The 129,428-nt window shown below is 50.6% G+C and overlaps 9 protein-coding genes and 1 long non-coding RNA gene across 16 annotated transcripts; 5 read left to right on the forward strand and 5 right to left on the reverse strand.

The window, feature by feature from the left end:
* Nucleotides 1-5,810: 5,810 nt before the first annotated feature.
* fsd1 (fibronectin type III and SPRY domain containing 1) lies at nucleotides 5,811-12,685 on the forward strand. The gene is made up of 13 exons (XM_066696044.1): nucleotides 5,811-5,958; nucleotides 8,352-8,447; nucleotides 8,726-8,857; nucleotides 9,692-9,793; nucleotides 10,026-10,048; nucleotides 10,407-10,528; nucleotides 10,628-10,849; nucleotides 11,013-11,111; nucleotides 11,250-11,397; nucleotides 11,498-11,580; nucleotides 11,729-11,980; nucleotides 12,050-12,138; nucleotides 12,227-12,685. Exons 1-13 carry the CDS (start codon nucleotides 5,944-5,946, stop codon nucleotides 12,332-12,334), a joined length of 1,491 nt encoding a protein of 496 aa, XP_066552141.1. The 5' UTR covers nucleotides 5,811-5,943; the 3' UTR covers nucleotides 12,335-12,685.
* A 788-nt stretch (nucleotides 12,686-13,473) lies between these two features.
* stap2a (signal transducing adaptor family member 2a) lies at nucleotides 13,474-21,901 on the reverse strand. Of its 2 annotated transcripts, XM_066695812.1 has the most exons (13): nucleotides 21,371-21,901; nucleotides 17,343-17,414; nucleotides 17,101-17,220; nucleotides 16,938-16,994; nucleotides 16,722-16,858; nucleotides 16,477-16,608; nucleotides 16,291-16,363; nucleotides 16,090-16,192; nucleotides 15,483-15,578; nucleotides 15,018-15,104; nucleotides 14,796-14,936; nucleotides 14,580-14,699; nucleotides 13,474-14,286 (listed from the first exon to the last, which is right to left on the reverse strand). In XM_066695812.1, the coding sequence occupies exons 1-13, from the start codon at nucleotides 21,470-21,472 to the stop codon at nucleotides 14,231-14,233; spliced, it is 1,296 nt and encodes a 431-aa protein (XP_066551909.1). In that variant the 5' UTR covers nucleotides 21,473-21,901; the 3' UTR covers nucleotides 13,474-14,230. The 2 variants fall into 2 exon arrangements, with proteins under 2 accessions (XP_066551909.1, XP_066551910.1); XM_066695813.1 differs by lacking the exon at nucleotides 15,483-15,578.
* A 1,301-nt stretch (nucleotides 21,902-23,202) lies between these two features.
* On the forward strand, nucleotides 23,203-29,400 carry mpnd (MPN domain containing). Of its 2 annotated transcripts, none has more exons than XM_066696216.1 (13): nucleotides 23,203-23,876; nucleotides 25,016-25,218; nucleotides 25,371-25,592; nucleotides 25,738-25,834; nucleotides 26,709-26,790; nucleotides 27,052-27,100; nucleotides 27,286-27,358; nucleotides 27,521-27,597; nucleotides 27,695-27,863; nucleotides 27,985-28,055; nucleotides 28,163-28,252; nucleotides 28,426-28,518; nucleotides 28,670-29,400. In XM_066696216.1, exons 1-13 carry the CDS (start codon nucleotides 23,873-23,875, stop codon nucleotides 28,754-28,756), a joined length of 1,317 nt encoding a protein of 438 aa, XP_066552313.1. In that variant the 5' UTR covers nucleotides 23,203-23,872; the 3' UTR covers nucleotides 28,757-29,400. The 2 variants fall into 2 exon arrangements, with proteins under 2 accessions (XP_066552313.1, XP_066552312.1); XM_066696215.1 differs by having other exon boundaries at nucleotides 23,206-23,876; nucleotides 27,004-27,100.
* Nucleotides 29,401-32,039: 2,639 nt separating this feature from the next.
* sh3gl1b (SH3-domain GRB2-like 1b) lies at nucleotides 32,040-45,014 on the reverse strand. 2 transcript variants are annotated; one of them, XM_066696219.1, is made up of 10 exons: nucleotides 44,665-45,014; nucleotides 39,963-40,031; nucleotides 35,520-35,592; nucleotides 35,196-35,339; nucleotides 34,896-35,029; nucleotides 34,644-34,802; nucleotides 34,426-34,529; nucleotides 33,974-34,113; nucleotides 33,481-33,534; nucleotides 32,040-32,587 (listed from the first exon to the last, which is right to left on the reverse strand). In XM_066696219.1, the coding sequence occupies exons 1-10, from the start codon at nucleotides 44,707-44,709 to the stop codon at nucleotides 32,394-32,396; spliced, it is 1,116 nt and encodes a 371-aa protein (XP_066552316.1). In that variant the 5' UTR covers nucleotides 44,710-45,014; the 3' UTR covers nucleotides 32,040-32,393. The 2 variants fall into 2 exon arrangements, with proteins under 2 accessions (XP_066552316.1, XP_066552317.1); XM_066696220.1 differs by lacking the exon at nucleotides 33,481-33,534 and having other exon boundaries at nucleotides 44,665-45,012.
* A 654-nt stretch (nucleotides 45,015-45,668) lies between these two features.
* Nucleotides 45,669-49,641, forward strand: plin3 (perilipin 3). 2 transcript variants are annotated; one of them, XM_066696217.1, is made up of 7 exons: nucleotides 45,669-45,820; nucleotides 46,668-46,753; nucleotides 46,899-47,094; nucleotides 47,422-47,504; nucleotides 47,848-48,112; nucleotides 48,199-48,533; nucleotides 48,648-49,641. In XM_066696217.1, the coding sequence occupies exons 2-7, from the start codon at nucleotides 46,676-46,678 to the stop codon at nucleotides 49,005-49,007; spliced, it is 1,317 nt and encodes a 438-aa protein (XP_066552314.1). In that variant the 5' UTR covers nucleotides 45,669-45,820; nucleotides 46,668-46,675; the 3' UTR covers nucleotides 49,008-49,641. The 2 variants fall into 2 exon arrangements, with proteins under 2 accessions (XP_066552314.1, XP_066552315.1); XM_066696218.1 differs by lacking the exon at nucleotides 45,669-45,820 and adding an exon at nucleotides 45,828-45,917.
* Nucleotides 49,642-50,051: 410 nt separating this feature from the next.
* hdgfl2 (HDGF like 2) lies at nucleotides 50,052-62,226 on the reverse strand. Of its 3 annotated transcripts, none has more exons than XM_066696214.1 (16): nucleotides 62,028-62,226; nucleotides 60,973-61,049; nucleotides 60,729-60,867; nucleotides 60,347-60,553; nucleotides 60,102-60,239; nucleotides 59,875-59,943; nucleotides 59,509-59,707; nucleotides 59,249-59,348; nucleotides 58,757-59,090; nucleotides 58,354-58,490; nucleotides 55,447-55,517; nucleotides 55,212-55,282; nucleotides 54,987-55,088; nucleotides 52,845-52,992; nucleotides 52,477-52,597; nucleotides 50,052-51,110 (listed from the first exon to the last, which is right to left on the reverse strand). In XM_066696214.1, exons 1-16 carry the CDS (start codon nucleotides 62,097-62,099, stop codon nucleotides 51,005-51,007), a joined length of 2,091 nt encoding a protein of 696 aa, XP_066552311.1. In that variant the 5' UTR covers nucleotides 62,100-62,226; the 3' UTR covers nucleotides 50,052-51,004. The 3 variants fall into 3 exon arrangements, with proteins under 3 accessions (XP_066552311.1, XP_066552310.1, XP_066552309.1); XM_066696213.1 differs by having other exon boundaries at nucleotides 59,249-59,345; nucleotides 59,509-59,710; XM_066696212.1 differs by having other exon boundaries at nucleotides 59,509-59,710.
* A 1,254-nt stretch (nucleotides 62,227-63,480) lies between these two features.
* ubxn6 (UBX domain protein 6) lies at nucleotides 63,481-68,688 on the forward strand. Its single transcript, XM_066696222.1, has 11 exons — nucleotides 63,481-63,839; nucleotides 64,234-64,388; nucleotides 64,507-64,571; nucleotides 64,685-64,816; nucleotides 64,894-64,991; nucleotides 65,139-65,214; nucleotides 65,321-65,405; nucleotides 65,542-65,761; nucleotides 65,927-66,057; nucleotides 66,137-66,297; nucleotides 66,393-68,688. The coding sequence occupies exons 1-11, from the start codon at nucleotides 63,757-63,759 to the stop codon at nucleotides 66,516-66,518; spliced, it is 1,332 nt and encodes a 443-aa protein (XP_066552319.1). The 5' UTR covers nucleotides 63,481-63,756; the 3' UTR covers nucleotides 66,519-68,688.
* A 276-nt stretch (nucleotides 68,689-68,964) lies between these two features.
* On the reverse strand, nucleotides 68,965-82,390 carry chaf1a (chromatin assembly factor 1, subunit A (p150)). Its single transcript, XM_066696221.1, has 16 exons — nucleotides 82,003-82,390; nucleotides 80,499-80,549; nucleotides 79,648-80,375; nucleotides 78,085-78,141; nucleotides 77,457-77,689; nucleotides 77,295-77,355; nucleotides 77,148-77,216; nucleotides 76,374-76,594; nucleotides 75,968-76,139; nucleotides 75,805-75,885; nucleotides 75,552-75,668; nucleotides 73,624-73,867; nucleotides 73,343-73,484; nucleotides 72,913-73,252; nucleotides 70,508-70,595; nucleotides 68,965-69,443 (listed from the first exon to the last, which is right to left on the reverse strand). Exons 1-16 carry the CDS (start codon nucleotides 82,052-82,054, stop codon nucleotides 69,319-69,321), a joined length of 2,781 nt encoding a protein of 926 aa, XP_066552318.1. The 5' UTR covers nucleotides 82,055-82,390; the 3' UTR covers nucleotides 68,965-69,318.
* A 4,380-nt stretch (nucleotides 82,391-86,770) lies between these two features.
* sema6bb (sema domain, transmembrane domain (TM), and cytoplasmic domain, (semaphorin) 6Bb) lies at nucleotides 86,771-117,363 on the reverse strand. The gene is made up of 17 exons (XM_066695702.1): nucleotides 117,244-117,363; nucleotides 98,514-98,637; nucleotides 97,811-97,925; nucleotides 97,611-97,671; nucleotides 97,334-97,396; nucleotides 94,153-94,251; nucleotides 92,983-93,073; nucleotides 92,768-92,887; nucleotides 92,456-92,544; nucleotides 92,072-92,289; nucleotides 91,611-91,742; nucleotides 91,239-91,388; nucleotides 90,955-91,134; nucleotides 90,529-90,669; nucleotides 90,067-90,144; nucleotides 89,820-89,878; nucleotides 86,771-88,643 (listed from the first exon to the last, which is right to left on the reverse strand). Exons 2-17 carry the CDS (start codon nucleotides 98,617-98,619, stop codon nucleotides 87,709-87,711), a joined length of 2,637 nt encoding a protein of 878 aa, XP_066551799.1. The 5' UTR covers nucleotides 98,620-98,637; nucleotides 117,244-117,363; the 3' UTR covers nucleotides 86,771-87,708.
* LOC136718080 (uncharacterized) lies at nucleotides 94,880-98,031 on the forward strand. Its single transcript, XR_010805255.1, has 2 exons — nucleotides 94,880-95,220; nucleotides 97,389-98,031. It is a non-coding gene; the product is annotated as an uncharacterized LOC136718080 (long non-coding RNA).
* Nucleotides 117,364-129,428: the final 12,065 nt, after the last annotated feature.

Here is a 129,428-nt window from a genome sequence, read left to right on the forward strand (position 1 = left end):
ATTTGACCCCTTCGACTTAGTACTTGGTGGCAAAACACTTGTTGGCAATCACAGAGGTCAGACGTTTCTTGTAGTTGGCCACCAGATTTGCACACATCTCAGGAGGGATTTTGTCCCACTCCTCTTTGCAGATCCTCTCCAAGTCATTAAGGTTTCGAGGCTGACGTTTGGCAACTCGAACCTTCAGCCCCCTCCACAGATTTTCTATGGGATTAAGGTCTGGAGACTGGCTAGGCCACTCCAGGACCTTAATGTGCTTCTTCTTGAGCCACTCCTTTGTTGCCTTGGCTGTGTGTTTTGGGTCATTGTCATGCTGGAATACCCATCCACGACCCATTTTCAATGCCCTGGCTGAGGGAAGGAGGTTCTCACCCAAGATTTGATGGTACATGGCCCCATCCATCGTCCCTTTGATGCGGTGCAGTTGTCCTGTCCCCTTAGCAGAAAAACACCCCCAAAGCATAATGTTTCCACCTCCATGTTTGACGGTGGGGATGGTGTTCTTGGGGTCATTCCTCCTCCTCCAAACACGGCGAGTTGAGTTGATGCCAAAGAGCTCGATTTTGGTCTCATCTGACCACAACACTTTCACACAGTTCTCCTCTGAATCATTCAGATGTTCATTGGCAAACTTCAGACGGGCCTGTACATGTGCTTTCTTGAGCAGGGGGACCTTGCGGGCGCTGCAGGATTTCAGTCCTTCACGGCGTAGTGTGTTACCAATTGTTTTCTTGGTTACTATGGTCCCAGCTGCCTTGAGATCATTAACAAGATCCTCCCGTGTAGTTCTGGGCTGATTCCTCACCGTTCTCATGATCATTGAAACTCCACGAGGTGAGATCTTGCATGGAGCCCCAGACCGAGGGAGACTGACAGTTATTTTGTGTTTCTTCCATTTGCGAATAATCGCACCAACTGTTGTCACCTTCTCACCAAGCTGCTTGGCGAAGGTCTTGTAGCCCATTCCAGCCTTGTGTAGGTCTACAATCTTGTCCCTGACATCCTTGGACAGCTCTTTGGTCTTGGCCATGGTGGAGAGTTTGGAATCTGATTGATTGCTTCTGTGGACAGGTGTCTTTTATACAGGTAACGAGCTGAGATTAGGATCACTCCCTTTAAGAGAGTGCTCCTAATCTCAGCTCGTTACCTGTATAAAAGACACCTGGGAGCCAGAAATCTTGCTGATTGATAGGGGATAAAATACGTATTTCCCTCATTAACATGCAAATCAATTTATAACTTTTTTGAAATGTGTTTTTCTGGATATTTTTGATGTTATACTGTCTCTCACTGTTAAAATACACCTACCATTAAAATTATAGACTGATCATTTATTTTTCAGTGGGCAAATGTATGGAAACGTATTCTTATGTGAACGTGCTTGTCTGAATATAATGTTGTCTCTACACGTTCAGTTCTTCCTGAAATCTCTTAACAGAAATGTATTTATTACGCTGTTTACAATCATGTAAAGCACAAAGAATAAAACATACACAAAGTTCTTTCCACGTCAGGCTGTGTCGCCTGTTGTTCTCTGTCTCTGTTTTTAAAACGAAACACAAACCAAACCCACAGTCGCTGCTCCTCCTCAGAGGGACGGATTCACAGCGGCCTGGTTTACAGACCCAGCTCTGGGACTCCGGCACCGCATGGCACGACGCTTAAGCCAGTGGAACCGAGGCATAATTGACATCAGTGTTGCCGAAGCTTTGACAGACATGTCCAGTGCTCAAGAACAGGGCAATGGGATCAATAAATACAGGCATTAAACATATTAGATTTAAACATATTTTAAATAAAATTGAGTGTACACAGTAGAGTGTCACAGTGTCTCTCTCTCTCTCTCTCTCTCCACCCCCCTCGTACCTGTGCTTCTGTGTCTGCGTCTATGAATTGCCACGCAGCATCCCACTGCAACTATCACAAAGACAGCCATCACTGTGCCAACCAATACCAGTATCCATGTCATCCAACCTGCATGGAGAGAAGGAGGGAGGTGACTCACCTAATCTCGGTTAAAAATGTGCCTTAATAAAAAACAATGGAAAGCTTAGACTAGGGTTGTGATTTGGGACAGGGTCATGGTCACAGGCAGCCACTGCACCAGAGCACCAGGTGCGTTTCTACTGGGGAAACAAACAGGCCAAGCAGCTGATTGGGCAAATCCTTTACATTCTCGCATTCTCATCGGGACATTCAAATTCCAAAAAGCTTTATTGGCATGACTAAGTATTACCAAAGCACTGACACAGAAGTCCAGTGCTCAGAGACAGTGTGGGCTCTCTGTCGTACCCTGGACGTGAGCTGACTGTCCATCCAGACAGCAGAGACACAGCCCTGACTCCCCTCAGGTATGCCCCCTTCCCTCCATCTATCTTTCTGTCTTTCTCTAATATTGTTTCTCTCTCTTTCTCTTTCTCTTTCTCTCTCTCTCTTTCTCTGACGTCACTTCAGAGCATGGTGGAAACAGGATGTGCTGGTTTTCTGGTTACCTTATATTTCAATACTCAACCCCATCTCTTGTTTTTTCGCCCCCCTGCACTCATCTCTTATCTCATCTCTCATCTCTCATCTCTCTCGATCTATCTGTCTCTATCTCTGATCTCTTGTTATGAGTCACAGGGAAAGGGGCTGCAGCCCTGACACAGATAGAGGGGGCAAGAGGAGACGCACACTGGTACCCGGGTGGGTGGAGGATGAAAAGTTAGGGGAGAGTCCAGCATTACCCCCCTGAAGGGGAGGAGTGCAGACAGATGCAGGGGGACTGTGTTTTACCTGGGAACCAAGCCTCATGTTCAGTCCCAGAGTCAGGTCCAGGTTCAGGTTCAGTGTCTCTCTTTTCTAGAGAGACAGAGGGATAGAGGGAGAGGAAAGAGTGGAGAGAGAGAGGGAGAGTGGGAGAGATGGTTAGTGTCCTCCAGGTCAAGCACAATGAAATTCTACTTCTCTGTCCCCCTCTTCAATTGTTTCCTCTGCCACAATTTCACCCCCTCACCCTCCTCTCTCACCTACGATGACTTCAGTGCTGTTGCTGCATTCGCTGTACCATTTTGGGATCTCCATAATCACGTGGCACAGGTACCACCCACTATTAGAGGGCGTGACCTCTGCCATAGTCAGTGAGGACCAGTTGTACCCGGTCTGCTGGGAGATCCGGCCCATTGCATCCAACTTCTGGATGGCCTGCTCCGTGTTGGAGATCATCGTGCTCAACTGGTTTCCGTAATTGCAGTCCTGCCGATGTCCAGCCCCTGTCCCTCTCTTCACCCTTGATCCTGCCCCTGACTTCGCCTTGCACCGCCACTCCACACGCAGCCGCTCGACCTGGGAGGGGCGCTGGAAGCTGCAGTTCAGGGTGACAGGAGAGCCGCTGTGGACTCGCAGTGTCCCAGAGGACTGAGTCACTTTGAGGTTAGACTGCAGCCCCAGAACAGTCCCTGAGAGAGAGAGAAAGAGAGACAAAAATAATGATCTTTTCAAAAAAGGTAAGACCTCAGGGAAACAAATACCACTTCACTCTAAACAACATTGCCCTAGAACACACCTCAGACTTCACTCACCTGGGCCTGACTATCAGTGCGTCAGGGGCTTTAACCTGGCAGTGAAGGCACTCAAAGACAAAAAAGAGCACTCAAATTCTGGATGCACCTAAAGATAAGTAAGTCAGACTCACTCCAGTAAAGGCCCTCCAAACCCAAGAGCTCAGCCCTGAAAATAGTGACCAGTGCCCACAGCCTGGACAGAGAAACGGGCCGACACAGGCAGAGCTGGCTGCCCAGAGAGAAGCGGCGCTGTGGTCAGAGATGCACTTCTTCCTGCACTGCAATAAATATGTCCAGATAAGGGACACGTTCTTTAATAAAATAATAAATGCACACCCAATAACTACAAACACAGAAAAACTGTCAGTCCTCCTGGTGGAGAGACACACAGCCCCCCTGGCTGCCCAATATGTCGCCGCTGCCACAGCCTGAGGGGCACAGTGACACACGAGCACCATCTGTAGTGGAAGTGTAAATACTCGTCTGTAATGTATGTCCTTGTTATTTCTGAGTTTAAAAAACAAAACAAAAGTAATCTGTAAATAGCAAATCTATTGTATAAAATATATTTTTTATTTTATTTTATTTTTCTGTACTTTACATTTTATAAGATATTGTGATTTATAATTATATTGTTTATTATTTATTTTCCGTACATGTATGTATGTTCAATTGCTTTGGCAGCACAAATTTGTTTGTCATGCCATTAAAGCACCTTACAATTGAGAGAGAGAGAGAGAGTGGTGGTGGGGGAGCGAAGGACAGTTGTAGGAGGAAGACAAGGGGAGACAGAAGGAGAGGAAAAGGGGGAGAGAGGGAGAGACAGAGAGATGGAGAGACGGAGAGATTGAAAGAGAGATGGGGAGATAGAGAGAGAGAGAGCTGGAGAGATGGAGAGAGGGGTGCAGATCAGAGAGCAGGAGGCTGTGGCAGTGTGTGGTGGCTGTGTCATCATAAAACTGAGACGTATGTGTGTGTGTCTGTTGAAATATATTCTATTGTTTGCTTTGAATTTGTTATTGCTGTTGTTTCTGTAATTTATTTATTATTTTACTTCTATTTAATTGTAAAAAAATGCAAATAATATTCTGTGTGTGTGTGTGTATGTGTATTTGTGTGTCTGTTTGTGTTCGCGTGTGTATGTGCGTGTATATGTGTATGTGTGTGTGTGTGTGTGTGTGTGCACGCTAGTGTGTCCAGGTGGTCTTACCTGTGAGCAGCAGCAGTAAGGCTCGTCCTTGCCAGGTGTTCATGGCTAACTGACGCACACACACACTCACACAATCATACACTCACAGTTCCCAGTCTCTCAACTTGTCAGACCCTCACACCCTGTGCACGGCTCAGATGGACAGACTGACAGAACCACACAGCGATCTCCTCAAGAGCGAGCAGACAGACTGAAATGTAATGTTCCTTCACCGAGAGAGAGGTTGTGGTAGAAGTAGGAGGGACTAAAGAGTATTTAGCCTGTATTGTGTTTCCATCTGTGAATCTGTGTCTCTTGGTCGCTGTGTCTGTGTCTCTGTATCTGTGTTTTGTATCACTTCTGTACAAATGTTCAAATATTTATATCTGTGTGGGCATCTGTTTATGTGTGTTAATTTTTGTATTGTATAAGGTGTACATGCACTGTGAGACGACCATGAACAGAGCTCAGAAAACCACCCTCAAACCCCTTTATGACAATAGCTTCTCATATGTTCAACCCCCCCATCCGCCATAGGAAGGAACTGAAAACCCGGCGGTGATGTGAAAGCCGCCATCCCCTACCAAATGAGGGAGCTCAGTCACGCTAGCCTGTGTGTGTGTGCATGTGCATGCATGCATCATGTGAGTGTGTGTGTGTGTGTGTGTGTGTGCGTATGTATGAGTGTATACCTGTTTATGTGTGAAGTACTGTGCATATGTATATGTGTGAGAGTGTGTGTGTGTGTGTGCGCACCATTGTTTGTGTGCATTTAAGAGCTGTCTGAATGTAACAAAAACAGCAACAGCAGTGTGTTGTGTACAGCACGGGGGAGTGTGAGGGCACAGCAGAGAGGGAGACTGGATTCCTGTACATTTTAGTGTAGAAGAAGAGAGTTCATTATATACATACAAATATTTGTGTGCATGTGTGTGTTTAATTCAATGCATTCACCGATTACGTTGCTGAGTGCAATTAGAACAAGTGCGGCACAGTAGGGCAGCTTTTTGTTATTGTTACTGCTGTTAGTGTTGTTCGTGAACTACACTTCCCAGAAACCCGCACTCGCCCCGGTGCGCCTGGTCGCTTGAGGAGGATGCTGCGCGCCCCGCCAGCATCAGCACCAGCAGCACCAGACCTGTCCGGGCCGCAGCCGAGAGAGAGAGAGGGAGAACCGAGCGATCCGGAGAGAGAAAGAGACAGACCGCAGACATGGCCGACCCGAAGGTAGGCTGGGCAGGGCGCGGTGAGAGGACGGCCGATTCAGAGGGAGATAGTCACTGTATATGTGTGTGATTGTGCGAGAGAGTGAGGGCGTGTTGTGATCGCCGCAGACTCGCTGTCTCTGTACTGATCCGCTGCTCCCAGCCGGGGAGGGATGCGATCCGGCCCCGAGTCTGAGATTTCACAGCCGGTCAACAATCATCGCTCCCCTTCACCACTTCCACATTATTATTATTATTATTATTATTATTATTATTATTATTATTATTATTATTATTATTATTATCACCCAGATTGATAAGTAATACCGGCAGACTGTGGCGTTGGCACAATGACAGTTTTGGTACAGTAACAATGTCACAGGGAGCGGACACTCCGCAGAGCAACAATAATAACAGTAACAGTAACAAAAGAAATGGAAGAGCCACTCCCCACAGCAGAGGTGTCATTAAATGCTGGGAATTCTGTAATAATAATCAATCAATCATTATGTATTTATTATAGCGCCCATCGCAGGGCAGCCACAGAGCGCTTTACAGATTACATATAAATAATGTAAACAAATAATTAATTAAATAAAGTTAACCATTAGGCACTTTAGGGTCAATAATGTGTCCTGTAACTAGCCTGGGTCAGTGACAGTGACGGGTGTGCTGGTTCGTTAAATAACTACAAACACACAACTGATCGATTCCAATTGGAAAATAACTGCACAGCGCTGGAGCCCGTGTGCAGGAGTTGCTTAGTGTGTGTGAATGAGTGAATGTGTGTTTGTTCGGTGTGTGTGTGAGAGTGAGTGTGTGTACTGTGTATTTTAGTGGGATTGTGTGTACTCTTTGTCTGTGTGAGTATGTGGAACAGATGCAGAGGTGCAGAGTGTGTAGTGTCTGTTCTTCTGCAGAGTGTCTGCAGTCACGTGTGGAGAGAGAGAAAGCGAGGGAGATGAAGGGCAGGGGAGAAGAACAGAGGGACAGAGAGGGAGAATGTGAATAAGAAAATGAGAGAGTAAGAGAGAGGGACGGACAGACAGACAGAGAGAAGTTAGTATTTGTTGCTGCAGATGCATTGACCCAGTGCATTGTGGTTTATATAGTCCGGCTAAATCCCCCTTATGCAGAATACACCTCAAATCCAGACCCGGGTTAAGACATTTTGTGGCCCTAGGCTATGATCAGTTTGAGGCCCCTCTTTACACAGGAAAAAAAATAAAAGAAACAAATCCAATAACCAATACGACCACAACCCCAGTGCTCCACAGCCTATGAGCCCCGGCACTGGCAAGACCACTGTAACGTTATTAGGTCATTACAAACCCGTAAGGGCAGGACCAACAAATGACAGCAACTCAGATATTTGGTTGCGAGCGTGTATCGCAGATTTCCGCAGTTCTGCACAGATCTACAGAATCCCAGCGATCCCATTGGTGCACAGATCTGTACAGAATTGCAGAAATGTGCGTTACACGCATGCAATGATAAATAGAAAAATATAGGTTTTTATGAGGTCGATGTAAAGCATTAAAAAATCCGACTTACCGATGATGATATGTCACTGGATCTTTTTCCTGCTTTTCTTTGAAGCAAGCTCACTGGTTGATAAGGGTGAAGTCCCTCTGACGGACCAAATCATATTCAATAGACATCAGAGTCAAGTGGTCAAGCTGCAGTTCACCCATTGAGGTCCTGAGTTTATGTTTGATCACTCCCAGCTTGGAAAAATACTTTCACCTCTTGCATTTCTGACAGGTAAAGTCAAATATATTCTGAAAGCAATATCCACATTAGGGAAAATAGTATGGCGTTCCTTATCCTTAAGTCAAATAAACATATTCTGAGGTGACTGGGCAATGCAAAAATTGAAGAAGTTGTTCCAGAAAACAGTGTATTTTACTAATATTTCACAGTTTCACAATGAAGATCTTACAGCCGATCGCTGCTTCTGTATCATTTCCAAACAAAGTATAACTTCCTCCCAGCTTTTTCTTGAGAATAATTCTAACCTGTCAAAGGCTCTCTGAACTGTCACTCTGCTTAGTCCCGCCTTCAAGCAGAAGGAAATGACCCAATCAGTGAAGTGAGGTTTTGGAAACAAGCTCTGCCTTTAGGAGGCGGGACATACATGACGCAACATTAGTTCTGAAAGGTTTGTAATCTTGGAGACGGCACTGCCCCCACGTCTTGTCGTCCTGTGCCATTTTTGTAGACCCACGCAGGGTTACTTAGAATGACAGCATCATGAGAAATGTTCAACTAGGTGTTGATAGTAATAATTTCTTATCGCGATGGCACGGTAGGTATGAATATATTTGCAAGACAAAAGCTCAGAGAAACGCGATTACTAAACAACCAACATTATAATTAACATTAACCTATATCCTCTGACCTGTGTCCTTGCAGGAAGATCTGCACAAGATGATCTCCACTCTTGCACTGAAGAACGAGGAGATCCAGAACTTTGTGTGCTCCCTGAAACAGACCCTGCAGAACCTGGAGGTACTGACAACATAACCCCACTCACCACTACACCACACCACACAAAACATACACCACTACACAACAATGCACTCACTACACAACGTCACACAACTCAGCACACCACAACCTCACCATTACAGCGGTTACAGTACTGACAACAATTGAGCAATAATAATGAAAATAATCAGAGCACACCCCACTGGACGAGTGTATGTGAACATGCAGACTCTGCCTGCTCTCCTCTGTGCCCCACGTTTCACCTCTCTCTCTCTCCTCCCTCTTTGTGCCCCCCCCAGGTGAACTCCAGCCGTGTGCAGGAGGACCTGGAGAAGGAGTTCAGCTCTCTGTACTCGGTGCTGGACGAGCTGAAGGACAACATGGTGACTCGCATCAAGCAGGAGAGAGCCAGCCGCACCTACGAGGTGCAGGTCAGTGTGAGAGTGAGAGCAGTGCCGGTGTTAGGGGAGGGCAGACAGGGCAGGCAGCTTCCACGGTCCCCCAGCCACAAGATGGCCCCCTACATTTGTCTTTTTTTTTTACCTGTTTCAAAACGTGTGATTGTGAAAGACGTGTGACGGTAACAGGAATGGTTAACAACAAGAAACAGGCTGTCAGGAAAAGAAGTCGATAGTGGAGTATTTTTGATAACGATGAGGCAGACTGACCTGATCTCCTCAGAGATGTCCAGAGACTCAGAGTGTAATTTGGAAGTGAGAGCGAAATGTCAGTGCTGCTGTAGCTTTATGGAAGTCTTCTGTTTTTTCAAAAATTTAGTTATCTGTCATTTTCTTATTATTCGTCAACCAGAATCTCTGGTTCTGAATGTCAAATCTCTGTACAATTGAATCTGTGCCTCAGCACCGGTGTACCAGCTGTTACAATATCCAAACAAGATTAAAATAGTCATTAGTGTCTGGTCCTCCTTTAAATGATCAAATTACCATTTCACTGACCCTTTGAAATTGCAGGCAATTTAAATAGATCACAATACTGCACGGTTTTCTGTGCTTATTTGTTTAAGGGGGTTGGGGCCCAGGGCCCAGCTCTTCCCAGGGCCCCCAATTGGCTAGTGCCAGGCCTGAGTGAGTGTGAGAGTGAGAGGTGTGTGTGTGTGTGGGTCTCTATCAGACTGACTATATGTCTGACTGTCAGTGTGTCTCAGTGTGTCTCTGTGACTGTCTGTGTGCCTGACTGTCTGTGTGTCTCAGTGTGTCTTTGTGTCTGGCTGTGTCTGTGTCTGTCTGACTGTACCTGTCTGACAGAGTCAGCTAAGTGCATGCACCAAAGCCCTGGAGAGTTCAGAGGAGTTGCTGGAACTGGCCAATCAGACGCTGTGCTCATCTGAGATGGACGGCTTCAATAAGGTAAGACCCGCCCACTCAGGGACTGGATGGAGACAGAGAGATTGAGTGTGTGTGTGTGTGAGGATTGTGAGTGAGTGTATGTGAGGCTTGTGTGAGTGTGTGAGGGTTGTGTATGGTGGAGACTGGTTACAGGATTGGTTGATTTTTGGATGGGCAGATGATTACTCATCTTTCTATTTCTCTCCTTTCCTTTCTCTCTCTGTTTCTCTCTCTCCCTCGCCTTCTCTGACAGGCTGCTAAGGAGATTAAGGATAGGTACAGTACTGCTCCCCACTCCCCAGCAGACTGTGAGTCTGTCAGCCTGAACAACAGGCAACACACTTACAGACACACCCACACACACTGACACACGACCTCCCTCCCTGCGTTTTCCGTCTCATTCCTGTATTTTGTCTTTTCCCCTTCACTCCTCATTAGGCATTGCAGCTCAGAGAGTCTTCCCTCCTGTGTCTGTCTGTCTGTAAAATAATTGTCTGTATGTGTGTTTGCTTGGCTACAGTGTCCGTGTGTCTGTCCGCAGTGTGACAGCGTGTCCGTGTGTCCGTCCACAGTGTGACAGCGTGTCCGTGTGTCCGTACTCAGTGTGACAGCGTGTCTGTATGTCTGTCCGCAGTGTGACGATGGCACCGGCGTTCCGGCTTTCTCTGAAGGCGCGAGCGAGCGACAGCATGAGTCACCTGATGGTCGACTTCGGCCCCGAGAGGGAAATGCTGCTGGCACTCAAATTCCTGCCAGGTAACATGCCCCCCCACCCCATCTCTGACCAACTTGAGGAGTGTTACCATGGCACATTCAATAACAATCAATATCTCTATCTCTCTCTCTCTCTCTCAGTGCCCGGGACCCCTGAGATCATTGTGCCCGACTGCTCAGTATGTGATAACAGCGTGCACGTGGTGTGGACCATGCCCGAGTCCGATGCCAAGATCGACTCCAAGATCGACCACTACGTGCTGGAGTACCGGCGCACCAACCAGCAGGGCCCCCCCCGTGCCCGCGAGGAGCACCCCTGGATGGTGGTGGAGGGCATCCGCGAGACCGAGCACACGCTGACTGGTAACACTGCCACTACAGACTGGTACTCTGAAACTTACACTGGCACTACTGCTCATTAAAACACTGACTCCCAGTTACACCTGCACCAAACCCTTCTGCCCCGCCTGTCTGTCTGTCTCTGTCTGAGCTGCTGTCTGCTCTGATCATCTGTCCATCTGCGCAGGTCTGCGGTTCGACACGCGGTTCATGACGTTCCGTGTGCGCGCGTGCAACAAGGCCGTGGCAGGGGAGTTCTCCGAGGCCATTACACTGGAAACGAGTGGTGAGTATGTACTTTTGTCATGGGTTTGAGGGGCAGCTGAGCAGCAGAGAGAGGGAGGGGAGCCAGAGGACAGGAAACAGAGAGAGAGAGAGAGAGAGAGAGAGAGAGAGATGGTGACCGCTTGACTGCTGCCCCTAGCGTTCCTGTTCCGGCTGGACGCGAGCTCGGCCCATCAGAACCTGCGTGTGGAGGACCTCAGTGTGGAGTGGGATGCCACGGGCGGCAAACTGCAGGACATCCGCAAAGAGAAGGCCCGCTCCGGCTCGCCCATGCACTCCCCGGCCAGGTATTGACCACAGCACCGACCACTCACTGACCACAATCCATCCTGATAGTTTCTCTTCCAGTCCCATCTATATGTAACCTCCCTTCCTCTCCCTCTGCAGGAACGCCATGTCGTCTCCTAAGAGAGCCCCCGCGGCTCGGGGCAGTCGGGATCGCTTCACAGCCGAGTCCTACACTGTGCTGGGTGAGAGAACGAGTGTGAGAGAGAGAGAGAGAGAGAGAGAGACCGTGTGTGAGGGAGCGAGGGAGGGTTATGGGCATTGGTGGGTGTGGATCAGGATGGGGGGGGGTTGTTAGCCTCTCTGCTTATTAACCCCCCACCCCCCACGCAGGAGACACGGTGATTGACGGGGGGCAGCAGTACTGGGAGGTGCGCTTCGACCGGGAGAGCAAGGCGTTTGCAGCGGGCGTGGCTCTGCGCACGCTGGGCCGCTTCGAGCAGCTGGGCAAAAACAGCGCCTCCTGGTGTCTGCACCTCAACAACTGGCTGCAGGTCAGCTTCACGGCCAAGCACAACAACAAGGCCCGCACCCTGGAGGTGCCCGTGCCCGACCGCCTAGGGGTGTACTGCAACTACGAGGAAGGTGAGAGAGAGAGAGGGAGGGAAGGGCTGAGGAGGAGGGTGGTTCTGACTCGACCCATCTGTGTTGCAGGCCTGCTGTCCTTCTACAACGCCAAAACCAAGCAGCTGATCCACACCTTCAGGACCAAGTTCACACAGCCAGTCGTGCCAGCGTTCATGGTGAGAGGAGGAGATATAGTCACACACACACACACACACACAATAGCACACTGTGGGTGACTGTCTGTCTCTCTGGCGCCCCCCGCAGGTGTGGAACGGCAGTTTCTCGGTGCAGACAGGGCTGCAGGTGCCCAGCGTGGTTCACAGCCTGCAGAAGAGGAACAGCACCAGCAGCTCCAACGCAAGCCTGTCCTAGAGAACTGGGCCAGAGCCTCCAAGCCTCGCCCAGGGCCGGGCCCCGGACACGACCCCGGTCCGGCCCGTCACCGATCAGCACATCAACCACGACGGGACCAAAAGATTAACAAGCTGTAGCTGCTTTACCATCTGCTCCATGACGACTGTCTGTAACCAAGGGATGGGGGGGGGGGGATTTGGGATTCGCTATACTGGGCTGGTTCCACCGGCTGCCTGTGTCAGGTCAGAGCTGGGCTGGGGGCCTGCAGGCATGATTGGCAACTCTGGCTACTCATCCTCCTCCAATTAAGCAATTAAGACCCTGAGGGGAATGAGAAGTAGACGCTGCACCCTCAAGGACTGGAGCTGGAGGGGTCAAGGGTCAGGGCTGGGCTGGAGGGGCGGGGAGGGGGGGGAATGTATGTAATGCTGCACCAGGGGGCCAACTCGTACGCCTTTTCCACTGGCATATCCGAGCTGAGAAAAATGTAGGATTGATCTACACAAAGAGTTTAAATAAAAGAATGAGTTACAGGTAGTTTCCAGCGAAAGCCCTTCTTCATCTGTTAGGCCTTTAACCTCAAACATCCGGTGACAATTTTTTTAACTCACTTTCGCCTCTCCCATGCTAACAAGGATTAATCCAGACATTTACACGTTGCAGCACAGCTGTTGAAATAGCAAAGCGTGTGACGTCATTGACCTCAGCTCGGGGCGTGCAGCGGAAAAACACCCGACCTGCGCCGGGCCAGCACAGCTCGGTCCCGGCGTGGGTCGGGTCGGGTCGGGTCGGGTCGGGTCGGGTGTGCCTGTGGAAAAGGGGCATTGGCTGCTCTCTATTGAGCGGTGCGTGTCTCCCCCTGGTGGCTGGATAGTGTCAGTGTTAATTCACTTTGAATTGGGAAGTCAAGTTCAGTGCACTTTACATGCAATGAGTTTATGCTTAATACTATTAATTAGTATTATTTTGAATAGTATTATTTATTATGTCTTTTTTGTGATGGGGGGTGGTTGTAACTCACTAGTATTAACACCCATCTTAACTTAATCTCAATTACACCCTATTAAACACTAGGGCCCTTTCCTGTGCCTGACGAGTGGTGGTGGTGTTGAGGCGGGGGGGTGTTAACCCACATTGCTTGAATGCTGACTTCAGTGTAGAAATGTAACTATTTATTTATTGACATTAAAAAAGGAATTAAGTTAAGCTCATCTCTTCCTGTATTCACTCCATGGAGACCAGACACACACAGACTCTCACTGCAGTCTGTATGCAGAGGTTTAAGTTTAATTTCATTCAGAAAAGTGCTTTTCAGAGTAACACTGGATTTCTCTATCAGTACTGATCAATAAGGACAGTGCAGACAGGCAAGGAGTTGCAATACAAACACACAACACCACATACAGTAACACTGCAGACTGGGGCAGACAGGAACCGAAACATACGTGTGTGTGTGTGTGTGTGTGTGTGTGTGTAGGGTATAGTAATTCCTCTTAAAAACAATAACAAATACAACAACGATAATAAAGATAAGAATGTGCAGTTTTCGGAGTTTGGAGGGCCGTGGGAAAGAAGCAGTAAAGTGGAGGACGTGCGCACACTTTTAGGACAGAGTCACTTCAATTGGAAAGTTTTTTCTCTTCTTTCTCTTGAGATCCTCTATCCCCCACTGTTTCTATTCAAATGTCCAATAATCACGTGACAATCCCCCCAGCAGCGACAGATCCAGACACCCAAGACAGCCCCTCGGGCGATATACACGTCCCATCTGCCTGGCTCCAGCTCTGGTCCCCTGGGTCAGCTTGCAGTCCCGGGGGTGTGGCATGTGCTGGGCTGGAGCCAGACCAGAGGGGTGCCTTCCACAGGAGGGGCGGCTTGAATACAGAGTGCAGGGGGAGGATGGATGGATGGAGCTCATTCCTGACTGGCAAGTCTCTTCTGCAACTTGATCCGCAGCTCCTCGGTGATCACTGTCCGGAGGGAAACGAGGACATTGCGGTTAGGTTCCCCTCTACACCGTGCACGCTCAACACACTGGAGCACACACATGCACGACACTGATGCACCCTTCACAATGCACCCCCAACACAGCACACTGATGCACACAATACACTTGCAACACAACATACTCATAACACAACACTGATCACAACACTGATCACAACACTGATCACAACACTGATCACAACACTGATCACAACACTGATGCACACAGAGCAATACGCTCTCCCTGTGGTGGTCAGCGCGTTACAGCGTCACTCACTGTGAGTCACATGGTCAGCCGGCCCCACTGAATTCCGTGGTTTCACTGGTACTGCGGGTTTCAGGGCAACGGGACCGGGACCGGCACAGAAGGGTGGCTTCAGAGCTTTCTTCTCACAGGCTGCAGGATGGACAGACAGACAGGGTCAGAACTGTTGCTCAGAGATGGACAGACAAAGTGAGGACTCTTAGACAGGCAGACAGGGACGCCGCTTACGCGCAGGGTTGCTCCAGGGGACCCGGGGGGGGAGCGGGAGGGTGGCTGCGGGCTCGGTCGGCTTCTTCGGCTTGGGGGGGGGCTGGGGGGGGCGGCCAACCACTGTGGCTGTCGCAGGGGTCTCCTTCTCCGCTGAATAATCTGAAACACACAGGAGACACAGTGAGAGAGGGAGAAGCAGAGGGAGAGGGAGAGGAGACGGGGGGACAGCAGGGGACTCACTGGGTTCGTTGAGGTAGAGACTCTCCTCAGACACAGAGCTGGATGAGCGCTGCAGGGGGAGGTCGGGCAGCGGGCCACACCCTGCAACTACAACAACACACACATCAGCCAATATACAGTGTTAACAACAAAACAAAATACAATTTTGACAGCAACAACGGCAGAATTAAATACAATTTCAAAAGTTAAAAAGGTTTGTGGTCTTTATCTTTAGCACCAGCAACATTCTGAAGCCATGTTAACCCCCCCGCCCCCATAAACACAGAAGCCCCCCCAAGCCACACTGGGTCAATCAACACCAGAGCAGGAGGGAGGAAAGGAGTTAGACAGCAGCCGCTGGGGGGTTAAAGTCTGGAGAAACAGGAGAGAGAGGGATGGCGTAAAAGAGTGAGAGAGAGAGAGAGGGGGGGGGTGATTTGGTGTTCCTGGAGGGGAGGGGGGTGTGTGCATGTGCGTGTGCGTTACCTGTCTTGGGGGGCAAGGCAGGAGGGGTGAGGGAGGAGATCCCTGCCACACTCTGTAAAGTCTTCTCTCCATTCTCCCCGTCTGACTGGATGAAACCTGGGGGGGCAGAGAGCAGGTGTCATCAGGGGGGGAGTGCATGTGTGGGTGTGTGAGGCGGACTGTGTGTAAGGCTGTTAACTGAGGGACTCCATCTAGTCTTATCCTACACTGCAATAAGTAAAACACGCACACGCCTCCCATCCTCTCTCTCAACCGAGATCACTGCTTTCTGCTGTAGTGTGGACAGGGGACAGTGTCATGGCAAGGGTACTGTTGCAGTGGACAGAGACAGAGAGGCAGGGGGGACAGGGAGAGACAGTTTCAGAGCCTCAAATGCCCCTTTTCCAATGACCCGAGCCGGATACACCAGTGGAAGAGGGGTAAGAGAGAGAGTGGTTTAAAGTCCTGAAGACCAAGGTCAGTAACCCTATTGTGAGGTTTACTGCACGACAGCTGTGTGGCTATACAGGCAGTGTGTGTGTGGGAGGGCCACAGTCAGGGGAGCAGGGTGGAAAGATTGGTGGGACATCTGGACAGGGGCAGGGGGTCAAGTGATCAAGGGTCTTACTGATGCTGTCCTCGTACGGGGCCTCCATCACGAAGGGCTCCAGGGTCCCTGCCGTCTTCTCGATCAAGCAGTTGATCACCTCCTGGAGCGATGCGCAGGCGATCTGAGAGGGAGGGAGCGGGAGTCAGCGCGTGAACTGCAGCGGCTCAGTCAACCGTCTCCCCGCAGTGACAGGGCCCTACCACCGGGGGGTGCACTAACCGGGTTATCCACGTCGATCAGGAAGCCACCCTGCTCTTGCCGCGTCACTCGGTAGTGTCTGAACACTGCGCCGCTGGAGAGAGAGAGAGAGAGTGAGTATTGAGATGGAGCAGGGGATGGTGGGAGCCGAGGGAGAGACGGAGGAGACAGGGGGACAGGGGACGGTGGGAGCCTCAGTCCCAGTACCTGTGGAGCTCCTGCCTGGTGGTGACGGCGAGGGAGGTGCCGTCTCGACCAGGCCGCAGCAACAGGTTCCCGCAGTGGGAGTTCCTCTCCAGCAGCACCTCTGCCTCCGTGCGCGACACCTGAACAAAACACCTGCACAGAGACGGCACCGGTCACTCGCCTGCAAACATCCCTCTGCCTCAACTCAACCCTCTCTCCCTCTCCTCCTCTCTCTCCACCTTTCCCACCCTCCCCTCTGTGCTCACTTTGGCATGGTCCCTGTCAGGTCCAGGTACAGGCTGGAGGAGGGTGCCAGCTTGCGTCTCTCGCTCTCCTTCTCCACCACCTCCCGCAGCATGTGCACCTGCCCGGGCAGCAGAGTCAGGGAGCTGGGCACCGAGAGCTGAGAGAGAGAGAGATTGGGGTTAGGGACAGCAGGGAACAGCGGATGGGGGACTGAGCTGTCCTTTGGCGATACTGACCTCCACTACAGAGTAGATGTATCCCTTCCACAGCTCTCGAGCCTCCAGAGTCGGCACCTGGAGGGAGAGAGACGCAGAGGGGTGTTCAGTGTGTGCACGTCTCCCAGGCACTCGGCTCTCTGGGGATGCACTTTGTGTGTTATGGCGTGGGGTTGTGTCTCACCATCAGTTTGATCTCGCCCTCCCTCATGCGCAGGTTGAGTTTCCCCGCCTCCAGGTTGCGGTCCCGGCTGCTGTCGTCCGTCAGAGAGATGAAGCTGCTGAGCTCCAGCTTCTCCACATACTGCAGGGACAGTGAGACGGGGGGACAGACAGTCAGGGATAGCGAGACAGATAAAAGAACAGTGAGACAGGGGCACAGACAGGGGACAGCTCCTCCTCTCCCTCTCAGGGCAGTGTACTCACCGTGCTGTCTTTGGCGTTGTTGAAGAAGAACAGCGTGTTTCCACACAAGGACGTCCAGAACCTTCTGTATGCCTGCACACACAGACAGACACACAGAGAGATGTTAATAAGATCATATCAAATTCACAAAATGAAAGGGAGAGAGAGAGACTACCAAGTTCGACAGTGTTCGACTTTGCGGTGTCTTTTCCGGGAAGCTGTAAACTGAATGAGCAGCCGGGGGGAATTTCTGTTGATGATGATGATGATGATGATGATGATGATGATGATGAAAGGAGACTATATTACATACACTGGATTCCCCCTGTCAATCAGTTGCTGCTGCAACCGTATACTACACTGCGTCTATTCCAACTGCAATAAATATCACAGCGCAGCAGCAGACACCACCCGTGTGGATCAGTGCGCCAGTGTGTGTGCAAGTCCACATGCTTATCACAGTGCGGGTCCTTGAATCGAGGAAGTGTTGGTGCAGCTGTGTGTTTAAAGTCCATTACACTCCCACTGCCTGGTACCAGTATATTCCCCCACCGCTCCCTCCTTCCTTGTAAAATTGGAAAAGCCAACTGCCTCATAATTCTCACTCCTGCTGCAGGCCTGCTCAGACTGTGGACTCCGAGTTTCCCGGTGTGATTGCTGTGCTTATACTGCTCTTAAGTAAACCACACACCTGTCTGGCACCAGTTATAGGGCACTGATTGTGATTGTTAAGGTCAGGTAATATAACACTGGATCAAGTTACAGCACTTGAAACCGAATATAACAATACATTTCAGCACATATGAGGATCTGCCTGTTTTTTAAGCTTCCCTGGGTCCTTTTGTCAACCCGATACAGCTGGGAAACTCAAAACAAGACCAGTACTGTCACCTTCCCCCTCTGCACCTTGCCTTGGCGCTACCCAGTGCCGACCTTGGGCAACTTCGCCAGAGAAACTGACAATTCCATTGCCTTTAGAGGGGGACAAAACCCATACCCTTTGATAAAGCTAATCGCCAGGTCTTCTGTGAGAGCAGCACATTTGTATTTGAATGGGAATCCACTGAAACCTAGCTTCTCAACCCTGGTCCTGGGGGACCCCCTACCCTGCTGGTTTTTTGTTCCAACCTCTAATCACTTAATTGAACCCTTAACTGAACTAATAATTTGCTTACAGACTTTTTAAAATTGTGCAACTGATAAAAAAAAATGGTTCCTCAATAAGATTAGTTCCTTATATAATTGTATATTTAGTCCTACCGTTTAAAATAATTAAAAGGAAATTATTTAAATTAAGGGTTCAATTAAGTAATTAAGCTTGGTTGGAACAAAAACCAGCAGGGTAGGGGGTCCCCCAGGACCAGCGTCAAGAACCACTGCACTAAAATAGAATTTTACCAGGTAATTACATAATACATAATCACATAATTCTAAATCATGAGAGGCCTCCAGGGCACAACCCAGGCACTTCACTCAATCATTTTCTGAAGTGGAATTCACCTTTGCTTCCGCCTGACAAATCTGATACCTTTGCACCTACATGCACTCACCCCCCTGTCTGGAGAGAAGAAAACATATCCGATTGCATAATCATCAGCTGCAGGTAAATCTGAACACACTGAACCAGTCACAGGAGGCGATATGCCTCTCAATTCTCCGTCACACAGTCTCAAGCACGGAAAGGAATACAGCACTGCAGTCAAACCAGCTCTGTGGGTTGGGCGGCGTTATCTCAGTTTGCATTAATGTCTCCCTTTTCCTTACGAGATGCAGGTTGTATAAATCAGCTGCACCCTCTTTGGAAACTTCCTTATCACTGGACTGCACTGTAAAACAAGAGTTTGCTGAAGCACAGCACACACAGTCAGAACTTAGGCAAACTTAGGATCTGGTCAACATCCCTTTGCAGTCACACAACTAACTCTGTACCTGTACATCCCCTGCAGGCCTCTCAAACAAATGCGCAGAAATCAAAATAAAAGTCAAAATCAAAATGTCTCTATTCCTTTCATTGCATTCCTGCCGATAGTAAACAAAAACTAGAAAAGCACATTCTTTCCTTTCTTACCGTCACCTGCGTCACAGATTGTGCCGATTTTCACTTCCCCAAACCGACTGAAACAAACCACATTCCTTGCATTTGACTTCGCCCTGGAATGGGTTCAGAGAATTCCCTTGTTACCACCCCTTTCTCGAGAAAGAAAGAGAGAAAGAAGAGGAGGGGACCAGAAAGAATGAGAGAATAGACAGGTCAGGTAGAGATAGAGTGTAAGAGAAGGCGAAAGACAGAGACAGACAGACACTGCTCTTCCACAGAAGCCCTGAAAATGGGACCTTAATGCTATTGGTGACTTAATTGGACCTGTCATTTCTTAATGAACCCAATAGAACAGTTTTTCCCAGTCTCTCTCCACACCGAGCATCTACAGATCTCTGCCTGCACACAGACACACGACTTTGACAATACATTGTTGGAGAGCTCAGCTGCGGTCGTGGTGTTTGGGGGTGCCTCCTGGGAAGAATGGCACCTGCCTCCACCCCCCATCCTCATTTTAATGAGTCCTCTTCTCTTTGTTTGGATCTTTTTTGTCTTTACATCCCTGAGGACCCCTCCCTGCCCCCGACACTCCCCCACAGACAGCTGTCCCATTGTACTCAGAGTGGGGGGAGGACGGGCAGACTGCCCTTTACCCCTCTCTCTCGCTCCAGCTGGAGCCGCCTGGCACAGCAATCCATAATGCGACCCCACCATGTCACTGATAGAGGCATCCCAGTCTCTACAGCCATCGGGCCCAATACCCAGAGCCCTGCAGCCAGTGCACCTCAGAAACATGCTGGTAGCCACAAAGAGGATGTCTTAATTCTCTCCAAGGCTCTTGTGTAATTTAATGATGTATGCATGCATTTTGTATGCATGCATACATGCATTGTTCTTGCAAAAGGAAAAAAAATATGACATTTTCCAGCATTACAAAACTGGAAATGAAGTTCCAGTGAATCCATGTGACAGCGCTCAGTGCGTGCATGTGTGTGTGTGTGTGTGTGTGTGTGTGTGTGTGTGTGTGCGTGTGTGAGTGAGTGTGTACGTGTGCGTGTTCGTGTGATGTCCCTCTTCTAAACCCTGCCCTCTGTGCAGGTGTCAGGCAGGGCTCGTTCTCCCTCTGTCCCTCACACAGGCACACGCACACACAGTCCTGGACACAGACGCACACAATCACGCAGCCCTGGACACAGAAACAAGACCGATTAATAATATACCCACTGAGAGCAAAGCCAGGAACTGCAAGGAAATGCACACATTTATACGTATATATACATGCATGTAATTATACCCTCTCTCATCTACTTGCACCTACAGATATAGACTCTTCCTGTCAGCAGCCTCTCTACATCAAGTCAGTAAGCCGACTTATATTGATGAGACTTAATAACTGTGCACACTTTGTATTTGTATTCAATATATTATTCATCGTTATAATTGTAATTACAAAAAAAAAAAAAAAAAAAAAAAAAGAATTTAGTGTCAGGCTGGCTTTTCTGTGAGAAGGAAGAGCTGGGGGTGGGGGGCTCTAATCTGAACTCTTCCCAACTGCTGTCAGGGTCTTGTCTCCGCTCCCCAGAGAGAGATGCAGCGCCTGGCGATAAGCCCTGACACTGTACACCAGACACCAGCTCGGCTCAGACTAACACCCTGCCCAGCACCCCCGGTGTCATTAAACTGGCAGGGCAAATCGAACAAATATTTGCCAAACCGAAATGTGAAAGTCGGGTAATTGTCGCCTGCAGACGACTCCCGACACAGGAGAAGCGCATGCATAATAAATAGGCACCGTTCACACTCTCTCCTTACAATCAAGGAAGAAAGCGGATTGCCAATTACCATAACCGCTAATTGAATTAACCGCCTTACTAATTAGGTTTCGTTTAAAAAAAGACTTAGGGTTTTTAATGGACAGAATTAAGATAAGAAAACATCACACACACACACAGAATTATGTTTTAAAAATCACAGCCACACACACACAGCTGTAAAACACACCGTACAACACCTTTTCTTTCGCGGTTTTCTTGTCGACGAAGCCCTCGTAGTAGCAGTGGGGCAGCTGAGGTTTGCCCCGTCTAGGTCGCTGGTTGGCCGCAGTGGACGCCATGGGGCCTGGGGGCTCACGGCACGGCTGCCGGGACTCCGAACCCCAACACCGGGCGACGAGACCCGCCTGTGTCCGCTCCTCAGGGTCCTTTACACGGGAGAAGAGACCCGTCCTCCCTCCTGTCTGCGGGTGTGTGTGTCTGGAGGTGGGGGTTTAAAGTGCGGTAGTAGCTCCACTACCCCTCGACCTGGCGCTGGTAGGAGTCACTCTGCATAGAAACCCACATGCATATGACCCTTATAACGCGACAGCGCCCATCGGTCACTATACAAGTCCTCCGGGCGAAACGCTTTGTTAACCAGTCCTTCGCCTGCCTCCTATTCAGCCATTGCAACCCAGCCACTCCGGGATCCGCTGTTGTTGTTAATATTAATAATGGTCCACAGCGACAATACAGCAGCTCAACACAGTCCCGTCCCGTCCCGTCCAGCCCCGCGTCTCCAGCGCTCTGCCCCGCCTGCCACTCAGGACAGGTGCTCTATCTCCCCCACAGGCCACGCCCCGCCCACGCCCCGCCCCCAGGACCAGGAAGCCCGCTGCTGATTGGTCACAGTTTACCTGTTCTCAGGTGTGTGTGGGGGAATTACAGCGCGGTGTTGTTGGACTGCATGACCAGGAATCCCCCACTAATGATGGCGGTGATATTAATAATAATAATGCCACTCTGTCGTTGTTGTCACCCTCTCTCCCACTATCTCCTACATACTCGCCGCAGGGTTTTCTTCACTTTGCAGCACAGTGATCCTGCCTTTTTCATACATTTCAGTGCTTTAATTATAAAACAGCCTGTAGTATATCACAGTACAGTACACAGTACAATAGTGTATTATAGTGCAGTGTATCATTAGCGTACATAATATTGTACAATAGTGTATTTCAGTACAATATATTAGAATACAGTCGATAGGCTTCTCTAAGGCAGACTAGGCAGTAAAGACATGTTAATAATAATGATGTAGACAAGGAATTCTCCTAAACGTACAAGTACCTGTGCAAAAATATGGATGCATTTTAGCTGTGCCCTAAAACACATTTTGTCCCCTATAAGGTCACCCATGACACTTTTTGGTTGCGTTTTACACTTTTTGGTGGTGTATGACACTTTTTGGTCGCCCATGATTTGGTCGTCCGTCTCACATTTGCATATTAAAGGGGTTATGGTGTTAAAACATCATTTTGTACGCGTTTTGGGTTCTATTTAAGCTAGAATAAATAAGTCTTATCAGTTCGGTTTTGTAATGCGTTGTTATATCCCGTGTATTAGAGTGCTATGTATAGTATTGTATAGAACCGTGGATTCTTATGTAGTGTAACGTAACGACTTCTCCCACACTTACATACCGGCCCGACTGCTACCAACTGCCGGCACATATCAGTCACACGCAGGCAGGGGAGCTGAGAGTTTATCTGATCATAATGGCGTTGGGGAATAGCAACAGGAACACGTGGTTTTAGATGGATTGGTCACTTGGAGGAAAGAGAGGAAGAATAATAATAAAAAGTGTAGAAGAGAGCGAGAGAGAGGGGATGGGGGTGGAGATGTAGCCTCCTCGTCACACGCTCGCCGTCCCTCTCCGTGGTGCTGTAACAATCCCCCACATTAACACTGGACACGGGCCGGCCCAGGGGAGAGGGACAGGGGAGGATAGGGAAGGGGAGCTAGTGATACACCGGCAAAGAGAGAGAGAGAGAGAGAGAGAGAGAGAGAGAGAGAGAGAGAGAGAGAGAGAGAGAGAGACGGGGCAGGAAGGAAATGAGAGAAAATCAGCACCTGCGAGCCGAGGCAGGGGGCTCATCCAGCAGTGCACAGCCGGACGTGGCCGTGGCTCGCTGGACAGTGCGGGGAGCGGGACGGGGCGCTGGACACACACCACCATCAGCACACAACACACACAAAAAACACACGACACACACACGACACACACACGACACACTTCCTATCCGCCGCGCCGCTGTGTCACAGAGCCGGAAGCGCACCGCGCCGCACAAACAACTGATCAACTACAACAGAGAGAGAGAGAGAGAGAGAGAGAGAGAGAGAGAGGTGGGGGGTCTGATCACACGCATTTAATACAGCTGCCATATTCATTATCCTTTGTTTCTGATTGTTCTGTCCTGGTTATGATTAAACGAGCACTCGCGTAATTCAACACGATAAACAGGAGCCGGTGAGAGAGAGAGAGAGAGAGAGAGAGTGAGAGAGAGAGAGGAGGGGAGGGGAATTAATATGAGAACAACAAAACAGGGAAACTGCAGAAGACAGGCGCCTTCATTTTCTGTTTGTCAATTATAAGCTCCAGTAAAAGCTCTGCCCGGGGACTGAACCCCTCGCCGCCCCGAGTCAGCGCCTCCAGCCGCCCGAGTCCGACCCTCTGCGGGACCCGCCGGCCGGAGGTGGAAATGGGTGAGGATATCATTAATACATTTTAATTCAGGGACGCGTGTGTCATTAATGCCCAACAGGCCTCAGTCTGGGTGTGTGGATTGTCAGCACTGCAAACTGGACCCAGCAGCGCCTTATTATCGGTGTATTATTGACCTCAGTTACTGTATCTACTCTTCATTTAATTGGGGTTTGTTTTTCAGTATGAAAACTACAACAACAACAGCAACAACAATGATATTATTGATAGGCTATTAATAATAATTTAAGAGTAATAATCTTAATACTCATGTAGATATTGTAGGCTATGAGAAAGTTTCGTTAACTGGCAGTGCAACTCATCCGCAGTGTGAATGGGTTGATGTGCGGGGTGACCAGTGCTGTGGTCAGTCTGTCCGGGCGGGTCGGAGCCTCCGGGACGCTCAGAAGCTGATTTTTGATTATGCTTTATTTGTTTCTACAGAGGAAGACTAAATAAATAAATACATAAATAAAAATAGTCAAAATAAAAATTCAAAATCAAGTCCGATCGCCCTGCAGGAGACTACTACTCCTGCACTACTCAGGTCTCAGTCAAACTCACAGACCGATTTAAACTCGGACACTTTCCCCACTTTATATTATTATAATTATTACTATAAATATATATTTTTTTAATCTAAGGCGACTTACAATGTTTTACAAGACACCTACATTATATATATATATATATAAATCTGGAAAAAATTGAGACAATTCAGAAATCAATTTTAAGTGGTCTCTTTATTTTTTCCAGAGCTGTTCATATATACTGTACACACACACTGCCTTACTAGAGTAACAACACTATATATATTAAATAATAATTTACACATTGTTAAAAAAAAACATCTAAGGTATAATATGGTGTATAGACTGTATATATATATAACAAACCTCGCTGCTGTATATATATATATCCATGTATCCATGTCTACCCCTGTAAGTGTCAAGGCAGGGAAATCAGATGTTTTGGGAACTGAGTGTCTCTGTCTACTGCAGACTTCTCAAGACACAGAAAGAAAGGCTAGCAATCCACACAATACTGACGCACTGCAATGCCAGTGAGAAGTGTGCTGCTGGCGTGAGTGTCTGTGTGTCTGTCTCACACCTGTTTATGTGTGTGTGTGTGTGTGTCTCAGGCTCTGAGCCGCCGTCTTCCCCCCCGGTGCTGGAGGAGGGGGTGGAGGAGGAGGAGGAGGAGCTGAGTGGGGGCGAGGATGTGGACACCAGGGTGCCCCCTGGCCGTGGCTCGGTACTGACACGGCGGGGTATCACGCTCAGGGTGCTGCTGAAAGACGGGCTGGTGGAGCCAGGCGACGGCGTGCTGTCCATACACTATCTGGTAACACACTGCACTGCACACTGACACACTGGCACAGTGCACTGCATATTGCACACTGCACACACTGCACACTGACACAGCAGTGGATGACAGCATATTCTCCATTAACTCCTCTCCCCCTCTCCCTCATCTCTCCCCTCTCTCTACCCCAGGGTAAGAAGTTTGTGGGTGACCTGCTGTCCGATGGAAAGATCCGCTGGGTGGAGACGGGTCAGGTGTTCAACTCCCCGAGTGCCTGGGCCACCCACTGCAAGCGCCTGGTCAACCCGGCCAAGAAGTCGGGCTGCGGCTGGGCCTCTGTGCGGTACCGCGGACACAAGCTGGTCCAGTACAAGACCAGCTGGCTGCAGAAGTACCAGCCCAGCGCTGAGGTGGTGAGAGGAGGGAAGGGAGAGGAGAGGAAGAGAGGGAGGGGAGTGGAGAGGTAGAGGGGGGGAAGAGGGGCTGAGAGGGGGGTGTTGGAGAGGAGGAGGAGGAGCAGGAGGAAGGTGATGACAGGGCTGCTGTTTTCCCTCTCAGAGCTTGGCAAGTGAGGGAGAGGACGAGGAGATGGGGGAGGAGGAGGAGGAGGAAGGAAAGACAGGCCTGGTGACGGAGGATAAGAACAGGAAACAAGGTGAGAGAGAGAGATGGTGGCAGTGATAGAGATACAGACAGAGACCGGAATGTTTGTATGTGTTTCAGTGATGCAGTGTGCATGTGTGTGTTGCAGGCAGTGACGCACTGTATGTGTGTGTGTTGCAGGCAGTGACAAATTGTTTCTATGTGTGTTGCAGGCAGTGACGCACTGTGTGTGTGTGTGTTGCAGGCAGTGACGCAGTGTGTGTGTGTATGTGTGTGTGTGTGTTGCAGGCAGTGACGCAGTGTGTGTGTGTGTGTTGCAGGCAGTGACGCAGTGTGTGTGTGTGTGTGTTGCAGGCAGTGACGCAGTGTGTGTGTGTGTGTGTTGCAGGCAGTGACGCAGTGTGTGTGTGTGTGTGTATGTGTGTGTGTGTGTGTGTGTGTGTGTGTGTTGCAGGCAGTGACGCAGTGTGTGTGTGTGTGTGTTGCGGGCAGTGACGCAGTATGTGTGTGTGTTGCAGGCAGTGTGTGTGTGTGTTGCGGGCAGTGACGCAGTGTGTGTGTGTGTGTTGCAGGCAGTGACGCAGTGTGTGTGTATGTGTGTGTGTGTGTGTGTGTTGCAGGCAGTGACGCAGTGTGTGTGTGTGTGTTGCAGGCAAAGACGCAGTGTGTGTGTGTGTGTGTGTTGCAGGCAGTGACGCAGTGTGTGTGTGTATGTGTGTATGTGTGTGTGTGTGTGTGTGTGTGTGTGTGTGTTGCAGGCAGTGACGCAGTGTGTGTGTGTATGTGTGTGTGTATGTGTGTGTGTGTGTGTGTGTGTGTGTGTGTGTTGCAGGCAGTGACGCAGTGTATGTGTGTATGTGTGTGTGTGTGTGTGTGTGTGTGTGTTGCAGGCAGTGACGCAGTGTGTGTGTCTCTGTATGTTGCAGACAACATTCCGATGGTGCGCCGTGGAGACAGGGACCGGGTACCAGTGAGATACTGCACTCTGGGCAGCAGGGACTCTGGACGGTCAGTAACAACAACAATAACAATACTACTACTGCTAATAATAATGTTATTACTATAAATAATACTATTACTAATATCTATAATGCTACAAAAACTACTGTCATACCGAATAAAATGTGATTGATTGAATAACTACTACTGCTACCATTGACAATGCTAGTGTGTCAGTGATTGTGTCAGTGTGTCAGTGACAGTGGGGTGTCTGTGTCTCAGGGACCCTCACATGCTGGTGGAACTCTCTGCCTTCTCCGCCATCAACAGGTTCCAGCCCTTCAACGTGGCCGTGTCCAGCAATGTGCTGCTCCTGCTGGTGAGAGAGAGGGACAGAGGGGGTGCGGGACAAGGAGGGGACAGAGGAATGGTTGGGAGGGGACATAGAGGGAGGAGTGGATAGAGGGAGGTGGGATGGGACAGGGGAAGAGGGAGGGACCATATTCTTTCTCCAGAGCTGCAGTAGAATCCTTTTTGACTACTCTCTCCCTCCCTCTCTCTCAGGATTTCCACTGCCACCTGACGACCAGTGAGGTGGTGGGGTATCTGGGGGGGCGCTGGGACACCAACACACAGTGTGAGTGATACCCCCCCCGTCTGTATTTATCAGTGTCTGTGTGTCAGACTGAGTTCTGCTGCTGCTGCGTATTAACCTCTCTCTCTGTCTTCCTCCTCATTCTCTCTCCTCTCCTCCTGTTCTTGCCCATCTCTCCATTCCCAATCCCTCTCTCTCTCTCAGTACTCACCGTGTTGAGGGCGTTCCCCTGTCGCTCGCGATTGGCTGACCGAGACTCCGCCCCCGCCGTGGAGGAGGAGGTAGGGACTGAGATATGATCGGCGGTGGAGGGTAGAGGGAGGGAGGGCCGGGGCGCTGTGGCTGACTGACAGCTCTGACCGTCCTGTCCCGTTGCAGATCTGCCAGAACCTGTTCATGCGAGGGCTGTCGTTGGTGGGCTGGTACCACAGCCATCCGCGTGGCCCTGCCCTGCCCTCCCTGCAGGACATCGACTCGCAGATGGATCATCAGCTGCGGCTGCAGGGGAGCAGCAACGGCTTCCAGCCCTGCCTAGGCATCATCTGCGGTGAGAGGAGCTGACACACTGACACAGATTCACTGACACCTGTTAGAGCATCTGTCTGTCTTTCTCTCTCTCGCTATCAGTCTTGTCACTCAGTCTCTTCTTATCTGCTTCCCCCACACAGGGCCCTATTACCACGGCAACCAGGGCGTGGCCTCCACTATAACCCCGTTCTGGGTTGTGCCCCCTCCCGAGGTGAGCTCTCGGCCATTAACAGGTCTCCTAGCCACAGGCTAGAGTCCGCCTTCCCTGCCTCCTAATCGCACAGCGTGCCCTCTGACCCCGCTCTCCCCGTCTCCCAGCAAAGGCCCAATGACTACGGCATCCCGGTGGCTGTGGAGGTGACGTACGTGCAGGACAACTTCCTGACCAGCGACGTGCTGAACGAGATGGTAACCTCTCTCTCTACATCACTCCCTCGCGCTCTCTCACATTGACTGAAGAGGGTAACCAACCTCTTACTCCATCACTCCCGCACACTCTCTCTATCGTGACTGGTTGGTCCATATTCCCACGTCATTGTCTCTCTCTCTCTGATTGGCTGCGTGTCTGTGATTGGGCGCAGATGCTGCTGGTGGAGTTCTACAGGGGGGCGGCCGACCTGGTGCAGTTTAGCCAGCTGTGGAGCCCTGAGACCAGCGTCCTGGAGAAGATCAAGGTCAGAACCACACAATATCTTCTCTACACTGTCTCTCTACCCCTCTTCCTCACACTCTGCCTCTCCACCTCTGGACGAGATCAAGGTCAGAACCACACAGACCACCCTCTCTCTCTCTCTCTCTCTCTCTCTCTCTCTCTCCCCCTCTCAGGGTTCACTGAGTGGCCACGCCCCCAAGGACCAGGCTTACAGTCAGATCCTGGAGCATGTGTACAGCCAGCTGAGCAACACACACTGAGGAGAGAGAGGGGGGGGTGGGAGGAAGAAAGAGAGCGGGTAGAGGAAGAGGAGTGAGTTTCCCTTTACCACACAGTCACCTCTCGGCTGCAGTGAATAGGACACCCACAGCGCAGCCTGTACCCTTCCTCTCTCCTCTTGCTTGCACCCCTCGCAGGACATTCAGAGACCTGCAGCCTCTCCCCTTCCGCCCCAGTACCGAGACAGAATGTTTTATTTTTATTGTTTGTGTTGTTGTCCTTGTCATTGTTGTATTTTTGCTGTGGGATCAGAGCATTTACCTGCTGAATACAGACACTGGAACACCACACCCGTGTGTCCGAGTCCGTTCACTGCACGCATGCACACGCATGCAGACAGACTCTCTCACACACACACACACACACACACACACACACACACACACACACATTCCAGAGCCAAAGCGCGACACAGATGCACACAACAGCAGCTGTACAGATATATTTTAAATTTTTATTGAAATTTCAGGTAAAACGAACAAACAAAATTAAGAACAGAAGATAAACTAAACTTTACACTAATACAGACGTATAATACATAACAGAAGAATACTAACTTTAATCGTGAATTAATTCAGGACTTAAGCATACAAATAAAATTACAAAAAAAAAAAAAAAAAAAAAAGCAATAATAATGAAGCTGGGTTGGCTCTACAGGGTGTGAAGCCGTAATAAACAGGAGTACAGACATACATGCAGGATTAATTGGTATAAAAGATACAAGTATTATTTATTGTTATTATAATTTCGATGTTTAATAATAAGTAACAGAATAATGCTTTGTTTGTTTGTAATATCAAAAGATAGACTCAGCCGTGGTCAGCTGGGATTTCGTCTCTCTTGTAGGTGTAGTGTAACAATCATAGTGTCGTTACGGAGCTGCGGTCAGGGTCAAACTGGGGCTGGGGGTGTGGGGGGGGGAGTTAGTGAATTCCAGTCCAGTCACCCAGTCCAGTCTGTGTACAACAGAGCCCTGCCTTTTGTAACACCCCCCCCCCACCCCACCCCACCCCACCCCACCCCACAACACACACACACACACACACACACACACACACACACACACACACACACACACACACCCCTGTGAAGCTCTACTGGAGACAGTGCTGCCGGGTTCGAGTCTGATCAGCTCTCCTTTCTTTCTTACAAGTAATAACGGATGTTGTGTGTGGTGGTTATAGGGTCATGAGGGTGGGGCTGTGTTACTGCACCCCCTGACCCCAGCACAAGACCCAGTCTCATTCAGAGCTCAGGTGGAATTAACACCAGGAACCCTGTACTGTACTGGACTGTAGCACTCCAGAACCAGGGCTGTACTGGACTGGGTCAGGGTTGTCCAGAGGTTACAGGGCTCTATAACATCAACATTCAGCTAAAAAATATCACCTTCCTCCTCCAGTTTAAACACAAACACATCCCAGTCACACCCAGTCCAGTACAGCTCTTGCCCAAGTCCAGTTCTGTGCCATACAGGAAAGTATAGTATAGTCACCTCTATAGAAGGGAAGACTGGGTCACACAGGTCAACAGGAGGTCAGGGGAGAACCTGCGGCCCTTCAGGATGGGAAACTGACCCCAGACAGACAGACAGACAGACAAACAGACGCACCTCAACATTGGGCACTGCCAGCAGTGTAGCCCCAGACTGAAAGACAGACAGACACACACAGCTAGGCAAGGGAACAAGTAGAGGCACACAGATGTAAACGGACACATGGACAGACTAAAGCCAATACACAGCTGTTTGATCTTATGGCATCAGGGGAAGTAGCTTTCGCAGATTTTGATCTCCTATATTAGACACACAAACAGACAGGCAGACTGGACAAGGCACAGCAAAGACGATACTGACTTACAGAAGGAAAGAGAGAGAGATAGATAGACCTACCCCCTCCCCTCTCCTAGTGAAGACTTACAGTGAAGCACAGCCTCATACTGTAGTGTTTATCCTTCGTTTGTGTGTAGTGTTGGACAGACAGACATTCCCACCCCACTTTACTGCTGAGGTCAGGGGTCACAGGAAATAGGGGAGGAGGGGTCAAAGGTCAATCTCCCAAGAGTTCTTTCCTGCTCTCTCAATACCTGACTGCCATCACCTGCTGGCTGGGTGAAATATTATTTACTGACTTTTATATGAGAACATGACACTAGAAAGCGCAGACCAAGGGACCCCGGGGCCACTAACACAGGCATGCTGCTCCCCGGAAACCCGCATGGCATCTCTGGGTGCAGGAGCACAGCCTCAGCAGGCAGGGCTCCGCCCGGGTCCCACAGCGAGAGCAAAAAATGCCAATGCTTTGTATTATACTGCACTCCCCTGCCTAACACTCCCACACTGCACTGTATAATACTGCACAGCACTACAGCGCACTGTGGGCCACTACACTGCTCTGTATTGCACTGTATAACACTGGACTGCAATGCACTGCTGATCAATTAATAATACGGCCTGCTGTACGGCACTGCACTGAACCATGACACATTGCATTGGTTGTACTGTGGTGTAGTGTACGTATTATATTGTAGTGTACAGATATGTATTTTAGTGTACAGTACTCGACAGGACTATAATATATATAGGTTTCCTGCAGCCCTGTGTGGCCCAGGCTGTCTGCTGCTGTGTCCTGGGCCCTAAAACTACACCACCTGGCCTCCCAGCTGACTGTCAGCGGGAGGAGGAGGAGAATGAGGGGTTAATATGAGTTTAATTAGGTAATTATCTTTAGTAATTAAAAGTGCAGTGACACAGCTGCGCAGTCACAGTGGCTCTGAGTGGTTAATACAACTCCCAACTGGAGATTGAACAGAATAGAAACAGCACTAGAACATCCCCCCTAGGGCAGAGCTGCCAAGGTGACAGTGGCCACCAGCAGGTGGCACTGCCCTGGGGAGAAACCCCCACCAAGAGAATATCTCATCGATTTATGCAATTCATTATTTATGTGTGTATGTGTTTATACAAAAGTCATCGTGTCTTTCTAAGGAAACCCCAGAGGAGGCATCCTGGAGCATGTCAGGAGCAACACCCGACATCGTGAGGAAGAGTGTGTGTGTGTGTGTGTGTGTGTGTGTGTGTGTGTCTCAGTGTTGGTGTGTAACAGCGTGTCTCTCAGTGAACTTGTAGGTTTGCACATGTGAGTGTGTGTGTGTGTGTGTGTGTGTGAGACAGAGTGTAGACATGTGTGGGTGCACGCGTGTTTGAGTGTGCGAGAGTTCGTAAGAGATTGTGTGTGTGTATGAGTGAATGAGTTCGAGTGTTAGTGTGTGTGTGTGTGTGTGTGTGTGTGTGCGAGAGTGTGTCAGAGATTGTGTGTGTGTAAGATGGCTCCCCATGCAGGGCAGCTGCAATCATTTTCTTGATCAGAACAGGAATGTAAAAAAACTCATTTCCCTTCCTTTCCCCTTCCTTCCCTCCCTCCCTCCCTCCCTCTCTCTTTCTCTTTCTTTGACTGACACCTAACAGAGAGACAGTGACTCTGTACTGACTTCAACACACGCCTCCACACTTCTCTCACTCTCTCTTTCCCCAACTTCCTCTCCACCTTCCGCTCATCCCATCCCCTTTTACCACCTCCTTCTCCTCTTCCCCCTCCCTCTCTCCATCCCTCCCTCCCTCTAGTGCGGCAGCGGCACCAGCACATCCACGTAGTTCAGTGGGAAGAATCCTGACTGGCCGTGCAGCATTCCCTCGTACCAGTTCTCGTCGATCTGATTGGTCAGCGTGATGACGTCGCCCTCCCTGAACCCAAGCTCGCCCTCGTTCTCGGGTTCAAAGTCATAGAGCGCCTTGCAGCACGGCTGGTCCATCGCTGGGTGGGGGGAATAAGGGAGGAGATGTCAGATATACTGAAGAGAGAGAGAGAGAGAGGGCCGCTGCCACTGTAGACTTCCTCCTCTCTCCGTCAGCTCTGCGGCTCAACCCAGTGTTAGACAGCGTTACAGGGCTGGAGTTGGGGTAAGGGAAGTCTATAGCCCCTGCCCCTTAACCCACCCTGGGAACCCTGTGACTCTCCGTAAGCCTGGGTCCTGTCACGGCACAGGCCCGATAGAGCGAAAGGGGAAAGCAGGGGTATAGCTGGTACACAGCACGGCAAATCTCAAACTGGGGGTGTGACTGGCTCTGATTGGCTCAGCTGCTTGAAGTGAATAATTACATCAGTAATTACTTCAGTTAATAAGCGCAATCAGAACACTCTGCCCCCACCCACCCCACTCCGCACACAGACCAGTTTGAGGAGCGCTGTTGTGTAGCCACGGTACACACCGAGACCTGCAATTAAAAGTGGGGTGGCGAGCTTAGTCAGAGTTAGTATCACACCACAAATCCAACAAGGCCTTAAGGTCAGAGGTCAGAGGGCAGTACCGCTCAGGGGGAGCCTGCCCCTGTATTCCCCTCCGGTCTGCAGCAGGGGTGAGGGCAGCTGCTGAGACAGGAGGGCACAGGGCCGTGTCCACAGTGCCCCAAAATGGAGGGGAGGGCTGGGGGCAGGCTCCCCTGTGGCTGGGTTAGCACACCACAATCCATGCCACTCACACTCACACTAATTCATACTCTCAAAGGTCCCCACAGCCCACACACCTCTCACCAGCTCTCCCATCGCCTTCTCCCCCAATCCCAATTCACTCCCCATCTCCATCCCTCCACTCTCTCTCCACACTCTCTACTTCATTCTCTCTCTCTTTCTCTCTCTCTCAGACTCACAGTAGGATCGTGATGATATTCTGCGGTTGTTGAACGCTGGCTCTGATGACTTCACTGTGAGGTCACAGTGAGGTCACGGGGAGGGGAGAGAACACAAGCACAGGGTCACCACGGGCGGGGCCACTTGGTACTCAATTAACGAGGGACCAGTCTGTAACTGGCATGTCAATGACGTCACACACAGTGAGCGCCTGGAGCCCCCACCCCACCCAACTCAGGACTTCCACAGCTTTAACAGAGCAACAACAACAGTAATACTGGCAACAACAATAATGACAGGAATAAAACAAGCACTGTGCTGGTGCTACTGGACTGTGTTCAGAAACTGGCAAAACACACTGACATCCAGCGAAAGAGTCCGAGCTGAAGAGAGCTGTCAGTCAGTGACTGTGGGCGTGTGCGAGTCTGTCTGTCTGTCTGTGTGTGTGTGTTGGTCAGTCACAGTGTCTGTCTGGTGTGTGTGTGTGTGTGTGTCGGAGTCTCTGTGCCTTACCTGAGGAGGAGCGAGATGGGGGGGCAGCGGCAGCAGGGGTATAGAAGCCACCATTTGATTGGTCTGATTCTCCGAAGTCATAGGTGGGTTTGGGCTTGGGGGTGTACTCCCTGCGCGGCCTGGAGGACGCCTCACTCATCCTGAGAGAGAGAGAGAGAGAGAGAGAGAGAGAGAGAGAGATAGGCGGGAGGGGGAGAAGAGGTGGACAGGAGGCAGAGAAGGAGAGAAAGAGAGGAAGAGTGACAGGGAGGAAGAGAAGGAGAGAGTTAACTTACTGAGTCAGTGAGGAGAAGCTCTACAGTAATGGTCAAACACTTTAATTACCAGAGCAGTGAGACTATGGACACTTTGGAAGAATTCAGTCTGTGTAGTAACACAGTCTGAGGCACAGTAACATTGAGGCGCAGTAGCAACACAGTCCGAGGTGTAAAAGCAGGGTGCAGTGTGCTGACCTGTCCCTCAGTTTCTCCGACAGCTCCTCCAAAATCTGCACGGCTTGCCGGTGGTACTGCAGCTGCGCCTCCACCAGCGCAGACATCTGGCTCACTTGCTCGATCTGCGCAGACACGCAGAAGGAATGCAAGGTTAATGCGTGAACATACTCTCACACACTGCAGCAAAAACACACACACACACACAAACTGCATGCTTCCCCACTCCCATCACTCACGTCAGTCTCCAGCAGGTTATACATGCTGGTCTCTGCCACCTCCTTGGACTCGTGGAACTTTTCAAGCGACTGGCGCAGCTCCTCATCTGGGATCTTGCCCTGCCGCTTCTTCTTGTAGTCGTAGTCCAGCCGGCGGCCCTCCAGCTTCTTCAGGTGGTGCTGAGAGAGGGAGAGAGGGCAGACATGAGTACAGTGTCTGTGCATCCCTATGTGTAGTGTGTGTGTAGTGTACAGAGTGTGTGTAGTGCGTACCTGTATCTCACGCAGGTCCTTGTCGCACAGACCCTGCAGCGGGTCAATAAAGTTCTGCTTGACATCAATGTCCAGAGAGTCCTTCACCTCCGCCAGCCGCTTCATCGACTCCCCCGCGTCCAGCAGAGCACTACCTGCAGGACAGGAGGAGAACAGCAGCCGCAGAGATGGTGAGAGAGACGCACACCGACAGTGAGACAGTGAGAGAGATCGTCCCTCACTCCGGTCCTCAATCCCACGTTTCCTTCCACTCCCTCCCTGCCCTCCCCATCCTCTCCTCCCTTCCCTCCTAGCTCTCACCGAAGTTGGTGTCCTCTCCGAGCTCACGGCCAAACTTCACCATGCTCTCTCCCAGCAGCCCCTCAGCCTGCGGGTACCCCGGGCTCTTCACCTGCCCACGGATCTTCGACACTGTGTTCAGCATCGACAGCTTCGCTCGGGACGCTGCCGAGAGGGGGTTGGGGGGAGAGAGGGAGGAAGATATTAAATAAATAATAAATGTGACAGTCACTAAGGACGCCGCTGAGGACGTGTGTCCATCTCCATCCGTTGGTCTGTCGGTCAGTAAACGTCTTGCCCACCCCCACAACTCCTCCCACGGCCCCCTTGTGCCCCTGGTCTCACCTGGGTTGGGCTGCAGGTACTCCGAGGTTTTGGAGATGATCTCTGACACAGCCTTGCTTGTCACATCCACTTTCTGTGTAACACACAGGGCAAAGGTCAGGCAATAACATGACCACACACACACACAAACACCGACACCAAACACACACACTAGGTGCTTTTACACTGCCATTTCTGATCCAGATCAAATGCATCGGTACATTTAGAACATAAGAAAGTTTTCAAATGAGAGGAGGCACCTATTTTAGTATCATATGCACATTTGACAAGTTTGCTAACTATCCCCCAGTCCAGATCATTAATATAGGTTAGAAAAAGCACAGGCCCTAATACTGATCCCTGTGGAACTCCACTAACAACCTCACTCCAGTTAGAAGCAACTCCTCTAATTGACACCCTCTGTTTCCTATACATCAACCAGTTCATAATCCATCTACTTACATTACCCTGAATGCCTACAGCTTCCAATTTGAGATTATCAAAAGCTTTCTGAAAACCTAAGTATATGCTTTCACGTGATCTACAGCTGCAGTTGCATTTTCAAAAAAATCTAATAAATTAGTAAGACATGATCTGCCTCGTCTAAACCCATGTTGACGATCTCCAAGAATATGGTTTTCATTAAGATGCTCCTCTATTTTCTGTCTAATAATTTTTTCCAACATTTTACAGGTGATGCAGGCGAGACTGATTGGTCTGTAATTTCCTGGCTCAGTTTTGTCCTCTTTCTTGTGGATTGGTTTGACATTTGCTGTCTTCCACTCAGTTGGCACATCCCCTGTTCTTAGTGTCTTTTGGAATATTTGACTTAGCGGCCTATAAATAATTTCCCTCATTTCTTTAAGTACTGTTGGAAATATCCCATCTGGCCCAGGTGATTTGTTTGTTTTTAATTCTGCTAGTCCCTTTAGTACCTCCTCCTCATTTATACTGATCTCTCAGTGTTTGACTGGACTGATTGTTAACCTGTGGCATGTTATCCTTTTTTTATTTTGTAAAAACCTCTGTGAAATACTTGTTTAGAACATTTGCCACATCTTGTTCATTATCCAAGATACTTCAATTTTTGCCCTTTATCTGTTTCACTTCCTCCTTTATTGACTGCTTGCTGTTGTAATATTGAAAAATCTCTTTGCATTAGTTTTAGCTCCAAGAGCTATGTTTCTTTCTATTTCCCTCTTTGCTTTCCTGATCCCTTTCTTAACTTCTCTTTGCAGTTCAACATATTCTTTGTATTTTGTTTCGTCTCTATCCCTTTTGTATGCACTATACAACATTTTCTATTTTTTTGCATACTTCTATTAAACCAATTTGCTAAGTTTTGGTACAAATTTCTCCTGAGCCTCAATTAGTATATTCTTAAAATATAACAATCAATTTTCAACTGAATCTGTATCCAGTGTGCCCCAGTCTAACTCTTCTAAGTGCCGCCTCATACCTTTAAATTGTGGACCATTGTTTTAGACTTGGTCCTTGTTTTTTGAAAGAATGCCTCAAAGCTAACCATATCGTGATCACAGTTTGCAATTGGCTCTCGAACTACTGTCCCTCTGATTCTATCTTGGTCATTTGAAAAGTCAATACATGCGCTCTCCCTGGTTGGTTCCCTGACAAATTGAGTTAGAAAGCAGTCATTTACCATCTCAACCTTTTCTATTTCTGCTTCTGTAGTCCCGACTGGGCTTTCCCAGTCTATGTTTGTGAAATTGAAATCCCCCATTATTACAGCCACATCCTTGCTACACGCAGTCCTGATTACACTGTACAATGCAGCATCTTTCTGAATATCTGAGTTGGGTGGTCTGTAACACACTCCTACCACTAATCCTCCGGATCTTTTATTCAAAAGTTTAACCCACAAAGATTCTGTTTCGTTACTGGGATCTAATTTGAGTTCTTCTGTCTCAATGTCCTTTCCGATATATAATGCCACCCCATCCTCTCTTCGATTTTGCCTGTCTCTCCTAAACTGTGTGTATCCTTTCAACTTGTATTTATCCCCATCATTTTCTGTAAGCCATGTTTCTGTCACTCCTACAACATCATAGTCACACGCCAGCACTGTGGCTTCTAGGTCTGACATCTTGTTCCTTATACTCCTGGCATTGAGGTACAAACACTTCAGGACTTTCCTACTAGCAGTTTCCTTAGGTTCTCTTTCCTTAGTGGAACATCTCCCATTGTCAGAGCTCCCTGCCCCCCTGGTCCCTAGTGTTAAAGATTCTAAATTACTCTGCACATACACTCTCCCAATGCATTAGCCCCCCTTCTGTTTAAATGTAGACTGTCCGGTTTGTACAGGTTCCATCTACCCCAGAAGAAAGACCAATGCTCCATAAATCTAAAACCCTCTTCCCTACACCAAGGTATCAACCATGTGTTAAACTTTCTAATCTCAGCCTGTCTCCCTGGCCATGCACATGGTACCGGTAGTATTTAGTAGAAAACTACCATGGAGGTTCTGCTGTTTAGTTTCTTTCCTAACTCTTTAAATGTGTCTTGCACCTCTGCCCTACCTTTTCCTATGTCATTGGTTCTAATGTGGACCATGACCAGTGGATTCCCCCCGGCTTTGGCCAGTAGCCCGTCTACTAGTTTAGGGAGATCCGCAACTTGAGCACCAGGCAGGCAAGATACCATGCGGGTCTCCTTATCACTAGAACACACTGTGTGATCCAATGGTTAGAGGTGTAGATCTCCTACTATAACTACCTCCCTGTTCTGGGGGGTAGCGGGCACCATGGTGATCTGGTGCTCAACTGCCCTCCCGTCACCCTCGGCGCCATCATTGTCCAACTCGGTGTCCAGCAGTTGGAACCTGTTGGGCATTTCTAGCTCTTGGGGTGTCTCTAGGTGTTGTGTGCACCCTTTTCTACAGTTACGACCTACTGTAACCCAGCAGTTCTGTACACGTTCCTGCTCTGAGGTCTCAACTCTCCTAGGTTTTGGCGTGCACACCATCTCTCTCATGGGCTGATTGACCAATTCTTCCATATCACTAATACAGCGCAGATCAAGAAGCTGAGCCTCAAGATCATGGACCTTGATCTCTAGGATTTCAACATGATGACAATGTTCACAGATGAAATCTTCTTGGATGAGTTCATCCAGGAAGGAAATCATTCTGCAAACATGACACTTGTTGTGACCACATGCTTCTAAATTTTGCAAGTTTATTTATTTATTTTTTTGGGCTCTTGGTTTCTGTCCCCTGGTCAACTGCTTGACTTTTTTGTCACAAAGAAACAGCACAGCTCTCTCAACAGCAGCTTTAAGTACCCTTTTGTCTACTTGTCCCCAATGCACACCTAACTAGTTCCACCTGGCACAACTCACTTAACTGAAATCCTGCTAGTCCTAGATTAAATCACCTTTCCTTCAACCTATTTACTTTCACCATCTCAGCAGCTGTACTGAATTGACTTAAATTACGGCAAACTACAGACAAGATTAACTTAATTAAGACACTTAAAACAAAATCAGGAATGCTAAGACTGTCTGAAACTAGGAACACAAGAAGATGGCTGCCTCTCACCTGTCCTGTCCTGTCCTGTGTCTGTCTATGGCAACTTGTAAATCCTTCTCTCCTTTGATTGGGATCAGTGGCGTTGCATTTACACTGCCATTTGATCACAATCAACTTTCAGCCGCCACAGGGGTCTTTGCATGCACATTAGCATGCAAGTCCAAACTTCATTATATGCATTTATTAAATTAGTCCTTTACAACACGGTTATATCAAAACCTGTCTTTTTCACTCGTTACGAATGATTCTAACAATTTAAATAAATATACAAACATTTATGACTAACAAAAGAAGTTACTTTTCATAGCTGAAATATTTTAAATAAAAATACAATTATATATTTTTTCTAACAAAGTAACCAGCCATTTAGTGTTAATTTTAAACTATTTTATTTACAATAAGGGAAGTAGGGAAGGGTCTCTTATCTGTGCCACTGATGCAGGTTTTCTGCCTGCCTTTAAAACAAATGCCGCCACACTAGCATGAAAGCCCAAACTTAATTATACGTATATATTAAATGAGTCTTATAGAACAAAGGGCCATATCGAAATCTGTATTTATCTCGTGACGAATTATTCTAACATGTAAAACCAACGCACTTTTACAATTATATATTTTTAACATAATATAAGCCATTTACTGTTAATGTTAACAATATTTTATTCATAATAAGGGAAGTAGGGAAGTTTTCTCTTATCTGCTCCACTGATGTGCAGTCTGTTTGTCTGCCCCGTCTCTAAAACACTCACCGCTGCAGTGCATGCCAGAGCTTGAGTCAGTCAAGCGTTTACATTGCATCAGTAGCATTTGATCCGGATCTGTACCAGGAATGGCACAGTAAAAGCGCCTACTGACACCAAACCAACACACACACAATGACACACAGACAGGCAGACAGGAAGGTGTACAGCACTTACCTTCTCTAAATCCTTAAACTCCTCATCGAGTTTGGTTCCCTCGGCACCGCCTACCTTCTCACTCACCATCTGCAGAGCAGGGAGTAGGGAAAAGAGGAGAGGGAGATAAAACACATTAAGGACCAGAAAACTTTCATGACAGTGGGCTCCTCGGTTTACTATGTGGACTGCCTGACCCCTCTACACTACACTGCTACACACAAACACACAGTCTCCAGGTCAGTGATGGACTGATGTACATGTGGTATTACAAAAGTACCAACATACATTAGTCTTGCCAAAAGAGCTTCATAGAACTGAACGGAATGGAGTGAGAGAGAGGGAGACAGTTGACAGTTCTGCACACACTGAGGGGTACAAGATTAGTCACTAAGGGAATAAGGATGGCATTGCGTCTGTGTGCAGCAGTCTATGCTATAGAGGAAGGACTGCATGCTCGGTCTCTGTGTTTATCACCAACATACAGACACACAGTCATTTACAGTGCAGACATACAGTGCAGGCAGGCAGACACAGACACACACACACACACACACAGCTGCCTGGCTCCTTTCCCTCTGTGGAAAATCCCTGCTTTATGATCCGGCTGCTCCTAGTGTGCACACACAATACACTGGGTAACGCCCTCCCTCTCTCCACGTCACCTGACTCTCTCTCGCTCTCTCCCTCTCTGCAACATCACACCCTGTTTCTCTCCTATTCAATCTTTAATTCCATCTCTTCCTCTCTCTCTGGGTATATCTATCTATGTATCGAGTAATGCACCTCACAAACAAAAGGGAGTGTGACAAGCAGGGAGGGAGAGAGAAACAAAGTAAAAGAGAGTGTGACAAATTAACAGAGAATGTGAGAGAGCGAGAAAGGGAGGAGAAAATCCTTCTGTATGTAGGACCAGTATCATTTGTGTGAGTGGAATCTGACACTCTCCGTCTCTCCCTCGCTACACACAAACAATCTGGTGTTGAGAGAGGGGTGTTCAGGTACATTTCAGTAACAGGAAGTGTCCGTTTCCTGATCAACACTGTCTTCCGGTTTAATCACCCCTGCAGTCCGGTCAGTGTAAACCCCCCGTTTCCCCCTACACACACACACACACACACACACACACACACACATACACACACACACACACACACCCGCCTGGGGAAAACACAACCTGGTACCCCACAGAGAGAGAGAGAGAGAGAGAGAGAGAGAGAGAGAGAGAGAGAGAGAGAGAGAGAGAGAGAGAGAGAGAGAGAGAGAGAGGGATATGCAGAGGAGAGAGGCGGGAGGGGGAATACAGAGAGTAAAAATAAAAACAAGTGAAATGTCACAAAGACTCTCCCTGTCTGCCAGCCAGCGTGCTGTCCCTCCCTCGTCCCACATTCTCCATTCACACCCGTTCCCTGCCTCCCTCTACTTTAAACAAGCTGTTTTAAATTACTCCTCCCTCACTCCTTTTATCTCCTCAGCAGGAATCTGGGTCAGCTGCTCACTGCCTGGGCTGACAGGAAGCCAGGGGAGAGCTGGACAGCTTCCTGCTGATGTCAGCAAAAAAGACGAAATGGAAAGAGAGAGAGAGAGAGAGAGAGAGCGGGAGACAGAAGTAAAACAGAAAGGGGAGAGATCGAGGAGAGAGGGCAGATCTATCCCAGGCCAGGGAGCAGACTTTTCTGCCTTCATCTTTCTCCTGTCTCCTCCATCTCTCCTCTCTCATCTTTCTGCATCTGACTCTGTCCCCTAAAGTATTCTCTTGCTCTCTGTTTCTCTCTCTCTATTCAATTAAGAAAAGCTTTACTGGCATGACTCACTGACGTTAGTAAATGCTTTGGCATCACATCACATGTCCCGTGCTCAGGAACAGGGCAATGGTACAGAACAATACAGTTATGCATTTCACATTCACAATCATTGACAATCATGCCAGTTCTGCGAGTCTGTGGGAGAGGGCGTCCCTGGTGGCAGTGTGGCAGGAAGTGGGCCCTGTCCTCCACTTCCCCCCTGCTCACACAGCCCACACACTCTCTCCTCTCTCGGCTTCCCTGTTTGCCCGTGATGGACGGTCTCCGTCTCCAGGCTGTGGCAGCTCGGTCTGCACTGGCTCAGGATCCGTCTCTGATCGGGGTCCCTTAGTGTGGTCTGGTGCTCGGCGGGCTGCGGTGGCACTGCAGCTGGTGTTGCCGTGGAGGGTCTGCATGTTTTTCCTGGGTGACATGGTTGATGGGAGAGCTTGTCGTTTGTGTGCTCTCTCTCTCTGTGATGTGCTCTGGTGATAAGCTGTGCTTGCAACAGACTGAGAGCAGCTGCAGTATCTCTGTGGTCAGATCATAAGACCCGAGGCAGGGCACTGTCACACTCTCACAGAGACACACAAAGATGACAATCCTGCTGGGGGAGGACACACAGACAGCGCCCACCACATATAGAGAGGCACTCTGGGTCCATGACACTGTGTATACGGTGTAAACACCACTTCATATCTAAATACACTTTATGTAAAGATGTCTGTAAATATCTGTAAAAGTCTTAAATACACTTTCACTGTATTTATTTTCCCCATCACCCTGTTCCTGAGCACCGCTGTCAATCCTTTGGCAACACCGGTGCCACTCATAGTCATGCCAATAAAGCATAAATAAAGTTGAACTGACTGATACACTGTCCACTAACCAACACACTGACTGACTGATACACTGAAGGAGTGACACAGGAAGCTGTATTGCCCACTCACTACAGATGACAGAACAGACTGCGTCTAACGCTCTGTCCATCAGTCATTTTCACTTCTGCCCATCTATCATTCTGTCTGTCTTCCTGATTACTAGGACTGTCACTTGACTGCTGTGAAAAACTAGTGTGAAAAACTAACCTAATTCGCTGTGCTGAGGAGTGCAGCCTGCCAACACTCCCCCACTCTCCAGTCAGTGCTGTTATAATTACCTATTAGTTTGCGTCATCTTTACGCACTTGCATTGTGTAGCAATAGTGTAGCGCAGTGAAGCTCAGCACTTTTCAGCCTGTCTCACTGCCGTGCCCAGTCTGTCCGTCAGTCAGCGTATCAGTCAGCCAGTAAGTCAATTGTGTCAGTCAGTCAGTCAGAGACTCCTTGAGATCACATCTAACTCAGGTTCCTGTTAAAAACAGACGTGTCAACACATCAAGGGCCGTCACTGCCTCTCTGACTGCCGTTATCAACTGGGTAGAACATGAACTCTGACCCCAATTACCAACACTACTCTTAATAACTTAAACTAAATACTGACCCCAATTAGTAAATACTGACCCTGACTCTGACCCTGTAGCGCAGCATGTTGGATACTTTGTGGTTCTCATTAAGTTTAATTGAATTTGATGTACTGTAATTACTAATACCGAAGCACACTAAATGGTACCAATCAGGACATATATATATATATATATATATATATATATATATATAGTGACAGATCAGTCCTGTCGAGACACAGCTGTAGGTGGGGGCAGGATTTCATCAGCTGTGTATCATTCAGGTGCTTGTCACCCCTTACAAGAGCACAGCCTACTCATTTTTCTCTTTTGTATTTCTTGGGTGAGTTTGTTGTCTTAGTTTGTGATTTTTGAAGCCTCTGTGTGGAGGATCTTTTGTTTGGTTGTACTTCCCCATTATCCTTGCAAAGTTTGCTATAAAAGTCCCGATGGCCAACCCTCACCTTTTGTCTGTTATTTCCCGTTTATATATATATTTGTATCATCTGACGGTCCTACTATTCAAATAACTGTATGATTAGGTCGGTCTGTCCATAATATCAATCAAATTTACATCTTGGTTAATAACTATAAATCAGTCAGATACAATTTCAGCCTGGTTACAACAGGGGACTAGAGTGGGGCTGTGTGTTCGTGAGGTTGCGTAGGTGGGGTGTGTTCACAGGGAGAGATCGGCACATTCCCGATCCCGGCTACATCCTTCACAGCCTCACAGCAAGAGCTCTCCCTCTCTCGCACCCAATTCAATTCAGTGTGCTGTACTGGCAAGCCATATATGATGAACCGCGAAAGCATTTACAGAAGGAGACATCAAATGGGAAAAATAATGTAGGAGGGGGAATAAACAAAACAAAACAGACACACACACACACTCTTGTTGGCTCTCTCTGCACACACCACTGCACACTCTCAGGGCACTCACTGACAGCTCTCTCTCTCTCTCTCTCTCTCTCTCTCTCACACACACACACTGCGGGATTCTGGGTTTATGACTGTCCTGTCCCCTCCACAGGCACTGCAGTGAGGGGATGCACACAACCCTGCACCACAACTACTACAACACCAGCTGTGCTGATGGCCAAACACACCCTGACTGTCACTCACACTGTCTGACTCCCTCATACCAATCAAGTGCCAGCTGCACCCTCACCTGTCCACAGTTACCTGGCTGGAGGACAGTCAGACAGACTTGGGGACACAAGGCAAGTCTCCCAGACAGACAGACAGAGATACAGACAGAAAAGCAGAGAGACACACAGAGACAGTCACTGGGAACCATCAGCCCCGCATCTGTGCCCCGAGTCCCCGCACTGTCCCTCCCTGTGCCGCCAAGACACGACACCACCACCCACATACGGACGCGAAGGAGGGAGGGGGTAACACAACTGCGGCCAACGAGGAGAAACAGACCCCACACATCGTACTGCACGGCCCGATCGACGAATAAACACACAAAATGGGGGTGTGCACCGACCTGACTGGCTTTATAAAACTGTTTCTTCAGCCCCGCCACCGACATCTTCTCCTCCGTCTCGCCTCCACGCTGCGGTCGCCTGGATAAATAACACGGGCGCTGGGGGGAGTCAACAGCTGTGCGCGCCGCTGCCCAGTGCGGATGTCGTCGCCGCCGCGGTGTTAGGCGTGTGAGTGCGGGGAGATGAGCGGTGCTGTGACGGTCGTCGCTGCGGCTGCAGTAGCCCGGTCGTGTGGGCGAGCGGATTCAGAGCTGGCGCTGGCCGTGTCTCCGTCAGCCTCCCTCAGCCTCCGTCAGGATATTACATGGCAACCGCGGAGACTTCCTGTTCGCCCCGCTGCTCGGCGAGCGGACATTCCTTAGGAGCCTCGGGGGCGGGGCGCCACCGTGCTGCCCACAGCGACACCTGCCGGCCGGGAAGACAAAGCCCTGCACAGCCCGGGACGTGCGGGTGTGGGTCTCATACGGCACCGTGCAATGGGACGCTACTCCTTATTAATGCACGGTCTTTTGCTGGTAAGGCGGATTAACGTTAAAAAGTGCAGCAATGCATTATTATGAATAGTAATTAATTAATTTTGTTGCATTCTTTTTTTCTTCAAACACAGCCAGGGTGCAGCAGGCTGACACAGTGCCTGGCTGCCCTCTGCCGGTGATGTGTGTGCACGGCCGTCGCCCGTGAACATTTACATTCATAGCCATACTTGAAAAAGTTGAACACAGGACGCAATAAATGGTTTAACTAAAGTGTTTAAATAACATGGAAAATACACATCTGAATAAAGGGCGCATGATTTGTCTCATAGGAGAAATAGGTGCGGCTTAATAGAAAAGTGCATAACTTTATAACGCGTGGTGCCTTAGCATTTCTTGTTTATCAGTTGGTTCATTTGTTAATTAGTTTGAACTTGAATAAACTCCCGACTCCGCCATCTTCCCCTGAGCAGAGCGGAGCCGCTCCACGCTGTCTCTGATTTGACAGCCGCTAGTCCCGCCCCCCCCGCCGTGACACTCACAGAAACCCTAACTTGTGATTGGCCCGGCCGCGCTGGGAGGGCGGGGCGAGCGGAGGGGAAGGGGTGACATCACCCGCCCCGAGCGAACTCCGCAGCCTCGCGCACAAGGGTCTGGAAGTGCGGGTCCGAGCTCGAGACAGGTGAGTGAGAGAGTGAGAGAGTGAGAGAGTGAGAGAGTGAGAGAGTGAGAGAGTGAGAGAAGCGCGGACTGTGGACTGTGGACTGTCTGCCCCAGCTGTGAGTGGGGTTGCTGTCGGGGTGAAGAGTTGCACGGCGCTTGTGTTTTGTGTCCGTCCTTGCGTGCACTTTGCCTGCCGTCTGTCTGTCTGTGTGTTTGTTGTGTGTCCCTCTCTCCGCCTCGGCACCACTTTCTGCGGGAGCTTCCCAGTGTTTGAAGTTGGTGCTCTGCGCCTCTGAAGACGCCGAGGTGACAGGCGGTGGCCGGTGTGTGACACTGAGTTCCGGGGGTCTGGCAGCGGCAGCGACAGTCTCCGGATGGAGAGATTTGTGCCTCAGCTGACTGACAGACTTGCACGTCTGCCCGATCGCGAAAGTGAAAGTTCATTTAAAGAAATGAGCAGTTGCAACACCGTTATTGCACTTAGCGGTGTAACTGATAGGTTCTCCGTTCCTACGCATTATTACTACTATTATTATTATTATTATGTACGATCGGTGTTGTATTGCCTCATTCCAACAGCGACTCAATTACCGGTCGTGCTGATAAAGATGTTCTTATCAGTGCAGCAGCTCAGACAGGTGCCCTGGCACTATCTCCGCAATCAGGCCTGAACACAGACTCTGCTCCCAGGGGGAAGAAGTGACCCCCTGACGTGGCTGCTGAGCTGTGCGTCTGCGTCTGCCTGCCAGAGTCTAGAATCCAGAGTCTGATTCTCACCCCCTATGATGTGTGAGACTGACCTCTCCCCCTAAGTCTGTCCGTCAGTCTCCAGCAGTGTGCCTCAGTGCTGTGTGTCTGTTTCTCAGTCTCAGAGATGGCAGACAGCGAGATCAGCAATGGGAACACAGCGGCCGACAGTCCAGCTGCAGAGCAGAGTGCAGAGGAACAGCAGGTATGTGTGTGTGTGTGTGCTGTGCAGTGTGTTATGAAGGCAGTGTATTATTCAGTGTGTAGTGTGTTATACAGTGTGTGTAGTATTATTATACAGGCACTGTGTTCTAGATGGTGTCATACAGACTGTGTCCCCTGTGCTGCAGAGTGCGTTGAGCCGCGTGGCTGGACTGCCCCTGGTGAGCTCGGCAGTGGGTGCGGTGTCGGGGGCGTACAGCAGCACCAAGGACAGCGTGCCGTACCTGCGCGGCGTGGTGGAGGCAGCCGAGAGCGGCATGAGGAGTCTGGGCAGTGCTGCTGCTGCCGGGACCCGGCCCCTGCTGGACCGCCTAGAGCCACACAGTGAGTCACTCTCGCTACAACACACACACACACACACACTCTGAGCCAACTCCACTCTGGTGGCAGCAGCTGCAGTGTTGGGCAACACAACCCCTTTGCTCTCACCTCTGAGCTACATACCAGGCATAGTGGGACTGAGGGAGCCAGGAGGGAGAGCATGACCTTGACTCTCCATTCTCCAGAAATGGAGGAAACAGTGCAGTTCAAAGCCAGCACCTCACAAACAATATTATTGTTAATAATAATAATTATATAATAATAATTATTAATAATAATAATAGTGTGATTGTGACAAATGCTTTGTTCTTTTGTGTGATTGTGTTGCAGTGGCACTGGTGAATGAATACGCCTGTGTGGGGCTTGACAAGCTGGAGCAGAAACTGCCCATCCTGCAGACACCTGCTGACAAGGTGAGTCCGTCCGTCCGTCCGTCCATCCTCCTGCTTTCTAGCATCGTGAGTTAGACTCGGACAGTCATGCCTCAGTAGTTTGCCCTTTGGTTTCTCAGTTGTACATTTATTCCTCCTGTTTCGTGAGGCTCTCTGCAGGGAGAAGGAACAGTGGCGGTGGGGCAGGGGTTCAGGCAGGACAGGGTTTTGCAATGGATTAGGAAATACCTTCCCCCTATCAGAGAGGGAAGTGCTGGGTGTTGCACACACAGTCCAGACTGGGCTGTGTGACCGAGGGAGAACTGAAATCTTCACCTCTCTCCTCCTGCCCCTCTCGATCTCTCCATTCCCCTCCCTCTCATAGGTGGTGTCGAATACCTGTGAGATGGTGTGTGGCGTGAGGGACTCGGTGTCCCAGTCTGTGTCAGGGGTGACGGGCGCAGTGACAGGCGCCATGACGGGGGCCGTCTCGGGGGCCATGGAGCGGACGCGGGCGGCAGTCAGCGGGGGGGTCAGCAGCATGCTGGGAACCAGGGTTGGGCAGATGGTGGTCAGCGGAGTGGACATGGCACTGAGCCACTCCGAGGCCTGGGTGGAGCAGCACTTGCCGCTCAGTGAGAAAGAGCTGGGTGAGACAGTGTCACAGTACAGGACAGTCTGATCTTTTTGTTTCACTCATCGCAAGTGGAATAATCTCAATCTCTCTCTCTCTCAGCTGCTCTGTCGGAGCCGGTCAGTGGAGAGGAGGCGGTGGTGGCAGCGGGGTCAGTGTCGGGGTCAGCCGGTGGGCAGCAGAGCTATTTTGTGCGTCTGGGTGCGCTGTCCACCCGTCTGCGGGACCATGCGCTGGAGCAGTCCCTGGGCCGTGCCCGTCAGGCCCGGCAGGATGCCCACGCTGCGCTGGCACAGCTCAGCACCACACTGGACCTGGTGGAGCGTACTCGGGCACAGCTGGCGGGCGCCCCTGAGCAGCTTCTGCAGCGCTGGGCAGAGTGGAGGGAGGGGCAGCCAGCCGAGCCACCGGTGGAGCAACAGGGCACAGAGCAGGAGGTGAGGGGAAGGTGGGGCAGATAAGTTGAGGTGGGTTTGGTGTGTGATTGTCATTGTTGACTGAAGTGTTTGTACTCACCCTCTCTCTCTCTCTCTCTCTCTCTCTCTCTGCAGCAGCTGGAGTGGCGAGCCCTGACGATGGCCCGCGCTCTGAGTGCCCAGCTCGGCGGAGCGCTGGGGGGGGTGGTGTCCAGCGTGCAGGGGCTGCCCGGTGGGGTGCAGGGGCAGCTGGCGGCGGCGCGGCGAGGGGCGGCAGAGCTGCAGGCCTCGCTGGGTGGGGCCTCCTCCCTCTCCGGCCCCCTGCTGGAGCAGAGCCGCGCCCACGTGGCACAGGTGCGCCAGTCCCTGGATGGCGCCGTCGAGTACCTGCTCAACAACACGCCTCTCAACTGGCTGGTGGGGCCCTTCGCTCCCCAGATCACCGAGAGAGCAGATGGGTCCGGGGCAGGCAAGGAGGGGGCCAAGGGCAAGTGAGGGGGGAGAGGGACAGCGAGGGACCGAGGACACAGGAAGGAGGGAGGAGAGATTTTTTTTTTTGTGCCAATATTACTTAAACGGGCAGAGTATTCCTATTGTCACTGTAACTGAGCCGCTCTGGTGCTGTGTAACACACTGCTGCCCCACAGTGGAGAGAAGTGGGAATTGCTGCAGGGGGTGGGGGTCCCAAAGCAGGCCTGTGGAGCCACTCCTCCACCCCCCGGGGGTAGCACTGCATTTCCACAACATTAATGCTAATCAGTCACAGTTACCCTAGTAATACTATTAGAGAACTGAGCCATCGCCAGTTGTAATGTTGATACTATTGTACTAAACCACACATGGTTATACTAATCCTACTGTACTCAGCCACACTAATAATATTTACCACAGAGATTTATACTAATACCGAAATTGCTATTGTACTGAACCACGATACACCTAACAGAAAAGGAGCACATCCACTCAGTCAATGAGTACTGCAGCCGCTGACAAGCCAAGGGAAGGCGCTGTCCCGCTGCGGATCATCTCACTTTCAAATCACTGCTGTGGGTTAATTGGCTTCAGCAAAACCAATCATGTGAACGAGCTCCAAGAGGTTAATAAATTAATAAAACCTGACTATATTAAACCCTTGTGTGTGAGTGAGTTCCTGAGCTACAGTTTGTGCAGGATTAGGTTTATGCAGAGTTTAGTTGTCGTCTGCTGCAGGGTGTCTGTGTTGGTGTTTCAGTGCATCTGTACTGTATATGCAATGAGGCTGGTCTCCGAGTGTGTCTGTAGTGTGTGAGCATCCGTAGTCTCTGTGAATGTCCAGGCGTCTGCCTCAGTGCGTCTGTAGTCTGTGCGAGTGTCCAGGCCTGTGTCTCTGCGTCTGTAGTCTGTGTCAGTGTCCAGGCCTGTGTCTCAGTGCGTCTGTAGTCTGCGTGTGCGTCCGTGTTTGTCTCAGTGAATCTACAAACGCATCCACTCGTCTGCAGTGATGACATTCACACACAACTCTGCTACTCACTGGTTCATAAAAAAATAATCCCAAATAAATTCTGTGCATATATATATATTTTCCTTTTTTGTGTTCGTTCCCCCAAAGTCACAGATTTCATCACTCCAGCAAACAAGAACAGAAACGCTTTAGTTTGTTAAAATATTAATAAAAAAATGTTCCAAAATGAAAATGACCAGGGACAGATATAGAGGACCACCCAGTAGACAGGAGGACAGACGGGACAGCACAGGACTCCAGGGCAGGGGGAGGGTCAGTCCGGTCCAGGCTGAAGCCACAGCGTGTCTTTGGATCTTTTGTTTTTCCAGACAGAGTGGCGGGGATCAAGGAAGCCCTGGGTGAACAACTTTTCTGAAAAATTATCCTCACGATCCTTTAATCATAATTAATCAATTTCTTAATAAAAGGTTACTAATTAGGACAGTGCTTGCCCACAAGGTTTAAAAAAAAAAAAAAAAAAAAAATGCTCCAAAACTACTTGTCTTTCTCTTTCTACCCATCCCTTATTCCTTTTCCCACAAACTGCTCCTCCACTCAAACAGGGATCTCACATAGCCAACAGTGCCACCCCCTACACTCTGGCTAACTGATGTAACTGCACAACCCCAACCCCCCACCCACATCTCTACCTCTATTCCAGTTCTACAGCGCTGCCAACACAGGCCCTCAGTTCATACTCAACACTTTATTGTTCGGTACTTTATTATGAATGAATGGGAAGAGGGGAGCAGCTCTGTGCTAGAAGGGTGGGGTGGAGGACTGAGGGAGAGGGGAGGGATGGGGGGATTTAAGGGAAGGGGTGGGGGGGTTCCATCTGTTGTATAAAAGTCTGAATGAATGAAAAAGGATTTTTTTTCTTTTTTAAAAGAAGGTCAACAAGGCTGGCCAAGAGGAGAGCCAGGGTTCGTCCAGTTCGAGTTTCTCTCTCTCTGTCGTTCTTGCGGTCGTTATAAATACTCGTCCTCTGCTGTGCTCGCGCTCCCTGGCGCTCTCAGCTCTCAACGGCAGCCGGCTCTGTCTCCGTTGAAACGGGGCGCTCCTTCTCTGCGATGTCATTGGCCTCCGTCTGCTGCTCACTGGGCCGCTCTGGGCTGGAGCTGGGAGGGAGGGAGAGACAGACACGGGTCAAGGGACTCGTCTGCCGATGCTTTGGCCATTCGGATGTCAATGACTCATGCCAATAAAACTTTTTTGAATTGAATAAATTTGAATTGACAGGGATATTAAAATGGTGGATGAGACCTCTCCTACCAGTAGTATCAATTTTAATATGAAAAGAGGGAAGTGGAGAGAGGACACAGACAGAGCCCAGTAAGCTGTACAACCTTAATCAAACATACGATCTTCTCCTAACAGCACAGAGGAATTTAACAAAGCAATCAGTTCTACAGAAATAACTAACTTTCCTCAGCTCACAGCACCAACCTGATGTGACATGACTAAATCTGTCCATTAATTATATCAATCACATATTTCAAAACACAGCTACAATGGCAAATCTTAAAGGCAAAAGCAGACATGGTCCAGGAGTGTAAATCGATACGAACAAAATTAAGGCACCCATCCAATCAAAAACACCATCAATCACAAGACACACACTTAGGCCAGCAGTACTGAGAGACCTTAAAACACTACAAACACACCCTTAAAAAGAATAAACACACAAACAAAACTCACAGACCGAGAAATCTGTCAACCAAAACCAGTTCTACCATTTTCTAAAGATACACAATAAAATGATCTGACACACGACCAAATTGAAACTAGGGAAAAGCTGAAATTACTTGAACAATCATTTAAAAATAACCAAAAAACACAACTGATGCTCCAATCATCAGGAATTATCTAGAAAACTCCAGGCACTTAAACCCAGAAAAGACCTGACAGCATCAGCACTAAGATGCTCAAACACAGCAGCACACAATGCTTCAATTATTCAACATGCTCCTCAGTACTGGTTACTTCCCTGACATCTGGAACCAAAGGCTGATACTGGCCTTCCTTACCAAGCAGTGTCCCGAGTCCTGAGCTTCCTCCCAAAACAGCGCACTACAGATCATATCTACACTCTACACACCCACATAGACAAACACGGTCACCAAAATGTAAAGGAAAGTTTTTTGCCTGTTTCATTGATTTTAAAAAGGCATTCGATTGCATCAAGCAGAGACTATATTACAGAATTCTTCAAAGTGGTGTAGGGAGTGAAGTTTATAATGTAATAAAATTAATGTACACAGAAAACAAGTGCGGAATAAGGATTGGCTACAAAAGGACATCATTCTACACTCAGTGGCGCGGGGGGAGACAGGGCTGGAGTCCAGCACTGTTCAATGTCTATATTGATGAGCTGCCACAGTGTCGGGGCGGTCTGCAGCTCCTGGCCTCACTCTACACAACACAGAAGTCAAGTTCCTGCACTGCAATACATATCTGAATCTGAAGGGCGTCAGTAAGACTCACCCGCTGGGGGGTGGGGCTGGGGGCTCCTCAGTGTCCTTCTCCTCGTCAGGTGACTTGGGGCTGCCTGCCGATTCCCCGTCTTCCTTCTGTGGCTCTGCCTCCCCGTTCACTGGTGTGGATTCTGGACAGAGACGGGGCGTGAGAGAGAAAGAGTGAGAAACCAAGAAGGAGAGGGCGAGCGAAGGAGAGAGGAGGGGTGAGATGATGAAAGGACAGACACAGTCCTGGGTTTAACGTGCTACGGCAGGCAGAAATACTGGACATTTAGTCACACCCGCACCTCAGAGCTGAGAGGAGAGGCAGGGAGGGAGAGAGAACGAGAAAAGAGGGGAGAGGAAGAGGGAGGAATGGAGAGAGGATGGGAGTACCTGTGTCCCTGCCGGGCTCCTCCTGGCCCTTGGTCTCGGGTTTGTGTTTGAGCACCCCCTCTGCCTTGCCCAGGAACTGCAGCTTCAGTTTATTGTAGACCTGGCTGGCCTTGGCCATCACCTCACTGCTCGCCTTGTAGCGCCGGATCTGAGCACGACACAGCACAGTCATACACAGCATTACACACACGACACAGCACAGTCACACACAGCGTTACACACACGACACAGCACAGTCACACACAGCGTTACACACACGACACAGCACAGTCATACACAGCGTTACACACACGACACAGCACAGTCAGACACAGCATTACACACACGACACAGCACAGTCACACACAGCGTTACACGCACGACACAGCACAGTCATACACAGCATTACGCACGACACAGCACAGTCATACACAGCGTTACACGCACGACACAGCACAGTCACACACAGCGTTACACACACGACACAGCACAGTCATACACAGCGTTACACACACGACACAGCACAGTCAGACACAGCATTACACACACGACACAGCACAGTCACACACAGCGTTACACGCACGACACAGCACAGTCATACACAGCATTACGCACGACACAGCACAGTCATACACAGCGTTACACGCACGACACAGCACAGTCACACACAGCGTTACACACACGACACAGCACAGTCATACACAGCGTTACGCACGACACAGCACAGTCATACACAGCGTTACACGCACGACACAGCACAGTCACACACAGCGTTACACACACGACACAGCACAGTCATACACAGCGTTACACGCATGACACAGCAGTCATACACAGTGTTACGCACGACACAGCACAGTCATACACAGCGTTACACACACGACACAGCACAGTCACACACAGCGTTACACACACGACACAGCACAGTCATACACAGCGTTTCGCACGACACAGCACAGTCACACACAGCGTTACACGCACGACACAGCAGTCATACACAGCGTTACACGCACGACACAGCAGTCACACACAGCGTTACACGCACGACACAGTACAGTCATACACAGCGTTACACGCACGACACAGCAGTCACACACAGCGTTACACACACGACACAGCACAGTCATACACAGCGTTACACGCACGACACAGCACAGTCATACACAGCGTTACACACACGACACAGCACAGTCACACACAGCGTTACACACACGACACAGCACAGTCACACACAGCGTTACACACACGACACAGCACAGTCACACACAGCGTTACACACACGACACAGCACAGTCATACACAGCGTTACACGCACGACACAGCACAGTCACACACAGCGTTACACACACGACACAGCACAGTCATACACAGCGTTACACGCACGACACAGCAGTCACACACAGCGTTACACACACGACACAGCACAGTCATACACAGCGTTACACGCACGACACAGCAGTCACACACAGCGTTACACACACGACACAGCACAGTCATACACAGCGTTACACGCACGACACAGCACAGTCATACACAGCGTTACGCACGACACAGCACAGTCATACACAGCGTTACACGCACGACACAGCACAGTCACACACAGCGTTACACACACGACACAGCACAGTCACACATAGCGTTACACACACACGACACAGCACAGTCATACACAGCGTTACACACACACGACACAGCACAGTCATACACAGCGTTACACACAAGACACAGCAGTCACACACAGCATTACACACACACGACACAGCACAGTCATACACAGCGTTACACGCACGACACAGCACAGTCATACACAGCGTTACGCACGACACAGCAGTCACACACAGCGTTACACACACGACACAGCACAGTCACACACAGCGTTACACACACACGACACAGCACAGTCATACACAGCGTTACACACACGACACAGCACAGTCATACACAGCGTTACACACACGACACAGCACAGTCACACACAGCGTTACACACACGACACAGCACAGTCACACACAGCGTTACACACACGACACAGCACAGTCACACACAGCGTTACACACACGACACAGCACAGTCATACACAGCGTTACACACACGACACAGCAGTCACACACAGCGTTACACACACGACACAGCACAGTCCCTCCTGGACCCCTAGTCACTGACCTTCTTGAGTGTGGCCACCACATCTGTGTTCTTCTGCAGGATGTGGCTGGTGACCTGCACTGAGCCCAGCTCCTCCAGAGCCTGCAGACAGCGCTGCACGTCCTGCGGGACAGAGCGGCACAAAGCCATGCAATACAGTCAGTGCAGTTCAGAAGAGTACAGAAGTATAGAAGAAAAATATAGGGGGGTTAGGGCGGTGTGGTCAGTGTAGGACTGGGCACTCACTGGATTGTCCACCTTTAGAGCAAACTTGATGTCAGTGTGGAGCTTCTGCAGCTTCTCCTCTGGAGACACCTCTGCGGACAGAGACAGACACATCAACAGTTAGGGCACAGAGCGATCCACAGCTCAGCTAGTTTTAATTACAGGTACATGGTTTGTGTGTGAGTGAAAAGACTGAAGTGTGTGTGTCTGTGGGGGGGTGGGGTGTGAGTGTGAAAGTGAGTGAATGACCTCTGACCTTTCTTCTTCTCCACTCTCCTCTCAGGTGGTCTCTCCACCTTCCTCTTCGGTTTGTCTGACTTGGGGGGCCTGGAGGGGTGGGAGGCACATGACAATGTAACATCCACTCTCTCACCTCCCACTAGGGTGGTGTCGATATACAATATTAAAGTCTATATGCACTTCATTAGCGATAATGTTTCATTTGCACTTTGCTTCTTGGGGGTGGGGGGGGGGGGTGGTGGAAGCACATCTTCCTCTCAAATACTTCCTTATAAGTGCATGATACATGCATGCTAATTTCAGCTGAAGTTGTTTTAAATCCATAGCTACAACAAAACATTGTGGTTCATCGCAAAAGCATGTTTATCAGCTACAATGTAAAAGTCTGTTTTTCTCTCTCCTCTGCGTTCTGACCAGTGTGCTCTGGAGCAGCGCGTCATCTGACACCTGCCTGATCAGCTGAGAGTCCCGGGGCTGAGAGTGTGTCTTTGGATTGGCTAGATATTCATAGAGTCAGGCTCTGTGATTGGGTAAAAAATATAAGATCTCTAGGCTGATGACAGATCCACAGAAACATTCCATTGGTCAATACCATCCCCATATTCTGACGCTGCGCATTGCAGCAACCAGGATTGATGCGATGTAAACAAACCACACACAGTTTTCTCAGTCAAATTTCATCTATGCAGCAAAAACAAAACCGCATGTCTATCACAAATAGTTTCCCATTAATAAATACATGCCCTTATTTTGGAAAGATCCGCCCAACTTCATTTCAGAGGGTGATACGTCCCTTCAAAAAAGTAACAAACGTGCTTTCAGTTGTTGTTTGTGGATGTTCCATACCAAGAACTTTAAGTTTGCTATTCGTTTAATAAACAATCTTAAATTATCATATGAAAAGGTTGAAGCACAAAAAGGCATCCTCTCCTATCATAAAAATAAAGTAGCGCACAGCTCTCTCTCCCTCCCGACTGAACCGGTAACTCGCTGCCACAACTCAACTTAGCTCTGTTGCCGGAACCGGAAACCAAGTCTTTGCCGGCAACAGAAGAGTTTAACTGGGAGAAGGAGATTGAGCCGTACGAATAATTCTTTAACGAACTTCATTAAGTAAAGAACTTTAGAACCTGCGACTGCCCACCTGTGCCCACCTGATCAGTGGAGTTAATACAGCTGGACAATTGACTAAGTCGACTGTAATACAGAAGTGTTCAGTCTTTTAAATAGCTATTGAGTCTTAAGAAACTTGACCCTTGGAAATGAACAGGGCCCTGCTTTCCTCAAAGACTCTATCTTCAAGTAACTACGGTGGAAATCCCTGCTTGCCAAGAAGACACCCTTGGAGCCTTCAAACCAGTGGAAAATCTGTTTGGAAAAGACTATTTTCGCAAAACCCCAACTTCCATGAGCATCGACTGAAGTGGAAGTTATCGGACAAAGCCGAACCGGACTGCCAGGTGCTGTGTGTTTTTATCTCATCCCGAAGGCAGAGGGGCCTCTCTGCGACGAAGTTTAACAGTTTGGAGTTTATTATTCATGACATTTGAGAAATCAGTTAGAAATGTGTAATATCATTTAGTATTTTCTTAAATATAAATGAGTGCTGCATTAAACTGTTTTGTTTGACAATTTTAGAAATAAAACCTGTCAATGCCAAGAAATATCTTCTCATTCCTGTTTAAATGTTTAGTCTGAAATTGCCACACGTTAATAGACACTAGATTATTGGTGGCCCTGTCTATCCTTAATCATTGAACAGTAATCAATTAGGGAGAATTGTGGTAACAAGAAATGATAGGATCTTTCTCGGCACCCATATGTAAATGAGACTGATATATATAACGAGAAGTTATTTGACATAAATACTAACCTGCATTAGTTATTTAATGTCCGACTAACAATACTAATGAGAGACTCACCTTCATCTTACTAACCGGTATTGTAGTCAATGCGTTTGTAATTTTGTTTAACGATTTGTGTGTTATCATATCCGATTCCATGTTCTTTGATTTGGTCATGGAAGTGATTTGTCTTTGATTTGTTAATCTTGAGTGAATTTTAATTAGTTTTTCCCTTTTTGTATAACTACATTTAGTGCTACATTTTATCTTTGTTTTTAATAAATTTGAGAATGTATATCTTTGGAATTAGTGTCTGTACCAATTATTGCAGAAATTGAGTTCTACAAGATTCTAGGATTCTTGATAAAGACGTGAATTTAAATATCACCTTAATTGAAATGTATAAGTGGTCCTTACGCTACAAAGAGGAGTATGAATAATAATGCAATAATTAAGCAATAATGTGTCACCATATAACACCCCTTCTCATGTGTTAGTTTAGTGTGTTTATACAGATCCCCATTAGCTGCCATGTTATTGCATATAAGATTAATTAATTTGAAAAAGATGCTCCCGCACAGTCTCTACTAGCAAGTGTTATAATGCAATAGAATGCAATGTTTTGATCAAAGACCTTGCAAGTAGAAACTGTGTGGGAGCATGATTTTTCTATCCAGATCCTTTTCCCTCATACACACCTGTCTAGTCTATACAGGTGTGCAATTAGCTTATGTTATTGTGATTGATTAATTACCTGAATAAATGCCACGTTTTAACATGTTCACCACACATTTATGCACCCTCATGCATTTTTGGTGATGTTTGCCTTTGGCTGGTAAAAATACCAAGTGGCTGGTAAGTTTTTTTTTCTACCAGACACAGTGGCTAATGGCCAAAAAAGTTAATTTTATCCCCATGTCATATAAAACATATAGGCTCAACACTTAAATGCCCCAGCGGCTACCACCCCCCCTCAGCGTGCACCTGCGCAGCACACATCACTCTCCCCCCCCATCCTCCGGTAAGCTTGAACATCCATCATCAGCAATAAATAATTTTGAATAATCGCACAACCCTACCTCCCACGCTGTTTCTCCTCTGATCTCTGGGGTTTCTTCTCTTTGCTCTCCCTCTCTCTCTCCTTCTTGTCTTTCCCCTCATCCTTCCTCGGCCTCCCTTTCTTCTTGCCTTCTGGACGCTTGGGGAGTTTCTTCACCTGGTGGACAGTGAGACAGCGTTAGACACTCCGTTATGGCAGAGACGGGTGGGGGGGGGGGAGACAGACTCTCCCTGCAGGGACTGGACAAAGCCATCAATGGACCCACAAAAAAAAAAACCTTAAAGATAAATCGAATGAGAAATGGTTTGACACACAAGAACTAAGGCAACTGTCAAACCAGAAGCACCGGGAGCTGCACAACACAGAGCTCAGACCGGGCCACCCTGAAGTGGACAGACAGGCAGGCAGGGAGACAGACTGACCTCGGGAACGGGGGGCGAGTCGGAGTCAGAGTCAGAGGGGGCAGGGATTGGTGGCGGGGGCGGCTTCTTGCTCTTCTTGATTGGCTGGTCGTCCACACCCTCGTCGGAGCTGCTGTTGCTGCCCCCTCCCCTGCCTCCGCCAACCTCCTCCTCCTCCTCCTCCTCCTCCCCCCCTCTCTCCTTCTCCTTCTTCCGCTTCTCATCCTCTTCCTTCTCTCTCTCCCGCAGCCTCCGCAGCTCCTCCGCCTCCTCCCTCCGTCTCTTCTCCTCCAGCTCCTTGCGTTTTTCCTCGTCTCTCCGCTTCCACTCACTGATTCGGTCCGGCTCACTGTCACTGCGGGGGGAGACGAAATAAATGGAGAGAGAGAGAGAGAGAGAGAGAGAGAGAGCAGAGAATAGAGAATTTGTAAAAAGTGAGAAGTGATAGTCAGAGATTGGATGAGGGGATAAGATTGAGAGGAAACACTGAAAGAGAGGAGGGTGGGGACTGACCTGTCGCTGTCAGAGGAGGACGAGGAGGGGGGGGGCGCCGGTTTGGGTTTGCGGCCACGTGACTTCGGAGGGGGTTTCACTGCTGCTGCTGCTGCTGCTGCTGAGGGGGTTGAAGGGTGGAGAGGACATGCTGTTAGACAGATACACTGAGACACTGCACCTGTCTCTCCGAGTCTATTAGTCTGTCTCTGTCAGTGTCTCTCAGTCCCTATCAAGTGGTCTCTGCATCATCCGCCTCTCTGTCAGTCCTGCAGTGTCACCTGGTTTGCGGCCCCTCTTGGCCTTGGTGGGAGGGGGGGGGTGGTCAGATTCAGAGTCGGAGGGGGGGGACTCGGAGCCAGACAGGGCCGGCCGTGGCTTCTCCTCCTCCTCCTCCTCCTCCTCCTCCACTTCCTCTGGGCTCCTCCCTCGCTCTGGCTCCGACTGAGAGTCGGAGTCGGAGTCGGAGTCCGAGGCCTGCTTCTGGAGAAAGGGAGAGCGGGCGCGAGAGAGAGAGAGAGAAGAAAGGTAAAATCAAGTCATTTGAGGCCCAAGGGAAATATCGATAATCATTCCACAACAACGACACGAATAGCAGCAGTGACTGTGCAGCTGCCGATTGGTCTACCCGCCAGACAAACCCTCACCTTCTTCCGCCCTGCTGCTCTGCCCCTCCGCCCAGGGCCACCCGGCGCCTTCTTCTCTGGGGTGAAATCCTGAGAAAGAAAGCAAATGAGAGTGGAAGATAGGAAGAGGGAGAGAGTCAGTGTTGTAAGATATAGTGTATAGACCAGTATATGTACGGATCAGCTGGCAGTGCCTCGCAGTGATGGTGGAGCAGAGGGACTCCACACTTGAGGGGTGGGGAACACACCTGGTCGCTGTTCTTTTCCGACTCCGACTCCGAGCTGGGGGAGGGCTCAGGCTCCGAGGGAGAGCCGCTCTCTTCCTCCTCATCCTTCGCTCCCTCCCTCTCACTGGACGAGCCTCGCGCTCTCTTTGCAGGCGGGCGCTGGAGGGCGAGACGCACGTTACACATATTGTAAACATATTATTCGATAAACGTGCAGTAACGAACTACATGTGCAGTGTATTATTATGGGATGGTGCAGCACTCACCTTAGTAACGGGGGCCTTCCTCTTCACCCCGCCCCCACCACCAGCTCTTCCTCCTCCTCCCGCCTCACTTCCTGTTTCTGACTCGGCATCACTTCCTGACTCAGCCTTCTTGGGCACCACTGCTTCCTCCTCTTCCTCATCCTCGGCCGCATCACTTCCTGCCCCTCCCTCATTGGCCTCCGCCTCACTGTCGGAGGAGCTGGCTGGCTGAGGGTCAAAGGTCGAGAGAGTAAGATAAGGATAAGATCCCGACATTACATGACATGGGTCCTGATGAGACGGTCAGTGATGGAAAGATTTATTCAAAATAAAAATAAACATGTTTCTACAGGATGGAAGTGTGATTGTGATTGGTGCAGAAGGTGGAAGGGACAGGACTCACTGGCGGTGCGCTGTAGGAGGCATGTGGGTTGTTCTGGATTTCCCACAATCCCTCATTGAACCCCTTCCGCTTGTTGGGCTTCCCATAGCGCTCCCGGTACTTCTCATAGGAGAAAAGATCTTTAGGAGCCAGGAACGCCCTGAGAGAGAGAGAGAGATGTGATGGTGTTGAACAGATGCAAAGGGTCAACTGTTTCTGTCAGTGTCCGTCAGAGCTTGTCAGTCAGTCAGTGAGCTATACTCACGTCTCGTGTGTCCCAAAGAAGAAGATGGGGTATTTATTGGGCGGTGGCTTCACTGCTCCCTCTGCTACATCCTCAATCTGAGAGTGAGACAGAAAGTCAGGGAAAGAGAGGCAGAGAGAGGAAAAAGAGGGAGAGGGAAAGAGAGAGATGGAGAGATCAGAGCCCAGTCCAATGCCAACACCTACTTGCAGGAGGCGCTGTGTTGCCTTCTTATAGCTGGGCTGAGCAATGCATTTGACATTTCCGTGCTGCAAAGTGTGCAGAGGCAGAGCAGGATGTCAGTGTATACTCTTCTTGCCACATGCAACCTACACCCACAGTACAGTACCGGACCATGCGTGACCACAGCTCCTGCAGCTGGCGGCAAACCGAGGGCCAACTCAGCCTGCTGTGCGCTGAGGGTGTGCGGGACCCCTCCTGGGACACCTGACCCAGCTGTGTGGGCCGCTCCAGGATTTACGGAGAGCTACCTTGCTGCTGCTCTTCTGTAGTGGCCCCCCACCGCAGCAGCTGCGGGGTATTTCCAGCCAGATTTTGAATACATTTGCATAGGCGGACATGCGAAGTTTAAACGGGACCAGTGTGCCTTCCCCCCGAGATGGACGAGCGCACGGGAGAACATGCAGCCGAAGAAGCCAGGACTGGATCCGCCTCCCTCCCCGCCAGGGCCCAGTGCGCCGTTAGATGAATGACCCAAATCTAGAAACCAAAACCCCGCTGCCCGGCTCCGGGCCTGTCAGCTCGCACTCTCCTCCTCCTCCCCGCAAAATCGCGAAGTCCCGACCCCCTAAACGCACTCCATACAAACGCACGGCAGACTATCACAGCTACACACACGTAAACAAACACACACAGACAGGCGCTTGTTTACGTCTCGCTGGGCACAAAGCCCGAGATGCACATCTGCCATTATGCACTTCACTGCACCTCACTCTCCTCTTTCTCCCAGGCGGCAGGGCTAGACCGACCCCGCCGCCTCCTGCAGCCAGCCAGCCAGCCAGCCAGCCAGCCGACCGGCCGCCCCCCTCTCCCCACTCTCAGCGGCGCTCTCTCACCCTGGCCGGCCAGTGCGGGTATCCCTTCATTTTGGCGAAAACCAGGTCCCCCGGCTGGAAGTTGTGCGGCATCGTGCCTGTGTCGTGTCCACCTCTGCGCGGCTCTCGGGCTCTCGGGCTCTCGGGCTCTCCTCAGGGCGCACTGCGAGCGGCCGACACGGGACCTGTTTACCGACACACCACAGCGAGGCGGCGGTTGGGTAGGAAGCAGCTTCCGGTAACGCTCCTGTCCATAGGACGGAAGTCCCGCCCTACCTCTCGGAAAGGATTGGTCTGACGCTACGCCATTCATTTGCCTTCACCAATAGCAGTCCGGCGTGTGTAAAGTTCACAGCTATGCCGCCTTATGGCATCAACGTTAGTGAGGAGAATCGTAGCTCTGTATAATCGGCATAACAACACCACCAATCACAGTAATAATAATAATAATAATAATAATAATAATAATAAGTATTATTATTATAATATCATGCTCAAAGATGAATGAACAATAAACAGCGAGATTGTGTCTCCGCGTTAGCAGGGGCTGAATGCAGGGCTTAATTCAGGGGCAGTATTCCTTATTAAAGAGCATCGTTATATAAGCCTGCAGCGCCATCAGACTAATGATACACAGACACAGCAGTGCAGCGCAGATCAGAGCACTGCACAGTGATTACAGCAGTGCAGCAGTGTACAGGTATTGTACAGCGTAGGAGCCAATTCGCTGATGTGCCTCTTGTTATTATTTAGAAGAAACATGTTTTATGCATTGTATTTACCTTTAGAGTAAGTGCATATTTTTAATAAGAAAGCAAGCTCGTGTGCCTTTGCAAAAAAAAAAAAAACTTTGCAAAATAACTATCACCTATTATCCAATCATGAGTTTAGCTGTGGTGCCTCACAGTTTTCTGAACGTGTCGAGTCACCTTCGTTAATTGGTGGAAATGAACCTGATAATATATTTCCTGTTAACACTGTAAACAAATCCTGTAAAATACCTGTCAATACGTACACGTGAAACCTGTGGAATAAATGTTTGTATTTGCCTTCTTTTACTGCGGAGTCTGTGTGCAGTGCATAACAATAGTGATGTGCGTCAACCACAGCAGCCCAGTTACACTAACCTTGCTGTTACATATACACTGTAGCAGTATTTTACAGTGCAGTTTCAGACAGTGTAGCAGTATTATGTACTGCAGTAGTGTGGCAGTTTCAGACTGAGTAGCGCTATTATAGAGTGCAGTAGTGAGCAGTATTATACAGAGCAGTACAGGAAATACAGTTACAGCGCATTAGCTAGAGGACAAGTTTAATCGCTATAACGGGATCAGCCAGTGTCCAGATTCACAGCCTCCCACTGCAGAGACACTGCCGCTACGCCGGGGGGCGCTGTGGACGGGGCTTTATATTATGTCTGCGGTAACCCCCGTCCTCTAGAGGTACTGCAGGCTGCTTTCAAAGACCCAGATTTGTACTAGTCTGGGACTATTCAATGTTCTTTAAATAGGGTAGTCCAAAACTAGCGCCATTCGAGATCTGGGACACCGACCTCAAACGTTTTTAGGGTATCTCTGATTGTAGTCTGCGCCTTTAAGTGAGCGTATGACGTCACTTACGCACGTATCTGGCGCGGAAGCACTTCCTGACGTCTCTCCCGAATGTAAACAAGGGTTCCCTCATCCCCTCTTTATTTCCATTCTCTCCTCTCCTCTCCTCTCCTCCTCCGTCCACCACAGCGCCAGCAGACATGAAGAAATTCTTCGAAGACGTCAAGAAAGACATCAAGTTCAAGTCGGCGGGGCCGGGGAAGAAGCTGACAGACGACAGCAGGTGGGGAGGCAGGCAGGGTGTCTGGAGAGCTGGGCCGGTCTGGGGGTCTGGGGGTCTGGGGGTCTGGGTGAACCGGTTTCTGACGCCCAGGGTGCTTCACACCGGGCAGGGCTCTCATGTCGCCGCGGACACGGGTGTGTGATGCCCATGAGGACAGCTGCAGTCTGTTATAATCGCCCTTCCCGCAGTAATCCGGGCAGGAGAGTTGTGTGTGTGTGTGTGTGTGTGTGTCCGGCTGCAGAGTAATATTAAGACAGTGTGGGTATATAGTAATACTTTGATGTTAATGTTTAACCCATTAGTGTGCACAGTGCCTTTCTGTTCTGATGAATGTGTGTGTGTGTGTGTCAGTCAGTGCTTGTCCCCCTCATTCTCTCTGTCCCTGTCCCCGCAGCTCCAGGCCCCCACCTGTACGCAGCGCCCCCCCTCCCCAGCGGCGGCCGGGCCCTAACGAAGGGGCACAGATGGCAGGGGCAGCCGCGCTGGCCAGGGTGGAGCAGCTGCAGCGGCCACGACCTCTGACCTCCCAGGACGCCATCCGCATCCAGGGTGAGCGACACTGCACTGACACGCACAGCGTCAAATTGAGACACAACCTGTAAATACACTGCGATATAAGGTAGGACGCTCCACAGCTATAACAATCACCTCCCTCTCTCTCTCTCAGTGAAGAAAGAGCTTGAGGCAGAAGCTGCAGCAACAGCAGTGGAGGGGAAGCCGACAGCCGGCGAGGTAACGACCGACAGGCAGGCCAAGAGACAGAAGAGTGGAGAGAGACCGTTTCTAGTGGTGCTTGTGTCGGTGAGAGAGAGAGGGTTCTGATGGTGTGTGTTTTACTCCCCCAGGGCTCCAGGCTGCCAGCGAAGGAGGGTCCGGCCGCCCTGTCTGTCACGGGGGTGTTCTTCACCTGTCCCCTGACCGGAGCCACGCTGGCCAAGAGTGAGCGCGAGACGCACATCAAAGAGGCCATACTGATGGTGAGACACACTAAGATACACCGACACTGAGACACAGACATTACACTATCAACACTAAATACCATCCCCTTCCCCAGCGGTTTGCGGAGGACCCCGTGGAGGCCTCCATCATGATGATCCACACGTTCAACAAGGACAGGGAGAGAGTGAAGAGCGGCATCGACATCATCACCAAGTGAGTGAGAGAGAGAGGAGGATCGGTGAGAGAGAGAGTGTGAATTCAGAGTGGTGTATGGACAGACCGAGAGATGTAAACATCAGGGGACGGAGAGGCGGTGAGGACAGTGTGGTGTCTCTGACCCTGTCTGTCTGTCTGGCTCAGGTACATTGACAACATCTGTAAACACCCTGAGGAGGAGAAGTACAGGAAGATCAAAGTGCACAACAAGGTCTTCCAGGTGAGAGGGCAGGGGTCAAGGGTCAATGGTCAAGTGTCAGGTGTCTTCAAAGCAGCCTATCTTAATATATTACTGGCTCTCCTCTCTGTCTCTCCCTCCCTCCCAGGAGAAGCTGAGGAGTCTGGATGGCTCTCGCGAGTTCCTCCAGGCAGTCGGGTTCGAGAGCCAGATATTACCGGTCGAAGGCAAAGGTCACACTGCACTTACAGGAGAGATGGGGGGGTAGTGAGTGTGGGACTGTGTGTGTGTGTGTGTGTGTGTGTGTGTGTGTAAGTACAGTGCAAAGCCATTCTGTGTGAGTAAACCTTGAACCCCCCCCCCTCCCAGATGACGGTGAGGAGTTCCTGGTGCTGCCAGAGGGGGCGCTGTCGGGGCTGGAGGAGCTGCAGGGGCGGCTGAGCCGGCTGCAGGCAGGGGGACCGGTCAGAGCGCAGCTCGACCGGCAGCCCCAGGTGTACCGGCCCTCTCCCTTGGCCAGCCGCTTCGATCTGCCACTGGACTTCTACAACCTGACCGCAGAGGAACTGAAGAGAGAGCAGCAGCTCAAGTACGGCGCGGAGGAGGGCGAGGGAGAGACCTGGAGGGAAAGAGTGGGGAAATGTACAAATGGTGCATGTCCATTTCCTGACTGTCTATTTTTGTGTGTGTGTCTCTGTCGTGTGTATCCCTGTGTGTGTGTGTGTGTCTGTTGTGTATCCCTGTGTGTGTGTAGGAGTGAAGTTGTGGAGCGCAACGCCATGCTGCGCACAAAGGCGATGCGTGAGAGAGACGAGCAGCGCGAGAGGAGGAAGTACAGCTACTGCCTGCTGAGGGTGCGGCTGCCTGACGGACACCTGCTGCAGGGTGAGGACCGCACTGAGCCACACTGAGCTGCTGTGTGTGTGAGTGTCAGCCTGTTAACCCCGAATGTGCTGGTCCACAGGCACGTTCCTGGCCGGGGAACGTGTGTCGGCGCTGTACCGGTTTGTCAGGGACAGCCTGTTGGATGACTGGCAGCCCTTCGAGCTGGTGGCTCCGGGTGGGCAACGGCTACAGGAGCACCAGGACCCCGCCCAGGACCCCCCCCTTAACGAGTGCAACCTGGTGAGTCCCAGCCGAAAGGCCACCTTGCCCACAGCGCCCTACCACAGCGGGCTCTAACCCGTGTCCTCCCTTCTCCTCTCTCTCTCTCCGCCCAGGCCCCGGCCGTGGTGCTGTCCCTGTGCTGGGACGCGGCAGTGCAGGCCGACATCGAGGCGGCAGGCGCTCAGAACCACAGCGTGCTGAAGCCAGAGCTCATGCAGAACGCCCGGACCCTCAGCTGAGCGCTCCGCTCTCCCACAACCCCCCACCCGTCCTCTCTTGCACTGCCCCCCCCCCCCCCGAACTCTCCCTCCACTCTGCTTGAATGGCAGAGCCTGAAGCCGGCTGCGATCATGCTGTTAAAACACTAAATGCCATTATGGGTCTCCTTTATATAAACGTCTCCCTTTCCATACCAGGACACACATGAAGGAGTAGAAGAGCCAAGTTTAAACTTGAATTCAACAGTAAGTCAACCAAAACACTTCAACAATTCTAATTAAACTAAATGAACACGAACACACACCTCTGCTTTGTGATGTAACTGGTGCAGTAGTGAACACTTGGACCCCCGACCCAACAGACCTGTTCTGGGACCAGCCAGCCTCAATGCAACTAAAGCCAAGGTCACACTACACGAATCCTAGCCCGATTTGGCCCTCCCGCCAAGTGGCATGCTGTGTCGGAGCTCCCCAAGGCAAAGGATTTCAGATCAGTCGTGAAGTGTGTCCCCCTGTTCGTAAGCGATCATGTAGTGTTCGCTCCTTCACGACGCAAAAGACAAATTTAGTGAAAGCCAGTCTAAGTGTGAGTTGCCCTCTGTTCTCAAAATCGGGTCGGATTGTAGAAATCGTGTAGTGTGACCCTGGCATAACTGGGGGAGCAAATGCCACCCAGGTTCAGCAGGAAAGACTGGCCTCAAGGGGGCCTTTTTAAAGATACAGTGACCACACAGATCTCCTGCTTAACTGGTCAGGTCACAGTCGCCCTCCTCCCCTCCCTGCACCACAGACCCGAGGGAGACAGTAACTGGGCCTCAAGGAAGCACACAAACCAGAGATTCATATACATACATTATATATAGTCAAAGTATTTATATTTGCTACATTGATCTATTTTATTACTGCACTTTATTGCTCTTCTAGCATGTGAGGAAACTCCCACTGCACTCCTCCACAGTATTGTCTCCCGTCAGGAGTGTCTAACCACAGCCTGCTTTAATAGCTCCTGCCTGGACTGAGAGAACCCGCAGCCGGCCTCCCCCTGCACCCCACTCCCACTCCCACTGCCGCAGGGAAACTACTAGAGGGCTCTTGCATCTAATTAAACTAAAAATATATATATGGTTCATCTTATGACATAGATCTTTTTGCAAAATGAGTGTACATTTGTGTAGTTTTGGGAAAGAGGCTGGGAAAATGTAATAGATTTTAATTAACAAAATTCTTGCAAAGCAAACAAAACCAAAGCACCTCAGTGTTTAGACCCAGACATGATTGTAGAGAGATGGCAGGCTGCGGCCTGCTCTCAGAACCACACATCGCAGGCGCGGTATTAACCTACCTCCTCACACCCGAGCATCGTCACTGCAGTCCCATCCCACCAGGCGGGCCGGGACAGGGCTGCAGTCTGAGCACCTGAGAGAGAGGCCCTGGCATGGGCCCGCCTGAACATAAACACGTGGAACTATTCTGTTTGCCATTATTAATTCAATCAACAACAAAATCATTTCTGCCAATTACTGCTGTCCCTGGACATCACTATTATTATTATTATTATTTTTGTCATTTAGCTGACGCTCCTCAGCCCCTCCCCTGCCAGTCCCACAGCCTGGGGCCCCTCTGCCCTGCTGGCTCCTGCTGTCACTACATGGTTGGCATCACTTGGTCTGATCAGAGCTGCTTTTTGCACCCCCCATTACTTTGAACAGCTGGGAGGTATCGATTTCAGTCCCTCAGAGCATGTGTAGCACCGCCACTCCAGCCATGCTGTGAGTGCAGAAGTACAACGGACAAATTAGTATTTCAATTAACACCCCAGTTCAGTAATGGGACAGTGTGTCTGCCTCCCCCGCATAGGAGCAGGACCACGAGCTAGAGAACTGGATGTTGTGTGGGGGGTGACTGTGGCTCCAGGCCCGTCTCCGATGGGGAGTCCCCTCTAAGGAACCACGCCTCGCGTCCAGACCGTCTGCACGGTCAGGGGAGATCCGAACCCCACCGCTCTGCATTCCCCTCATTAGTTCCGTTATCATTATTATTTTTATCTGCCTTGGTCTCTGTCTGCTGAATTGAGGGGACCGTTATAAACTGCTCATAACCCTGTTTCTTGTTTGTTTCTTTGCTTATGTACATGTAATATTTATGTTGTTCGTCTCCCAACCAGCTGAAGTAATAAAAGTTATGCAAAACAGCCGTGTCCTCCTGAATGGTTTGTACTGCCAGGGCGTCCCTCTGCCACGGGCTCACGGGGAGGGACACGGGCACCAGGAGACTGCAGGGCCAGACTGCCTCCACATACCAAGAGCTTGGGCTGGTGTTTAAATAACTCTTTATTTAAAGACATGTTCATAAGAGACCTTTTCCCACTCCTGGGGAACAACAGACAGACAGAGGGAACTGGGGATCAACTGACGGGGACGGAGAGATAGACAGGGACGGAGAGATGGATGCGGGGAGAGTCGATCTCTGGCTTTTTTTTTTTTTTTTTGACATTCCTCTGAGGTGAAGGAGGGAGAAGTAATTACAAACAGGCTGAGGAGAACGGACATGAAAGTGCCATAGATACATTTCGATTTTATCATTATTATTATTTTTTTTAATAAAGAAAAACAGTTCAAGTATTTTTGAATGAGAAAGAAGTGTACATCGATGAAAACATAATAAAAAGAATAAAACTGATGATCCAGGAATGCTGTGTGAAATCCAGTCAGTCAGTCAGTCCCACTGGCACCGACAAGAGTTCCTGTGCAACTGGGGGGGTGCGTGTCTGTGTGGTACAGGGTTTTCCTCTCAGACACTGACTCTCACATTAGGGCAGTTCTTAGGCACTGGAGGGGGCAGGGCAGGGAGGGGGAGCAGCAGCAGTGACAGCTGGGTCAGGGGTCGTGACCTCCATGTGTTCCGTGTTCTCACTCCGTGTTCCGGAGCCGTTCTCCCGTGTCGATCCTGCATGGGAGGGGGGCATACAGTTACGCTCCAGTTCTGGACCAAAATAACCCCCCCTCTCTCTCAATTCAATTCAAAACAGGCTTTACTGCCATTGAAATGCAGGTCCGGTGCCCAGGGACAGGGAGATAGGGGCAATACAGTGAAAATACATTTAAGACTGAAGGTGCTTTCACACCGAACACACAGCTGACATGGAGGGGCGGCTCTCGCTAAATCAAAGCTGTATGACTTCTGATTGACACACAATAAGTATGAAATTTCACCAGGAAGGGAGAAGAGCCTAGGATAAATCTATATTACATAAAATAAAACCCACCTTCTCCAACTCCATTATAATCCCCTGCATAACGCACAATTACTAAATGTAGCCACGCCATTGTGTTTGTTTATAATAACATTATTTGTATACATGATTTATACATGTAGGCTATATCTGTATGCGAGTTGTGTGTCATTTGCTGGGTATGGTCAGAGAGGTGCATCGTACATTATTATGCTATTTATTTTAACTGAGCTTTAATCTGTGCATCCACCATCTATTGAATATCTCTCACAGTTGAATGTGTTCACAGCAGTGTATTACGAATTGCAACCAGGAATGATTGAAGTTAAGGATGTCTACAATTTAATCACAGCTCTGTGTCTTTGATAACGAAACATTTGCGGGTACATTTTTCTGATAGTTTTTTTAATTATAATATCAAGCTAAAGTTTATTGAACTGCTGCTCAAATCACTTTTCGGACTGTATTGGCTTCTGCAACTTAAATAGATTTTCATTCCAAATAATCACTGATGAGTTTCTCTTTCATTTTAATTATTTCAATATCTCCACTGAGACTCCTACTCTTCTCTGATTGGCTGTTTACATCACGGCACATTGAAAGTTGCTCTGCTTTGCCTTCTTAGCTCCGCCCCTCTGCACTCCTGTCTCCATTTAAATCAATGGGATCTGCCGCGCCCGATGTGAAAGCCCCTTACAGGTATTTAGAATATAAAATGTACATTTCTCAACATATCTTTCCATTTCCCTCCCATCCCTCACTCTCCCCCGTCTCTCACCTCTGTGGGTCTCCACGATGATACAGTCTGGCTCCTCCTCGTCCTCCTCCGTGTCAGCCTGAAATCCGTCTGTCTCCATGGCTTCCGCCTGACAGAGGGAGGGAGGGAGGGATTAGAAAAGGCGCGCACATGCATACACTGCTACAACTAATCGATAATGTCGATTAAAAATCATTGGCAACGAATTTCATGGTCGATTAGTTGGGTATACCCGGGGCGAAACTACAAAAAAAAAAAAAAGTGGCGGAGGCTGCAGCTACTCCCAAGGACAGTCAAGTCTGCTTTGGAGCCATGATGACAGAGGATGAAGACGCTCAGCTGGTACAGTAGGGCTGGGCGGTATACCGTAAAAAACTATATTCCGGTATTCATTTACGGACCGGTTTGGACTTTTACTATACCTTCATATTGGTATTTTAAAGTTTTATATGCTAAATTGAATAATGTACTAATTACCGTGTCATTCAGTCATAGCATTCAGCTACCAATAAACTTGATCGCATTTGTGTATCCCACAACTTGCTGTGCCAGCTGCTTGAGACTGCGCTGCCCGACATGAGGCGCATCTGATCAAACACGGATAGTGTTCTTGTAAGGCAGATTTCCGCAGATCTGCAAGGCTCCACCAATGGGATCAGTTGGATCCTGCAGATCTGCGCATATCTACGCTACAAGAACGCGACCACCGTTCTTCACAAACCCTGCAAAAGTCGATGTAATTAGATGACTTAATTTGTAATTTTTGTTTAGTTTTTATTAAAAAAAAAAATAGAATTGCCAATCATTTAAGTAACAACTTAATTATTGTGCACCACATTTACATTATATTTTTTTAAAGAATTGATGTAATTTAATAAAGCATTGATGATGCTAAAGTGTCGATCTAGAATTCTATATCTATGGTTTTGACAGGGCTGTTCACAGCTTCATTGTGTAATGAAAGTTGACATAGTAGTTTTCATTCAACTCCACACATCACTCTTGATGTCTGCATAATCTCTCGTCTCACAGCCATAGCTAGCCTCCCGCAGCAGCTTCTCAGAGCTGCGCTGGGCTGTGCGATTCTGCGCAGATTTATGTGGGCGGGACTTAGTGGCGTCACGCAGAAACACTCCAACTTAATAAAAAGAAAATTATACTTTCTGCATGTGTTTGCATTGCTTTCTAATTCATTAAAATGCAAACAAACATTTATTAATTTTATACAAATGATATCAGTCTAAATTAGCGGGGGTGGGGGTGCTTGCAGATCAAGTTTAGCCCAGCGACGAGAGCGGGGCGGACCGTGTGCGCTTGCGCATTAAAGAATCTCTTGGTTGTGTTGGTTATTGTGTGTCAAGTCTCTCTCATCATGTCTGTCTGCATTTCTGATGCTCATTTCTTGCCGCATCCGACACGTGTGGAGAACCGGGAAGAACGCAAAACGTCCTAATGACGAAATATACTGCCGTAAAGATTGCAATTTGCGACATCACGATATAAACGATATAGCATAATATGAAACTATAGACGTTTTTCTATCGTCATACGATATATATCGTCATATCGCACAGCCCTATTAATAGTAATACATTTTATTTATAACGTGCTCTTATTATACCAACGCGGTACAAGTCAAGTCAAACCAGACAGTATAAAGACAGGCGATACAGCAGTACAGACAAAGACAAAAGAAAGCAAACAAGCAGGTTAGCCAATAAAGGGGAGCAACCAACCAAATAGGCTAACAGGATTTTAAAACTTGCGACTAACAGAGATCCTTAGAAACTTTTATTAAAAGGTGAGTTAAAGACATTACTTAAACCACCATGTGAAGGGGCGCCTCTCACAGCCTCTGGAGGTGCGTTGCACAGCCGTGGCGCAGTGCTGCAGAAAGCTCAGACTATATGATCAAATTAGTGCCATAAATATATATATCAAATAAAAACAAACTGAAAACTTTTGAGTTGTGTTTTGAGTTTGCAATGGGGCTGCTGAAGAAATAAGGTGCTTTTACATAATTTTTACAAAGATGTAAAAAATCTCAAACTACACCTCACCAAAAAGAGACATTCATTGCTTGATGTCATTTTTTAAAGCACGTAAAATCTGATCGAATCGAACTTGTTTCAGTCAGTGTGCAAGGTGAGAGGGAAGATGCACACACTCGTCTGTCTCGTCACGCATGTAAAGATTGGATGCATCATTGGATGCCGTGTGTATGTAAATATCATGCTGCTAAGCATACTCATTCTCTCATTTCAGGAAAAAATAAAACACATTCGACCTCCATAGTCCAGTATTGGACTGCTGTCGAAGCTACTGGATGTAGAAAATATTGTTTAATTAATCAGAAGTTTAACACACACACACACACACATATATACCATCTTTGACACACTCTCTCACACACACTGCAGCCCCACCTGCTCTCTGTCAGCACACTTCTTCATGAACTTGGTGATGGAGATACTGCCGGTGCTTTTCCTCTTGCTGCTGCCGGAGCCGGCGGTGGCGAGGGGGGAGGCAGCGGCAGCGGAGGGGGGGGTGGTGCTGCTGCCGCCGGAGCCAGGCAGTGCGGGGGGGGCCTCATCACGGGCGGTGGCGGGCGGGCCCTGGGTCTGGTAGCTCCACTGGCAGGGCACAGGCAGCGCCTCCTGGCCGAAGCGGGACAGCACCTCCTGGTTGACATACCAGCAGCAGCGGCGGAACAGCGGGCGCTTCTCATAAACAGCACTGTCCGAGATCAGCCGCTTCAGACGGTACCTTGGGGGGGGGGGGAGGACAGTGTCAGAAGAGTGAGAGCAGTTCCCTCTGCCCCAATAGGCGGGGCCACTATCACTGCCCCACAGTTACCTGGTGGGCGGGCTGCTGCTGCCGGGCTCTGGGCTGAGGGGCTGCGTGGGGGGTCTGTGACGGCAGAACTCCTGGAACTCCGTGATGATGATCTTACTGCTGTGCACATTTCCATGCAGCAGAGGCAGGATCTGAGAGAGGACTGGAGACAGGAGGGGGGTTACTGGGATCTGTCCTCCCCAGGGCAGCGTTTTTATTATTCTGCACCTTCGCCCACAGCCACTAAAATGGTTTAAGAAACACGGACACACAATGTACAGTGCAGTGCACGTCAGACTCACTCTGGTCATCTCTCTTCTCTCGGGCACTGGCGTCAGGCGTGCCCCCCTCGTCCCGGGGCAGCGCCTCCAGCAGGCACACGGCGTGCTGTTGCAGAGTCCTGACCTCCGACCCCTGGCCCTCCCACACGCAGCCAATCACCACCGGCTCCAGCACACGGAACTTCTTGCCCTTGGCCTGCAGCTCGTCCCACTCTCGAGCCTTCAGACGCGCGCGCACCTTCTGGTTCTCTGGGTCTGTTGCCTCCTGGGGGAGAGAACTCGGTTTCTCAGAACACTACTGAATGAAAACAACACGAAGTCACGGAAATAGAAAATCATCCCAGAGTGACGGTGCTTTCTCCCTCCCTGAGGCTGCAGATAACTTCAACACAACAGTCTTTGGGAAGACTCGAGATGAATAAAATCTATAAAGCTACCAATACTCTGGTGCTTTATAAGTGTTTTAAACAGCAGCACTGCACCCTGCTCTACACTGCTGTGCACTTTGCTTTTCCTTGGTTTGCGAATGGCCATCGTAGCCGACCCAGCGTGGCTCTTTACTGTCCTGCACACCACAGACAGACAAACAGTCACTGAAGGCCTCCCTTCAGCAAAGCACAGTTCAGGGGGCAGGACAGCACAGGCCTGTATCAGCAGGTCAGTCACTCCCGGAGAGCAGATCAGCTCAATGTCCATAGTTGGATTGGAGACGAGGGGCATCTGGAGCAGCCAGTGCAGAGTGAGGTGGCTGCCCTGGGTCTGGGCTGTGAGCAGAGCCCTACTCCACTGGGGTCCAGCTGGGGCCTGAAGGCCCTTTCCTGGTCCAGCTCAATGAGACCCATCTTCAAGCCCAAGAGCCTGGAGACCTCCATGATGTCCCTGATCAGCAGGAGCAGGTTGAGCCACCAGCCTCCAGCTCTGGATCTCACCCCTTCTTGGGCAGCAGTGCTCTCACTGTTGGATGCTCTTGCAGATGCTCAACCAGAAGGTCACGCCCCAGCACAGCCCAGAACATCCTGTAAAACTCCACTGGCAGCCCGCTGATGCCCGGGCCTTGTACTGAAGGGCAGCAGTGAGCAGCAGGGTGAGCAGGGTGCTCCAGGCCAGCCTGCTCCTCCTCAGACACCTACTACAGGTCTCTACTGAAACGCTGTGTTTTGGCCTGCAGCCCACCCATCTCTGCGGATCTCCTCGTGCTGGTGACTAAAAGTGTAAAAGCAGTGAAGCCTGGCTAGGGAGAGTGTCCCTGGCACCTGCACCCAGCTGCACTGCCCTTCTGCCCCTTTACAGATCCTGAGGTCAGGCTTCCCCTACAACCCCCTCCTCTCTGTGGCAGACTGGGAGTGAGGCTCAGTGTGGATCCTGTAGAGCTTGCCCTTCAGAGGGAAATTCAGATCTCCACCTGAAACCAGGTACTTGTCAGGACAGTTCTCTACAATCCTGTCAAGCTGCAAAAGACAAGTGGTTGTCCCTCGACCAGTGACTGAAAAACACACCATCATTGCAGTCTGAGCCAGGCAGCCCACCACCGCTCTCTTGAACACATCCCTGCTCCCGTTCGCACTTACAATTCCTACTCTGACTTTACTCATTTTAGAAACCGAGTCAGAAGCAGCAACTCCAGCACACCGAGAGAACGGACAGCACCAGGCGAGGGGGAGTATCAGCGTGTCAGTCAGTGGGTGATAAAAAGACCACCGCACTCCGATCAGAAGCAAGCGACTCTTTACTCCCCCCCTACTAGGACTCAACACAGCACTTCAAACGACTATTAAAAGAATAAAAATTAATACATACAATGAAAAGAACAGACGGGAACTGTACAGCCCCCCAGCGGCCCTCTCTCAGAGCTCCTCCCACTCCACCCCCCACACACACACACCAGAGAGGGACAATGTGCACGCAAGTACCCATCCCTGACCAGCTCTTATTCTGCCTGCTGCTCGTACCTCCGGCTCCGACGCCCCCTCCCCCTCCGACAGGTAACCGTGGGGGACGAAGAACCCATCATCGTCTTCGTCATCATCCCCTGCCTCCACCCCCTCACCGCCTTCTTCCTCCTCCTCCTGCCAACGGAAAGAGTGTTAAAGGGAGAAAGATTGAAAGGTGTTAAGAGAACCTGTGGACAAGCTAGCCAGCATTATTAATTTGTCCAATGTCCTCACTTACAGACACAGACACACACACACACACAACACTGACCCCCTCGCTGTGGGACAGGGACTCCCCCGGCTCCTCCTCCTCCCACTCCTCGTCACTGTCCAACTCGTAGTCCAGCAGGTCCTGCAGGGAGGAAGGGGAAGTTAAGACACTGATAACACTATAAACACAATGTCACACATCCAGCCCCCAGAGTGAGCCTGACCTTGTCCTGGCGCAGGGGGCAGCGGGGGGAGATGTGCTGGCTCTTCTTGCTCCAGGTGCCCCAGTAGGCGGGTCGGTAGTTCTCGTGGAACTGCAGCAGTTTCAGGCGCCCGCACTGCGCCCGGTCCGGCCCAGCCGCCGGCCCCGGCCCGTCAACCAGCACCACGCACTCGCTGCCGGGGCACAGCCACACAGGCCCAGTGTTAGCCAATCAGGGTGTTCACCATTCGATCACACTACTTATTCCACTATTAGTGAAGGTCATTCTGGCACCCTCCCTTCCTCTACCCCTCTCCCTTTCTCTGCCCCTACACCCTCTCTCACTCCCTCCGACTTCTCCTGCCCCTCTGTCCATCCTTTTCTGCCTCTCCATTCCCCTCCCTCCGTTTCTCTCTCCCCTCCCTCACCTGCTCGCAGCCTTGGTCTCTCTGGGCAGGGTCGGGCCGGAGCGTCGGTGTTGGCGGTGCAGCCAGTCCCGCCGGCTGTCCAGGCTGTCATCGGGCTTGACCAAGAACACGTCCAGCCGCTCCAGAACCTCCTCGTCACATTGCACCCGGGTCAGCGGCGCCAGGACCATGTTCTCCTTGATCTCAAATGGAGCGAACTTCCCACAGGCAGCGGCCAGAGTCTGAGGGGGAGCAGCCGGCAGTCACACAGACAGACGGGCAGTTACAGACCGCGCCAGCCAGGCAATACATTTTAATAGGTTTAATAAAAAGAAGTAGGCCCACATACTTATCCAACTGTCCGCAGGCGATACTCTTGCACTGAGGTTCGTTCAGACAGCTGCTATGGCAATGTCGACACTACAGCTGTGATCAACCTGACAGACACCTAGTGCAATGTCTCACCACAAACTGTTTTAGTTTCTATCACAGCTGCAGGGAATTCTGCACAGCTTTCTGTGATTTTGGCAGATTTTCTCAACGCACATAAATATAAAACACGTGATCTCATTAAAAGACAAATAAACATATAGGCTTAATGACTACACATCATACGCTATTCTACTGCCACTGACTCCTCATTATATCAGAACCTGCAACAGCTCACTCCCCCGGGCGCGCACCTCCGCTACTCCACTGATAATATCATCTATTGAGATGTTTGCAAGCCCAGCATTGGCGATATGTAGTTTTTAATATTCCTTTAACTATATGCCCGTCTGTCTGCAGACCCACCTTTGGTGCTTGCTGAGTCTTGGCTTTCTGCAGGAAGCGGGTGATCTCTGCTTTCTCTGCTTTGATGCGCTGTGGAGAAAGTGGAAATCACTAACTGCACGCCAGCAAACAAGACCAGGCCAGAGCCTCAACACTAAACACACTCACGTCTTTCTCTTCCTTCAGACGCTTCTCCTCCTCTTTCTTCCTCTTCTCCTCCAGTTTGGCTCTTGGGTGAGAGAGAAAAACACACATATAACATCCGGCCAGAAGATGTCGAGCGAGCGTGTGTGGGTTGGACACCTGGGCCAAGGGCCGGGAGAAACTCACTCTATCTTCACTTTGCGCTGCTCCTCCTTGGCCCTCAGCTTCTCGGCCTTCTCTTTCTCCTCCTTCTCCCTCTTCTCCTTCTTCTCGCGCTCCCTCTCCTCCCTGCGGCGCCGGGCCTCCTCCTGGGCCTTGAGCCGGGCGGCGCGCGCCTCCTGCCGCTGCCGCTCCCTCTCCTCGCGCTCCGCCTGCTGCTGCTGCCGCCGCTGTTGCTGCTGTTGCTGCTGCTCCTCGCTCTGCCCAGGCCAGACAGCCTCAGATCAGCCCCCTACCCAACTCATTCACCCACTTACACTCCCGCAACACAACAATACACAACCCTGAGTGTTAGCCTGGGGGGGGTGTGACAACAACCGGATGTATGGTCTCTCATGTGGAGTTCGGGTTTTAAGACTGACTCTGGGCCCAGGCTGGCACTGCGCCGCCTCAGAAGGCAGGTCAGCTCAGGGGATTCAAAAAACAAGACACAAAACACACATCCATCACTCACGCAGGGGCGCAGCGCCGTGTGCGTCTGGGAGTCCTGCCTCCAGTGTTTACAAACGAGCTGGGCAAGAGCCAGACAGAGGAGCCTCAGGACTGGCTGTTTAAATGGATGTACGAATAATAAAATACAGCGAGAGATTCTTACCTTCAGAGAGCGTCTCTTCACCTTCTTCTCCTCCACTGTCTTCCTGGTTTTCTGTTCCTGAGGGACATGGAGAGAGGGATCTGCGTCAGGCACATCTCCAACTTCACTTTACAAAACGTAAATCCGGATTTTTAAGCATTGAATCCGTGCGCATGCAGATGTAGTTTATTTAGTGTTGGAGTGAGAGATATTCAGGTTTATTATTGTCCAGTTTGCTAAAGTTTGTATTAAAAAAAACTGAAATATTTAAACAATTATTTTTACTTTAATGATGAATGAATATAATTAAATCTAAGAGTACTTTTATTTCACTTTTAAAACTTGTAGAGGGAAAATATATACATCCTATTCTGTCTGTCTTTTGTGTGCTGTGACCCTGGAGTTCACCTTAGTTACTTCAACTGCCTACATTCTTGTAAGGAATATGTTTTTTAAACTTTTCTATCACTCCCTTCTTGGTTATCAGCATTTTACATTCCTTGCAACGTATTAACTGCAAATGACCTTCCAATATAGAGGTTAATTATTCATAAGAAATAATAATATTAATGAGATGGAAAGGCTTAGTTTAGAATGCCAATGAAATCACTGCTATAGTTATTAGAAATAACTAACCAATCAGACACTGTTAGTAAAATGTTAAGCCCCTTGAGGGTTCCAGAATGGATATACAAGTTTTGTTCTGCCTCGAAACGTTTGAAGAACAGTGTCATGCTTGCTTAATACTTTTAAGTTCTGTGTTCTGCCGTTCTTCCTGTGCACATAATAAATACTGATTAGAACTGCCGACTCCAAAATTTTCTTCCACCACAATATATAAAAATTGCGTTCAGAGATGCACTATTGAACATGGTTTCTTACTTTAACATGTATCTAATTCCACATTTCTACTACACTTTACAACTCAATACTTGTAGTTTACAAGTGGTAAATTAAATGTCAAATTTATTTTTCTAATGATTTTTATGCCTTTTCTGATTTCCCACATTAACTATGGGGTATTGACTATCCCCCAAACAGCTACAAAGTTAGCAACCCCGTGACATCATGGAATATTTTTCGATATCTGATTTCTGGTACACAGAATGAGTAGAATATGAAAAACTCACACCACAGATTGTTCCTACTTACAGAATAGCCTGAGAATGGATTTTCCCTATGGATTTTCAGTGGAGATCCCCTTTAAGTAGTAATTATGCCAGGATATCGATGATAACACGACATACAATCAAATTTGTATGCACCTATAGGCTATATATGGCTGTGTGGACATAAAATTAGCTATCTGAATGTCTCAGATAAACTAATTACAAAAATCATACCACAACACAGAACATATGCAAGTGCCAAACAGCTTTTTGCAGAATCAACCTGAGCTGAAACGACTTTAGACCGAACTGAGCCGTTCCCAAGTAAAGAAACATGGCGCATGTGCTCAGAATAAAGTCCTGACTGAGTGAGGGACAGGTTTCATGCATGTGCATGTTGCAATGGGTAGACAAGTACACGTACAGTGTGTGTGTGTGTGTGTGCGTGGGTGTGTGTGTGAGTGAATGTACTCACAGGGGGGGCGGGCGCCGTGCTGGGGGCCGTGGTGCTGGCTGGCTCAGGGGAGCTCTCCACTGCAGACAGGCAGCTGGAGGAGGAAGGCGACAGCATGGACTCGTTCTCTGGGCTGGACTCCTCCTCTCCCTCACCATCTCCATCCTTCTCTTCCTCTTCCTCCTCCTCCTCTTCTTCTTCTGTCTCCTGGCTGATGTTTGAGGCCTGTGCGGCACTAACATCCCCTTCCTCCTCCTCCTCCTCCTCTTCTTCTTCGTCATCTTCCTCCTCCTTCTCCAGAGGCACAGCGATGGGCCCTCCGTTCACTGCACCCCCCCTCTCGCAGTCCGAGGGGCTGGTCTCCATGGAGACGGCAGGACTATGGGGCTTGGTGGGGGCAGGAGACCCCTCCACCTGGCTGTCATGGGCTGGGGGGCCAGAGGAGGACGGATGGTGGGCCAGGGGGCACTCAGGGGCAGTTAGCGGAGCTGGGGTGGAGTTGGAGTCCTCTGTCAGGTCGATGGTGACGCTGGGCTGGGCAGTGTGCTGTCTCTGACACCCCCCCCGGGTCATGAAACTGTCCAGGGGCCCCCGGCCATTCACCAGAGGGGGCCGCTCCTGCTCGTTCTCTGCGTCAGAGGAGCCGGGCTCCGGGCTGCGGGGCGCTGGGGCAGGGGGGGGCACCCGCGGCTTCTTGGACTCCCCGTTCTGCTTGGGCACCGGGTTCAGGCGCTTAAAGGGCAGACGGGCTGGAGGGAGAGAGTCAGGGAGAGCGAGATGTAAGAGATGAGAGAGAGAGAGGGAGGGAGAGTGCACGACACTGCCTGAAAGCGAATCCCACCCGTATGGAGCCAAGGGTCCGCTGCACTCACCCTGGACGAGCTTCTTCTTAGCTGCAGGACTGGTCATCTTGCACTCCATACCTGCAACACACAGATCACAGTCAGGCATCACACCAGGAGAGCGACACAGGAAACCCAGTGACACATCAGCACCGCACCACACCACACTACACTGCACTATACCACATTGCATGAGCTAGAAGTGAGAGCTAAAGGAGACTGCTGTTAAATTACCGACCACAGTGATGACAGACAAGGGGAAGAAAATGACAGGTGAACGACTACATCGCAGGGGGCATGAACTCCAATATTCACAATCACTGTGCCATCTTTTCCTGCAGAGATTACATAGGCTAGACATCCACATGGGTATCTTGCTGTTATCATTGGTCATTGCAGTTGCGAGGGGCAATTTAAACCACTGCATGACAATTCTCTCCCATCACCTAGAACATCCACACAACACCTAGAACATCGCCACCTGCATTTTTAAGTTCATAGTAAACAGCCAGACTGTTCAAATGAATGCACAACAAGCACTTCAGTTATATACACACACATCAGGCCAAAGTAGAGACAGTGCTGTTGCTTTAAGGCAATGCTCTACAGGTATTGAACTTTTTAAAACTGAAATAATTAAACCCTCTCCCGCCATTCCGTGCGCCGCAGCCCGGGGGAGCAGGCCCAGGCGCCCAGCTGCACAGACGGACAGCCCCGCTTTAAGCGACAGAAACAACCGCTAACCGAGCACATACAGCGAACCGCACCCGGAGCAGCAGCGACAGTGTTATTAACCCCAGCCGCAGACATACACAGCGAAACTAATGTGACGTTTTGCAGCATCTGAACTTGCGGGTCTCGGCGTGAGAGCCACCTGCTCTGACAGACAGCAGAGCCGGTGCGGGACTCCACGGTCCGCGACACTTTGCTGTCGTGTCGTCTGTCGCAACTCCTCTCTTAACTCAGACCCATTTGTAACAAATAACCTGGGCAGCAGGAAGTGGAGACAGAGCCGCTGTCAGCTCCTCACAAGACAAGCGACACACGGACAGGAAAACAGCAGGACCTCGGGACTCCGGCACACATGCGCGACTGCACAGTGATTTATATTTATATCGAGTAGCCTGTGTAGATGCACGGTCAATCCGCAGGCAGCTCTGCGTACTGACCCCCCTCTCCCTCTCGACAACAACACATCCACCCCCGTCTTTGTGCCCCTCCGCTGCGGTGCGAATCACACCAGACCTGGCCGACTGGGCTCCGGTTTATTTTGTGTGCAGCTGAATTGGGGATGTAAACTGTCTAAAGAGGGGGGATTATAATAAATCAACTCTCCAGGCTCCCGGGAGAGGGGGGCTTCTCTCTCCGCTCACTATGCACCGTGTCGGTAAAGAGGGCCGTCCCCCCCCACCACCCCGAGTCGGTTTTTGAGCAGCATCTCTAACCCCCGGCCTAGCGGTGCACCGACCCACACACTCGCTCCCCGCAGCCCTCTCCCGGGGTCAGGCCCGTCTCCGTCCCCCCCCGAGCTCACCTCTTCTCCTCGGGGTGGCCCCTTCCGAGGACGGCTCTTCCGCCGCCGACATCAGCCGCCGACACCGGGCCTGGATTCGAGAACTTGGGCGCAATTATCCGCAGCACAACCCCACATAAATGACAATGTCGCTCGGGAAAAAGTGGGTTCAGCCTGCGGTCCTCTGCTCGTCAGACCCAGCCCGCCCCCGGAGACAGAGACGACGGACCCTGGTCGGGATTAGTTACCACATTAATTCGTGACTTATGTGCGAATATGAAGCTGAACTGAAATGAAAAGGCCGGTGTGTGTGCGCCGCTCCGCCGCGCTGCGCGTCTCCCTGCCCGCTGCCGCTCGCTGCTCAGAATTGGCGGGAGCCTCTCGCAGTGCCCGGCCGGCCGCCCTGATTGGCTGCATCCCCTGAAACGTCACCGGGAAAAAAAAAAAAAAAAGCACTTTTCCCCCTTGACAAACTTTCTCCTCTGGCCACGCCCCCTCGAAGTGAGCTCCGACGCTGATTGGCGAGTCCCCCCCCCCGTTTCTCCGATCAATCTTAACGAGGCTCCGGCAGTGATTGGTTCAGGCGTCGCCGGGTGGGCGGGGCTCCACGGAAGTGACGAGTTGGTAACAAACAAACAGCTCACAGAAGAGGACAGGAAACAGGAGCCGAAACATTGTTGCAGAGAGCAGGGAGTGCGTAACGCCTCACTATGCAAGAGACGGGAATTCATTAAAACATTAAGAAAATGAGGTCGAACAGGGGAAGAACAGATGTATGCATCACTGATTCCTATCAGAGTGGTGCTTGTGCAACTGACCTGACATGGAAACAGCCCTCATCACTATTTTAATATGTAAATACAAGCTGTGTGGTGGAAATGCGTCACTATTATACACTTACTGAAGTTGCTATTTACTGCCTCTATTGCCTGAGAGAGCCCATCGAATCCCCCCTTATATACCATACTGTGTATTAGGCTGTGTTGTGTAGGTTAATAGGTCGCGCAGAATTGAAAGTGTCTGAGTACTTGTGCATGATCTGTTGCTGGATATGTATTATTTGTATATTAGTGTGCAGTTTAATATCAGTGACTGTTTGTAATCGAAGTAGTAGTGGCAGAATTTAGGTTAGGAGTAGCGTGCATCAGTATAGTTTACCATATACATAAATAGGGTTAAATATGATCAAATGTAGTGTGGTGTACCAAGATAAAAGCATTGTTCAAATGTGGAAAACGCACAGTTAAACCATTGTTAAAGATGAGAAAGAATAGTAAACACACAAACGCATACACACAGAGCAGTGGTGTTGTATTATAATAAGTGGATATAGTATGTGGGACAAATACCCTGACACACTGACTGATTGATACACTGACTGTCTGACTGACACACTCAATCACTAACTAACTATATCGACTGACACACTGATTTGCTGATACACTGAACTGACTGACACACTGACTGACTGCTACACTGACTGGCTGACTGACACACTGAGTGATTGACACACTGACTGACTGACACTCTTGCCCCCTGCGACATGCCTGTTGTCATATACGACACGCCCCCCGTGTCCCATGCGACAGGCCATTACCCTCTGCAACACTTTAATGAATGACAGACTGATATACACTATAGCTTACATACACGGCTATTACTGAATTAACACTGTAATATCACCACTTCTGAGGAACACACATAGACATCGTTGCTCCTTTCTGCTACTCTCTCCTTTGATCCCCTTTTCCCCAGATCCTTAGTGGCGGGGTTAGATATAACCCGCTTTATTCATCCATTGTAAGTCGCACGTTGCTGGTTCATAGCTCTTTAGAAAGCAGAGGCCCAGAGCTTTCAGCTGTGTGCCATTCGGAGGTATAGCCTGCAGGCAGACCTTTGTCCTGTGATGGAGCACATTGTGGAGAGCTGATGAAGGCTCACCTGCTTCCTGGGCTCCTTCTTGATTAGGAAGTAGTCTGCATTAGTTAAATCTGTTAGCAGGTATACACGATAACTTGTATAGTTCTATATGCATTATTATTATCATTATAATTATTATTTATATATATTTTGGAATCTTAAAGGGAAAATCCATAATTTCTCAGGTTATTCTATAAGGAGCATGCGCAGTCGCACTCCGCTGTAGCCTACACGGCAGTCCCTTGAATAAAATATAATGTAATCCCACAGTTCTGGGTGGTGAAATCAACTTTTTAGGACTACAACCCAGTGGATCTTTCGGGTAAAATAGAGTGATGGGTCCATCGGACGTGCATAAAATGTTCGTTTTTAATGATGTTCGTGACTTTTCTGATTTCCCCCATTGACTTCAGCAAAGCAGCTCCAGAGCTAGCACCCGCGTGACGTCATGGTCTATTTTTCGATCTCTGATTTCCGGTGTTAAGACATATTTGGCATCCCCTGGAATCCTGCATCCCCGACTGATTACGCATGCGCAGTTTCAAACTTTGTAATATAACTACTGTGAACAGGATTTTTTTTTACATCATTATATACAACTGACATTTGGCCTTATAAAACAATTTGCAATGAGAAGTCTTCACTTTAAAATAGATTTGAATTAATATCACAATGCACGTAGCTTTATTTTAAATAGGCAAAATGTATATTTATATTTAAACTTCCTGTAAATGGAAGCAAATAATCTACTTTTTTATGTAATAAAGCATGCACAGTTGGGCGAAAAGTCATTAACGTGCAATTCTCCGTCAGGGGCTGCAGGAGATGTCATAACACAGGTACATAGAATGAGCTGGACATCAAAAACTCACTCCACAGAATATGTTTCTACTTATAGTATAACCTGCAAAAAATGGATTTTCGGTGGAGCTAGAAAATTCGAAGTACATCAAACGACATGTTACTGTGTTTATAGGCTACCACAGTACACTGCACAACACAACACTTTCCCGTGGTTTTACCGCAGTACATCACACTACATATTACGTGTTGTTTTTAATTTGTTGTGTTTTCGATGGATTATGAATAAAACATGTGCTATCATATCCTTACAACAATCACAAGCCGCCAACAATGTATCACAATCCCTTGCATTTGCCTGCAGCGCTCCGGCTCAGACAGCAGAGGGCAGTGTTGGCCTGCAGTCAGTGTGTGCCGTCCGGCGGGTCTCTCGCTGAGCTGCCGTGATGCCCACCGGTCTCCTGCCTTCAGTACTGGTGTAACTGGGCCAGTCTGCCCCCAGCAATGACTCCAACACCAACACCTGCCCAGTTAGCCAGTGCTGGCCTGCAGCTGTGAGCACCATGATTCTCTCCACATCCCTCTCTTACTTCTAATTTTCTCTGCTTATCCATCTCTCAGTTTCTCTTTACCTCTCCCTCTTTCTTGCTGTACCTCTCTCTCTTGATCTGCTACTTTCTTTTCACAAGAGATGAAAGTTAAGGAGGATCAGCAGCTGTTTTTCAGTTTATTTTACAGAATTCGCGATTTCTGTTGACTCAGCTGCACATTTTGCTGTTCTTCGGGTTTTGTGCGTGGAGAGAGAAAGAGAGATAGAGAGAACGAGGGAGGGGGTGAGTGGGATAATTTACAGTGTGAAGGAAATGTGACATCCTGTGTTTGAGGCTCTTAATTCCCACAACAGAGACACAGAGAGGAAGTGATGGAGTCTTTTCTCTCACTCCTCTTCCCCTTCCCTCTCCTTCCTTTGGTCTTGTCTCTCGGTTGTTGCTCCCTTCTTCCCTCCTCTCCCTCGCTGTGCACCTCACGACTGACTGACTGACACACTGACTAACACCCTGACTGACTGACACACTGACTGAGTGACACACTGAGGAACACAGTCAGTGTGGGGCTTTATGATCCAAAACCGAGACCAAAGAAAACTGCGACACAAAGAGGAAAGGAAACATTCGGATCATTTATTAGAATAAGAAAGGTGGCAGAGTGAGAGAGAGAGTGATAGTGAGAGAGAATGAGTTAGAGAGAACTAGAGTGAGCGAGTGAGAGAATGACAGAGAGCAAGCAGAGTGTCTGGAGTGTGACAGACAGGGCTGTCAGGGCGGCTGTGGGCAGATCAGGGGTCAGGGGTCATTTTGAAATCCCATGTTATGCAGGCAGTGGTGTAGCTCTGTACCCTGGGGGGCTCGAGCAGGAAGGGGTTAAGTTACATGTGCCTGTCTCCGCATTTTATAGAATTAAAATATTGCAAGACAGTTATAAAATATACTCTCAGGATTTAATGGTATTGCAGGTAGTGGGGTGCTATACTTGCCCCTCCCCTCACAGCGCAGTGCCACCCCAGACCACCAGGGGGAAGCAGAGCACTGTCCGAAACAGCACTGGCACTCTTATGGGGGGACAGGCGGGGGTCAAGAGGTTAATAGGGTCAGAGGGCAGGTGTGCCATCCCCCCCCACCCACCCACCCTGCTTCCAGACCACAACCAGATGGACAGGTGGCCAGCTGTGGGCACCGCCAGCCCCTACACAGTCCTGCCACAAACGCACGCTGTCTGAAGCAACACAATTCCAAAAGGAGCGCAGAAACAGAACATCCAGTCAAATCAAATCAAACCCCAAAACAAACGGAACAATCAGAGCCGACCGGAAAAAAAAAAGTAAAAATATATCGACATTTGTAATCAGTGCTGTCTATTGTACTTCTCTAGGACTTTACAAAAATGCAAAAAATCTTGTGCTTCTCTTGAATCTGTACAGGGGTGCAGCCGTTGAAAACTGATTCTCTCCGTCTTCCTTTCCTTGTCTTTCTCTTTGAGACCCCTATCAGTTCAGGGTGTGCGTGGGGGGGGGGGGGGGGGGCGCGGTCCACTCGGTGAACGGGACAGAGTGGGGGAGCCGTGCTTGGTGGGGGGACACACACTTTACAGAGGGGGAGGTGGAGCAGCCGAGCCTGTGGAGAAATCCGAGAGCCGAGGAGAGGATGCACGGCTGCTGTGGGGATCCAGTGCAGTGATTGGCTGTGGGGATCCAGTGCACAGGGATGGTGGTGCTCATCTCAGGTCTCAGAGAGCCAAAGAACGTGAGTCCCAGTTCACTGTGTATGTGTGTCTCATTCTCTCTATTCATCTATCTTTCTCTCTTAGCCCATTAGCAACACTGACCCACTCTGTCTAATCAGCTGTGTTTGGCACAATGGGGGGTGGGTGAGGGTCATTTACACAGCATTCAAGAGATCACTGGAGTAGAGGGGGCACTGGTACCGGGTCAGGGGCAGTACTGTGCTGGTCAGTGCTGGACACGGCTAATACTCCGGCCTGGCTCTCTCACCGCGCTGCTCCTAGCCATCACATCAACACAGCACGTTCAGTGAGCGACAGTTCCCAGAATGCACAGGGGCAGTGCTGCCAATGCGCCACCGAGTCCCTGAGATTCCCATCGGCCTGCTCTCCTCACAGACCGGTGTCCCTCCTTGGCTCCCCACATTGTAGTGTCCCTGCTCTCCTGTCCCTGTCTTGGGGACACTGTCCACTGTGCATCAGTCCTTGGCTTGGCTACAGAAGGCAGGGTAAGAGACAGGACAGGCAGGGCAGGGCAGGGCAGGGCAGTGTGTCTAATATTAGGGGATGTTTCAGAGCAGCGGGACCGTCGGCAGCTGATTGTGTCCTAGCTGTCCTGCAGTGTCCCCACACAGCCCCCCACAGGGCCCCCAGGGACAGGCCTGTCCTCTCTCTGCAGCTACAGTCCGCTCAGGAGAGAGGGCGAGGCGGGGGCAGGGAGGGCCGTGCTCACTGTCCGGAGGGAGTCCGCTCGTGGCCCTTACTGAGCAGCTCTCTGAGGTCGGCCAGGCTGCTGAGTGCCTGCGGGGGCTGCAGCACAGCACGCCGGGAGGGGTTGGCATAGTGGGGGGGCCCGTGAGAGGCGTTGTTGCTGTTGAAGTTTAGGCTCTCGGGGCTCCAGTGCAGGGCCTCCCCAGGGGCGGACAGCGCGCGGCGGGGCGGGGGGCTGTCCTGGGGTGTGGCGGGGCAACACTCCCCCACAGAGCTGCGCAGGGCGGGGGGGCGCACCGACTCACGGGGGGGCTGTTGGGGGTGGGGCTCGCGCACAGCCAGGGAGAGGTAGTGGCGGTCGGACAGCAGGGTGGGCTCGGAGTGATCCTCGGGGTGCCGCCCCCGGCCCGGACCCAGGTGCTTGGCCCCCAGGTAGAGCAGTGTGGTGGGGCCGGGGGGGCCTAGGTAGCTCTGGCTCTGGTCCCAGTCGGAGTCGCTGAGACGGAGCCCTGGGGGGGCGCGCTTCTGCTGCAGGGGCGTCTGCTCGGGCGTGGGCAGCAGCCCCGGGTCCAGGTCCGGCGGGCCGAGCCGCACCACCCCCCCCACGCCTTGCCAGCCGTTCTGCACCATGAGCGGAGCCAGCAGCGTTTCGGACTGCCCCCGGGACGGGCGCTCACCACCCCCGCACCCGCTGCTGGGCCGCGTCACACTCACCACCGAGCCCCCCCCGCCCTGGGGTAGCATGCTCTGCTCCTTGTCTCCTTTGCGGCGGTTGCCCCCAGAGACCGCCCCCCCACTGCGCACCCTTGGCCCGCCCTGCCGACCCATCGCCCAGCACACCGCCAGGCCTGACAGCGCCGCCCCAGTGGCGAAGGCCGACACTGCGGACAGAACCAGCAGGTTCACGGACACCAGCCCCTCTGGCTCCTCCACAAAACTCTCCTGCAGAAGCCCTGAGGGAAGAAGGGAGGCAGAGAGAGAGAGAGGCGCAGAGGGGTCAGAGGCCGCACTGTATTGCTCACAGTGTTGATTTCAGACGTGCAGAATGTTTGTGTAACCCTGACGCCAGGCGTGCAGACAGAGCAGGGCTCTAAAGAACAGAACACACTCTCTCACACACTCACACTCTCACACCCCCCTCTCTCAGCTCCAGTAATTGCCTGTACAGAGTCTCAGGGTCGGCTGCTGTTTCTCTGTAATGTATTCTGGCCAGAGCGCAGCATGTCTGACAAGCCCCCTGCCCCCCCCCCCCCCCACAGGGCGCTGCTACTGTGCTGGTAACATGCGTCGTCCACTGCACCCCCCCCACCCCACACAGCTGGCATAACCACGGAGACTAGTTCAACAGCCTGCCTGGACTCCTCCAGCAGAAGGGATGATAAAAAGACTTTCACATTTAAAAAAAAGTCCTCAGAAATATACAATTAATAAACTAACAAGTCCTCCCCCATCAACAGGATGTGTCTGTGAGTGAGCATCTCTATCAGCCTGCTCTGCTGTACTGCTCCAACCTCCCCCATCTCTCCTCTCTCTCTCTTTCCTGCTCTCCCAGGCTGTATCTCTTCATCTCTGTCTGTCTGCAATCTCTTATCTTCCTCCCTCCCTATTTCTCTCTCTCTCTCTCTCCTCTAAATCTCTCTCTCTCTCTCTCTCTCTCTCTCTCGTGGGCTCTATCTGTTCATCTTTCTCATTCTATCTCCAATCTCCTTCCCTCTCATGACCAGTTTCTCTCTCCCTCTCTCTCACTCCATATCTTGCCTAGTGTCTCTAAATTCCTCTGACTCTTGCTAGATCTAGATCTCTCTCTCCGTCTCTCTCTCTCACACACACAAACTCTCTCTCTCTCTCTCACACACACACTCCCAGTCCCAGACCTCTCTCAGTGTAATTAATCGGCTGTGTGTATCTGGCTGATCTGACTGTCCTGTATGAAAATCAATTCCTCTCTGTGTCTCTCAGCCCGAGTCTTTCAGAGCAGAGTTATCTTTCCTGTTCCTCCATTCCTCTCCCTCCCTCTCTCTCTCTCTCTCTCTGTCGATAACTGCTCGCTCTCACATCCCAGTCCCCCCATAGCACCCCTTCCCCTTTCCCACACCGCTGGGCAAAGTAGAAGAGTCTTTTCTCCTCACCATCACAATCTCCCAAGTGAGAGGTGTTGCCGTGCTCCACATCCTGCTCGAAGGGCAGCCTGGAGCCAGAGAGAGAGGAGAGAGGAGAGTGAGAGGGGAGAGAAGAGGATTGGAGCAGAGACTTTACAAAGTTTATTACAGCAGCACCCCCAGACACAAGGAGCAAAAACAGTGCGAGAAAGAAACATATAATGCATAAGGAATATATGTGTGCGTGTGTGTGTCTGTTGATGGCGGCTGGGCTCACCTGGTACCAGGTTCGAGGAAGGAGCAGGTGCTGCCCCGTGTCCAGCCGCAGTACGGGTCCCGAGACGCGATGCAGTTCCTGTAATGGCACAGACTGACCTGAGCACAGCCTCACACTGACACACTGGCATACTGAGTCTCTGACGTACTAACATACTGAGACTGAGAGACTAAGACTCCTATACACTGAGTCCTTGATACAATGACACAGTGTGTGAGAGTGACAGTGTGTGAGAGTGACAGAGTGTGAGAGTGAGAGTGACAATGTGTGAGAGTGACAGCGTGTGAGAGTGAGAGTGATAGTGTATGTGAGTGAGAGTGACAGCGTGTGTGAGATTGACAGTGTGTGCGAGTAACAGTGTGTGAGATTGAGAGTGACAGTGTGTGCAAGAGTGACAATGTGTGCGAGTGACAGTGTGTGAGTGACAGTGTGTGAGAGAGTGACAGCGTGTGAGTGACTCACTTCATGCAGTGGCTGTGCAGGTGGCAGCGGGCGAGGGGCAGCCGCACCACACAGGAGGGGAAGGCCAGGAGCAGTGAGCGGCTGGGCCTGTCCAGGGTCAGCTCCAGCATCCTCCGCGCGGGGGGAGAATCCGGGCCACACCTGACACGGACACAGGACACGGGACACGGGACACAGACACCGTCACGGCACCGCACATGCCCAGCACACAACTCCCATCCATTAATCAACCCAGCAATCAAAAAATCACAGCACAGAGTCAGAGTGGCCAATCAGAGCGCAGAGGCAGAGTGGCCAATCGGAGTGCAGTGGCAGAGTGGCCAATCAGAGCGCAGAGACTGTGGTGAATCGTTTGTAAGAAAAACACAGTGGGTCAGTGGGAGCAGTGAGGGTCAGAGTGGGTCGGGTTAGTGTCATGTTGCTCACTTGTCCGGGGGGAAGCCCTGGAACTCCTCCAGGAACAGGCTACTGTAGGTGGAGCGACCGGCGCCACTGGGCTGGATCAGGAACTTGAGCACCGATCCGCTGTCAGAGCCCAGGAACAGCACCGTGTGGTTCCGGTAGGGGCCAGCCTCAGTGTCCACCACCATCTTACTGAGCTGGTACCTGAGAGAGAGAGAGAGAGCGAGAGAGAGATGTTCACTGTCAGGACACTCACTTAGACACAAACACAATCACAAACACACACACTCGCACGCACGCACACACACCTGACCATGGTCCTGGTGATCCATGGTCGTTGGCCCAGCGATGGCACGGACTCGTCCATCAGCGGGTGTGTCTTCACGAAGTTCAACATCTCGTCAGGGAACGCAGTCGAGGAGTTAAACCTGGAGCCCTGTCCAGCACAGCCCCCCGGCCTGAGAGAGAGAGAGAGAGAGAGAGAGAGAGAGAGAGAGAGAGGAAGAGACAGGAAGCCAGAGAGTAAGAGGAATCCCGTATACAAAACAGCCTAAATCTGATAAAAATTATAACACCAAATAAAAATCGCATACAATGTTGAAACTAGTAATGTTTTTTAATGTTTCCCATCACCCCACCCGCCCAGCATGTTCTGGTGCCTGTGGCCCGGCTCAGTGCACCTGGGTCTGGGGATGATCTCATCTGGTACCGGGGTCCAGATGGACTCTGGGGATTTCTGCTCCTTGAATCTTCCCTCGAACACCAAGGACAGCTGGTGCATGTCAAACGCACACACCGCCGAGCCAGGGATACTGAGAGAGAGCGAGAGAGAGCGAGAGAGAGACAGTGTGAGAGTGCTGTGCTGGCTGTGCGTGTGTGTGTGTGAGAGAGAGAGAGTGCTGTGCTGGCTGTGGCTCACTGCTGGAGCACAGGGAACACTGACACTGTCTCTCTAGTGTTCAGTGCTTTTAAATCACTGTCAAAAACAATCCCCCCCATCACTCCTGCTGCTGCTGCTGTTAAACCGAACGAGCCTCTCTCACTGAGGTCCGACTCTACTGCTCCATCTCTGTCCCCCCGTCCTTGTACCAGGGTTAACCTCTGCCCCCCGCCACACCCGTGTGAGGCGTGCAGCCCGTACCTGTTGGCCGGTGTGGAGAAGACGGCGAGCAGCGTGGGCCGGCCGTGCAGGGAGATGACCGGGCTGGTGGACTGCAGCACGTTGAAGTAGAAGTGGGCGTCGCCAGGGACGGAGCAGTTGAGACGCGCCTTCAGGAAGGATGTCCATTGCTTCTCCAGCACCCGCTGGGACCCCCCCAGGTCTGCCTTGCACACCCGCGCCACCCGGGACACCACCACCTGCCACACAGCGACACTGTCACACACTAACACAGTGACACACCTGGGACACCACCACCTGCCACACTGTGACACTGTCATACACTGACACACTCAGGACACCACTTCCTGCCACACACTGACACAGTGACACACTGACCCCCTCTCCCTCCCTCTCTCTTCGCACCTTCTCCAGGTAGTTGTACTCCATGGCCATCTCCCTGAAGAAGAAGTAGATGTGTGGGCCCCACTCCACGGCACTGACAAACAGCGGCTCTGCAACACACAGCACACTTACAGCACAGCGCCGGGGCCCAGCCAGGCTCGGCACAACATGGCCTCTGTCAGTCAGTGTGTCCGTCAGGTTCTCAGAGGTGTGTCAGTGTATCAGTCAATCAGTCAGTGAGTCAGGGTGTCATTGTGTCATTGTATCAGTTAGTCAGTGTGTCAGTCAGTCAGTGTTTCAGTGTATCAGAGTATGGGTCGGATCGGGTCGTACCTCTGAACCACTTGGAATCATGCTTGACTGTGCGCAGGGCGGGGCTGTCCCCCAGGCTGCGGTATATCACGGCGTCGATCGCCAGGAAGTCCGTCACTGTTGCGGTGAACAGGTTCCCCTCTGAAACAACGTCACACAGACAGGTCAGCTCCGGGACTTACACACACACACACACACACACACACACACTGAAGACAGCCCAGCCCCCCCCTTACCTGCAAACAGCGCCACGTTGGCGTGCTTGGGGTCGTAAGGGCAGCGTGCCATCCCACTAATCGGCTCCCCCTCCATCTCCAGACTGTCACCCTGAAACACACACACTGAGTTACACACACACATACTGTGCTGAGATATGATGTAACACACATAACAGTGCGTTTCATACACACTACTCTGTGTTTGTGTTTCTGTGTCTCTCTGTCTCTCTCTCCATGTCTGTCTCTCTCTCTCCGTGTCTCTCCTGCCTCACAGCACGGGAGCCTCTGCGCTGCTCAGAGCTGGAGAGAACAGCGCAGCGGTTGGTGCTGAGACGAAAGTCTTAATGAGCACTTGTCAAGACTTCAAAAATCCTATAAATAAACCACCAGGAGCTCACTACCCCCCCCACCATTCTCCCCTGTCCCTCTCTCTCCCTCCCTCCCTCTCTGTCTGTCTGTCTCTCTCCCTCTCTCTCTCTCTCTCTCTCTCTCATCCCTCTGGAGAGCCACAGCACACATCACAGTCCCTGGCAGCGCAGCACCGGTGTGGCCCATCTCTAATGAGGGCCCCATGTGAGACGGCACAGACGGCACAGACACATCTCCCGCCGCTCTGCTCTTCATCTCGGCAGAAAATGGGGCCGCGCTCCTGCCGGTGCTGGGGCCTGCACCGCCCTTCGCTAGCACGCCTGTCTCTCCCATCCCTTCTCATTCTCCGCAGAAAGAACTAACTTGTTTAACAAGCCAATTTCCTCCCCCTCCCCATTCCATCAGCCGCCATCCTTCTCAGCATCCTTGCCTCCCCCAGCTCTCTCTCTCTCACTCTTGGTCAGTGCTGTCTGCCGGCTGGCCGGCCTGCCTGTCAAGGCTTTAATTAGAGTAGCCGCAGGCCTACTTTATTAATCTGCAGTTTAATGTGACCCTGCTACACGGGGCTGTAATTTAATACTCCGGCCTTAAAGCCTCCTTGATGGAGCCGACCGGGGGTGGGGGGGCGGAGTTTGTAAAACTCTAAGTGCTGTTTTTATTCGCTGCCATTAATCCCAGGCGAGTGAGAAAGAGAGAGAGAGAGAGAGATAGAGAGAGAGAGAGAGGAGAAAGAAGTGTGTGTTCCGGGTGCCCTGTGTTTTGGGTGCCCTGTGTTTCGGGTGTCCTGTGTTTGCGGTGCCCTGTGTTTCTCGTACTCACGGTATAGTTGGCGCACAGTGGGTTGAAGGCGTTGGTCCCGCAGACGAACAGGCCGCCCGGGCGACTCAGCAGCACCTTCACAAAGTTACGGCACTCGTCCTGAAAATAGCAGAGAGAAAGAGAGAGATAGAGAGAGAGAGAGGTCACAGGAGAGCAAGAGAGAGGGGTGCATACTGAGTACTCAGTCCATGACACTGTGAATACTGTGTATACAACCATTAATATCTAAATACATTTTATGTTAAGATGTCTGTAAATATCTGTTACAGTCTTAAATGCATTTTCACTGTATTTATTGTTCCCCATCGCCCTGTTCCTGAGCAACGGACCTGCATGCCAATGCTCTGGCAACACTGACGGAACTCGCAGTCATGCCAAAAAAGCTGTTATGAATTTTGAAAGGAGAGTGAGGGACAGGGAAGAAGAGAAAGAGGGAGAAGGAGAAATGCAGAGGGAGAGAAGGGCAGAGGAAGGGAAGGGAAGGAAGGAGGGGGAGGGAGGGAGAAAGATAAAATATCTATAGTTGTAAACTGTTTTTTATTCACATCTTGTTCTTTTGTACTTGTTTTTGTGCAGTTTCTGTACTCTGTGCTGTGTGTAAATGCTTTGGCAGCACTCGTGTGAACCGGTCGTGCCAATAAAGCTGGTTTTGAATTGGAATTTGAATTTGACGCCCTCTGCGCAGTGAGCGGCCGCCGCAGCACCACTCAGTCTGTCCTGTACTATCCTCCCCCACAACACTGACTGTACTCTCACTGTCAACACCCCCCCTCTGGCCACCTAGCCCCCTGCCACCTCCCCCCCCACCTCCTGCCAGCGGATTCCGGTTACAACAACTGCCCCCCTCTCGTCTCCCCTCATCCCCGGTGACTTGCAGCCTCCCCCCCTACTCTACACAAGACCGGGAAAGGGGATCTCTCAGTGTAGGACAACCGACAGACTGAGGGGCTGATGTAATCGGACCGGGGGGGGCTGAGTGTTATTCCAGATGTCTCTCTGATCGCTGCCTCCCACCCCCCTCCCGAGATCGATTTGCACGGGGGAAGAACATGGGGGGGACAACGACAGGTGAGCCAAACGAGGGGGGAGGAGAGAGAGAGAGAGGGGAGTGATATAGAGTGTGAGTGTGTGTGAATGTGTGTCCCTGTGTGTGTGTGTGTGCGCGAGTGTGTGTCTGTCTCTGTGTGTGCGCAACTCTGTGTGTGTGTGTGTGTGTGTGCGCGAGTGTGTGTGTCTGTCTCTGTGTGAGAGTGTGTGTGTGTGTGTGTGTGTGTGTGTGTGTGTGTCAGATTTCGTGTGTATGGGTTGGGAGGTCTTGATGTCAGGCTGAAAATAGGAACAATGCAGCGCAGAGCTCCCTGCAGCACCGAGCCGTGCAGCTGCCGCACACAGACACCTCCCCGGGCCGCAGCCACCCAGGAGGGACACCAACATGTCAGACAGGAGACACGGGGTCAGACAGACAGAACCGGTGCTGGAGGAGGAGGAGGAACTGCAGCCACAGCCTCCGGGCTTAAAATGAAATGTTATACATATATAAATATATATATATATGAATAGAAATGTAATAGCCACCAGATAATGAAATCCGTAAATACAAATGCACTGCACTATACTGCGCTACACTTCCCCCCCCTCCCCTCTCTCTCTCCCTCTCTCTCTCTCTCTCTCTCTCTCTGTCCTGGAGCAGTGTGCCCTCCAGTGACCTCTCAGTAGCTCGTCCCATTTTATTTCACAGTTTTATCCCCTGGCAGCACAGAGGGGCTGACTATGATGTCATGTGAGCAGTGTGTGTGTGTGTGGGGGGGGGGCATTTTCTTTCCTGTTATTAATTCTTCCTCATTTATTTATTGATTCATTCATGTAAGCATGTAGTATTTATTTATTATTATTGTAAGAATGAAGGAGGGCTCTCTGTCTAGACGTGGTGGGCATGGCAGCCACAGTGACCCTCAGCCTGCCTCCCACTGGGGAATATAACAACTATCCCTGTGTATATGTGTGTGTATGTGTCTAAGTGTGTGTGTGAGTGTGTTTGTGTGTATGTCTGCATATTTGTGCACATGCATCTCCCCAGACAGAGGAGAGAGAGAAAGAAAGAGAGGGATTGGAAGAGCAAGGGTGGATGAGAAGAGAGCGACAGTAGAATGGAGAGCAATAGAGTAAGAGAGAGAGATGCAGAGAGAGTGAGAGGCGGGCTGCACGCACAGTGGCAGGGTGGCGCATTGGCATTCAGCTGGGCAAGAGGGGCAGGCTGGCACCCAGAGGGCGCAGGAGGGGAGAGGTGTAATAGAATTAGGAAATTGAATTTTCTGTCTGGTTATGAGAATATGTCCGTTCTGATCAACCAACCAGAAATAATTAATTACAAAACCAATTATGCAGACAGCTAATAAATCACAGCTGACAAAATCATTTTCGGGTGGTGAAATGGAATGCTGCTGGTGGGGGGGGGGCACCACTGGGAATTAGTGGCGGGTGGTGTGTGTGGGGGGGCATTTGGAGGAGAGGTTGGTGAAGGGTGGGGGGGTTGTGAGATTCTGAAAGGCTGCCTGAACTTTCGCTGTTCCCTCCCATTTCCCTGTTCGCTCTCTCACACACACTCACACACACGCATGCACTCTCACACATTCACTCTCACACACACACACTCACGGTTACAAACTTACACACTCACACACTTACACAAACAGACACACACACACACTCACACAAACACACTTACACACACACTTACAGTCACACACTCTTGGCAGGAAAGGGAGAGAGGGGGAGAAGGAGGAAGCCTCAGACACAGGAGGGCACAGTGTGAAACACCCTTGCTCTCTTTCTCTCATCTTCCCCTTCTCCCTCCCTCTCTCCCAATCTATTCACCCTGTCTCTCCTCTCTTCATCTTCTTATGTATATTCTATTGAAGGTGTAATTTTCTCTGTGTTGAATTGCTAATTCCCGCCTGAAGGGATATTTTAATCTGAGTGATTTCTCTCTCTCTATCTTGCTCTCTCTCTCTCTCTCTCTCTCTCACATCTCTGTAATATTATTAAAAAAACTTTATTACTTTGAAGCAGGGAAGATGTGGTTTTAAGTTTGAGTACAGAGGCAGAGAGAGCAGGGTGAGGGGGAGAGGGGTGAGGGGGAGAGAAGTCAGAGTGTTACAGTCAGTGTGTCAGAGCTCCTCACCTCGTGCTTGCCCTTCATTCGGCAAATCCTGATGTCATTCTTGTTGGACTCCCAGGTGCGTTTCTGCAGGAAGAGAGGAGCGGTCAGAACACAAGGAAACCCACCAGCCAACCAATCTACCCACCAGCCAACTAACCCACCCGACCCACCAGCCAGCCAACCAACCAACCCAACCCACCAGCCAACCAATCAACACAACACACCAGCTAGTCAACCCACACAACCCACCAGCCAACCAACCAGCCCAACCCACCAGACCACCCAATAGCCCACTCACCTTGCTGTAGAACATCTCCTCTCCCACCACACCGTCCAGCTCCACTCGAAACAGGTCATCCCTGACAGAAACAGACACACAGAGACATACACAGGAAGATAGTAGAGAGGGTTTCGTTATGAACATTTCCATGTCTCAACTGTCTTTTGTGTAGGGTCATGGTTGGCTGTGTGTTGGGTCAGCGTTGGCGATAAGTGTACCTGGCTCCGATGTACAGGGTGCGATTGACCTGCAAGATCCTTTGGATGAGCAGTGGCTCGTGCCTCACTGACGAGCGATGGGGCCGGCCCAGGAACACCGGGTAGCGACGCACCGCTGACAGAGAGAGAGAGAGAGAGACATAGGGGAGTCAGTGTCTGTAAATGCTATAGCAATGGTAATGTAACTTAATCATGTCAATAAAGCTGAATTTCTACTTGCATATTTTTGTATATGAGGGAGAGAGGGGTTGGGGGGTGGGAGGAAGAGAGAAGAAGGAGGAGTGACAGAGAGACACAGAGAGACACAAAGATGGAGAGGGGGAGGGAGAAGGATACAGAGAGAGAGCGAGAGAGAGAGGAGCGTGCTGCTGAGAACAGTGTCCTTTACTGCCCTTGTCTCTGCTGAGTGATGGGATACCCCTTTCTCTCTCTCTGTGTACATATATATATATATATATATATATATATATATATATATATGTATTCCCCTGCTCCTCTCTCTCTCTCTCTCTCTCTCTCCCCCAGCAGTTAGGTCTGCTGTTCTCTCTATGCCAGGGGCCACAGATGACCCAGAGTAGGAATGCTCTATCAGAACAGAAAGAATCATTAGTTTCTCTCGCTCCCAGGCTCTTGCTGGCTGCCAGTGCTGACCTTTGACCCTCGAACCTTGACCTTCTACCCATGAAGAAACCCGGGTACCTACCATCCGGGGGGGCGGTGCTCAGGGGCCCTGGCTCCTCGGGGAATGCCGTGTCAGCCAATCGGAGCAGCAGGGCTAGCAGAATAAGGGGCGGGGCCGGCATCGTCATGGCAGCAGGAGAGTGGCTCTGTGGAGGAATGGGGCAAGGTCAGAGGTCAGAGGTCACAGAGCAGTAATGAACTTCTGTAAGGGCCTCACGAACCACTATGTCACATGGGGATCTGGAACCAGCGATTACTGTACCGCGGGGACGGTGCTGAGTGGACGGTAATGTTTTGGCACGGCCGCGGCGAAACACAAACACTCACACAACCCTGAGACAACAAAACAAACCCAGATCAAACTGAACCAAATCTCTGCTGCCTGCGAACGAGCTGCATGCAAATACCCTTGTGAGAAGCTGCAGGCGGGATTACTGTATGGAAATGTGTCCCAGCTGTGCCGAGCGCCCATCCCACTGGAGACAGTATTCAAATACCTGCCCCTCTCTGCTGCTCTGACACACTGCACACTGACACACTGCAGAGCACAAACACACAGTTACACTGCCCAGCACGCTGACACGCGGCCCAGCACACTGCACACAGACAGGCTCACATGTAGGGACATGAACAGAGAACAATACAGAGAGAGAGGGGAGGGAGGAGAGGGACATGGAAAGAAGGACAGGAGTAAAGGTAAGGAGCGAGAGAGAGAGAGACGTGGAGCAGGAGGCTGCCACCGGTCTGTTATTAGCAGGATTCTATTGTTGTTGTTGTTAATAATTTATGACTGGATGTCAAGCTTCACACATCATATCAGCATAATTAGAGACTGTGGGTTACAGCAGGACTACAGCACAGCCAGTCTGAGAGAGAGAGAGAGAGAGAGAGAGAGAGAGAGAGAGAGAGAGAGAGAAAGGGAGAGAGAATGAAAGAAGGTGGTTCATATTTAATTTTATTTTTGTGCATGTTATATGTTCCATTGTATCTTGTTTTGTTGGATATTACATTTGCATCTGCTTTGGCAATGCTGTGATTGGCCATACCAATAAAGCACCTTTTAAATTGAATTGAAAATTGAATGAAAGAAGGAGAGAGAGTGAAGGGACCCTGTTCTCAATACAGTCTATGAAAGCCTCTGTGATCAATACAGTTCTATCACTGAGTACGATCTGTCCACTGGTCGATACCTTGCTGCCATTGACACACCGAACAGCATCGTCGATACAACTGCTTATCAATACACTCCCCGCGCTCCTGTATAGGGTGTACGACAACAGCCTGTGGTGTCAGAGGTCAGGAAAACATGCACACGCACATGCTCACACACAATCACTCGCACAGGCATTCTCTACATTCCTTGGCAGCACAGTTCCCTCTGCATCTCCTTCTGTTTTTCTGAGCAATCACCCCCCCCGCCCCTACTGCTCCTTCCTCTCTCTCAGTCTCCCTCTCTCTCTCTCTCTTTCTCTCTTGCACTACCATGCGCTGTCTTTCCCCCTCCCTCCTTCTCTCCAGGCTTGGCTCCCACACTCAGAGTGGCAGTGCCCTCTTGCTCTGTGCTGCCAGACAGCCTGGCATTGGGCCTCATGCCACGAAGGGCTGGCTGTTCTCTCTGATTGTGACCCTGAGGAGGGTCAGTGAGCGATCGGTTTCTGAGAAAGGCGAGGGCAAGAAGGGGTCATGGAGGGGTCAAGGAAGGGTAGAAGTTCAAGAGTCTCTGACACATACAGCCTGGCCATGTGACTGTCAGTACAGCCGGGCAAACCCAGCACACGCCACTCAGGGAGAGAGACAAAGACCGAGAGAGAGAGAGAGAGCGGGAGAGTCTCACACTGCTTTAACAGCCACCCCTCCCCCCCACCAGCTTTTATGTGTTGAGGAAAGTGCTGCCTTCTGTGCCCAATTAACACCAGCAGACTGACTCAGACACGCCAGGCTGCACACACACACACACAGTCACACACACATGGACACATACTCACATACACACTCAAATGCACACACTCACACAGTCACACACACACTGACACACACACACTCAAACACACAGTCACACACACACACACACTCACACAGAGGTCTATTAAGGTTTTATCAGCTCTTGAATAAACAAGCATTCTCCATTAAGAAGAGACCCCTCTCCCTCCCTCTCTCCATGTCTTTCTCCTTGCCTTTTGTCTCTTCTCGGTGTGATGCGGGTGGCGCTGCTCCCGCTGTTTCTCGGTCAGTGCACACAGACACAGACGCACACAGTTTCTGCGCAGCCACAGCCCCACACTCAGGACTCCTCTCACTCACTCTGTGGCTCCCTGGCCCAGGGGCTGACCATCCCACTGGTGTCCCACAGCATCCCAGAGAACCACGCAGTCAGTCAGTCAGTATATCAGTCAGTCAGAGTCCCTGCCCCTCTCTCTGTCCCGCCACGCTGCTGTCCCCTGCTCCGCTCCAATCATATCCGTCAAAATCTCCAGCCAGTGTCCTTTGAATATGAGACCTCAAAACCAAAATAAACCTCCCTGCTCTGAGTGCTCTGGCATTTGTCAGCTGTAAGTCCAATTTAATTTAATTCAATTTGCAAGGTGTTGGAGTGAACGCAGCCCTTTCTTGCACACAGGGGTGTCACCCCGGAGAAGTTATTTGCTACTCTACTTCCACCCTGAGCTGTGTCTCCTGCCCTCAGGTCTCGCTGGCAGCTGGCAGTCAGGAGTGGTGCTGGACCGAAGACAGGTCCCTGGGGGACTACTCCGACATCCTGCCCACGGCCTGAGACGTGTCCCTGCCTCTCCTATACTGTCCCCATCTCTCCAGTGCCCTTGTCTCTACTCTTCCCCTCTTCTCTCCTCCCCTCTCCCCTTGTCCCGTTCAGTCATCCCCTTGCCTCTCTCCCCTCCTGTCCTCCTCTACTCTCCAATCCCCCCTCCTTTTCATCCTTCCCTCACGTGTTCCCTCCTCTCTCCCAAGCTCTGTACGACTGATGACATCACTGCGCTCCTCCTCTCAAAGTGAGGCTGAGTCAGACCAGGGGGGGTGGGGGTGTTGGGGGGTGCACTGGGGGTCTGGGGGGAGCGTGTGAGAGTAGGGGGAGAGCAGAGGGGGCATTGGGGGGGGGTGCCGCTGGTCTGAATGAGAGATGGGTTTGATGTTTACTGAGGCAGTTGCCTAGGTGACGGGGGATCCGTGGGACACAGTGAGTTAGTCATAACACAGTCATGGACATATAGAGCTGCAGTCAGAGGGAGGGAGAGAGGGAGAGAGAAAGGGAGGGAGATTGGGAGAGAGAGAGATAACCAAGCAAACACAGTTAGGGAGGGAGAGCGAGAGAGAGAGGCAAGGGAGGGATGGAGACTGAAGGCTGGCCAGGCACTGTTAGAAAAAAGGAACAAGCTTGCATGTTACCACAGATAGACAGATGGATAGACACAGAGTGAGAGAGAGAGAGAGAGAGAGAGAGAGAGAGAGAGAGAGAAAGTTGGCCAAGCAGTGAGAGACAATAAAACACAGAGGGAGAGGGAGAGAGCAAGCAGAGGTAGAACAAAGAAAAATGATCACACTCTGTACACTGTGTATATGCTAAGAAATAACACACCTACAATCACACTGCTGACACTCAGATATGGGATAGCACACACACACACACACACGCATACAAACACACACTCACACACACACACAGACTCACAGTCCCCACTAACACACAGACACAGAGAGCCCTGTGCCGCCCACAGAGCAAAGCAACGGTCAGATTGCGTCTTGCATTTTCCATCAACTCAACAATCAACCCTCCGACTCGATGTGGCCTGTATTGTGTTTGCGCAGTGTCCGTGTTGCGTGTCTTTGGAGTTCTCTGTGCCAGTCCTGCCCCAGTCCCGCCCTGACGCCCGCAGTGCCCAGTCGGGTGACACTAGGGAGGGGCTGGCGTGCGCCTGCTTGCATCAGAGCCACGTGGACATGGCAATCTCAGGGAAACCACCATGCGTCCCCCCCACTCCCTCTCCTGCACCAGATTAATGGGACTCTATTGATCAGCTCATTTCCTCTTTATCTTTAATCAAAAGCTTCGGCGCCTCAGATGTTTCTTTAATGAGCGGCTCAGAGAGGCAGCCTCACTGGCTCACGGGCCGCGCTTTAATTCATTATTAATAGGCAGCTGCTAATTATCAGTGTGCGGCTCTGGGTCTGCGCGCGCTGACGGAGTTTAAAGAGAGGCGGCCCAGGCTGCCTCTCTGCCCCCTTCATCTGAGCGAAGACTCCGGCTCAACGGAGACGTCTCACTCCAAACTTTTTCAACTTTATTTCTTTCCGTCTGTCTCGCTTTATTTATTTATTCTCCTACCCTGAGAGAGAGCGTGATAGAGTCAGAGACAGAGACAGAGAGAGAGAGTTTGAGAGAGGGAGAGAAAGAGCAAGGGAGAGAGGGAGGGGGAGAGAGAGAGAGCGAGGGAGAGGGGGAAGAGAGAGAGAGAGGGAGGGAGAAGGGGAGAGAGAGAGAGAGGGAGGGAGAGAGAGAGAGAGAGAGAGAGAGAGAGAGAGAGAGAGAGCCCCCCTGGCCACCCAATATGTAGCCGCCTGCCACAGCCTGAGGGGCTCACTGTGAAAACATACATGAGCACCAGCTGTAAACTTGTAAACTATAAATAAAGTAAATGTACATGTCTATTAAGATTTTATTTATAAATTATATTGTACTGTTTCAATTTTTTATTTATTTATTTATTTATTTATTTATTTTTTCTCCTTTTTCTTACCTTTTATTATTTTTCAATGTATGTATATAATATCAACTGCTTTGGCAACACTACAAAACTGTTTGTCATGCCAATAAAGCACCTTTGAATTGAACTGAATTGAATTGAATTGAGAGAGAGAGAGAGAGAGAGAGAGAGAGAGAGAGAGAGAGAGAGAGAGAGAGAGAGAGAGGGTGGGGGGGAGTTTTCCCTGTCTGTCATGTTGCTCTGTGCTCTGGGGGGAAAGATACCAGACAGGTTTTTATTATGACATTTAAAAATAAAAGCAAGGGATTACAGAAGAAATATAGATAAATAAATATGGAGACATTTTCCATGGCTCAATAAAACAGCTCCCAGCATGCAACACATCCCAGGATGCATGTAGCATTGTTATTATTAACAGTGTACAAAACTTCCCAGGTTGGCTTCTGGGAGCATTGTTATTAGTATAGGAAACCCTTATGTGTGTTTGTGTTTGTGTGCATTTGTGTGTGTGTAGGAGTGTGAGTGTGTGTCTGTGTTTGAGTATGCATGTGCATGTGCTGGTTCAAATAAGTGAGTGAGTGTGTGTGTGGTGTGTGTGGTGTGGAAGTGTGTGGTTTGTGTGCGATCTGGTGTGTGTGTGTGTGTGTGTCGTGTGTGTCGTGCCTGCAATGTTTGCATTACGAGGGCAGTGGGCCTCACTGGGGAAGTAGGCCACTGTGATCGTCCCTCTCATCAGCCTGACAGGCAGGTATCGCTGTAACAAGAGCTGTGGTGTCGGTGTCAGCCCCCCCGCCCCTAGATCTCCACTGGTGCAGACCAGTGAGGCTGAGAGCCAGGCTGAGGCTCCCTCAGGCAGCCTGCAGTGACAGCTCTGCCCCCCCACCCCCTCCGCTCGTCTGCAGAGCTACACGAGCCAGTGGCCATGACCCAGCGCTGCGCGGCACCAGCGCTGCCCTTTGAAACCAGACCTTTATTTACATTATTATTATTATTATCCCCTGGTTTTAAAGAGAGAGGGAGAGAGATGTTGTCAGTCATGTGCTGATGTCCCTGACAGACAGTGTATTCATGCACCAGCACAGGAACACACGTTTTCTTGGGGCGCATCATTTCTTGTGCCCCTGCTGGTGCCCAGTGCCCTGCGAGTGGATGCAGTGGGGGAGACCCTCAGCCCAGCCCTGCCCTGTCCACTGGCACACTGAGAGATGGAGCTCCAGGCTTGACGGAGAGGGAGAGAGAAGGAGGCTCTGGATGCTGTTACAGCACAGGCACACCCGCAGAGTACACCCACACACCTGTACTGTCCACTCCCACACACTCCCACACACACTCACTCACTCCCACACAACAGCTGCACAGTCTTTCATCTCTCAGTCACGGCAGTGCTGCTCTCCCCCCCACCGCGCCCAGACCCGCTGTGGCCCCTCTGCCTCTCTCCCTCCACACTCCGTATCTCTCTCCCTCTCTCTGTATATATATATTTAAATATAGCCCCATTAGGTTCCAATTGTCTCCCATTATCGCCTTGTGACTCTGGTATTCTTCCATGATGGCTGGGCTGCACCTGTCCAAACACCCCCCGACGGCCCACTCTGTCTGTCAGGTCGGTCTATATAAAGCTGCCCCTGGCTCCGTGAAGCAGCCTGAGAGCTGGGATACAGTTACGGTGTCTGTTTACGCCCACCTTTTACAGAGCCACTATGACATCACACTCCCTGCTGAAACAGGAATCACAGTGCTGCCAGTTTGAGCGGGAGCGGAGCAGGGGGTTGTGGGAAAGCTGGCGGGGGCTTCAGAGGTTGCAGGGGGTGGTGGAGGGGGAATGCTACTATACAATAGAAAGTAAACAAGTACACGAGTCAAAGTAACGGTCGGAATAGATGAGTAGGAACGAGCCGCCGCCGCTGGCGCCTCACCATGAGAGGGGCTGCTCTCTGCCTGCCTCTGTCACCGTGGAAACAGACACCCGAGATAACACACAGAGAAGATGCTACTGAAGGCAGAGAGAGAGAGAGAGGGAGGGTGGGGGGGATAGGGAGAAGGAGAGAGAGAGGGAGGGAGAGAGAGGTGGTGAGAGAGTTAGAGACGAGGATAAAGACTGGGAGAGACAGAAGGAGCCTAGGGGGAGACAGTGGGCCAGATGCACTGATGAAAAGCTGGTAACCACACCGACAGGCCTGCCCCACCAACCGCCTGATGATGGGTAACCTGACTTGGAGGCAGAACTCTGTGTTTCTGCCCATCGATTAATCTCCGCCCTCTCCCTCCCTCGCTCAGGTCTCTCCAATTGTCATCCTTGCTCCTCGTAACCATCCGTCCCTCCACTCCCCTTGTGTATCCCCCTCGATCTTCAGTCAGAGCGGGAGACAGAGAGCACAGGAGGGAGTGTCTTTCCTTTAAAAAAACAATAACATAATCGCTATATACAGCACCTCTGCCCATTCCTTGTAAAGTAACTTATCCTCCGTCTCTTGCTACAGGGGAATACCAAACGACAGCACTAATACGCCTAATAATATTAATATCAACAATAATGCATAATGTTTGTGTTGATGTTTTTAGAGATTGTGAGAAGTGCGTCAACTTTCAACTTTAAATGGGCACAGTCATGGACACTGACACACTCTTATACTGACGCACAGTCATGGGCACTGAGTAACCTACGCACTGCCATACAAAACAATGCACATTCAATAATATAGTGTGCAAAACGTCCTGTCACATAGAGACAAAGCATCTTTAAATTCTAGTTGTTCTTCTTCTTAGTTAATTATTTACCCATTTTGTGTATCCAGGTATGCATGCGCACTGTACGCAACTATGCATCACACTGGAAAAGGTAAATAAACAATAACAATAAATAAACATTAATAGCAATCATCATCATCTTCATTATTATCATCGTGCAGCAGAGCAGGAGATGCTGGGAGGCACTCCGCCCGCGAGCCAGCCGGCCTGTATCGCTGCGAGTGTGTGGGTGTTGTTGTAATCCCTGTATCAATGCACACAATGCTAAATATTTATTCTATTCACAATCTCAATTCAGCACCCATTGTATCTGTGAGATTTGCCATTCATTGCTTTCCCGGTAGTGCGCTCTCTCAACGAGACGCTGCTGCATTATTTAGGCGGCGAGGAGGATGCCAAGACACGACCCTCTGGGGTGGGGGGGTGGGACCCGCAAGGCAGAGTGTGGTTGTGCTGGGGGGAGAGAGGGTGGCGAGGGAGGCAGGGAGTCACAGACTGGCACGGGGTACCAGAGTCGCCCCTCGGCGGAGACATTACGCGTTCCAGGGCCCCATCACTTAAAGAACAACACCAACCAAAAAAAAACAGGGTCCCAAAAGGGGAAAAAAAGATAATTGCAAGACTCCCACCCCCCCCAGTATATCTTAATGCATTTTTCAATTTTCAGGCAATTTATATGCTAATGTGCCAGTTACATCTCCATTAAATTTCCAGGCCAGGCTCCAAGGTTATCGAGTGACAGGATTAAGGAAATTTCTCACGGTGTTTGCCCAGCCAGCGCATCCTTAATAATTAGCGGAGTCAGACCCCGGGTTTGAGCCTGGGCTGACAGGGAACCCCTCCCTCCCTCTCTCCTTCCTCTCTATCCCCATTTACCGCTCTCCGTTCTCACTCTCGCTCCCTTCCTCCCTATTCCCCTCTCCCTCTCTTCCGGTGCTCAGCCGCTCTGTCCTTGCTCAAAATTGCGGCCTGGCTGCAGCTGCCCGCTGCTCTGTTTGCTGAGCCGATGCAGGCGTCTGCGCCACGGGGACACATGCAGCTGGATTCACACATACGTGCCACACTCACGCACGCGCTCCCTCATACACACCGCAGTCACAAAGCTCCACAAACACACTCAGAGCCCCTGACCGCCTCCTCCCACCTCTGTCCTCTGGTTGCTTCAGTGCTTTGCTGTCTCCCCTGACCAACCTGACACTGCCTGTCACTTTCATCTCTCCCGGTACAGGTCTCTGATCTGAGGGCTGGCTCTCTCTCTCTCTCTCTCTCTCTCTCTCTCTCTCTCTCTAACTCTCTTCAGTGTGTTTCTATAGCAAGACTGGAAAGTGGAAGAGCACGTTCAAAAAGAAGAAGCAGAAGAACAGATGAAACACAGACAGGGAGAGAGAGGGAGGGCGAGAGGGAGAGGGAGAGAGTGAGAGAGAGAGGGAGGCGAGTTCAACACAGTGTACTGTAATGCATCTCTGTCCGGCTGGAGATTAGAGGCAGCCCTCTCTCTACGCCTGTCCCCTCAGCCCGTTTGCATTCGATTACCCCGGCGCATTCCCGTGGCACCGAGGGGCAAAGCGTATCGGATTGCAGCAAGTGAGGCGAAAACAATGTCATCACGGAGGAATATTTAATGTGTTTTATTTTATTTTGCCGGGCGTACAGAGGTACTTTTAAACCGGTGTGATGAGGAGATAAGTGCCAGGCCTGGGGGGAAGTACAGAGCCACCCCCGATGGAGTGGCCTGCTCTCGTTGCATTAGCATAAGATTTAAATTCTTAATTGCTCTGTTATCACGTTCCGTGTCTCCCACGTCTCTTGCCAAATTCTGCGCACGCTTTGCCTGTTTAATGATATCATTCCACCATCGTCGCCGAGCGCCCCCCGGCCCGCCTGTCACACGGCCTGCGATGACAGCTTCCCATGACAGCGAGGGAGAGAGAGAGAGACAGGGCCACTGTAAGGGCATGGGGTTCAAAGGTCACAGAGCAGCCTACTGGGCAGACTGTGTTGCTAAACCTGCATTTTCACAGGCTTCCCTATCCAGTGTATTTTTTGTGTTTGTGTGTGTCTGTGCGTGTGTGTCTGAGTGTCTGTCGTAGTGTGCGTCTGAGTGTGTGTGTGTGCGCATGTGTGTCTCTGTGTCTGATCGAATGTTTGAGTGTCTGAGTGTGTGAGTGTTTAAGTGTGTGTGTGTCTGAGATTGTGTGTGTGAGTCTGTATGCGTTTGTGTATGAGTTGTGCGTGTGTGTGTGCGCGCGTGTGTGTGTGTGTGTGTGTGTCTGGACTGACACCACAGGCCGCCTCCACTGTCCCCGGCACACAGAGAACACTGAAGGCATGTTTTTTAGTTTTTTTGTATCCGTCCTGTTTGAGTTTGTCTGTCAGTTGCAGAGCCAGCCAGGGTCAGACAAGCCAGGGCTGTGGGGCCTCAGGGGTGTGGAGGAGTAGGGGAGGAGGGGTGGAGGGTCTTAGTCACCCCAGGCTGCATTTGGAAAGGAAGGTAACAGTGTTTGCCAAGCCTTAATATTAGCAACCGCCCCCCCCACTCCAGTTCCTTGAGAGGTGACTTGTAAGAGGGGAAATGAGTGTTGTGTCAGTTAACGCTCTGTCTGCTGTGGTGTCGAGAGATCAGAACCAGAGAGGAGAGGAAGCAAGGGAGGAGAGAGGGGAGAGGAAGTGAGAGATGAGAGAGGGGAGAGAGCAGTGGAAAACTGAGGGCTACAAAACCAGGAGAATGTGAAGAGTTGGAACTGACTCTCTCCGTCTCTGTCTGCTGGAAATTCTTGTCTGGATGCCATTTGTTTCCCCTCTTTCCTCAATCGGAAAGGGAGTAAAAATCCTGCTGACAGGAAGTTTGCAAGCAGCAGGAATGTGGCGCTGGTGTGAATGAGCTGGCCGGACCGCCACCCAGGCCAGAGAGTGTCAGCACACGGGGTCAGGCACTGGACAGGCCCGGGATGGGACAAACCTGCTACACTGCACTGCACTACACTGTAATACACTGCACTGCAGTATACAACAATATACTGCAATACACTACACTACAGCAGCCAGAGCCAGGTGGTCTCAGACAGCAGCCCCCTGCCTGGGAGCAGTCTGCATGCCCGCCAGCTGGCCTGGTGGAGAGCCCGGAGATTGCGGTGTCAGATGGGCGAGCTGGGGATCGTTTATTTACACTAGCAGAGGAAAAAATGCCATGAATTCAGTTGTCCCCCCCTTTTTCTCTGTGCCGCCGTGGGGTCGTAATCGGCCTCATTGCGCTAATGTGCTATTTTCCTCGGCTCCTGAACCGCACAGAGAAGTGGAAACATGTGCTCGGCTAAAACAGGGAAAGCGACACCGCCCCCCCGTCCCGAAACAGCACCCCCCCAGCCAATGCCCTCCCACCGGCCCAGAAAGGCCTCTCACCAAACCGAACACTGTTTCAAACCCAGTCTGGCCTGTCAGGACCACCCCGAGGCCTGCAGCCAGAGCAGAGCCCCCGCCCAGCTCCCTCTGGGGATCTCTGAGCAGAACTCTTGACCCGGCAGACTGAGCCCGACGAGAAACACACACAACCACAGGGGCGAGAGAGAGAGAGAGAATAGTGGAGGAGAGGAGAGGAGCTGGGCTGGCCTTGCTCATGGTCCCAGGCTGTATCTCTACAGGGATTAGTGCTCCATAATATAAAACTCATTCATTACTGCACCCGACTGAGGCGGCCCCTGTTTTCCGGGAGCTATTCCGAGGCTCCCACCCCCACCCCACACCACCTCACTCGTCACTGTGCAAGTGACATCACAGCTCGTTTTCCGGCCTCCCCTGCCAAGAAGCCCGCCCACATCGCCCGCCCGCCCGCTCTGCCATTAACGTTGTCTTTATGCTAATTTTAAACATTTGCCTTTCTCGTTTATTTATTTATTTATTTATTTATTTAAATTCTTTTGAGCTCTGCCTGTCGTACAACAACCATAACCCGTTAAACACCGAAAACCAATTAAGTCGGGCTGATTTTCTTCTCTGTGCGCCGTGTCCTTATCTCTCTGGGTCGGCAGTTGCTTTGCAAAGCGCTTTGTTAGGCCTCGTCTAAAGCCCTGCGCTGAAATTACTCCTTTGTGCCTGTTAATCTCCCCACGTAGTACAGTGTCACTGTGGGCTCACTGGCTGAAGGAGAGGAACAGAAATACTCCAGCTCTGCACGAAACGCTGCCAACGTACTCCGCAATGAACACAGATCGGCCCGGCCCAGCTAAGCCTAGCTCGGCCCAGCACTGCCCACCCCACCCCAGTACAGCACAGTCCAGCCCCGAGCACACAGCACTGCAGCTGAAGATTTACACAATTTCTGATTTCAATGCTTCATAATATATATATTTCTGTATATATTTGCATATATACAAAGAAGATAATTGTTCTGACACGGATCCATTTCCGATTCAATACAATTTTATAACCCCCCACACACACCTCTCCCACCTTCCACCCAACTGCTGACATCCAACCAAGACACAACAAATGCAGGCGCCCACAGGCTGCTGTGAATGCTGGGTAATGACAGCACGGTTTTTGCACAAGGAAATTAGCAGCAATAACACAGGGCAGGCGACCCAGCCAGCAGTAATGCAAAGCACCCAGCTCTGACAGTAATCGCTGGCACACTGACTTCCCCCGGGTACGATCCCCAGACCCCCCAGGAACGCTGAATACTCCTCACCCTGCTGGATCATCCCGCACAGCGCAGCACAACTCATTGACATGTGCCGTGTGTGCCTTGTGTACAGTGAGTGCCGTGTGCCATGTGCACAGTGTGTCTGGGCTGATCAGCGGAGCAGTGTCAGTGTGTGAATGCAGGGCGGTACAAGGACGCTGCAGCCGGGTCGGGTGCCGGGATTTGCATTCCCTTCCGTCTGCTCGTCTAATTCAAATTGTCCAGGCAAATCTCACACACAGAATGCCTGCCCCGCGCCCCACCACAGCCGCCCACCTACTCAGGCAGACAGACACCAGTGGAGTGGGGGCAGGGGGCAAAGAAATGCCCAGCAAGCCACCAACAAGAGTGTGTGAGTGAGAGAGAGAGAGTGTGTGTGGGTGTGTGAGGTAAGCAGTTCATTGCGGGGTCTGAGGTGAGGCTCACACCGATGATACAGAGAGACAGTGAGTCACAGAAACCCAGAGCAGAGTTCTGCGCAGCCGTGGCCCGTGTCAGCCCTGCGCTCTCTGCTCTGCTGCACTACATAGCGGGGGGGCAGGCTACTCTGTGTGTGGCACCCCCTCCCTCGGGGATGCTGGGAAGGAGGAGGCTGGCTCCGCTGACCCCGAGGTCGAGCGTGATGATGCTGATTTACTCTCCAGGGAAGGAAGGAGGGAGAGGAGGTGGAGGGAATGAGTGAGGGGAGGAACTCGATTTGACCCCTGCTGGAAGTTCCCTGCAGCCTCGGGCAGGAAGCGTTCACACTGAGGGCAGACTTACCTTCGGCTTGAGCGGGACGGAGGTGCGCCTCCCCACGCCCACAGGAAAGACAAAGATTTGTTGTTGGACGGGTGGGGGCGTGTGTTGCACATATTAGGAAGGGGGTCAGTGCTGTACTAGGCTCATCCCTGTGCCCCCACGAAATGACTGAGGGGAGAAGCAGCAGAAAGGGGCAGGACAATGAGGAGAACCAGGGCTCTGTGCTGCAGATTCTCTAAATTGTGTCTCTTATTCAGACCCTGATGTGGGAGAACCCATTTGTACCATCACCATTTTTGCACATTTTTGTTCCTGAGGGGCGGGTCAATGGGATGGGGGGGGCACCACCACACAGGAGCGTCACATAGACCTGCCCCCCCACCCCTTCTCCTGGTTAGTCACTCCAGCCCAAGCAGCCCTGCTCTCCCCTCATTAACATTCACACAGCACTGCACGTCTCAGCAGTGGGAAGTACAGCGTGAAGGATCTCAATGACAAACTCACACACTCACACTACGCACACTGAATCACACACACTCACAGAAACACACACTCGCACTACACACAGAAACACACAGACATACACACTCATACACACACTAACACTACAGACACATCTTGACACACACATGAATACACACATCACACACAGACACTCATACACTCACACACACAGGAGAAAATGGTAGACCGGCTGTCATTATTGGTTTGTTTATTAATGCCGAGTGAGTAAATATTATTATAAATATTTGATTATGTCTGGCGCCTTTTATTTATTTATTTTCCTCCCCACATCTCTGTTTCCACGGCAGCAGTCAGGTGCACACAAAGACACCCTCCCGCTCCTTCGCCATGCAAAACCGGCAACTTCAGAGAGTCGCCGGTCGTTGTCACAGAGCGCGTTTTTAATCACGACTCCTCCGTGTTATTCATGGCTGCGTCCCGGTCGGCCCTGTGGGTGCCTAACCGCTCTCGCTGGCGTTTTACGATGTCTGTATTTTATCCGCCTTCCCATCCCGTGTCACCTGGCTGCTCGCACTCAGACACGGCAAGTGAAATGAAAATGAGCAGGAGAGGATCGATGCAGCAGCCAAGGAGCAGAGACGCCACGGTCACAATACTATCATTTACATTATTAGTAATATTAACACTATTTCTATTATTACCATTATTATTAATAACTCCATACCCAGGCCAGGTTTAGCAGTAGGAGCAAGAGAGTGAAAGAGAGGCAATGCGCGAGAAAGAGATGGAGAGAGTGAGAGAGAGTTTAAAAGACAGGACTGGCTGCCCCGGGGGGGAGAGACATTATTGCGTTTTAATGGGAGCGGTGACAAGCTCCCCCCCCTACCTCTGCCTGCGTCAGTCTCTCACGGACCTCTAGCAGACTGGCAGCACTTAATTGCACGGCAGCGGGGGGGGAGGAAACAGGGGTCAACCCTGAACCCCGGCCCATGGGAGGCCATTCGAGAGGGGCGGGGGGAAAGGGACACTGACTCATCAGGGTCAGTGCACAGATCTCTGTCCCCCACCACACTCTTGCAGTGCCCGCTGTGTTGCATTAGTTAAGCACTTCCTATCCTCCCCTCTTGCTTCCTACTCCTCTCTCCAGCGCCATGTGATGACTGGGCACAGCGTTCCGGTCAATTTGTCCCATTCACAGTGAGTACTGGCCTTCCCTGACCCCCCACCCCCAACACACACACACACACACACACACACACACACACACACACACGCAGACACACAGACAGACACTCACACTCACACTCACACACTCACAGACACTCTCGCACAAACACGGACACTCTCACACAAACACGGACACATATACAAAGACGTGCACACACACAGAGGCGCGCTCACACACACAGACGCACACAGACGCTCTCTGATTCACTCGGCACAATACAAACAGTTTCAGGAGGGATTTTTCATTTTCATTGCAGTTGGCGAACTCTCCAAATGAAATACATTCACAATACGGCACAGCGCTGCACTATCAGAGGATTAGCACAGCTCCAGTGAATGGCTTGCTAAGCTGTGAAGTGCGCAGGCAGAACACGCCGGCGCTGAGGAGCTGGGGGATAAACACAGTAAAGCTCGAGACAGCCACAGCACAGTGAATCAGTTGCCAATGATAGCTGCCATCAGCTGGGGTTTTCTGGTACATATAAATATATAAAAATATAAAGATATCTATAAATATACATATAAAATCAGCCCTTGAGCTGTGGAGAAACAAGAAGCCACAGTGGAGAGCCTGACTGGATTACTCTGCAACATTTCTCAAGTTCACATGCACCCCAAAGTGTGAGATTATCTTACAGTTATGTGTGAGTGCGCGTGCATGTGCGTGTGCATGTGCGCTTTCATGGCGTCAATTGTTGCCCTCGCTTTCTCTTTCCCCATCTCCCATTCTCTCTCTCTCTCACACACACATTCTCCCTCTCCCTCTCCCTCTCTCATCGTATCAGTGGTGAATGATGAACAGAATAGACTCAGAATAGTCTGCCAAGGGGAAGGAGCCCCACTGACGCAGCAGTACGGGTAGCAGTAAGGACAGCAGTACGGCACAGTCTCTCAATATCTGGGAGCTCGGTGCCCCTCTCAGCCTGAGTCCCAGCAGCGCAGAGAGGGGGCGCCATTCCCTCTGACTGCTCTCAGCTCTCTGGTGCTAAGGAAGGCCGTCCCCATCCCAGAGCCTCCCTCTCTCTCTCCCTCTCGCGCTCCCCTCTAGTCTCCTCTCTCCCCTCTCCCCGCACTCCCTCACTCTATTGGAACGCGTTGACCCCTGGGGACATCACTTCTCTTGCTTTCTTTTTCCTCCGCTTCTCTTTTTTCTGCTTTTTCCCAGTCTGCCTAAACCCCCTGAAACAAAAGGCCGCTCCAACGGCCCATTTGAATGTGAAACAGGGCCCTCCACAAAAGCCAGACAGTTTGCGGGAGGAGAAACTCTTTACCAGCGCAGGGCCCCGCGATTCACTGTGCCACCGTCGCCAACGCGGAGCTCGGCGCAGACAGATCAGGGCTCCAGAGGGGGAGGGGGAGGGGGAGGGGGAGGAGGACCGAGCCAACAAACCCGATATAGTGCGGAGAAGCAGCTGCCCAGACGCTGGAGCTAAACTGCACAGAGACACCGAGGTGTGAGGAGGGAGGGAGGGAGAGGGGCAGCACGGCAGGGACCAGACACCCAGTTATGATAGAGGCATTCATAGAGGGATGACACTCTCTCTCACACACTGAGGAACCAACACGAATAGATAGGATCTAGGATAGGGATTTCAACTGGCTTTATGGAGAGTCAGTCAGTCAGTCAGTCAAGATGATTAAAAGAGAGAGAGAGAGAGAGAGAGAGAGAGAGAGAGAGAGAGGGAGGGAGGGGGGAGTGGGGAAGTGAGAGGAGGGAGGGAGGGAGAGAGGGGGGGAGGAAGGAAGGGTGACAGAGGCAGAGAGGAGTGGTGTCCGCCCAGTCTCTCGCCCCGCTGCCACTCTGCTCTTCACAGCCCTCCTGCCTGACACTTCAATTTGCTGCTGTGTCAAAGGCGCTCGATTAATCTGCCCTCCTCACTGGCCGGGACTCAGAGACACTGTAAAATTACATCCTTTTCAAAATGTTATATTGCCCAGGCTTTCACAGGCATATTTCACACGCATGCACATACAGGCTACACTCTCTCTCTCTCTCTCTCTCTCTCTCTCTCTCTCTCTCTCTCTCACACACACACAGTTCCTTTCCATTCCTGCTCACTATCGATGAAGAGAAACCTGGGGACCAGCAGCAACCTTTTACATAAATTAGATTTTGAATGTTTTTATTTATTTATTTGCCCCAGAACTGACTCAAATTGAGACGCAAATTGCTTATTTGCAAGAAACAAACAAGCATAGAGAATGCCCTGCGCGGAAGCAGCCCAGGGACCAGAGAAGAGAAGAGGACAGCCTGGGAGCCACACAGAGGGACAGAGGAGCGGAGAGAAGCAGAGAGGATGGGAGCACAGATGTGACTGCAAACTCTTCCTGTACACACATGCTCATACATATGCACATTTGAGTATATTTGCATATTTGTCTTTCTAGACATCAAAGATATTCATACACTCGTTTAACGAAGTTGATTTAGCAAGAAAAAACACAGCTGTAATCTCAGGTTTTCATTTGAGGCAATACTAACTAACTCTTCCCTGTGTGGGAATGCGATGTGTGTCAATAACATCTGCCAAGAACAGTTAGCCCAGTCATCTCACCGTTACCAGTTTGGCGCTGGTCTGCAGGTCCAAAACAAGTTTCACCCGACAGCAAAACAAGGTCCCAGTTGACCTGCCAGAAATTCGCAAGTTTATTGGGGAATTCAGGCCTCCCGAAAGGCAGCAGACCAGCGGCCAGTCAAGCTGACCATCGAGAAGAATGTCAAACCAACTGCAGATTGTGGAGACAGATCCACTTTGCTCTGGGGGACAGCTTGTCATCCTGTCCTGCTGTCCTGGTTAGAACTGAGAAACACATATCGCGATGTTTTAGCCGTTAACCCTGACAGCGTCTGTCCGTTAAACCAGTGCGCCAAAGCGAGCCCCAGTCCAATCTAAGACATGAACCATGAAGAGACATGGTCCACAGCACACACCTACAAGGGAGGGGGATTTGGGGGTGCCTGTTAAAAGCCCTGTCCGTGTAATCAAAGCCAGAGCAGGATTGACAAGGGACTGAACAAGCCCGAGGACTGTCTCCAAGTCTACCTGCACTGTGGGTGATGGATTTGCTGCCCACAGTGTTGATAGTGGCGCTGCATTATTAGGTTATGAGTTATTTATTTAATTTCTTTATTTCGAGGGAAAAAATACAGAGAATGCGCACCTGCATTTCCTGGGCAATTCAACTTTGAGTTACTCTGATCACCAAGGGCCATGAACACAACTGGAAGTGTGTGTTGGCGTCTGGGTGGATGGATAGATAGATAGATGTAGATAGATGAGATACATTAGATAGATAGACAGACGATCTTATGATAAAAACTGCAAACTCCAAGATTTCCTCCCCCACCCCGGGTTTATTAAAACGCAGCTTTATTCGTCAGCACCTGACAGCGTCGGTATCCCGGCGCACAGCCAACCGCTTAATTACAGAAACTCCATGAAATAAAACGAAACACACACAAAAACGAGACGACAAAGCCTGCTGAAGCTTGGTGAGATCCGTGACGGCTGACATAGAGGAATACAGGAGCCATAACTACGACACAGACAGACACAGCACGGATATACGATTCAATTAGACAGGGCTGGGAAAGAAATTATGAACAGGCGCAATATCATTATTACGACTTAGATGCAAGCACTACACCTCCCACCATGAAATTAGGGACGGCAGGACTATTCATTACCCCCTGATTGCAAAATTCGTGTTATGCAATAAGGAGGCTCTGGGTCCTTAAGAGGCACAGTGATAATCAGCCGCACTTGATTGTCCAGCACCTCGCCCAGCTGACTGGGAGCACAGCCCCCGGAGCGAACAAAAGAGGGATGGGGGGAGAGTGGAAGAATCTCTCCAGTGAAACACGGGACCTTCATGGCAGAGAGAAATAGATACATAAATAAACGGGGCAAACAAACTGGGACCGACTGGGATCAGCACCCCCCCCCCCCCGCCCCGCCGTTCACGCACACTTCCAACAAACGAACCGCAATTACAGTCAGCTCGGCCACTCACTCTCTCCATTCCTTCCCTTTTTTCTTTTTGGTCAAGGAGGAGAAGAAGAAGAAGAAGAAGGAACACCCGACCCCGCCAGCGTGCTCAGCCCAGCCCGCCCCCTCCCCGACCCGACCCGACCCCCAGCAGCTCCCTCTCCCTCGCACCCCGAGCCGGGCACTCACCGTGGTCGCCGGGCGCTGGCGGGGGGGCGTCGGGGAGGTGAGAGCGGAGTCGCTTCCGCACAGCCTCCTTCTCCCGGAGTAAAATCCACAATGACGCGGGGGGGAGAGGGGGGTTTGAGGTTCCCGACGATGCCAATTCCCCGGTCCCCCCTGCCGTCCCTCCCCCGCCTGGCTTGGATAAACTATTCCTCCTCCCGGTCGCACCTGTCTCTGTGCAGAGCAGCGCCCGTCCTCCGCCGTGACATCCTCAGGACAACTGGTGCGCGGCGAGTGCGTGTGTGTCCCCCCAGTCCCCCCAGTCCCCCCGGAGATGAAGCCACAATGCCCCTATTCTGCTCGCCCACACCTGGCCGGCCACTGGTGCTGCTGCTGCCCCGACAGCCGTCCCGGGATCCGGAGCAAATGCGACGCGACGTGGGATCTGTCAGGAGCGACGCTCAGAAAGCGCCCCAGCTGTGCAGTGTGTGTGCATGTGTGTGTGCATGTGTGTGCATGTGTGCGTTTCCTTTCGATAGCACTTGTGTTATCATGCCATTCTCACAATAGTTGTCCTGTCCTCGGCGGCTACGCACGCCTTCTGCTCAGAGCCATTAAAACAACTCGGCGACGCCTGCTCACTTGAAGAAACGCAGCGCAGGATCTGCTGTGGATCTAATCACGCAATAAATCGATCAAGCCCGAATCGGTTGTATCCCCTCGCTGTCCAACACCCCCCTCCTTGGCTGGCTGATGAATTCCCGAGCTGTCCTGCGCTCTCCGCTCTTGCGCTTTGTCAAGGTAAAGGGATCAGGGGCTGAGTCTCTCCTCTAGCGGTGAAATGCATTGCCAGCATCCCCGATACTCTCTCTCTCTCTCTCTCTCTCTCTCTCTCTCTCTCTCTCTCTCTCCCTCTCTCTCCCTCACGGTCACTGAGACACCGAGTCGGTGCCAAAACCAGACCTAGAGTGAAGCAGAGCGAACGGAATGGCTATGTGTGTGTGTGGGGGGGTGTCTATATTGTAGAGGTCGACTCTCTCTCTGTCTCTCTCTCTCTCTCTCTCTCTCTCTCTCTCTCTCTATATATATATATATATGCATTTCTATTTTCTACAGAAGTCTAATCCTGCTTCTGTCACATTATTATTATTATTATTATTATTATTATTATTATTTTATTGTTATGTGTGCAGATTAAACCAACAGCAGTATTCTCAGGATCACACAAACGAGTGCTAAGACCTTCCTGCAGCTCTATGGGATTCACGCCCGCCCGGCCGGTCCTGCGGGGCCCCAGTGTGCGAGAGGCACTCAGGGCCGGGTCGTGACCGATGGGCCGACGGAGACGGGCGGACGTTATGAGCTCCGCTCTGTGTCTTTAGAAGATTTGAAAAAACAGACATTGATGTTCTGCGGAGGGTCAGAAAGCTTGGCCCCAGTCAGTTACGATTGATCACCGCGTGTCGCTATGTAGAGCACTGTGTTGGGCCGGTTGGGGGGGCAGTGATGAGTATCGCATTGCACTGCGCTTCACAGACAGCGGTGACCTCTGTCCCCTATCCGTTATCATGACACGACACCGTTTAAGGGCGGCCCCTGGATTACCTGCCTAGCGGCGCCAGGAAGATGACCTGCGCTATCTGATCTCTCAGACTGGGGTGCGGTGGTCTGGTGCTCACAGGTCACTGCAGTTCTGTCCCACCCACAGGACTGGATTGGACAGGACAGGAGTGGACTGCAGACTGGAGTTTCCATTCCATCCCCAGCTGCTGACCCAAACCTGACCCACCTGCCCCTGTTTAAGAACCGACGGCAGCTGGCAAAGGCTGAAACTTGTATTAGATCCCAGTAACGGAACAGAATCTTTGTGGGTGAAACTTTTGAACAAGAGATCTGGAGGATTAGTGGTAGGAGTGTGTTACAGGCCACCAAACTCAGATATTCAGAAAGATGCTGCATTATACAGTGTAATCAGGACTGCATGTAGCAAGGATGTGGCTGTTATATTGGGGGATTTCAATTTCACAAACATAGACTGGGAAAGCCCAGTCGGAACTACAGAAGCAGAAATAGAAATGGTTGAGATGGTAAATGACTGCTTTCTAACTCAATAAAAAGCAATAAAAAAGGCAAACACAATGTTAGGGTATATTGTCAAAAGTGTAGCAGTGAGAACAAGGGCAGTGATGTTCAGACTGTACAATGCACTAGTTAGAGCTCATCTGGATACTGTGGACAGTTCTGGGCTCCACACTTCAAGAAAGATATCGCTGCTCTAGAGGCAGTTCAGAGGAGAGCAACCAGACTTATTCCAGGTCTGAAGGGAATGTCCTACTGAGAGACTGAGGAACTGAACCTTTTCACCCTGGAACAGAGGAGACTACGTGGGGACTTGATCCAAGTCTTCAAAATCATGAAAGGCATCGACCACATCAAACCAGAGGAGCTTTTCCAGATCAGCAGGGACACACGCACCCGGGGAAACAAATGGAAATTGGGCTTCAAGGCATTCAAAACGGAAAACAGGAGACACTTCTTTACACAGAGAGGCGTCACAATCTGGAACAAACTCCCCAGTGATGTGGTAGAAGCTGAAAGTTTGGGAACAATCAAAAATAGACTGGATAGGATCCTTGGATCACTTAGATATTAATGGACACCAAACGAGCACGATGGGTCGAATGGCCTCCTCTCATTTGTAAACTTTCTTATGTTCTTATGTTCTAAATCAGGCAGTCATACCGCCCCCCACGCCCCTCCAGACACAGATGCCCTCCTGAACCCGCTCCGGTACCGATTCTTGCGGGCCCATCCGTCTCAGTCGGGGTGCTGCGTGTGGAGCGCACTGCGTGGAGATAAGGAGCCCATACATCTTCCACAATCTGCCCAGGCTGCTCTTTTCACAATAGTGCTTACTGAAGCTCGACTGTGGCAGCGCTATTGTAATTGGAACCAAGAACGTTTAAGGAGAGAGAGATTACTGTAAATTGACAAAAAAAAACAACAGAGAAACAGAAATTAAAAGCACGGAGATAAAGGAGGGAGTAGCTGGTAAGCGAAGAAGACAAAGAAAAAACAACCAAACAGAAAATGACGAAGCAGAAGAACAGAGAGGCCCATCTGCTTGGGCTCAGACTGGTCCTGCCGCTGCTGTTCCCATCCTGGCCTCTAGGAGGCGTTCAGTGTCATCGCTGTACGCCCCACCCCCTGGTCCCTGTGGATATATAGCGTCCTTCCACTCTGCGGGGCCGGGGAAGCAGAGAGCAAATTAAATAGTTTCTGTGTCCTGCTCCCCCGAGGGTCATACAGTGTGGTGGTGGCGGGGGGGGTCTCATTGATTGAAACACAAGGCGAGGGAATGGCAGCAGACACACCGGCCCAGACACATGCGTGGCTTGGTTTCCATAACAACACATACCATAATATCTTCCAGGCCAAGGATATGCGTGTAGTTGTAAGGAATCTCCAGACGATACAGTGGCAGACACAGCTCAGAGACCCAGTGATAAGCCAGGGAGAGAGAGAGAGAGAGACAGAGGTGTGTGTGTGTGTTTCAACAGCATCTAATTCATAAAGTGGAGAATTTATACTTATTGCCAGCAGCTAGTCTGTGGCGCAGGTTAAGAGAGGGACAGAGATGAGAGAGAGAGAGAGAGAGAGAGATAGAGGCGGAGTGATGGACGGAGAGAGTGAGAGAGAAGGAGCAGGGTGAGACCCCACCACACGGCGCACTGTCCCCGTTCACAATACCGTGTAGTGGCCTCCTCCTCGGGGGGGATGTGGACACAGCGGGGGTCTGCGATTGACCCTGTTATCAGCTCCGCTCATCAAGCGATAATGAAGAGTGACTGTTTCAGAGCCTGACACCCCTCCTCTCCACAAACCTCCCCACACACCCACTCACTCCCCTAACACACCCACAAACCACACACACACACACACAAACACACACACACACACACACACACACTACTCACTGCATTATTCATTAACTGCCTAACTCACAGGAAAAACATTTCTGTTCCCCACAAAAAATATCACAGATAATTCCAAACTCCCTTAATCCCTTCATTAGAATAGTTTTCTCTCTCTTCCGTTCGTTCTTTCTCCTGACTGCTTGTAACATAATTTCAGTCTAATTAAAACTGACAAATTAGTATTTATCTCATCAGTCTGTGTGTGCTTGTGTGCACGTGTGTGAGAGCGTGTGAATGTGTCAGTGTGTTGTGTGTCCGTCCAACATTTACACATCATCCCTCATTTTCTCTCTCTGCGTTTCTCTTTTTTTAGATCTTGGTTTTAATTTGCTGCACGATCTGCAAATATAATTAATACTGATGTGGAGCTGAGGAGTGGAGCGCTTGGGCTGGGGGGACCGGGTGGTGTGCGGTCGGACTGGGGGGGGTGGGGGGGGTGGGGGGGGTGGGGGGGGCGGGGGGGGCGGGGGGTGCGGTCGGGCTCGACGCCTCTCTTTGTTTCCAAAAAAGCCCTCGGCCAGAGAGAAGGTTCCTGGAAATGTGCTGATAAAATGAAAAATCTGAAAATTTCCCACTGAGACAGGAGTGTTTTACACAGAATATTATATATAAACAGAAACTGGGCAAGCTGCCTGATCACTGCGCCCTGGATTTATTAGGCATGTGAAACCTATGGGGAGGAGGGGAGAGATGGAGAGAGCTGGGCAGAGGAGAGGAGGAGAGAGGAGGAGAGGGGAGGAGAGGGGAGGGCAGAGGAGGAGAGAGAGGAGGAGAGGAGAGGGGAGGAGAGAGAGAAGGAGAGGAGAGGATTATTTTTATTTGTTTCTTAGCAGATTCCCTAATCCAGGGCAATGTACAGTTTACGCAAGAAGCGTTTTAAAGCACTCCAAAAGTGCAGTAATACAAACAATACAAAATACAATAAGCACCCATTCCAGTACAGTGACCTCACAAGTGCAGACATGACACAGTTGAGTCTCAGGCAAGAGCTAAAGGGCGGGGTGGGAGGGGGGACATTGGAGAGAAACAAGAGCAGTGCTAACGGTACATAAGTATGTAGCAGCATAAGGAGGCACCGTGAAATAAAGTGCGTAACAGAAAGAGTGCTGAGCGGCTCAGGAGATTCCTTCAGTGCCTGTAGGAATGTGTAAACTGACCTCAATGCAGGAGCTCAGAGTGGGGAGACAGCTGACCGAGGTGAGAGATCATTAGCACTAATGTAGCAGAGCCTCCTGACCTTTGACCCCCCACAAGCCTGTTAGCTGCAAAGGGGGAGGTCTTTAAATAAGCTGGGGTCCCGGGGGTCAAAGGTTGCCACTGAGCATCGTGGGCAGTGACACTGGAGACGAGTGGGGAGGTGCTGTGGTGCCCTGCCCAGAGAGATGCTGTATGCCGGCCCTTCCCATTCAGCAAAACGCCACTTACAATTTTCCACGAGGGTCCGTGTGGGTCTGTGTTCAGCAGCTGTACAGTAGCAGTGTGTTCAGTAGCAATATCAGCACTGTATTTAGCGCTCTTCTCTTTCTGTCTCCCACTCTTTCTCTCTCTCCCTCTCTTTCTGCATCTCTCTCTTGCTCTCTCCCCCTGCCTCTCTCTCTTTTCTTCCTCTCTCTCTCTCTCTCTCTCTCTCTCTCTCTCTCTCAGTGTTTCTCTGCAGGTGAATCCTGGCTCAGCTTCAGAACCAGCCCCCCCACCACCTCCACCCCACCCCCTCCCCCATCCTCCCAACTCTCCATCGCTCGCTGTCTCCAAGCAGGTTACTATGGAAACCGGGTTAGAGTTGAGGAAACAGTAAAATTAAACGGCAGCTCAGTCAGAGCTGCGCAACAATGTATCCAGGAACACAGTGTCCCTCACCAGGGACCAGAGGACACACTGCCCCGCCCCATACCCGCCTGCTCCCCCCCACACCTTCTTACTCTTTCTACCATGTTGGCAGGGAAGGGTGTGCTCATGGTGCTCAGTGTATTAAGGGTGTTCAGTGTGCTCAGTGTGCTCAGTGTGCTCAGGGTGCTCAGCGTGCTCAAGGTGCTCAGTGTGCTCAGTGTGTTCAAGGTATTCAGTGTGTTCAGGGTACTCAGGGTGCCCAGTGTGTTCAATGTGCTCAGTGTGGTCAGTGTACTTAGTGTGTTCAGTGTACTCAGTGTGCTCTGTGTGCTGAGTGTTAAGGGTTCTCAGTGTGCTCAGTGTGTTCAGGGTACTCAGGGTGTTCAGTGTGTTCAATGTGCTCAGTGTGCTCATTGTGCTCAGTGTAATTAGGGTTCTCAGTGTGCTCAATGTGCTCATGGTGCTCAATGTGCTCTGGGTGATCAGTGTAATCAGGGTGCTCAGTGTGCTCATTGTACTCAGTGTTCTCAGTGTTCTCAGTGTTCTAAGTGTGCTCAGGATGCTCAGGGTGTTCAGAGTACTCAGTGTGCCCAGTGTGTTCAAGGTACTCAGTGTGCTCAGTGTGTTCAGGGTGCTCAGTGTGTTCAAGGTACTCAGTGTGCTCAGTGTACTTAGGGTGCTCAGTGTAATCAGGGTTCTCATTGTCCTCAGAATGCTCATGGTGCTCAGTGTACTCAGGGTGCTTAGTGTGCTCTGGGTGCTCAGGGTGTTAAGGGTTCTTAGTGTGCTCAGCGTGCCCAAGGTCCTCAGTGTGTTCAATGTGCTCAGGGTGTTCAGGGTGCTCAGTGTGTTCAGGGTGCTCAGTGTGTTCAGTGTCGTCTCATAGGCACAGCTACACACATAACCGTCTCCTCGCAGCCGGGCTATTACAGCAGGCTAATAAGGTGCCGTGTCTTCTTACAGAGAGAGAGAGGGATGGAGAGAGAGACGCTGGAGATTACAGGGCCGCAGCAGCGCGCCAGTGTGAGAGCCGTGTCAGCGCGCCGCTCCTGTAACGATCCGCCTGTCTCCGGTGCGCCGCGGTGGGGGGGGCATCAGGGCCGTTACCAGCACCGGAGCGGCGGTGCAACGAGCTCTCCAATTACCGGCCGCCCATCTCTGTTTGTTGACTTGTGCAGAGGTTAATTGTCCGCCAGAGAAATCGCGGCTCGTCTCGCAGAGCTCGGCGGATCTTTTGGTGACAGTCTGTGCAGGGTGTGTGTGTGAGTGTGAGCGTGTGTGTGCTGTTGGGCCTTCTCAGCCCTCTCTCTGCTTCTCCTCCCTCTCTCCCTCTCTCCCTCTCTCTCTGTCCCTCAGCACTCTGTCTCCAGGCGGCCGCCCCTCTCTTTCTCTGATCTCCCAGCCCTGTGAAGCAGCCAGCTCTCTCTCCCCACAGCCGCCCCTGTTTCAAGTCCACTGCGTTCCATTACAGACTTAATTAAATCTGTTTGATTAAAGTTGTGTTAGTTTGGTGTAATCAAATGAAATAAAATTGAATGAAAAAAAGTTAATCAAATTACACGAGAATAGTATGAACAAATAACACGGAGCGAGCGAGGTAACAAAATTGAGATTTAACTCTTTGATAATTGTTTCCGAGCCCTTCCCCTCTCTGCACCCCCAATGGATGTCAGCTCACACACACACACACACACACACACACGCTCCGCTTTGATGCCACTTGACTACAGACACCAGAAACTCACATTGCACACATTCAAACTAAAGGAAATGAATCAGTATTAAAGGTGTATTAATTAATTAATTGAAACGAGGGGCCCGGGCAGGTAGGCGCACTGTGTCTCCGCTCCTCCTCGCCTGCCTCTCCCACAATCCTGTGCACGGCAATCACAGGTGATCAGCTGTAGCTAATTGGCCATGCATCTCTGGTTATTATCAGGCATGCTCCGCTGGGGAATACTCCCGGCTAATTAAAAAATGAAAGCAATTAGTGCAGGGTCCCGTCCCACTGCTCGTTACCGCAGCGCTAATAAAAGGGTAATGAATGATGAGCCGGAGAAATCGCTGTGTTTTGGGGAATTGATGTTTTTCTGTTTTTGTTTTTTTTCTCAGGGTCTCAGAGCCCGAGCTACCAGCCCGGATTCTTTAATTTTTCATAATCTTGAAAAAAACAAAAAACAGATCTCTCTCTCTCTCTCTCTCTCTCTCTCTCTCTCTCTCTCTCTCTCTCTCTCTCTCTCTCTCTGCTTCAGCAAAAAGCAAACTAGTCCACTAAGTCTCAGAACTGCGAGTGAATTTCCCACAATTCCCCCTGCTGACAGAGTGAGCTGCCTCCCTTACACCCCTCTCTCCATACCCTCCATTCACTGATCGGTCTTTCCCTCCTTCTCTCTCCCTCTCTCCCTCTGTTTCATTAGACTGGGGTCAGCCTCCCAGTCTCACCCCCCTGTGCGGATGCCCCATCTGCCCGTGTTGCGCTCCCTCGCTGCTATCTTATGCTGCAGCTGATTTCCTCTTCTGTCTTCCGAAGCCGGCCGTGTTTACTGGGCTCCCGGGAGCCCGTATCACTTTACTGGCCACCTTGTAAACTTTCACAGGCGTTCTTTCTGCTCCAGTTTCCCCGCCCACCCCCTGCCTCCCTGCTCTGCTGTGGGCCCAGGCTGTCTCCTCCACGTCTCCCATCCCGGCCCGGTGCATCCCACATGGCAAAGCAAACCTGCGCCCCTGGGAGAAGCTGATCTTTCCTGAGCCGGCGCTCTCCTCCGCAGCACTGCCATGTCCCCGGGCCGTCTGCGCCTCCCTCTCCCCCGCGCGCGGCCAATTTAGAGCTGACTGATTGAGTCTCACGGCATCATGTAATGGGCGGCACGAGGGGGGCGTTGCCGGGGTTAATCTCCACGTGACGGCCGGGCCCGCGGGAGATTCTCGCCGATGGGTTACGGCCACACCGCACCGAGGGCCAGGTCACTCATTATGTCCTTCAAGAGGTGCGGCCCTCCTGCACTCCAAAATACAGCCTCTCTAACTCTCCACTAATACTGTCAAGCAAAATAACCCTTTTGATGTAACGCAATGTAAAGCTGCAGTCAGCGGCCTGTCAGCATCGCCCCCGCTGATGGGCCATGTGGCTGTTGTGCTCGTTCTCCGGTAAAATACGAGCCGCGTTATTGTTCCGGGCGGGAGCGCTGCCGTGCCGCCGCCGCTGTGGCGAGAGTGGTGAGGGAGCCTGACGCTGATCTGAGGCATGCCAAACTACATCAGCTAACCTTTAACAGAACAGGGCTCCTCTCGATCCCTCATCTCCCCCGGCAGTGCGGTGACAGCGCCGCGAACACGGGCCTCCTCGGGGCAGGAGGAACTGAACGGCCCGGGACAACCTGAGAAAGCATTCCTCCGGCTCTTTCCGGCTCTTTCCGGCTCTTTCTGTCTCTTTCTCTTTAAAATAGACCCGGGCAAAATAGATATTATGCAAATGGCGTGATTACTTACTTAATTAAGCGCTCTCCCGGTGCTGGAGAAGCCACTGCCGTGCCGCGCCGGATTGCTGCGCGGTTTAACCTCCTGACTGGTTTGATATTAAAAGGATTTTTCACTCCCTTCGTATATTCATCTATAAATTAAACAATCAACAGGGACACAAACACGTTCTTGAGAAAAGGCCGAGGGTTTTCTCTATTAATATGTTTCCAGCTGTGGGACTGTGGATACTTCTGCTGCTGCCACTGAGAATAAAACTAATTATAATGTGTGGGAGGAGTTAGAGATTGAAGGAACTTTAGGATAATAATAATAATAATAATAATAATAATTGTTATATTTTCCGTTCCGTTCCACAGGACCGTACCAGAGCACGACAATAATAATGAGTCCGAGAAGCACCGAACAGCCTCTCTCCCCTCTCCCTCTCTCTCTCCTTCGCTCGGCCTTTCCCTCCTTCCCTCTCTCCCTCTCCCTCGGCTTCATTAGACTGGTGTTGTTGTGGAGGGTCGGTAATGGTCTGGCTCAGCGCTGGTGAACTCCATTACGCTGTGAAAACATAATGAAGCCATTAACAACACAGGAGTCACTTTCAGCTTGACACGCTGAGTGCTTTTAATAGCCAAACACTGGGAAAACACACCGATTTCAGACAACACTGCCAGGGCTTGGAAACGCAACACTACGACACAAGCAGCCGATCTGTGTGTGTGTGTCTGTCAGCGCCTCGGCACTTGTTTACCTGGACTGTCTCTCATGACAGCCGGCCTCCACATGTGTGTGTGTGAGTGATAACAGATAATAGCACATTTGGAATAAAGATTTTTGTTAAATTATGATTCTGTCACTGAAAGGTTATTACTGTCTCTCTCCCTCTCTCTCTCTCTCTCTCTCTCTCTCTCTCTACAGTCTCCCATCTCTCTTGCCATCCCTCTCTCCTCCTTCCCTGCAGGTCTGCCCTTCTCTCTGTATCACTCCCTCCCTCTCTCCCCGTATTTGGTTTCCAGCGCACTGTAATCTCGAGCCTCTTTCCCAGGCCCGCTGCTGTGGCGGCCTTTGCTGGAGGAGTGTTTTCTGTGAAAGAGAGAGGGAGAGAGAGAGAGAGAGGAATTCATCACATTGATCTATGCTCCTTTTTCTCCTTCCTTTTTTGCTCCAGAACTTATGTAAACAATTAACCACCTAATTATAATTGCGCATAGTAATTCTGGCTCCATTAACAGAGTGACAGAGTGTGGATGGATATTGATATAAATGATGCCGAAAGTGGGCTGCATGTTCCATTCAGATTTTAATAAAAAAGAGAGAAAGAAAGAAAGGAAAGAGCGAGAGAGAGAGTGAATAGAAGGTTTGATCCAGTCTTCTAAAGCAGCTCCTGTGAGGCAATTCATTTCCCTTTGGAGAAAACATAAAACACCTGATTATTAAAAAGCATCTGGTACCTGACTGGCTCCGCCCTCCTGTGTGCGTGTGTGAGTGTGTGTGCGTGTGCGCGTGCATGTGCGTGTGCATGTGCATGTGCGTGTGTGTGTGTGTGTGTGTGTGTGTGTGAGTGTGTGTGCGTGTGCGTGTGCGTGTGCGTGTGCGAGTGTGTGTGTCATTACGTGTGCTGGTTGCTGTGCTCCCTGACTGGCTGGGCAAGGAGTCTCCAGTCCAGACTGGCAGGGTGGGCAGCAGGCAGACAGTACAGTGTGCTAGCGCTCCCCTGTCCCTCTCTCTCTCTCTCTCCCTCCATCCCTCCATCCCTCCATCCCGAGACACCTGTCTGCCAGGGAGTTGCTCGGTCCAGGGGGCTAATTTCTCATTGTCATAAAAATCTCTTGGTGATGTATCTGCCCTGCAATTGACAGGATATAAATGTTAATGGAGAAAGCAGGGCGCCCCAGCCTCTGCGCCGCAGAGCTGCCAGTTATTGCTTTTGAAAGGGCGCCCCAAATCACTTTAATCACCAGGGACGGGGCTCTGCAGGGTCTGGGATAATGGGAAACAGAGCACTGTGTCTCACTTCATTGGTAGAAAGTGGTGGGTTACTACTAGCCAATTAAATATCCAATTAATACCCAATTAATACCTTTACAGTTAATATTAATATTAAAGCAAAGGATGTCTCTGTTTCTGCTTTACCCCACTGTCCCTCCCCTGGGGAGAGACACCTTCGGAAACTGTCCAATTGCTGTCCGTCCACCTCCGCAGTCCGGTTGCTCCTGCTGGACCGATCCCTCCCTCCCGGCGCAGGGCAGTTCTCGGGCGGCCGCGACTCCGACAGGGCTCGGCGGTGAGGCCCAGCTGCTGAGCCGCCGGGGCTGCCATGTCGCTGACAGCCTGCCACCCCGCGCCGTATCCGTCCTGACAGCTGCGCCGGCTGAAAGGGCGTTCTGTCTCCTGGTGGCAGCGCCTGTTACAGAGGAAGGGAAAGTGAGCCATCTGAAGAAAAAAAGAAAAGGTATGAAAGAAAGACTGGCGGCCTGGAGGAAGGGATGAATTATTACTGAGGAGGCCGAGAGAGCGGGGGAAAAAGACAGGGCATTTGAAGGAGACGTGCCGTTTAACCCTCAGTGTGCTGTGCTGAACCAAACCCTACCCAACTCCTGTTTCATGCCCCGGCACCGACTCTGCAGACAAGTGCGCTAGATAGAGACACATTCGCCATTAAACACCAGCCCTGTCTCAGTCGTCTGCATTGTATTTATATATTTATTTATTTATTATTAAAGATTATCACTGTAATAACTGTATTAAAATGCTCCCCTCTGACTGAGAATCAGGCTTAGTGATTTCATTACCAGCCGAGCTCATTCACTGCCGTTTTACATTTTATTACAGAAAGACTGAGAGCCTCCCTCCCCACGCACTACCTCTCTCCCTCTCTCTCCTTCTCTCTCTCTCCCCACTCTCTCTCTCTCCCTCTCTCTTCCCTAACTGTAATTC

The sequence above is a fragment of the Amia ocellicauda genome, chromosome 22 (genome assembly GCF_036373705.1).
Source record: "Amia ocellicauda isolate fAmiCal2 chromosome 22, fAmiCal2.hap1, whole genome shotgun sequence".
Lineage (NCBI taxonomy): Eukaryota > Metazoa > Chordata > Actinopteri > Amiiformes > Amiidae > Amia > Amia ocellicauda.

Coding starts and splice junctions, on each gene's coding strand:
- stap2a (XM_066695812.1), bottom strand. CDS start 21,472: ATGGCGTCCACTGCGGCCAACCAGCGACCTAGACGGGGCAAACCTCAG. Junction 17,221..17,342: donor ACAACGCCAAAGACAGCACG/GTGAGTACACTG, acceptor CTGTCCCTGCAG/TATGTGGAGAAGCTGGAGCT. Junction 16,364..16,476: donor ACCAGGCAGGAGCTCCACAG/GTACTGGGACTG, acceptor CTCTCTCTCCAG/CGGCGCAGTGTTCAGACACT.
- mpnd (XM_066696215.1), top strand. Junction 25,593..25,737: donor ACCAGCCCAGCGCTGAGGTG/GTGAGAGGAGGG, acceptor TTTCCCTCTCAG/AGCTTGGCAAGTGAGGGAGA. Junction 26,791..27,003: donor GGCAGCAGGGACTCTGGACG/GTCAGTAACAAC, acceptor TCTGTGTCTCAG/GGACCCTCACATGCTGGTGG.
- sema6bb (XM_066695702.1), bottom strand. CDS start 98,619: ATGACGATGCCGGCCCCGCCCCTTATTCTGCTAGCCCTGCTGCTCCGA. Junction 97,926..98,513: donor GAGCACCGCCCCCCCGGATG/GTAGGTACCCGG, acceptor TCTCTCTGTCAG/CGGTGCGTCGCTACCCGGTG. Junction 94,252..97,333: donor GAATGAAGGGCAAGCACGAG/GTGAGGAGCTCT, acceptor TGCTATTTTCAG/GACGAGTGCCGTAACTTTGT.
- fsd1 (XM_066696044.1), top strand. Junction 10,049..10,406: donor GCTAAGGAGATTAAGGATAG/GTACAGTACTGC, acceptor GTCTGTCCGCAG/TGTGACGATGGCACCGGCGT. Junction 11,581..11,728: donor CGAGTCCTACACTGTGCTGG/GTGAGAGAACGA, acceptor CCCCCCACGCAG/GAGACACGGTGATTGACGGG.
- sh3gl1b (XM_066696219.1), bottom strand. CDS start 44,709: ATGTCGGTGGCGGGGCTGAAGAAACAGTTTTATAAAGCCAGTCAG. Junction 34,114..34,425: donor TCGGAGAAACTGAGGGACAG/GTCAGCACACTG, acceptor TCTCTCTCTCAG/GATGAGTGAGGCGTCCTCCA. Junction 32,588..33,480: donor AATATCATCACGATCCTACT/GTGAGTCTGAGA, acceptor CCCCCCACCCAG/CGATGGACCAGCCGTGCTGC.
- ubxn6 (XM_066696222.1), top strand. CDS start 63,757: ATGAAGAAATTCTTCGAAGACGTCAAGAAAGACATCAAGTTCAAGTCG. Junction 65,215..65,320: donor TGCACAACAAGGTCTTCCAG/GTGAGAGGGCAG, acceptor CCTCCCTCCCAG/GAGAAGCTGAGGAGTCTGGA. Junction 65,762..65,926: donor AAGAGAGAGCAGCAGCTCAA/GTACGGCGCGGA, acceptor GTGTGTGTGTAG/GAGTGAAGTTGTGGAGCGCA.
- chaf1a (XM_066696221.1), bottom strand. CDS start 82,054: ATGTCGGCGGCGGAAGAGCCGTCCTCGGAAGGGGCCACCCCGAGGAGA. Junction 78,142..79,647: donor GCACGGCGCCCGCCCCCCCT/GTGAGTACATTC, acceptor CATGTCCCTCAG/GAACAGAAAACCAGGAAGAC. Junction 75,886..75,967: donor GCCCCCTGCGCCAGGACAAG/GTCAGGCTCACT, acceptor TCCTCCCTGCAG/GACCTGCTGGACTACGAGTT.
- hdgfl2 (XM_066696212.1), bottom strand. CDS start 62,099: ATGCCGCACAACTTCCAGCCGGGGGACCTGGTTTTCGCCAAAATGAAG. Junction 61,050..62,027: donor ACCCGCACTGGCCGGCCAGG/GTGAGAGAGCGC, acceptor TCTCACTCTCAG/ATTGAGGATGTAGCAGAGGG. Junction 52,598..52,844: donor GGAGCCCGGCAGGGACACAG/GTACTCCCATCC, acceptor GTCTCTGTCCAG/AATCCACACCAGTGAACGGG.
- plin3 (XM_066696217.1), top strand. CDS start 46,676: ATGGCAGACAGCGAGATCAGCAATGGGAACACAGCGGCCGACAGTCCA. Junction 47,505..47,847: donor TGCAGACACCTGCTGACAAG/GTGAGTCCGTCC, acceptor TCCCTCTCATAG/GTGGTGTCGAATACCTGTGA. Junction 48,534..48,647: donor AACAGGGCACAGAGCAGGAG/GTGAGGGGAAGG, acceptor CTCTCTCTGCAG/CAGCTGGAGTGGCGAGCCCT.